The sequence below is a fragment of the Panthera tigris genome, chromosome E3 (genome assembly GCF_018350195.1).
Source record: "Panthera tigris isolate Pti1 chromosome E3, P.tigris_Pti1_mat1.1, whole genome shotgun sequence".
In the NCBI taxonomy this organism is placed as follows: domain Eukaryota; kingdom Metazoa; phylum Chordata; class Mammalia; order Carnivora; family Felidae; genus Panthera; species Panthera tigris.
Window position 1 is genome coordinate 33,512,124 of NC_056675.1, and position 144,179 is coordinate 33,656,302.

At 47.2% G+C, this 144,179-nt stretch overlaps 1 long non-coding RNA gene across 1 annotated transcript; it reads right to left on the reverse strand.

Annotated features, from left to right (window-relative positions):
* Positions 1-6,320: 6,320 nt before the first annotated feature.
* Positions 6,321-97,917, reverse strand: LOC122234557. Its single transcript, XR_006212348.1, has 3 exons — positions 97,376-97,917; positions 9,438-9,518; positions 6,321-7,190 (listed from the first exon to the last, which is right to left on the reverse strand). It is a non-coding gene; the product is annotated as an uncharacterized LOC122234557 (long non-coding RNA).
* Between the last annotated feature and the right edge of the window lie 46,262 nt (positions 97,918-144,179).

The following is a 144,179-nucleotide window of genomic DNA, read 5'->3' on the forward strand; positions in this document are numbered from 1 at the left end:
TGTCCTTGGGCCACCTGTTAATCCCATCAAGAGCAAAAGTACCTACCTAATGTAATTTATTTGGCAACCTCTCAGCGAGAGATGCCAAGACTCCCAGAACATTAAGTGTATTAATGTCCCCCCTTGGAGGAGATGTTCGCTTTTAACCAATGTTAAATTCTTCGGCAGCAAGTTCTGGCCAGGAAACCTGTCCCTGCTGTGGGGGAGAAGGATCCAAGTGTTCAGCTAAGCGGCACCTCATGAATAATTTTAATTTCTTCTAAAAGGGAAAAACAATAGAATTCAGTCGCTGTCGGTGCTTGGTGACTGAACAGCAAGCTTCTTCGAACCAATTGTTCTGACCCAGCAGGGGAGCTCGCCCTTGCCCTGAAAGGATGGTACGAGATGATTTATGACCACGGACCATACACCTTCTTGGCTTTGGAAACAAGGCTGGTGGCGGGAGAAGATCGGGAAAGGATGGTCTGATTGCAAACTTCTAATTAATGTATGTTTTATTTATGCTTATGAAACCTGAAATATTAATGGAGGCAAGAATGCATAATTGATATGCCCCCTAGAAAATGTGCGTTATGGTGCACAGACAGGAAGCCCCAAGTGTCCTTCTGTCAAAGAGGCTGCCACTTGCAGTTCTGGAGTGCTTCGTGTTTCTGGAAGTCTAGAAATCTCCGTGCACCCTGGCAGCTGGTATCAGAACGATGTTCTTTTTAGTATCTTGTCTCTTGGACGAGTGTACCATTCCACATTTCTTGGGAGGAAGAGAGAGGAGCCAAAGAGATCTTGTATTGATGAAGTCCTTAACACATGACAAGCATTTTTCCAGTGTTCTCATTTATCATCGTGATAATACCAACCCTCTTTTAAATCCTATTTTATGGGACAAGGATGCAGAAAGGTGAAGTGACGTGCCTAAGATCACACGATGAGTGAGTGGCAAAGCTAGAGTTCCAAACATATTCCCCCCGATGCCACAGTGATCATTGCCATGGGCCAGACCCCCTAGTGAGTGCTCAAAATAGTGGGGGGGTCTGAGGGTGACTCCTGGCCCATCATTTCCAAGAAGTAGGTTGCAAGCAAGCCACCCATCCACTCTGTGACTCTGTTTCCTTACCTGTTTTACTATTTTAACCACAGTCCTTGCATCGCAGAATTATTATGGGATTGAGTAATACCTATAAAACCTGAGGACCTGGGACGTAATAAGCACATGATAAACTTTAGGTATTACTATTATTACGACTACAGAAATGGGTCAGAGAGATAATGGGACGCCAGATGTTGTAAGAAATTAGGTTTTTGCGCTGAGCGAATCAGGGCAACATTGCAAGGTTTTAAGCCAAGGAAATATCATAAGAAAAATGTGATCTTAGGTTTTGAATGGTTTGCTCGAGCTGTTGTGCTGAGTACAGACTGTGGAGGGAAGAAGGCTGCCAGGAAGTCTTTGGGGAGGCTTTTGAGGAATCCAGGTGAGGGATGCTGGTGGGTGAGAACATGGTATGAGCAGTGGAAATGGAGAAAAGGCGTGGATTCTGACTGTGCTTTGGAAGCAGAGCCCAACAGGATGAACTCATGGACCGTTATGTGGGGTGTGAACGAAAGCGAAATCAAAGATGAACCCAAACACTTGGGAAGAGGCGATTGCCCTCAGACGGGAAGGATACGGTGGAGCAGGTGTGTGGAGGCCCATCTGGGGCTTCCTTGTATTTGAAGTACCTGCCAGACCCCCCAGGGGAGATGCCCAGTGGCCAGTTCTGTACAGGGGTCTGGGAAAGGCATATTGTCCAATTCTCTGCTTTTTGTTCCTGGCTGCAGTTTGTTCTCTCCTTATAAACACTTGGGAATGAAAGGGGAGAACATAAAAACGCACCAGCCTTTTGCAAAGACTATTATATAATGTCCTAGGACTCCCTGAAAAATGTATCTAATGAAAAGGCAGAAGGTGGTGGTGGTGATGGTGACAGAATATTGGCAACCAGCTCAGACAAAGAAAGTAACAAGAAAGAGAAAAGGAAGGAAGGAACAAAGGAAGGAACCAAGGAAGAGAGGGTTGGAAGGAGGGAGATAAACCGAAGTTTTAGACATTCAAAAGGCAAAGTGATTCTTTGTCTTAAGGAAAAGTCAGCTTCCAGAGGGAGGGAGAGGGTGTTGAAATCATAGTCGAATGAATGCATGGGTTTGTCTGTTTCTCAAAACCCAGGCAGGGGCTGATCAAGGAGTGAATGCTATCAGAACACCCAGAAGCTTCATTAGAGTTGAGTTTCCGTCTCTGCCCTGTGGATAACACCATGCCCAGGGTCCTCCCTGAGGCTTGAAAATGCACAGGAGCTCCCAATGGAAAGACATAGTGAGAAAAGGACGGAGAAGTTAGCCTCTCTTCTGTGGGGTCGTATCCATGGGCTCAGCCACAAGGCTGGCACGTAATATGCTTTGCCTTATTAATCATCACAATAACCCTATGATACGCATGTCAACCTGTTCCTGCTGATGAAGACAGAAAGGCTCAGAGCAACTGAGTGTCTTCTCAGCAGCTCATATAGCTCTAAGAAGGGAGGTTGGATCAAAACCTGAGTATTCTTCCATGGTGTCAAACGGGCTCCCTTGAAGGGGACTTTGAGAATGCAGTGAAATACACCGATAATCAAAGACCAAGACAGATAGGCGGAATATACATGGGCTTTCCTGAGAGCCTCTGAGGGACTGTGGAAAGGTTACAAGTGGACCTTGTGCCCAGTGCCAACTCGGGGACCCACAGTGCCCACCCTGAGCAACATTCCTACAAGGTTTCAGCTTCTGAACCGCCCCTCCCCCCGCCCCCGTGGGGCCCCTCCATCCTAGATGGTGAGCTCTGCCTTTAAAGTCAAGGATGGTGTCTGTTTTGTCACCAACGAGGTACTCCAGTGCTTGGAAAAGCCTAGAGTGTTGTAGGGAATAAATAAGATAAAGAGAAGTTGAGTGACTGAGTGAAACAAGATCCCAAATCACCGATTATGTCATTATATTCATTATCATCATCATACCATGAAACCTTGACCTTATTTTTAACGCGGGATCCGTGTATCCGTGTTAATTGGACAACTGTTTTGTGTGGGGTTCTGTGTGGGGCTCTGTGTGGGCCAGTGGAGATTCCGTAATGAACAGTGCTCAAATTTGGCTTCTACCTTTGTGGAGCTCCCACTCCAGAGGGAGAGGAAGAGATCACAACGCTCCCTGCACAACTAGCTCTCCGGTGACTATTTAGGGGAGAGGAAGTGCTACAAAGGTGAAGTTCATGGTGGGAAGAGGGCCTTTCCCATAGAAAGATAACCTGGTGTGCGGAGGTCGGGGAAGGCTGCTTCCACGTGAGGTGATGTTGGAGCTGAAATGAGGGAGGGGGAGAGAGAGAGAGAGAGAGAAGTGGGGAGGAAAGAGAGAGAGAGAGAATGAGAATTAAGGAATATCCAGCCTTGAAAAAAGCAGGAAATCCTGCTGTTTGTAACAACCAGATGAAACCAGAAGGCATTATGCTGAGGGACACAAGCCAAGGACAGAAAGACAAATGCTGGGTGATTCCATTTCTGTTTCTAACATAGACTCCCAGAAGCAGAGAGTAAGTAGCATGGTGATTGTCCGGGGCAGAGGGGAAGGAGAAATGGGGAATCTTTTTTTAAAGAAGGAGTAAAAGTTCTTTTAAAAATGTAGAAAGCAAGTCTTCTGGCCTGATGTTCTGGCCCTCAGCTGCGGAACGGGATGAGCGGGGTAATCGCCGTGAGGGCTGCTGTACAGGGCACCCAGACAGCGTGCGTTCGTTCTGTCCCCTCCCCCACCCGCCCGTTCTCATCAAATTCCCAGGTTGCACGGAGGCCACCTCCACTGCAGCACTGAGTGGAAAGCCCTCCTTTTAGCCCTCCGCCAGCACCTCCTGTCCCCACCCTGAGCCATGTTACTTCCGGCAGGAGGGCCACGCTTTAGAGACGAGATGCGTGGGGCTTCCCTTCTGCGGCCAACTCTTTCCAGACTTCCACAGACAGGGATTAGCGGCAGTGTCCTAGCCACAGCATGGCTGTTTGACAATGGCAACTCCGTGCTGTGTCATTTGCTTTCACTGAGCAGACAGTAGCCTGTCACAATGCAGCTTTGGCCTAGGTGCATCCTGGAAACAAGGCCTCAGAGGGGTGGGGACCTGGACCCCCACTCAACCTCTGTCGTCCCAGCTAGCTCCACTCTGCCGGAGGCTGTGGTCTCCGGCAGTAAGTCAATTTCCCGCACACCCTGGACTGACCACCGAGAGAGTCCAAGATCAGCATGGTGGACAGATATGTGCAGTGGCTCAGGGACTAGTCCCAGCTCAGATGTGTGGCTTTGAGTAAGCTACTTCCCACCTCCATGCCGCCATATTGGAAAATGGGGTTCCACAGGAGCAGTGCTTGCTTCCTGGGGTTGTTGCAAGCGAAAGACGTGATGTTTATAAAGTGCATGGCTTGTACTTGGCACATGTCTGCCCTAATCTTTTGAACATTTACTATCAGCTTGAGGTACATCTTTCTGGACAATCTTTCTCTTCCTTTACACAAACGTGTACACGGTCGTGCGTGTTTCTTCCTCTTCTCATAAAAAACAATTACACATGTATGTATTATATATTTATACATATATAATTATACATAATCATATATAACATACATAATATATAACAAAGTTGTATATAATTAGTATATATATTACATACAGAATTTATCATTCTGCAAATTATTTTTGTTTACTCAAAAATATCATGCCTCAGGCTCAGTCGGTCAAGTGTCCAGCTTCAGCTCAGGTCATGATCTCATGTTTCGTGGGTTCAAGCCCCATGTCAAGCTCTGTGCTGACAGCTCAGAGCCTGGAGCCTACTTGGGATCGTTTCCCTCTCTCTCTGCCCCTCCCCTGCTCATGCTCTGTCTCTTTCTCTCTCAAAAATAAATTTAAGAAACATTTTTTAAAAATTTAATAATAAAAATGTCATGCCTCTGTTTCCTCCAAGGACATCCTTGGTACCTGTCCATGCTGGCACATAAAAATCTTCTTTGTTCTTATTAAGTGCTGCGTACTATTCCTTGAAGTGGATCTCCACAAGCGGTGGTTGACATTTAGGTTGTCCTGTGTTCTATTATAAATAATGTAGCCATCAGCCTCCTCACACACGCTTCTTCATGCATGTGTGTGAGGATTTCTCTACCACAGGTCTTATTGCTAAAGAATGAGACATTCGTGACAAATTGAGACTGCCCTTCCCACATCTGATTATGGATCATATTTGTTTTTAGTGTATGAAAACCTGAATTGAATACAGTTGTGGCCAAAGTATCTTTTCTTGATTTTAATTCTCACTCTACTATATATTCTTATCGCCAGCATGGTTTATATATTGTACTATAGAGGGGCGCCTGGGTGGCTCAGTCGGTTAAACGTCCGACTTCGGCTCAGGTCACGATCTCGCAGTCTGTGAGTTCAAGCCCCGCGTCAGTCTCTGTGCTGACAGCTCGGAGCCTGGAGCTGCTTCCGATTCTGTGTGTCTGTCTCTCTCTGCCCCTCCCCTCCTCATGCTCTGTCTCTCGCTCACTAATAAGTAAACGTTAAAAAAAATTATGTACTGAACTGTAGAGCTCCTGTAGCCTAATACTGTGCAAATATTTCCCAATTATATTTTTTAACTACGTATCTTGAATTATAGATTCATAGGAAATGGGGAGGAGGGGGAAGTTCAGTGATGTTCATCCTTCGTCCTTTTTTTCCCAGTACGAACATCTAGCACAACAAAGAACTGCACATTGACAGAACCCCTGGAGCTTATTCAGATTTCGTGAGTTTTATATGCACTCGTGTGTGTGCACGCCCGTGTGTTTCTATACGTTTCTCACATGTGTGGATCCGTTTGACGACCATTGGAACGGAAACACGGGGCTGTTCCATCGCGAGGCTCCCTGGCCCCTTCTTCCTAGCCACACCCACCCCTCCCCACACGATCCCCACCCCCGGCTCCCCTGGTCTGTCCTCTATGATTTTGTTATTTCAAGAATCTTATATAAATGTAACCATACCATATATAGTCTTTTGAGACTGACTTTTTAAACTCAGGATAATTCCCTTGAAATCTATTCAGTGTGTTATTTGTACCAACAGGTTCCTCCTTTTTATTGCTGAATACTATTCTGTGGTACGGAGGTACCAAACTCTGCTTAGTAATTCACTCACTGAAGGACACTGGGTTCTTTCCAGTTTGGGACTCATCGAAATAAAACTTTTTTGAGAGAGAGAAAGAGAGCTCTGTCAGCCCAGATGCGGAGCCCAATGCAGGGCTCAAACTCACAAACGGTGAGATCGTGACCTGCACCAAAGCTGGACACCTAACCGACTGAACTGCCCAGGCGCCCGTAAATAAAGCTTCTGTGAACATTCTCGTGCAGGTTGTTGTATGTTTTTCATTTCTCTGAAATAACTGCCCACAGGGCAGTTGCAGGATTATATGGTACGTGTATATTTAGTTTCTAAGAAACTGCCAAACTGTTTTCCAGAGTGGCTATACCGTGTGACATTCCCACCAGCAATGTGGGAACCATCCACTTTCTCTGCATCCCTGCCAGCATTTGGTGTTGTCACTTTTTTATTTTGGCCATGCTGATGGCGTTGTAGTGAAATCTCATTATGGTTTTAATTTGCATTTCCCTCCTAGTTAATGACGGTGAGCATCTTTTCATGGGTATATCTGCCATCTGGCTCTCTTCTCTGGTGAAATGGCTCTTACTGTCTTCTGCCCATTTCTTAATGGGACTGTTTGTTTCTTTACCACTGAGTTTGAGAGTTCTTAATAAAAGCTTCTCTTTCTAACATTCATTTTGAAATGCGGGATGTGCCAAAGCAGAATTCTGATCAGATGGACGTGGGGAAGGACCATCTTGAGCCTCCTTTGCAGAATTATCATGCCTCTCAGTGATGCATAGTTCAGCCTCAGAATTTCTTATATCCTACTTTAAATCAACAGGCCAGGTGGGTATGCCTTAAAAATATCTGATTTGAGAAAAAAAATTTTTAAACTACAATGACCAGAATTCTCTGAGTGCCAGCATACTGCTGAGTGATTATCCACGTAGTGACTAAGCAGTGAGTACCCCATCTGATCTCTTCTCTCTTCGATGCATGACCACCTGATGTGCACTGAAAAGCTCTCATCTGTCTCCCTGTTGTAAGAAAGAGAAAAGAAAAGTGAATATTATTTTTACATGTTGCCAAGAACTGAAATTTGTTATGGTCGAAGGCACAGGCTCTGAGTCAGACAACTTAGGGTCAAGCCCCAGCTTCACCAGGTAGTAGTGGTATTAGATCTAGTCAGTGCAGTTGTTCATGTTGTGCACTGTGCACGTGCATACAGATGAAGAGGTGACTGAGGGCTGACTCCAGATTGCCCTGCATTCGCTAAACTACGCAGGCTGGCTTGTGGTTGGCTCCATATGGATTTAGGGGATGCTGCTTCTTCACATAAAGGTGCTAATCTGAGCTATTTATATTAGTTATAAGGCCGCAAAAGGGGATTTTGTTCCAGTTCAAAAGGGGGTGCCTTTTTTGATTTGCACATAGGCTTTTAGAGGCTGACAGAGGCCCTACGCTGTGTTTCCTTGGGCAAGTTACTTAGCCTCTGTGGGCCTCAGTTTTCATACCTTTGAAATGTGGGTAACAATAGCACCTATCTCAAAGGGTTGTTGGAAGGGGTAAGTGGGCTGATTCCTGTATAAAGCTAGGCAGAGCATGTGGTATGATAAACGTTCAATAAATCTGAAGCCATTGTTATTATTACCACTGTTTAATGATGCAGGTGGACCGACTCACCTGTGTGACCCAGTCTGCAAACCCACAGTTGGAAGAGGACACGTGAGTGCGTTCACCAATCGGGACAACACCGCTGTTTATTCAACTACAGAGCTTCTCATTTATAGCTGCAAAACGCTTCAAGGAGCACAATGCTCCCCTCATCTGGGGGCTGGGGAGACAGATCGCTGAGGAGAGGCTGGCACAGTGTCGTTGGTCCTGGAACCCAGCCAGCGTGGCTTTAACATTCTGGGTCGGACACCCACCCTAGGCTCTCTCCCGCTGGCCTGATGTGATCCTTCCACCAACGGTTTGTTGTTTTTTTTTTTCTCTATTTCTTGTAAGATAGAAGGTTTTCATTTCTTTTCCTTGCGAAAACCCCATCTGCGCACTGCCAGTATTTTCTCTCCCGGAATAATAGTCTGAGTATCTGAAAAGGACTTGAGAGGCTGACTTGTCCATTTGTTTCCGAACTCCAGAGGGCAAAGGAATCGTGTGCAGAGCATATTAAAAATACAGGTTCTTGGACCTCATCCCTAGAGATTCTGATTCAGCAAGCACTTGTGGAGTGGGGCCCAGGCAGTTTTCTTTTTAACCAGTACCTTCTGGTATTTCTAATGCTTAGCTGGATCAGTTAGCCCAGCCCCTCTAAAGCGCAGAGAGGGACACGGCCGGCTCAGGGTCACACAGCAACGCAAAGCTGAGCCAAGACTAGAGCACACTTCTCTCTGGTGATGTTTCCTGGCAAGGATCTGCTCCTCATTGCTTTCTCTCTCCTCCACTATGTTTTCTTGACTTCCAAATGTCAAACAGCAAGTTCTTTTAGTGGCTTTGCCATTTATAAAGACCCACAAGTGAGCTGAGGGTCCTCAGTTGGATGCCCTTGGCTGGCCTTGGGTGCTTTAAAATCCTGCTCCACACACAGCCAACCCACAATATAATTTATAGGCTCAGGGTTGGGTCCTCAAAGGACCAAACTTCCCTGGATTCAACAGCAGGATATCCATCCTTTCGTAATTGGGGATTAGCTGAAGGACGTTAGGGAGGGAGGGGAGGAAAGGGAGGGAGGGAGGGAAGGGCGAGAGAAAGGGAGGGAGGAGGGAAAGGGGAGGTGGGAGGAAGGAAGGGAGGGGAGAGGGAGGGGGAGGGGGGAGTGAAGGGAGGAGGGGGGAGGAGAGGGAGGGGGTGGAGAGAGAGGGGACAGGAGGGGGAGGGAGGCGAAGGGGGGAGGGGGGAGGGGGAGGATGGGAGGGGGCATGGGGAGGGAAGGGGGGAGGGGAAGAAGGGCATGTGACATTCTATGCATGAACTATTAACTAAAGGTGGGCTGGTGTCAGTGTGCTCAGCCCTTGGTTGGGACCAACTTGGACAATGGGAACAAAGAGGAAAGCAATTAGTCTTTGTGAGAAACCACAAAAACTTTCCCCAAGTCAGATCACACATTCATCTTGGAAAATGCCCGTGCGATGGCACGTGGAGCTGCACACCAAGCGTGCATACGTCCACACACGGGCAAGTGCGTGCCACGCACTAACAGGTACACGTGTGCACAGGCACACACACACAGAACCACAGACGCAGTTACTGCATACCGTATATGCACCAATACGCTTCAAACGTACCGTATTGCACTGAGTGGTCCCCTCCATCGCTGCCCAACCACGTCTTAATCATCTCCGTAGCTCCAGGGCTCAGCGCAGGGACTGGAAAAGAAGAGACATTCAGCAAAATTTCGTGACACTTTACTGAACACAGGCTCACACACTGGAACCCGAGCTAAAACCATCCTCCCGTGAACATACGACTTGAATACAGGTGTGTGTGTTCTTTCAGAGATTTTTTTTCACCAAATCGGCAGAAATCAGGCCTAACTGTGGATGTAAATATCTAGGCAACCCGGCTGCCTCACTTGATCCTAGCTGAGTAGGCAGCAAGAGATCTGAGGCTGGTGGCTGTGCGGGAGAAGTCTATCACAGCCTTTGGTCTGTGCCCAACATGGGCGTCTGTCCCTCCACTGAGGACTCCAATGCCCTCTCAGTCTGGTTTTCATCTACCATTACTGGGGACCTCCGTCGGATCCCCAAGCCCCTCCCAAGGTTTCCCACATACTGTTTCAGCCCTTTCTGGTCTGTACCTAGGAGATGTTCAGTTTCTGTATCGGTTTCCCATGGCTCCTGTAATAAATTGCCACAAACTGGGGGACTTGAAACAACAGAAAATTCATTCTCTGGCAGTTCTAGAGGTCAGACATCCAAAAGCACGCTTGGACAGGGTCACGCTTCCAGGCACTGGGGGGAAAGATCCGTCCTTTGCCTTTCCAGTTTCTGGTGACTGTCAGTGTCCCTCCTCCCTCTGCCTCACACTTATGAGGACACTAGTCATTGGATTTAGGGACCACCAGATACTCCAAGATAAGCCTAACTCAGTTATACTGACAAAACCTCTTTTCCCCAATAAGGTCAAATCCACAGGTTCGAGTCATTAGACCTGGACAGATTTGGGGGAGGGGGGCACCATTCAGCCCACTGCGGTTCCTGCATTCGCTAAACTGGTACAATGATAGGAAAATCTCCTCCATTTCAACTTTTTGGACAAGAGTTTTTCTGAAATGACAGTGATCTAAGATTGTTTTTAAGAAAATGCGGAGTCGGTATTTTCATGCATTGGCTTGCGTCATTTAGGACCATGTTAGAAAATACCGATTGGTTGCTAAGCTATTCGTCCCAGAAATATTTTAGTATTAAAAAAGAATATGCTTTCAAATCCACAACAGTCGGGAACAGAAAAGCGTGTGCTTGGGTAATCTTGTGTCCCACTCTCCAGGACGTCCACCAGCACAGCAGAGTGAGTGTACCCCATCTGTATCCAGAAGGAGCTGGTCCCTCCCTTGTCCAACAAGATTTGGCAGACCGCAATTTAGACACAGCTCTGCTTGCTGACTGCACCCTAGATGAGGCTTCTGCCATCATCCCTTCTCTGGTGAACGCTGTTGACCAGATACGGCAGGAGGAGCCACAAGGGAGTCCGGGAGGAATGCCATGCTGGATATTATGCTGTGGGTTTGACATGGCTTGAGGCAAGTGGGCACTTTCAAAGAATTGGTCCAGGGAGAGAGGGTGAAGGTTGGCAGTTGTTAGAATTCAGGAGGTACAGATGTGCCTTTGGAATTATAATCAGCTTCTAGCCACCACTCACCTGGGAGGAAGCGGCCACCTGGCTATCCCTGACCATTGGCTGGAGGGGACTCTGGCCCAACGCACGCCACGTTGGGGGAGGCAGAGGAAAACCAACAGGGTTACCTGTGCCACGTGGAACCTCACCTCCACAGAGACTACAGAATCATCTGAGAAGAGGAAAGACAGAGTACGAGGGAGAGAGAGAGAAGGAGAGAGAGAGTTTCCAAGACCCGCATCCCAGAGATTCTGGTCCAGTTGATCTGGGGTGACACCGAAAGCTCTATGTTAAACAAAACCTAAGTGGTTCGCTTGGTGAAGCGTCTGACTCTTGTTATTTTTTTTAAAAAAATTTGAAATGTTTTTATTTATTTTTGAGAGAGAGACAGAGTGTGAGTGGGGGAGGAGCAGAGAGAGAGGGAGACACAGAATCTGAAGCAGGCTCCAGGCTCTGAGCTGTCAGCACAGAGCTCGACGCGGGGCTCGAACCCACGGACCGCGAGATCATGACCTGAGCCCAAGTTGGACACTTAACCGATGGAGCCACCCAGGCAGTCCAGCATCTGAGTCTTAATTTCAGCTCAGGTCATGATCTCAGGGTCATTAGATCGAGTCCCATGCCGGGCTCTGTGCTGACAGTGTGGAGCCTGCTTGGGATTCCTCTCTGCCCCTCCCCTATTCTCTCTCTCTCTCTCTCTCTCTCAAAAGTAAATACATAAACTTTAAATAAGTAAATAAATAACCAAACAAAACCCCCAAAACCCTTCCCTGCTCGAGGAGCTTTGACCCAGAGCCATGTTCAGAAGCCACAGCCTCAAGGAAGTGACCTTCGTGCACAGACAAGTATTGTTGGTGCTCTGCCTTGTTTTCCCGTCAAAGTTCTTGAGGGTGGGGGTCAAGTCTTATTCAGACTTGAACCCATCGACTAGCACAGTGACTTTCATGTAACAAGAGTCAATACAGCGTGCTGAAACTGTAGATGTGAGGAACACGAGTTCCGGTGTGCTTGGCAATAATTCCCTGAGGGACCTGGCCACCTCCCAGCTTTGGTTCACAGAAAAGCACTAACAGCAGTGGTTACGGAGGAAGAATCTGGGTTGAGCAGCTTTGGTCAAACACCCACTCCTGCGGTCACCCTGTGACTTCAGACAAGCCACTTGACCTCTCCAAAGCCTCAGTTATCACCTTTTAAATGGGAATAACAATGACACCTACCCACTTAGAGTTGTTGGGAGAAATACATGTGCACAGCCCGGTATACAGCATCTTAGGAAGCACTGCGTAAATGTTGCTGTAGCTATTGTAATTATTACGAATTTGAATAAGTTAAATTATGTACATTCTCTCCATTATCCTTACAGGTGAGCAAAAACTCCTTGGAAGAATCAAGAGATTCTTGATCCTGGTCCCTCACCCCTGACCTTCTGGAAATACCAAATTGCTAATGGCTCCCCCACATTTGGGGTGCTCCTTGTTGCCCCTGGACTATGCATAATGCTGATCCCTCTGCTTGGAAAGTCCCCCTCCCCCTGTCTCCCCACATCTCATCCACCTTGCGATCTTCTACTTGGCTTTTAAATGGAAATTCAGGGGCGCCTGGGTGGCTCAGTCGGTTAAGCCTCTGACTTCAGCTCAGGTCATGATCTTGCAGTTCGTGGGTTCAAGCCCCGCGTCAGGCTCTGTGCTGACAGCTCAGAGCCTGGAGCCTGCTTCAGATTCTATGTCTCCCATTCTCTTCTCTCTGCCCCACCCCTGCTTGTGCTCTAGCGCTGTCTCTCAAAAATCAATAAAAAGTATTCTAAAAAATTTAAACGGCAATTCAGATGCCCCTTTCCTCCAGGAAGCTTTCCCTACTGGCTGGTTCCTTTTCCTCTTCTCCACAGAAGTAATAACCCCCCCTTTCTCAGAGATCTCCATTTCGTCTTGTGTCTTCAAACACACCACACTGTTAAAACGTACCACGTCTCGTCTGTCTTCGTATCTAGCAGACACTACTAGATCTGTCTAGAATTTAGCAGGGGGTCTAGAATGTCATGTGCCAACCAAAACATATGGTGAATGGATAAGCAGTCCACACTAACACAGCTTCTGAATTAGTGGGTTTGGAATTCATGTACTTTTCCACGGGTGCATCAGGTGGTGCTGTGTAACAAACACCCCAAAAACTCGGTGCTTTAAGACCACAATTACTCACTCTCCCTCAAGTATCTGTAGGTAGGGTGAGAGTTTATTAAGCTCAGCTGAGCATCTCTGCTTCAAGCCTAGGTTCAGATGGGCTTGACTTAGGTCTACTCCAGACACATTCATTCTGAGCCCCAGTTAAAGGGCCAAGAGCTACCAAGGGGAAGCTTGTCTCATGGTGATGGCAAAGGTGCAAGAGGGCAAGCCTGACCCCTAAAACTCATTTCAAGCCCCTCTGCTTATTTCATGACATCCACCTGCTACCACCTCATTGGCGGAGTCGGATGACCAAGCTTACGGTCAAGTGTGCATTACGCTTCATGATTCCAGGCAAGCTGCGCAGCCAGACTCAACGTTGATGGGTCCAGCATATTCTTCCCATGGAGGTGGGAGGGAGTGGGTATTCTGAACCATACGTCATTGATCTAACACGATAATGCTCAGTCTTGCTATAATTCATTTTGCTTATCAAATGTTTTAGTCTCCATTTAGAAACCTGCAGCATTTCCTTGTTCAAACAGCCTTCTTAATGAATACCTAATTATGATATTCTAAACTAACAAGGAATCAGGTTCTCCCTTTCAGTTCCCATTATATCTTTCATTTGTGTGTGTGTGTGTATGTGTGTGTGTGAGAGAGACAGAGAGACAGAGAGAGAGAGAGAAATTATTAAGCACGCTGTATTGTAATTCTGTGTGTGTCTCTTTCTGGATGAGTGACATTACCCAGTGGTGTAACAGACACTTTCATTGGCTTACCTAACACCACTCTCACCTCCCTCTCCCCACTGCCCACCTTTACTATAAATGACAGAGGTGACAAAAATTTACCTCCTCAGCCTGCACTGCAACATGGGCCAGCCAGTCTGACATTGCAGAAATCAGCAAGGAAATCTTGGGAAAGTCTTTGCTCTCCTAATAAAAGGGGCTCTTCTTGCCCTTCTCTCCGTCCTGTCTTGAATGTGGATGTGATGTGGCTAACAAGCACGGAGGAAATACACAGAGAATCATAAAACTTCTGGTGGATACCTCTGGATCATTGAGCCAACATCGGTAGCTGTCCATCTCAAGCCTTCACATTGGTGGGGTTTCCTGTTACATGTAGTCAAAGACACTCCTAACTGTGCTGTTCTCTAGGACAGGGGTGGGCAAACTACAGTCTGTGGACTAAATCCAGCCCACCATGTATTTTTTTTAAGAATTTTTTTAAATGTTTATTTTTTGAGCGAGAGCACGCACATTTGCACTTAAGAGTTGGGGAGGGGCCGAGAGAGAGAGAGATAGGATCTGAATCAGGCTCTGTGCTGGCCATGCAGAGCCCGATGCGGGGCACGAAGTCACGAACCATGAGATAATCACCTGAGCCAAAGTCAAACGCTTAACCGACTGAGCCACCCAGGTGCCCCCCACGATTTATCTTTGTAAATAACGTTTTACTGGGACACAGCCATGCCTGTGTGTCTGCTGTCTACGGCTGCTATTGTGCTACAACAGCAGAGTTGAGCATTTGTAACAGGAATCATCTGGCCCACAAAGCCTAAAATATTTGCTCTCTAGCCATTACTGAAAAACTTTGCTAAATCTCTGCTCTTGGACAAAGGTTATAACTTATTTTTTTTTATATCCCTCAGTGTCAGTGCTGGTACCCAATGCAATAATTATTTGATACAACAGTATTATTAGGTGTCATTATTGAGCTCTGACTGTTTCCCAGGAGCTGAGCTAACCACGCGTAATTTATTATCTTACTTAATCTGCACAACATCTCAATTACAGCTACTGCCTTTCCAACCTCTGCAAATGTGGAGACCACGGCTTAGAGTCATCAAACAACTAACCCAAGGTCATTAAACTAGTGAAGGGCAGAGCCAGCCCTCAAGTCTAGGTTTGGCAGACTCGGAAGACAACACTTAACAGTCGTCCAGCTGAGTATGACCGGAGGCTGTCTTTCATAGGTCAGTGAGACAGACTCCATTCCCTTATTGACGCCGCTCTGGTTTATGAATAGTCCTTTTTTCCAGGCAGACTTCATTCCTCATTGGAGAAAAGAACCTCTTGGCAAATTGAAAACAACGACTCTAAATCTCAGGAGCAGAAGGATTTTACAGCCACCAAATAAGCAGAAGGTGTTGTAAATCCGTCCGTGCCTATTAGCTGTGCCTCCGTCAGAACCTTCCAGCGGTCATTCTTTCCCTCTGCCTATACCAAGACATGTCCAGACAAAGAAAATTCTGCTTCCTGCCTGTCAACTCCCTTTGATTTTAAGATAGGTATCTTGCCTTACCTTTTGTTACAAAAAAAAAAAAAAAAATCCTTCTTGCTCATTGTGAGTGCTCTCCCAGCATGACTTAGCAGAGGAACAGAATGGAGAATTGACACATCCCGTCCACTCCTCTCAGAGGCCTGCTGCCCAGATGCCCAAGGTGGTTGCACACAAATCACTCAAGCAGGGCGAAGAAAGAGCTGGGTGGGCACTTATCATACCAGAGTCTCTGCAAGAGCTCAATCTGAGGGTCTTGTAGAAGATGACGGACACTTTCAGACCAAGTTGGCTTAAACAGCACTGGGGGAAAACCCATGGTTTCCTCAAGAGTTGAAGAAAATCAGCGTGAGGTTTAACTTGAACTTTAGTTCAGCGATGAACACATTTTAAGAGGAAAGGGAAGGAACACGCACTGAGTAGATGCTTGGCATCTCTAGTGGTGTGTACTTTCACGCAATGATAAATAACACATTTTATGCACCGTGTGGTCTGGACATGTTAAGTGTGGTGCACATACTAACTCATTCAATGCTCATGCAACTTGATATAGCAAGTACTATTATTGTTTATTGATATGAGGAAAAATGGGGCATGGAGAGCACATCAGTTATCTTTTGCTGCTCAGAAACATCCCCAAACCATGATGGCTTAAAACTCAAGCATTTATTTTACCTCATGATTCTGATCTAAGCCAGCTCAGCTGATCTTAGCTGGACTCTTCTCCTGCATCTTTGCGTGGCTGATGGCTGGATGATCTAGATCAGGCTCATGTTTTTAATGTTTATTTATTTATTTTGAGAGAGAGAGAGAGCGCATGTGTAAGCATGCTCGGAGGCAGGGCAGAGAGAGGGAGAGAGAGGGTCCCAAGAAGACTCTGCGGTGCAGGGCTCAAACTCATGAACCATGAGACCAAGACCTGAGCCTAAAGCAGGAGTCACACGCTTGACCCCCTGAGCCACACAGGCACCCGTCACTCATTTTTGATGTGAGTGGAGCTGGAAGGCTGTTGGCCAGCAGACAAGGCACCCAACCCTATCGCACCATCCAGCCATCTGGTCTGAGCTCCCTCACGTGGTATCAGTGTCCCAGAGCAGCAAAGGGGGACAAGCGCTTCCTCAGTCTCTGCTTGCGTCACATTTGCTGTGGACCCATTAGCCAAAGCAAGTTCCACGGCTTATCCCAGAGACCCAGCAGAAGGGCTTCCCGAACTGTATGGAGAGAGAGAGAAGCCTAGGGCCATCACTGCCTCGGTCTGCCACACAGAGGTTATGCTGCTTAGCTAATATCTCACAGCTTGCAAGTGGTGGGGAAAAGACTTCAACCCAGATATTCTGACTCCAGAACCTGAATTCTTATGCACCATGCTATTTGGCAATACATACATGATTTCATTTAATTCTCCAAAAAAAAAAAAAAAAAAAAAAGTAAAGAGAGGGTTATTGCCAGCTCTTTTTTAGATTTTAAAAAACACCTGAACCTCAGTGAGGCTAAATGATCACAAAGACAGGAAATGGAGATATCTGACTCACTCTTCAAATCCGTCTCCCCTGCACACCAGTTCCCACCTGTGCTTGCTGAATCAACCTGTATGAGCAAGCACCGACCAGGGACCACTTTCAGAATATGTGTTCGGAAAGGAAGAGGGGACTTATGTGGGGTTGCCAACAAAGGCTGAAGTCTTCCCTAGCCACTTTCCCAGCGATTGCCCCGAAGTTGTATTCCCATTCAGGAAATTAATTTCTGCCCGGCAGCGTGGTCGGTATTGTGGTATTCAAAGGAAATGAAAAAGACAAATTTTCAGCTCCCAGGATGCCTACAAAATGCACAGTTATGAAACAGCAGATGCCAAAACACAATGAAGTAGGTGGATCTGTAGACAGATGGAGGTAATTATGGGCAACTGGAAGATGAGTGTGAACAGGGTTAACCAGGGAAGACTCCCCAGAGGAGGGGGGCTACAGTAAGAGTGGGATTTGGACTGGCTCAAAGAAAAGGAATAACCTTTCTCGGAATTACACCTTTCGGGCCAGCTGGGTGGTTCAGTTGGTTAAGCGTCTGACTCTTGATTTCAGCTCAGGTCATGATCTCAGGGTCGTGAGATTGAGCCCCGCATCAGGCTCCACGTTGAGCATGGAGCCTGGTTGAGATTCTCTCCCTCTCTCTTTCAAAATAAAGTAAAATCTTAAAAAAAAAAAAAAAAAAAAGAAATACACCTTTCTTAGAAAAATATAAGCATGGAATTCATAAAGGCTAGGTCTCCTTAACTTTGTGCAATAGTACCCAACTCAAGCCAACTTAAGCCAAACAGACAGGCTTCCAAATTGAATATAAGAATACAGTACCCAGGATGGCCGTGCACCAGGAAGTAAGGGATTCATTGGAATCATGGACTCAAATGCCATTCTGGCACCCTCTGTCTCTCCTCCCTGCTTGGTTATCTCACAATAGGCAAGCTTCCTTTGGTTCTTCTTCTACAAGGTGGAAGATGACTGCCCCTCCACTCAACTCCATCTTCCCAGCAGACTGAATCTGACTGGCCCAGACTGAGCCAACTGTCCACCCTTCATACGATGAGCTTCTCCAAGGGATCTCAAACACCATGGCTGGAGATGCCAACTGGTGAGTTTGAGGGAAGTTCTCAGCAAAAGGACAATGGTTTCTGGGCTAGGCTAACAGCACAAAGTGTGTGTACTAAGGGTATATGTTGAAAGATCAAATGGCGGTAAGCCTAGCTGATTCTTGGAATTTTTGAAGGATGGCGGGGAAGAAGAGAGCTACTAGGTGCTATCGATGGAGGGCACTGAATTGTAGCCAGAGCACATGAGTCTGAGACTCATAAATAATCATGAACCTTGAGAGGGTTGTTACAGAAAGGTTTACAGTCACACAATTGAAAATTATACTTTTCCATTGTAAAAGTAACACATATTCCTTATGGAAATTATGGCAAATAGAGAAAAGTGCAAGTTACTGTTTCCTTCCATTTTTACACCAACACACTTACACCAACACACTAGCATCTGGCAATAGATGAGGGTCGCTTTTGGAACCAAACAGTTTAAATATCCACAGTGGAAATCACCGCTTAAGTTCTGGGTCACGTTATAAAGCTGTATTATATCCTACTTGTATTTGCTTGACAGTATTGTTACTTGGGTTTTGGGGAACTAAAATTATGCAAATTTTCTTGACATAGCATAGTTCATCAGTATGTCCACATGTCATTTGGTATTTTCCAAAATTACACTATCTGATCTTCAGACTGTCCCATAATTGTATTTACCCATTCTCCTAGGGTCAGACCATGAGAGCATCTCAACTTTTTGCTATTATAAATGGCTCTGTGATGAATATTCTATGGGAAACTTCATCCCCATTGATGATCAGTTCCGCAGCAGTGAAATTTTGCATCACAAGGTAAGAACATTGTTAAGTCTCTTGATACACATTGCACATGCATGCATACCAGCCACACATGATGATGCCTGTTTTGTTTCAGCCTGACCAGGACTGAGTATTAACAGAAGGTCAAAGGCAAACATGGGGTCCACTGGATTACTGCCCAAGCGTAATGGCACCAGGCTCCTTTAAAATGACTGCATCCATTTCACACTATGAGAGCCTTCCCACAGGACCCAATACTCAATACCCACTGGTGAGAACACTGACTACCCATGACCAATTGCCTTGCTGATGCTTTTTTATTTTTACATTTTTTTCTTTAAAAAAAATTTTTTTAATACTTAACTTTTGCGAGAGAAAAAGCACGAGCAGGGGAGGGGCAGAGAGAGGGGGGAGACAGAGGATCCGAAGCACGTTCCAGGCTCAGGCCCAGAGCCTGTCACAGGGCTCGAACACACGAACCACGAGATCATGACCTGAGCCGAAGTCAGATGCTTAATCGACTAAGCCACCCAGGTGCCCCCATTTTACATTTTTATTTCTGACCAGTGCATTTTACTGACACATTGTCTTTAGTTATTAACAACCTCAGCTGAGTCTTTGTCCAGCCTAGACACTGGAGTCTTTCTTTGCTGTCTATCTCTGCCCTGACCCACCGTACATTGATTTCATAGTTGGGTCACCAAAGGACAGTCTCTTTTCTAACATCCGGGTTAGTTACCAGGAGGGGAAAGGAAGCTATCTGGGGTTCATCACCAAGCTACCTGCAAATATGTGTTCCCACCTGACCCTCCGTGGGAAGTGGGCAAAGAGTGAGGAAAACTGAAGCTCAGAGAGGGTAGGCAGTCTCCTAGTGGTTCAGAGCTTGTTAGTGGCCCTGCTGGAACTTGAACCTGACCCTGTCCTTTCTATATCACCTCCCGAGGGAGAGAGATTGGTTCCAGAGCCACCAGTTAGAACGACACTATCATCAGTGAGCCGCGACAAACAGGGCGACTTAGGTGAGAGGTGTGTTCACAAGAAAGGAGACAGAGCTACGGAATCCAGAAGCCTCGTGAAGCAAAACTCACTGCCAGGAGAAGCCTGAATACCGCAGGAGAAAGTGAAATCAACACACAGAGAAAAGGGGGAAATGAAGAGTGCTGAGGTCTTCAAAGTCCTGGATCCAGCTGTGCCTAAGGCAACTAGCTCTCCCCAGCTCTCCCTAGTTACATAAGCCAAGAAAGCCCCAGCTGACTTTGCCAATGTCACGTGGAGTCAGGTGTCTGTCACCCACAGAGCAAGTGGAGTGATGCGTCACACCACACTGGCAGACCCATAAGGCCGAGTGCCTGCAGAGCAAGACATGGCCGTCCTTGGGCGGGAGTGTGCTTTGTTAGCGTCCAGAACTTTCTGTCAGCTCAGTCTGCACCCCTCACATCTCCCCCACTGAGGCCTCTCAGACTATTGACAGGAATTTTCTGAGCGTCTCCAGTCTAGCCGGCTCACTGAGTACCAAAATCTCCATGCCAGAGTTTCAGTTCTTGGCCGCTCTACAAATTTGCTCCCTCGGGATGAAGGAGCAAAGGTTAGGGCTGTGGAGGGCTTTAATCAATAGTGCATGCTCCTGAAAAACAGGCAGGAATCAATAATATATTTCCACACTCAACTTTTTTTGTTTTATCCTCAAAACAATAGCAACAAAACATTCATGCCAGGCTGCAATTGAAAAAGTCCATTTAAAAAAAAAAAAACTTATTCTTCCCTTTCTTGCTCTTTAATAAAGGGTGTGATGAATGTGTTTACCATATGGAGACGAGAAAGAATCGGTTAGAAAAACTCAGAAAATATGGTCCTCCATAGTGGGGGTTTTCTTTTCCCTTTTCGAAAAGAAAGTCAATTTCAGTTACCAGAATATGTCTGTAGGGTGATGTGTGCGAAGTAAGAAAAGGAGAGGAAAGTATGGTCAGAGCTCACGGTGTGTGCCGTGAGGAACTCCTCTGCTAACTCATGAAATCCACGGGCTGCCCGGGCTCGTGGTGCGCAGGGGGCACGCAGGGGGCACGCAGGGGGCGCGCAGGGCATGTGGACACTGCTGGGAGGCGGTATCCACTCCCAATGCAGCTGATTCCAGCAGGCAGCCAGTTTGAGAACCACAGGGCTAGACTCCGTCTCCAGGCAAGATACCTTCTGAATGATCGGATAGCCCCTAACAGTCTTTCCAAAAACAGATGCTGATTTTAGCGCTGCGGTTTATTTGAATGAACGAGTTAGACAGAGCTGTTCTGCTAAAATCTTTTATCTCGACAGCCTCAGATATTGGCTTCCTTGACTTCTGGGAAATGTGTTTCAAATGGGAAAGCACAAGAAATATAAAATGTATGAAATCAACCCACATTTATTTATTAATTCACTCTTCTTCTTTCTCACGTGTCAAACATCTGTTAATAGACTAGATACTTTGGGTATTATGTTGGATACGACCCAGTCCATGACCTCAGCTGGATCACTTGCCACTTAGGTGACCCCAAGAAAGTTAAATCAGGGCAGTAACATGAGGGCTTTGAGTACAACGTGAGAAGAACCATGAAGCTAATATGTACAGGGTGTCAGTGAAGAACCAGAAGGGCGGACCCGCAGCCATGGAAGGAGAAAAAGCAAACACAGCTTCTCCCTCGGACTGGAGGAGGAGGAGGCTGGAGTGAAGACAGAAGCATGGATGCCCCAGGACGGCGGCCCTTGAAGGTGGTCACGGCTTCATCAGCGACTCTCAACCAGGTGCACAGTAGAATCATTTGGGAAACATAAAAAGAAAGTGCTGATGTCCAGTCCCCACCTTAAACCAATTAAATCACAATCTTTTGATGATGGAACACAGACCTCAGTACAGGTTTGTTTGTTTTTTAAATCTTTCCAGGTGATTCTACTGAGTTGCCAGTTTGAGAAACACTGGACGGGATTAGCAAGGGTCTTGTTACCAATCTAAAGAATTTGGACTTAGAATCCTTTTTTTTTTTTTTTTGTAACATAACTCATGTCAAGTTGGCTAACATACAGTGTGTAAAGTGTGCTTGGTTTTGGGGGTAGATTCCTGTGGTTCGTCACTTGCATACAACAGCCAGTGCTCATCCCAACAAGTGCCCTCCTCAATGCCCATCACCAATTTCCCCTCTCCCCCTCACCCCTCATCAACCCTCGGTTTGTTCTTTGTATTTAAGAGTCTCATGGTTTGCCTCCTCCCTCTCTGTTTGTAACTATGTTTTCCCCTTCCCCTCCCTCATGGTCTTCTGTTAAGTTTCTCAAGATCCACATATGATTGAAAACATACGGTATCTGTCTTTCTCTGACTGACTTATTTCACTCAGCATAATATATTCCACTTCCATCCAGATTGCTGCAAATGGCCAGATTTCAGTCTTCCTCATTGCTAAGTAGTATTCCATTGTATATATAAACCACATCTTCTTTATCCATTCGTCAGTTGGTAGACATTTAGGCTCCTTCCAGAATTTGGGTGTTGGTGAAAGCGCTGCTATAAACATTGGGGTACATGTGCCCAATGAATCAGCATTCCTGTATCCTTTGGATAAATTCCTAGGAGTGCTATTCTTTTAAAAAAGATTTCTGACACCAGGAAGATCATTACATCCAAGAAAGATCATTATACTTTCAGATCAGTTGGAAGAGGTCTCCAGACCCACCACTGGTCACCTTGCTCTTTGAACCCTACACCAAACAGAAGGTCAATTCTGGAAGGCGTCACAATGGCAAGGTGGTTTAAGGGCACAGCTTGCGTGAAACACAGCTGGTGATTCAAGTTCTGGCAGGTTATTCAAACTTCTGTGCCTGCCTGCATTTCCTCCTCTGTACTATCTGACCAGTAACATCTGCCTAATGCATAGGCCTATTGTAAAATATTTACTGAGGACTTACTGCATGCCAGGCTCTTTGATAAGCCCTGGGAATATCATAGTGAGCGAAAATGAAACAACACTCATTCGCATGGAGCTTAGCTTCCAAAGAAGGGGCTGGACACTGGTCCATCGCCACACATGCGATTGTAAAAAATTACATAATTAAGCACACCCACATACATACACAGCCTGCACTATAAAGAAAAATTACAGAATTGTGATTATATAATTACAAAGGGATACATCTACTTGGGAGAAACAGCAGGAACTAAGAAAATGTATAATGGGAGAGCTCATCTGGGAAATGAGCCTGGAATCTGAAGGACTAGAAGCGAACTGGGTAAAAATGCAAAGGAAGGAGAAGAGAGGGAGGTCACTAGCAAAGACCCTGAGAGGCGGGGCAATAAGGAGGAAAGATGGTCCAACGATTTCCAGTGCGTGCAAGGACTCCTCATCAGTTACTAGCAACCGCTGTCTTTTCTGAAGCTAGACTGCACACAGGTGAGAACAAAAAATAGAAGAAGGGAGGAATTGGATCAGACGTTTTCTAATTTTTAAAACACTTTAAAATCCTTACGACGTTGTAGATTTAAAACGCCCTCCCCACCCACCCACCCCATGCAGCTTACGACTAGTGCTTTGAGCTTAATGAAGGTCTCAAGCAAGAAAGGCTGGCTTTCATTCAAGCCCAGAACAAACTGCCCACTACTGAGTGACACATTAACTGTCAAGAAGCTGTCCTGGCCGGACGTTGAGACAGGCTCTTTCTAGAGTAAAGAGCAGTGAAGGCTCCCAGCCAGCCTGCGCCTCGACGTGCAGTAATACCCTTCACGGATTTCCTCGCGGTTCCCACTAGGGGCCGGAGACGAAGCCGTGCACCCACAGACGGCCGTTATGGCCGCATATCCCCGCGGCTGCTAATATGCGTTTGATCAACGATTTTAATACAAGCTGCATAGGGATCTCCATTCCTCTGGCCAAGCAGACTTTGTGCTTCCTGCCTCCAGGTTTTTCTTTTCTTAATCTCACCTGTTGTCCGTCTCCGCGGCCTCGAGTGCTACTTCGCTCAGAACAACAAAGCGCGTGGGGGGGCCCGGCCCTGTGCCCGGCTCATGGGAGAGCCCACAGGAAGTCTCTCATATTAGCAGCTTTGCCAAGAGGCCGTACGGAGCAAAGTTAAAAGCACGGGTCTTGGAGCCAGTCAGAACTGGACTCAAACGTGAGCGCTGTAACGTCCCCAGCTGTCGTCTGTCGGACATGATTCATTGATTCCCTGGGGCTTGCTTTCCTTAGCCGGGAAACAGAGTGGGATGTGTCACTCAGTAGTGAGCGGTCCGTCCTGGGCTTGAATGAAAGCCAACCCTTCTTGCTTGAGACCTCCATTGTTCAGATCAGCAAAAACTGTGAAGATCTCTTGGCCCAGGCTTTAGTCATAGGTATTAGGTTTATGGAAGTTATCTGCATTGTTAACATACTAGAAGTATTTTGTCTTATTTCTCTCTCGAGCGTCTACCTTCTCTCTCCCAGCAAACGGAGGAAAGTCCACTTGGCTTTTGAGGAAATGCTACTTTGACCATGGATATTGTATTACTTAGAATGCTTCAGAACTCTGTTTTCAGGGATGAAAATACTCATCATATAAATTGGTTACAGAAGACGGAGCACAAAAGTCCAGCTATCATTAGCTGCAGGCATGGCTGGATCCAGAGGCTCAAATGTTGTCAAGAATCCGCTTCCAGCCATCCCTCATTTCCACTCTGTACTCCTTCAGCTTATTTTCAGGCAGGTCCCCCCTTGGACAGATGAAAAATGGGCTTCAGCCACTCCAAGTTAAGATAGTGCCAGTTTGTTTAGCGGGGCTGACAGAGAGAAGGAAACTGTTCTTTCCAGTAGTTCCAGAAAAATTCCTGGACCTAATTCTCAATTTGACTTTGATCCTGCGGCCATCCCTAAACGTATCCCAGGGCCCAGGGAGGTAATGTTTTGATGGGCCAGACCTGAGTCACGAGTCCACGCCTGGAGTGGGAGAGGGGTCAGTCCCCAACCCAAACACGATACCCTTACCCCAACAGTGGTTCTGTGTTCACCCACTATGGTATTTTTCACTTTTTCCCCTCAATATCAACACCCTTCCCCATAAACTACCTGTTAATAGAAGAGGTTCGCTTTGGGGTGCCTGGGTGGCTCAGTCTGTTAAGTGTCTGACTTGATCTCGGCTCAGGTCATAATCTCACAGTTTATGGGTTCAAGGCCCACACTGGGCTTTGCACCAACAGTATGGAACCTGCTTGAGATTCTCTCTCTCCCTTTCTCTCTGCCCCTCCCCTGCTCTCTCTCCTACTCACATTCTCCTCCTCCCCTACTCACATTCAAATGAAGAGGTTCTGGGGTGCCCGGGTGGTTCAGTCGGTTAAGCATCCGACTTCGGCTCAGGTCATGATCTCACGGCTCTTGAGGTGGAGCCCCATGTCGGGCTCTGTGCTGACAATGCAGAGCCTGGAGCCTTCTTTGGATTCTGTCTCTCTCTCTCTCTCTCTCTCTCTCTCTCTCTGCCCCTCCCCTGCCCACACTCTCTCTCTCAAAAATAAACATTACAAATTTTTTTTTAAAAGAAGAGGTTTGCTTTGATCAGCACCCCAGCCAGCCACTCAGCAGCCTTCGCCTCCACTGGAGGAGACCCCAGGCATCTGTCACTAGGAAGCCACCACGTACGTGCCAACCTGCATGGAAAGGATTATCCGCGAGGGAGAGAAGTGTAGCATCACACAGCTTCCGAGCGCCAGGGTCAGAGCACATGGAAGCCTTCGTGGAAGCTTAGCCACTTCACCACTAGGAATGGCCACCATGCGGGAAATCAACCTCTTCTCCGCCCTGATTCCTAGCCCGCCTTAAACAAAGTATCCCTCACCTCGACTTCACGGGGACACAGATAACCAACAGTGGTGGTCATTTGGTTTCTACTGGCTGTTTACTTGTGGTGGGCCTAGCAGGGACACCTGCCTCCCCTCCCCACGCTTACACCCATGACAGACATCACTAATCAATCAGGTGCTCTTCCCTGAAGCTGCGCCTGATCTCTGGGCCCTTCTCGATTCAGCAGCTGTCGTGAAGACAATGGCATCGGTTTCATTCATAACCAAGAAGACTATGTGCCCGCTCACATTTTGGCAACATCTGTGTTTATGTCCACATCTAATATGGTTGCGATGCTCACGACGACACCCGCCGACCCACATCAGGCATTATCGACCCCACTGAACGGTGAGGAGTGGGGCTCAGAGAGGCACAGCAGCTCGCTCACTATCACACAGCTCCCACACCACACTTCCCCCTCCATTCATTTTAAAAACTGCCTGCTACTCACTTGGGAGGACAGGGTAGAGCAAAGCCTCAGAGCTCAATGGCGACCCCAGGCGAGGCTGCCTCCCACCTCCCGCCCCTAGAGACTCCAGGTGGCTCAGTGGCTCCGCCACTCGCCAGCCACGCGGCCCAGGAGTGCCAGGGGGACTGTAGCGGTGGTGTTTTGTTCCCATGAAGTGGCAGCAGAAAAGTAGGCAACAGCAGATGTCACAACAAATCACACTCACGGCCCTCGGCTGGTGACGGAGGTTGGCAGCCAGCATCTGGAAGGGGAACCCCGATGCCAGAGGAAATGTGACAGAGAACCGAACTCTCTCAGCAGGGGCTCAAAGAAGCGGCCTGGAGGGGAGGGGAGGGGAGGGGAGGGCTGCTGTAGGCACAGGCAAAGCACAAGCTGATAATAACTCACCATAGCTGCAACCTGCCTTTTACTTCCCAGAAACTGCCCTGAACCTCCTCTCTTCCTCTCCCTCCTCACCACCTCCTTTCTTACTAAACTCAAGAGGCTGTGTGGCCATGGAGGGGAGGAGCCTGAGCTTCAGGTCTGAACCCAGCATCAGCAGCTTCCTACCTCAAGAGCCTAGAGACCGTGCCTTAGCTTCTCTCTGCCTCACTTTTCCCATCAGTATAATGGGGATGAGAGTATTTCATACTTCACTGAAGTGATTCTCAGCCTTGGCATGACAGGCACTTCAAGCTAGATAGTTCTTCACTGCATGGGGCTGCCCCTTGCATGTTGTAGGGTGCTCAGCGGCATCCCTGGCCCCCACCCACGAGACGCCATAGCAAGCACCCATCCATCAACCCTGGTCGTGATAGCCAAAAACGTCTCCAGGGGCACCTGGGTGGCTCAGCTGGTTGAGCGTCGGACTTTGGGTCAAGTCAGGATGTCACGGTTTGTAGGTTTGAGCCTCACACTGGGCTGTGTGCTGACAGCACAAAGCCCACTTCAGACACTCTATTTCCCTCTCTCTCTCTCTCTGCCCCTGCCCCGCTCACACAGACACAGACTCTCTCTCTCAAAAATAAACAAACATTTTTTTAAAAAAAGAAAAAAAGTCTCCAGACATTGCTAAATATCCCCTGGGGATTAGTGGGTGGGATGGCGAAATTACCCCTGTTTGAGAACCACTGTTTTGTTTTTTTTTTAATTTTTTTTTTAACGTTTATTTATTTTTGAGACAGAGAGAGACAGAGCATGAATGGGGGAGGGTCAGAGAGAGGGAGACACAGAATCTGAAACAGGCTCCGGGCCCTGAGCTGTTAGCACAGAGCCCGACGCAGGGCTCGAACTCACGGGCCGTGAGATCATGACCTGAGCCAAAGTCGGACGCTCAACCGACCGAGCCACCCAGGCGCCCCGAGAACCACTGTTTTACTGGATTCTTATGAGGATAAGCCAGGGTAACCTTATATACTACAAGTCACTTGGAAGAGTGCCTGGCATATCACAAGTGTCCACTCAATGTTAGTTATTTGCACTGATCTACACACATACTGTTCCTGCTGCCTGGGACACTGTTCCCTGCTTTTTCATCCTCCCCACACCCTGATGACAGACATGACAGACACTGACAGTGACAGACACTGCTCATCAATCTAGCGCTGTTCCCGATGCCTCTGAATCCTCCTCAACACATCAGCCATCTTGTGAGTTCCACGCATTCCTCATGTATTCTTCAAGACCTAGGAGCCATGCCCGGCACTGAGACGCAGCTCTGAGCAGTTAATTCACTCTGACCTCGTGACAGCCCATGAGGTCTCAAGTGCCGATGAAGACACTGAGGCTTGGAAGGGTGAAACAACTTGCCTGAGGTCACATGGTTATTAAAAGACAGCACCACATGCGAGCCCCAAATCTTCAAATCCTCAACACCCATTTTCTTACTGTCTCCAAGGCTAAGTATCAAACCCACGGTGTTGGATTCCAAAGCTCATATTCTCCTTTTTTAAGTTTATTCTGAGAGAGAGAGAGAGAGAGAGAGCACGCACAAGCAAGGGAGGGGCAGAGAGAGAGGGAGAGGAGAGAATCCCAAGCAGGCTCCACGCTGTCAGCAGAGCCTGACTCAGGGCTCAGTCTCACAAACCATGAGATCATGACCTGAGCTGAAATTAAGAGTGGGTCGCTTAACTGACCGAGCCACCCAGGCTCCCCTGAAAGCTCATATTCTTAAACGTGACCCCATAATTCATGCACTAATACTCTGCAGTGGGATGTGTGCTAGTAAACCAGCTGTGCAACGAGTATTAAAAAGCCTGAATTGGTGTCACTTGCCAATTCCTATGATGATGTCACGACTCTCGCCACGCCGATGCAAAGCCACCCGTGGTTTAAGGACTGACTCACGGAACTGACAACTGGTTTTTGTAAGCTGGGGCAAGAAGTTTCCAGCACGTCACACGGTGGCCTCCAGTCCATCTGGGAACGAGGCAGAACACCCGTAAATACGTGAGTCCCACTCGATCTGCAGGCATTAAAGGCACTGGAAGAATTCACCGAGGCACAGACCGCTCTGCCCGTGAAGTGGGACGTCCACACACAAGCCCACGTTCAGGCTTGGTTTCCACAGCAAACTCCAGATTCAATGTGTGGAAAATCAGTCCAGGCTGACATTAGCTCTGCCGCCTAACTGCCTACAAGTTCATTTTTCACAGGGAAAAAAAATCCTCCCTCCTCAGGCCGACTGTACCCAGCAAACAACTCAAGAATACATCTTAGCGCAGGACAGGGGGTGTGGGGGCTGCATGGTCTGCACATGGCTCCCCTCCAGGCAGGCGCCAGCAGACTCGCTTTGATCAGCCACTGCAGCCAGGAGCCCCCTCACGGCGCGACGTGTTAGGCATTCAGCCCTCGTGGAATTCCGCTGGGCTTTCTACCCCTTCCTAACTTCATGAGCGTTGAGCGTGGGCTCGCTCTGCTCCAGAGCAAGCAGAGGCACCCCCTCTCTCTCCTCGGGGAGCATCCCAGCTCCCCGTCCAGCAGGGGATGGAGGCTTTCACCCTGCCCTTTTCCAGAAGTTTCTCTCCCGCCTGGGGAGCCCCGGTGTGCTGCCAGGTCAAGTGAGTGTTCAGTTGTTCTTCTGCCATCTCTAAACACTGGATGGAAACATGCCCCAAGCGGCTTCCAGGTGGCATTCCGGAAGCGGAGGGGGCTTCCCTGGAAAACACTCCTAGAGGGCATGAGGCTTCATGCCAGGCGTGGCCACTTCCCACAAAAGGCGACAGATACGCTTCGTCCGGCACAACGGCCACCAACGTTTGTTTCTCTGTTCCCCTCCAGTGACCACCCCACCCCCCACTGCACAAAAGGAAAAATCAGCCACAGTCCCCGCAAGGCTTCACTGGAGTTTAAAGCTCTGAATGCAAAAGGTACATACTTCTTTTTTTCCTATAGATTCTGCGACCAGGTCTCGAAGGAGTCAGAGAATTCTCTGGAACGTGGCTGATGGATGAAGTACAGAGAAGCCACCAGGGAGAGGACTTTAGAGTCAGACAGACACGTTTCTGTTCAGTGTCTGGGTCTGCCATGAACCAGCTGGGTGTCCTTGAAAAGTTGTTTAAACTCTCGGTGCCTCCGTTTCTTAATCTGTAGAATGGAGGCAGGACCACTGACCTCACAGAAGTCCTGTAACTAGACGAGAAGACAAGACTGGGGGTTCCTAGCCCAGCCGGAGGCCCCCGGTGACTACTGTCCTCTGTCCTAGGGACTGAAACAGCACATCAAGGATCTCAGGGTGAAGACCCAGGGGTCTGTGTACACACTCGGCTCTTTCCTTCCATCCTCACGGTTGCAGGACTTCCGTCAGGATCTTCAATACCCTTCTCACTTGTAACACTTTATAACCTTGCCCGGTGGGGTCCTACACTGCTTCCTGGTCTGTAAAAGTCTGCTTTTTTTATCTTTTTTTTTTATTACTTAAATGGGATCTTCAAAAGCCAGATGCCTCTTCTGGCCCCAGCAAGATGGAAATAATCAGGAAAGGTGGCATGCCCCATGACCGACAGAAAGAAGATACGAGTCTGTTGAGAACGACCCCCGGTTCCCCCCACGTTGCGCTTGTGTGGAGATGGTCTTCTGAACCCCCTGGAGCCTGGCTGGAAATGTTCTCTTTGAAGACATCACGTGGGTCTCCGGAGACCTGATAAGGATATTAAGTTTCCCCCATCATTATGAGCCAGCTTTGTCTTGGCCTCTTCAAGTTTCTAAGGACCCTTGAGGGTCTAGTCAGTGAGGGGAAAGGCCCTGGTGTATCACAGGCTCAGAGCTGACACCCCCCTGCCCCAAGAGTGTCAACTTATTATCTTATTCTCATGTTTTCTGGTTTATAATCAACTTCTGGGAAATCTCTCCATTGGGCCTTTGTCACAAAACGTGCCTTAGCTCTTCATGCTGGGACACAGAGATGGGACGGTTGTATGTCTAGATCTGGGTATGGAGGGTGGCTGAGCTCAGAAGTCTCTGCAGGTCCATCCACCTGGCCCCGTGAGCGGGTCCTGGGGAAGATTATGGAGGGAGGAAACACCAGATCTGTGTATCTGGAGATGTTCCACTGGAAGTCCAGATCTATGGGGCCATGAGGATGCCATTACTAAGTCTGACCCTAAAAGACAGACATTTCCTTCTCCCACTCCTGCACTGACTCTTTGGAAATCTCATCCCAGAGATATAAAAACATGAAGCGATTATCTTATTTCAAATATGTACAATATCGTTATGCAAAGACAGGAAATGACCTGCTTTGTGTTATTTAAAAGGCAGGAAACTGAATAATGAATAGAATTTACACAAGGGAAGGATGTCTTCCTGACATTAAAAAGAACATAACAAAGTATCCAAAAGACGATTTAGTGCTTATGCATCTAGTTAAGTCGTTAAAAAAATATTCACTAAGCACCACCTATGTGTCAGACACAGTTCTAGAGGCTGGGGACATACCAGTAAGCCAAACGGGCATATTTCCTATGCTTGCACTCTTTTTCTTTCCTTCTTTATTCATTCATTCATTTCCAGCTTCAGTATTTACAGTTACCAAGTAACAGGTGCAGGGCACCAAAGCCCCAGAAAGTAGTAAACAAATAGATGCGGATGACAAAGAAACGTGGGAAATGGCTAACATACATGGAGCGCTTTCTGTGGGCCAAGCACCATGGATTGGCTCACTCAGTCCTCATAACAAACTCGACCTGGTGTAGAATGACCGTCCTCATCTCACAGGGGAGGAAGCTGAGGTTCCGACAGGCTAAGAAACTTGGCTCGGGGAAGGAGCACAGCTAGACATCAAAACCAGAGTCTGATTCAAAGTTCATATTCTTGGGGCACCTGGGTGGTTGGACGTCCGACTTCAGCTCCGGTCATGATCTCACGGTTCATGGGTTTGGGCCCCACGCTGGGCTCTGTGCGGACAGCTCACAACCTGGAGCCTGCTTCAGATTCTGTGTCTCCCTCTCTCTCTGTCTCTACCCGACTCACACTCTGTCTCTGTCTCTCTTCTCTCAAAAATAAATAAAACATTTAAAAATTTTTTTAATTAAAAAAAAGTTCATATTCTTAACCTGACTTTGGACAATTAATGCACAAGTAGTCCAAGGTTGGGGTGGAAGGGGTGCTCCAGAAAGGTCACCTCTCCAAGAAAGGAAAAGCTCTACCTTGTAGCATTTTCCACCTCCCCTGGTGTGGATACTCTCACGTGGCTGATGTGAAGTTAACAATGGTGCAACAACTGATTCATAAAATCCCTGAAAATGTAATAAGTGGTTCTTGTGAACTGGTAGAAGTTAGGCTCCAGCACATGACTGAGGAGAAACTTGCAGTTCACGAATTCGAGCCATGCACTGGGTCTCTGCTGTCAGCACAGAGCCCACTTCAGAATCTCTGTTCCTCTCTCTCTCTCTCTCTGCCCTTCCCCCACTTGCACTCTCTCTCAAAAATAAACAAACATTGGGGACATCTGGGTGGCTCAGTCAGTTAAGCGTCCAACTTCCACTCAGGTCATGATCTCATGGTTTGTGGGTTTGAGCCCTGCATCAGTTTGATTCTCATGCTGATTCTCATTCTCTCTCTCTCTCTCTCTCTCTCTCTCCCTCCCTCCCTCTCCCTCTCCCTCTCTCCCTCTCCCCCTCCCTCCCCTCCCCCACTTGCACTCTCTTTCTTTCTCCCTCTTAAAAATAAGCATTTTTTTAAAGTAATAAATAAATAAACATTTTTTGAAACCTAAAGACCTTTTAACGAATGCAGAGGGACCTGTCTACTGAGGTCTTTGTTACCGGAATCGGCAACATTCTTCCGTGGAGTAGCAGCGGTCTGTTGGTGTCAGTTAAACGTGGCTTCGACGGACAGACGTGCTCTTGTGAGAACTCAGGGACCTGTACTCCCACCGCAATGGAAATCATCACTCCACCAAAGGAAAATGTAGCAGCAAGATCGTGGGTGCACTTCAGCTTCTGTGTTTCTCCACCATTAACGACTTGGCAGAGAGGCTTAGGGGACACTGTGACCACAAGTAACATAAACTGAAGTTGGAAAAAGCGGTGCTGATTGAAGAGCTATCTCTGATGAAGATGAATTATCCCCAAGATTATAGCAGAAGCCAACAGTAAAGTGCAATTCAATTTCAATGCGAAACGGCATACAAACAGCGTGGAAATTCAGCCAGAGAGTAAAGCAATAAATAAGCATCCATTCTAAGTCTATGTGAACTTCACCGTCAGGTGAATCTGAACTTTTCTCTAAGCTGCTTTCCAGCTCCGTGATCTTGAACAAGGTACCTTCCGTCCTGGAGTTCAGGCTCCCGACTTGTGTAACGTGAGACAAATAACTCAGGGTGGCTCCAAGAGATGAAGGTAAATGATGTGGTTCACGGGGGTCAGGTCAGCCCATAAGTAATATTCAAGAGGTGGTGGTTAATGCTGTCAGTGTCGATGGTGATGGGAGTCGCAGCTCAAGGTCTGTCTCATCCAGAATGCCATTCCCTCACCAATTTTCCCAAATTTGGGGTGTGGTATTGGTGTGGTCCTCCCCTCCATGGCCAGGTAGGTAACTGCCTGTTAGCACAGGAGCAAGGACCATGTTTCGGGTAGATTCTGTGTCTCACATGATGCTAAAAGCATAAGATTTGAAACCAAATTGCATTTCAGAGATGTTTAGTCATTTGCCAGAGATCACACAGCTAATAAGTAGCAGAGTCCAACAAGTTGAAAAGCAGGTCTGTCTTACTCCCCAACACCCACTTTCTGTTTATCTTCCCCCCCTAGTATGTTATCTGTTAATAATTAAGCTTAGTGTTGGCCTCACTCTGCCTGGTGACGACAATGACAGTCTTGCATTGCCAAATCCCCTGCTGACCAGGGGCCTTTTGATTGATTATGCCTCCAATCCATGTCAGGTACCCGTGGAAGACAGATTCTTGTCCTTCTTTGAGCCCCAGCACTGTGGATTCGGCATCACAGAATTCAACTAGAAACTGGCTGGCCATACCTAGCTTATTTTATTTGCTGTCAAGTGTATACCAAGTGTATGTGGCGATGGTGTGTAATACTTGTGGCGGGTTCAGCACTGATAGGTATCATCATCGTCATCACCACCATCACCTGGTAGGGAATTAGAAATTTCCTAGTGTTTGCATTCCAATTAATTCAGATTTATTTTCCATACTATAATCTCCAGACGTTTGACCTGTTCACATGATGGATGCCCATGCCCTCCGGAGTGTCCCTGTAAACAGTGCCAGGGAGGCTTCCCCTCCAGAAGCACACCCTCAGCACTGATCTCGTTCTTTGGCTTCTATGGCAGCTCATGGCCAAGAGCTCTTGATCTCGGCTGCCTGGGCTCCAGTCCCACTTCTGCCACCTAAAAGCTATGTGAAGTTAGTTAGGTTATTTACCCCCTCTGAGCCTCAGTTCCCTTATTTCTACAATAAGGATGATATCCCAGTGCACAGGTCTGTTGTGAGGCGGAGATGAGATGCATCATGTAAACCTGCCAGGTCCTGGTTCCCAGGCAGTCAGTGTCCCCACAGAGGTCTCTGGTTACCAGCCACCAGGGAGGCCCAAGAACAAATGCATGGTCACAGTGGCCTCTGCAAGGTGGAGAAGAGCTCTGATGACCTCCACCTTTCCTCCATTCCTCCCTGGCCTCCACCACCCATCATACCCCTGCAAAACATCGTGCTGCCTCTCCCAGGCCTCCCCCTGCACACTCAGAACCACTGGGGAAATTGCATGCTATGGGGTCAGAGGTCTGGATTCAGACACCTGAACCTCCGAAGACCAATTGTGCACCCTGAAAGCTGTGTGGTGCATTTCAGCATGTCCAGAATGTGAAGGATAATGCGAATGGAATAAAAAGAAGAAAAAAGTGCCTATCGGTGTCTGGCATTTGATAATCACACAACACATGCTATTCCCAGACATCTTCATCTGACATGAAGGGACAGTGTTCTCCTTCTGAACGGTCTCTCTCTCTGCCTCCGTCTGTTTCTCCTTGTCCATACAGGTCAATTACCACAGTCCGTTTCTGCATATGTATCTCTCTGTCTCTTCCTTGGGATCTCTGTGTCTCATTTTGTCTCTTGCTTCTAACCACTCTCTTCCTCCCTCCTTCTCCCTCCCTCTCTCAGTGTGTGTGTGTGTGTGTGTGTGTGTGTGTGTGTGTGTGTGTGTTGTATATTCTCTCAGTGTCTCTACATCTCTCGAATCCTCCATCGGCCACAGTAATTAAAAGGATAGCCTCTGGATCCATCTGCCTGGACGTGCAGACTGGCTCCCCACTTCAGGAGCTGTGCAAACCTGGATGATTTATTTAGTCTCTCTGACCTCATTTTCTCACTTCAAAAGTAAGGAAAATAACAGAATTTACCTCATGGGGTCGTCATGAAGAATAAATCAGGTAACTCGGCTAGACACCTAATATGGTGCCTGGCACAGACAGAGCACTCAGAAAATGTTAGGTGTTCTTATCACCATCATCACCATCATCAACATCATCATCACCACCATCATCATAATCATCATCATTGTTATTTATTTCTCCTATCTCCTTTCATCTCTGTATCTTTCTGTTTCTATTTCAGTCACATTCTTCTCTTTCTCCATATTTCTCACTCTGGGGTGTGTGTGTGTGTGTGTGTGTGTGTGTGTGTGTGTAGCTGTCTCCTCTGCCTCTGTCTCTCAATCTGTCCCCCTCTCTGTCTTTCTGTCTCTGTCTCTCTGTCTCTCTCTCCCTCTCTCCCTCTCTTTCTGGACAGAGATCCACTGCCACTCTTTTCCTAGATTTGTGTTGCCATATCAGCCTCCTTATCAGAGAGAAATTTCAGGTCGCCCACAAAAAATGGTTAAAGCAGCCCCTAGTAGGGGTATCAGTGGTTTGGGGGCCCTCTCCAGGTTGCTCGGGAGATAGCCCAGCAGTTCAGGAATGACAGGGTGAATGCCGGCGCTCTCGGCTCATGCCGTGGTAACCACCTGCCGGGTGTCCCTGCAAGACAAATGGTGCCGCCAGAAAGTAGAGAGATAAACAGCACACAGCACGGGGTGTGAGCTCTCCAAAGGGAGCAGAATGTTCAACGATAATTCATCTGAACTCCCATTTTTAACTCAAAACACAAATTCGGTTGCCAATAGAAGTCTATAAAGAATTAATTAGGGAACTTCACAAACAGTCAAAACTCATAAATTTATCACTGTCAAGAAGAATCACTTCTCCTGTCAGACACGAAGTATGGCTGTCAAAAGATGGAAAGAAAGGAAAACACTCAAAGAAGCAGGACTGCTGTCTCATTTTCTCTTCTCTAACTTGGAGAAAGAAAAGCGTGAAGAACTCAGAGAGTGCAGAGAGAGAAGCCGGCAATGCTCCTAGACCAAGCTCCATGATAGCAATGCCAGCCATGTTGAATGTGCTCAGTGCACACAGTAGGAACTCAAGGGGTGGCACATAGTAGGAACCAAAAGTATTTCCTGAGTTGACTAAAGATCCAAAAGGAGGCAGCTGGCAGGGATGGGACTGATGGCCCAGACTTCTGGCTTGCCTCCACTGCTGTCCACCACTTCCTGTAAACAGGAAGTGACACCCAGAATGGTCTCCCTGCTCTGAACATCCCTGACCACTCCTACCTGGGTATTACTGCAGCAACCTGGTAATGACAAGGCCAACAGGCCTCGCTCTGTCCTAACTCCTGTTGTCTTCAGCTTCTTCCTCATGTGTAGAAGCTAGTAGTTACATCTCTATCACAGGGTTTTTATGGAGATTAAAGGGGAAATCCATTTGAAGACAGACATTAGCTACTGCTGTTCTTACCGTGAGAAGTTAGAGGGACTGGATTAGTTGGCTAGGGCTGCCAAAACAAAACACCACAGATGGGGCAACCTCAAGAGCAGACATTTATTCCTCACCGTCCTGGATGTTGGAAGTCTTAGACCCCGGTGCCAGCAGGGATGGTTTCTGGGGAGGTCTCTCTCCTTGGCTTGCACTTGGCCTCCTTCACACTGTATCCTCAAATCATTTCCCTCTGTGTGCATCCCTGGTGCCCCCTCTGTGTCCAGATCTCCTCTTCTTGTAAGGACAGAGGTCACCTTGGATGAAGACCTCATTTTAACTTACTCTTTAGAGGCCCTATCTCTAAATATCGGCTGAAGTGGTGGGCATTAGAACCTCAGCATGTGCATTTTTATGGGACTCAATTCGGCCTATAACGGAGACCTTCAGTCCATTCATATTGTAGTTTAATAGCTTAAGAAAAACCAAATATTTACCTTCCCACTGGCCCTGAGCCACGCTCACCCTTGTAAAATGTTGTACCTAGACGATGCTTTTCAAACCTGGTCTGTTTGCATACAGAGAGGCAGGCAGGTCAAGGACCTGGGCCTAGTCTTGGCTCTGCCCCCAGCTGGCTGCATAACGAGGTCTCGGCCAAGTTTGTTCTCTTCTCCATATTCCTCATTCAGGCGTGGACTGTACCACTTGGGACCCAGGATCCCATCTGCTAGGACTCTAGCTGCACAGTCACGCAAGACCCCCCAGAGGATCCATAAAGACGCGTACACAAAATACAAGTCTGGTCCCTCCCTCCCCACCCCTGGCCCACACACTAGTGTGAGCCACTGGCCTATGGAGTTCTCAGTGGCAGCAGGCAGGTGGCGGAGGACCCCAAAACCATGTGAGAAAAACAACAAGTCGGGATATCAGTGTGCTGAGAAAACAAGAAAGTCTCTACTGCTGCCATGCTTCCTTCTTGCCTGGCATCAACAGGCTGCAGGTTCAGGTTACCGGGGAGAAAAAAAAGTCAAATTCACAGTCTTGTTGCCCTGGGAAGCACAGCAGATAGTTCAAAGATGTCCCTTGCCTTTCCCTTTGAAACGCCTTTCAGGGATGCTTGCGTGGCTCAGTCTGTTAAGCATCCGACTCGATTTTGGCTCAGGTCATGATCCCAGGGTCATGGGATTGAACTCCACATCAGGCTCCAGGCTGAGCATAGAGCCTGCTTGGGATTCACTCTCTCTCGCTCGCTCTCTCTCTCTGTCTCCTTCTGCCCCTCTCTCCTGCTCATGCCTGCTCATGTGCAATCTCTCTCTACCTCTGCCCCTCACCCCTGCTCACACAGTCTCTCTCTCTCTAAAAATTAAAAAAAAAAAAAAAACCTTTCAATGTAACCAAAGTCACCTTTGGAGGGTCTACGTCCTCCCTGCCTCTGCCCTTCTCTGCTCTCCTCACCCTCAATCTCCTGGTTCTTACCATTCCTCTGCCAGGGTCTTGCTCTGTCATGAAGAAAGCCCTTAAAGCCTTCAGCTTCTGAATATCATGCCTGATTCCTTCCTTTGTGGTAGGAAGAGGCTTCAAGCCTTTCATTGACCTCAGGTGAGAGCAGTCGGCACCATGGTTAGAACTGACATTGTGGAGCCAGTCTGATGAGGTTTCAATCTTTGATCTCCCACGTACTGGCTGTGTGATGCTGGGAAACTTACTTAACCTCTCTGTGCCTCCATTTCTTTATCTGTGAAGTAGGAATAAAAATGGTTCCTACCTCTTAGGGTTGTTATGAGGGTTCAATGAGCTATTCTATATATAAAGTCTGAGCAAAGTGGCTGTCATGTGGCAAATACAGCCCGGGTTATCTGTTTTAACTCCGACGTGGGCATCCACACTAGTGGCTGGGTGGGACAATTTACTGGGGTTCATAAAGAAAATACGTTATTTGCTTTTAAATTTTTTATGTATCAGTTTTGTACGATATATACTATATGAATACAGCATTACATGTTTGCAATTAATAAATAACCTTTACTACTGTGGAAGCAGGTTCAAAAAAATTCTAATGGGGTGTCCAATCACAAAAGTTTGGAAGTCACTGGTCTATAAACAACCACCTCTTTAAAAAAATATCATTTGGGAAGAGCCAACCTAGTGGAGAAGTAGGGGGATCCATACTTCCTGCATCTCTGAAACAAAGAAGGGCTGAAGCCAAAGAACTTTGAACCCCAAGAGTCTGGGAGGAAAAGAGACTGAGCCTACCAGCGAGAAACCGGGACAACCTGAGAGACCATAGGGCTGCTTCAAGGAACAAATCAAAGCACACCTGGCGGAGGGTCCAAAACCTCACTACCGTAGGGAAATAAAATAACCAAAGTCACAACAACAGACAGCAAGTAACACTCTCCAAAAAACACCTCCTGAAGGGCCAGACCCCGGACAGTGTATAAACCCCCTTTAATATAGTAGTGCTCACAGGTGCAGAGCACATAACAAGTTTTTAAAACTCATAAGGGACAGAAAACTAGCCAAAGTGATGAAACAGAAAATTTCTCCTCAAAAGAAATTCCAGGAAGAAGTGAGAGGTAAAGAATTTATCAAAACAGATTTAAGCAACATAATTGAACAAGAATTTAGAGTAAGAGCCATACAATTAATCACTGAGCCTAGAAAAAGCATAGAAGACAGCAGAGAATCTATTGCTGCCAAGATCAAGGGACTAAAAAATAGTCCTGATTAATTTAAAAATGCTATAAATGAGGTGCAAAATAAAATAGAGGTGGTCACAGTGAGGACTGAAGAGGCAGAGAGGAGAATAAGCAAGTTAGAAGATAAAATTATGGAAAAAGAGGAAGCTGAGAAAAAGAGATAAAATAATTCTGGATCACGAGGGGAGAATTAGAGAACTAAGTGATTTAATGAAATGGAACAATATCCATATCAAAGGAGTTCCAGAAGAAGAAGAGAGACAGAAAGGGGCTGAAGGTGTACTTGAACAAATCATAGCTGAGAACTTCCACAATTTGGGGAAGGAAACAGGCACTGAAATCCAAGAGGCACAGAGAACTTCCTTCAGACGTAACTTGAATCAATCTTCTGCATGACATATCATAGTGAAACTGGCAAAATACAAGGATAAAGAGAGAATCCTGAAAGCACCTAGGGATAAACTGGCCTTAACACACAAAGGTAGACACATAAGGTAGTAGCAGACCTATCTACTGAAAACCTGGCAGGCCAGAAAGGAATGGCAGAAAATCTTCAATGTGATGAACAGGAAAAATATGCAGCCAAGAATCCTTTATCCAGTAAGCCTGTCATTCAGGATAGAAGGAGAGATAAAGGTTTCCCCAAACAAACAAAAACTGAAGGAAATCATCACCACTAAACCAGCCCTACAAGAGATCCTATGGGGGATTCTGTGAGTGAAATGTTGCAAGGATCACAAAGGACCAGAGACATCACTAAAAGCATGAAACCTATAGATAACACAATGACTCTAAACCCATACCTTTCAGTAATAACACTAGATGTAAATGGACTAAATGCTCCAATCAAAAGAGACAGGGTATCAGAGTGGATGAAAAAACAAGAACCATCTATTTGCTGTCTACAAGGACTCATTTTAGACCTGAGGACACCTTCAGATTGAAAGTGAGGGGATGGAGAACTATCTATCACGCTACTGGAAGTCAAAAGAAAGCTGGAGTAGCCATACTTATATCAGACAAACTAGACTTTAAATTAAAGGCTGCAACAAGAGATTATGAAGGGTCTATACATCAGGAAGAGCTAACAGTTATAAATGTCTATGCACCAAATTCAAAGCACCCAAATATATAAAACAATTAATCACAAACATAAGCAGTCTTATTGATAAGAGTGTGGTAATTGCAGGGGACTTTAATACTCCACTTATAGCAAAGGACAGATCATCTAGACAGAGAATCAATAAAGAAACAATGGCCCTGAATGATACAATGGACCAGAGGGGCTTGACAGATATATTTAGAATTCTACATCCCAAAGCAGCAGAATATACTTTCTTCTTGAGTGCGCATGGAACATTCCCCAAGATAGATCACATACTGGGTCACAAAACAGCCCGCAATAAATATAAAAGAACTGAGATCATACCATGCACACTCTCAGCTCACAGTGCTATGAAACTTGAAATCAACCACAGGAAAAAGTCTAGAAAACCTCCAAAAGCCTGGAGGTTAAAGAACATCCTATTAAAGAATGAATGGGTCAACCAGGCAGTTAGACAAGTAATTTAAAAATATATGGAAACAAATGAAAATGAGAATACAACAATGCAAACCCTTTGGGATGCAGCAAAGGCAGTCCTGGGAGGAAAAAACATTGCAATCCAGGCCTATCTCAAGAAACAAGAAAAATCCTAAATACAAAATCTAACAGCATATCTAAAGGAACTAGAAGCAGAACAGCAAAGACACCCCAAACTCAGCAGAAGAAGAGAAATAATAAAGATCAGAGCAGAAATAAAAAATATAGAATAAAAAAAAAGCAACAGTAGAATATATCAATGAAACCAAGTGTTTAAAAACCATGGTTTAAAAACCATGTGTTTTTTAAATACATAAGCAAAATTGATAAACCTCTAGTCAGGCTTCTCAAAAAGAGAGAAGACCCAAATAGATAAAATCACGAATGAAAATGGATTTACTACAACCAATCCCTCAGAAATACAAGCAATTATCAGAGAATACTATAAAAAAAATTATATGCCAACTAACTGGACAACATGGAAGAAATGGACAAATCCCTAGACACCCACACACTACCAAAACTCAAACGGGAAGAAATACAAAATTTGAACAGACCCGTAACTAGTGAGGAAATTGAATCTTTTATCAAAAATCTCCCAACAAATAAGAGTCCTGGACCAGATGGCTTCCCAGGGTAATTCTACCAGACATTTAAAGCAGAGTTAATACCTATCCTTCTCAAGCTGTTCCAAAAAAAAACAGGAACAGAAGGAAAACTTCAGGACTCATTCTATGAAGCCAGCATTCCCTTGATTCCCAAACCAGACAGAGACCCCACAAAAAAAAGGGTAATTACCAGCCAATATCCCTGATGAACATGGCTGTAAAAATTATCAACAAGATACTAGCAAATCAAATTCAACAGCATATAAAAAGAATTATTCACCATAATCAAGTGGGATTCATCCCTGGGCCGCAGGGCTGGTTCAATATTTGCAAATCAATCAATGTGATATATCACATTAAGAAAAGAAAAGAAAAGAACCTCAGGATTCTGTTGATAGACGCAGAAAAAGCATTTGACAAAATATGGCATCCTCTCTTAATAAAAACCCTCAAGAAAGTCGGGATAGAAGGAACACACCCAAACATCATGAAAGCCATATATGAAAAGCCCACAGCTAATATCATCCTCAATGAGGAAACACTGAGAGCTTTCCCCTCCTTGAGATCAGGAACATGACAGGGATGTCCACTCTCACCGCTGTTGTTTAACATAGTGTTGGAAGTCCTAGCATCGGCAATCAGACAACAAAAGGAAATGCAAAAGGCATCAAAATTGGCAAAGATGAAGTTAAACTTTCACTTTTTACAGACGACATGATACTCTACATGGAAAACCCGACAGACTCCAGCAAAAGTCTGCTAGAACTGATACATGAATTCAGCAAAGTCACAGGGTACAAAATCAATGTATAGAAATCAGTTGCATTTTTATACACCAATAATGAAGCAACAAAAAGAGAAATAAAGAAACTGATCCCATTCACAATTGCAACCAAGAACCATAAAATACGTAGGAATAAACCTAACCAAAGATATAAAAGATCTGTATGCTGAAAACTATAGAAAGCTTACGAAGGAAACTGAAGAAGACACAAATGAAAAAACATTCCATGTTCATGGATTGGAAGAATAAACATTGGTAAAACGTCAATACTACCCAAAGCAATCTATACATTCAATGCAATCCCAATCAAAATTGCACCATCGTTCTTCTCAAAGCTAGAACAAACAATCCTAAAATTTGTATGGAACCACAAAAGACCCTGAAGAGCCAAAGTAATATTGAAGAAGTAGTAGCCAAAGAATATTGTGGAGGTTCCCCCGAAAATTTAAAACAGACCTACCCTATGACCCAGCAATAGCACTGCTAGGTATTTACCCAAGGGATACAGGAGTGCTAATGCATAGGGGCACATGTACCCCAATATTTATAGCAGCACCTTCAACAATAGCCAAACTATGGAAAGAGCCTAAATGTCCATCAACTGACAAATGGATAAAGAAGATGTGGTTTATGTATACAATGGAATACTACTTGGCAATGAGAAAGAATGAAATCTGGCCATTTGCAGCAACGTGGATAGAACTAGAGGGTATCATGCTAAGTGAAATAAGTCAGAGAAAGATACCATATGTTTTCACTCATATGTGGATCTTGAGAAACCTAACAGAAGACCATGGGGGAGAGGAAGGGGGAAAAAAGTTACAGAGAAAGATGGAGGCAAAGCATAAGAGACTCTTGGATACTGAGAACAAACTAAGGGTTGATGGGAGGTGGGGGAGAGGGGAAGGTGGGTGATGGGCATGGAGGAGGGCATTTGTTGGGATGAGTGCTGGGTGCTGTATGGAAACCAATTTGACAATAAAATATATTTAAATACACACACACACACACACACACACACACACACACACACACACACACCATTTGTAGACTATTTTTCAAAACACGCCTTCTCTTCCTAACACTGACATTCTCTGTGAGCATAATGTAGTTATTGGTGTCATGCTAATGACCCCTCAGTATGTTTATTCTGTCCTGCTGAAAACCGCCTCCCCTCCAAGAATGGAGGAAATATCATTTGCTCCTAATAAATTTTACACTCACCAAAACACAACAATAAAGGCAGTGCCTGAGAGAGAGACGGGGAAAACATCAGGGACGTTTAACATGTAATAAATCAGTAATTATGGCTACTGTACTGTACTGTACTGTTCCACTGGCCATCTCCTGCTCATTACCCCCACCTCCAAGCCCTGGTTTTCAAAGATATATGCGTTATTTCATTGTGTATTCCTTTTATTGTGCACCCTCGAGGAAAAGCTGTATCTTTTCTGTGTCTGCTTTTTTTATTCTAATGTCCACTGCATTTCTGATTTTAGACATTGACTTCCAATTCTTAGGACCAACTGTGTTCCCGGAGATTCTGTGTAATTTGGATACTTGCCTCTCAAATAGCTTCGGGCAATCTTGTTCCAACCTTCTTGCATCACTGGTAGAAATTTCGTAGATCCTATTGCCAATACCCAGAATTGTGTGATCTTGACTTTCTCCTTATAAATTTGTATCAGAGCCACCTGCCTCGTATACACCTACCCTTCTCTTAGTAACTAGAAATATCTGAAAGTGAAGGAGGCAGCTCCTGGTGGCGGTGATCAGCGGTGAGCTCTATCCACAAGGAGTGCCTCCCAGCCTCAGCACTATTGACTTTGGGGCCCGATAATGCTTTGTATGGGCTGCCCTGTGCACTGTAGGATGGTTAGCGGCATCCCTGGGCTCCGCCCACTGGGCACCAGTAACTGTCCTCCTGAGTCATGTCAACCAAAATACGTCTCCAGATTCTGTTATCAAAATCATGCTGGCTAAGAATCCTTTCTTAGAGGTAGTCCAGCAAAAGATGAACACTCACCTCAAGCCCCAAGTTCAAGTGCTGGATGGGAACCTAAACCGAATTCTAAAGTCCCCGGGTACAATAAAGTTCTACAATATCAGAACAACGATTTTAAGTCAGCGGTGTGGTGGTATGAGTCAGGAGAGAGAAGAGAGGCAGGAACAGAGGCAGTTTAGAATCCAGGCCAAATGGATCTGGGGTCCCGCAAGGCACCACAGAGTTGTTCCTCTTCTCGCTCTCCCACATCGAGCCTGGTAGGGGCTCTGTAGGGTGTAGGAGGAGAGACAAGAGGCTGACGTAGGAGTCTGAGATTCATAGCAACGGATGAGCGTAGCAAGTGCCAGGTGGCTGCGTGTGCCCCCAAGTGGCCTCAGGGACATTTAGCCCTTCCGTTCCAAGGAGCAGGTGCATCTCTGAGCTGTGCACCCCTCCCTGATGGCTCTGTGCTCCCACATCCCCAAGTGCTGGGAATTCTTGTTAGATCGTTGCCGGCCTCCTGGCATTTATAAGCTCTCCTCTCCGCTTTGGGACAGTTTGCTTCCTCTCTGAAGTGCTTGAAGGGTCTCAGCGGATGTGGGAAAGTGGAAAGGCCACAGCTCCGCCCTCCCTGCCCTTAGACCCCCCACAAGTGGCGTGATCCACACAGACACACATGCCAGGAGAGGTGCACGCTGCACCTCTTCACACGAAGTGATACGTAGTCTATAGGATGCAGGTGCTGATTGCAAAGCTATCATAAACCACCTCTATTCCTCTGATTATTAAATAACCACCTCTCTAGAGCTTGGGGATCTGGATTTTTTTTAGGCCAGCACCCAGCTCTGAAAAGGACACAGCCAAGACCATCAGACCTCGCCTCAAGGATCTCATCCCGCCTACCTCCCCAAAAAGTCTGCCATTGGGTTTCTTGACTTTGCCACTGGAACAGGTCTTACGGGCCGTATTTCAATTTAACTGTCCTGCCCACGACACACTCACTGTCTCGCATGCTGGAAGCAGAATGAGTTAGAAGTTTCCTGTTCTACCTCACAGAGTCTTTCCCTCCCTTGTGCTATGTTTAGCACTTGTGTGGGTACTTGGCTCAGGCCACAGGCAGCTTATTGCTTTCATTCCCGTTTTGAGGAGACTCTCTCTTCACCGAGGGTGAAGCTCAGGGGTGGAGGAACCTGCTGGAATATTTATTCCACCGTCTACCTCACCTGCGGTAGACCAGTATGGCTCGCCCCACCTGGGAAAGGAGGGAGCGTTCTCTCAAACACGGAGGGCGTCCGCGTCACCGGATGAGGGGACTGTGCCCGGCTGTCCTGCCGTGCGGGTTCTTCGTTTGAGCAAGAGCTCCCATCACACAGCTGCTGAGCGACAACCCCTGCGGGGGGCACGGGTGACACAGCCGTGAATGAGTCACAGCGCCTGACCTCAAGCAATTACTGAGCCTCATGGGGAAGCAAACCAGTAAATGGGTTTTCCATCTGGCTTGGGAATAAAATCCCAAATGATGAAAAACAAGCGACTCTTGTGTTTTGAGCCCTTATTCTGTGTCAAGTGCTGTGCTAACAGGGAGGGACTGCCCCGTTTTGAAGATCAGCTCAGGCACTGACTTCTTTTTTTTTTTTTTTTTTTTTAAATTTTTTTTTTTTCAACGTTTATTTTATTTTTGGGACAGAGAGAGACAGAGCATGAACGGGGGAGGGACAGAGAGAGAGGGAGACACAGAATCGGAAACAGGCTCCAGGCTCCGAGCCATCAGCCCAGAGCCCGACGCGGGGCTCGAACTCACGGACCGTGAGATCGTGACCCAGGCACTGACTTCTGACGTAAACTTGGAAAAGTCCCTTTATCTCTCCTCGTTCCTGGATGTGGAGTCTTGGATCAGTCACGTATCTTCTCTGAGCCTCAGTTTCCTCTTGTAGAATGGGAACAAAAACGGCCCCTCCCTCCTAGGATTCAATGCAATGACACGTAGAATACAAGAGATGCTTCATAAAGGCTGGTATTGCCATCTCGATTACCCTATATGTCTTCTTATTGCTCCCATTCTACAGACAAGGAAACTGAGGCTTAGACAGGTTATGTTATTTGCCCCATATCCCACATCTACTAAGCGGCAATCCTTGGATGTGAACCCAGGGTTGTAGGGTGCCGAAGCCACGTTTTTTGAGTTAACCAGGAAAGAACTAAAGATTTTTTTTTTTTTTTGAGGATAAGGATAGCGCATTTGAAGGGACAGCTTAAATCCCTATGCTGTGTGTCCTGCAGTGTGAAGACAAGGGTCAAAGGGACCCAGGCGTCACAAGGGAAAAATCTGAAGGAATTTAGCATTTCTGCCTTGTTTCCTCCTTCTTCTCTGCTCCCTTTGTCTCTGTTACTCTGAATCATCGTTTGCTTTCAATTTTCCCACCTGAATGTCTTCTTGGCACCTCAGTTTTGAGACAGCCAAAGTCAGACCAGGGCGCTGGAACCACCCCTCTCGCTATGCCCTGGGTCCAGAGGTCCCCCCCGCTGCCACTGTACACGCACCCCCATCTCTGAGCCGCTCAAGCCAGAAACTTACAAACCATCCTCATTCCTTTTTCATCAGCAAAACATGGCAACTCCACCTTGTTTTTACTAAAATGTATTTGACATACATTGTGTCAGTTTAAGACATACCACATGTTCATTTGATACATTGCAATGGTCATTACGAGGGTCGCTACTGTAGCCTTAGCTAAACCTGTATCACGGCACCTATCATTTCTTTTTGTGGTGGGAATAATTAAGATCTAATCTCTTAGCAAGTTTGGTTGTTCGAGTACAAGACTGTTGACTGTCATCACTATGCTCATTAGATTTCCACCATTTACTTATTTACTAGTTGCAAGTTGGTCCCCTTATGCAACACCTCTCCTCTTCCCACACCCACCCCCTGCACCCTCCCCCCGACCCTGGGAACCAGCTTTCTACTTTCTGCTTTTACCAGCTAAGCTTTTAGATTCGGCTTTTTAAATTCCACATATAACTGAGATCATGCAGTATTTGTCTTTTGCTGTCTGACTTACCTCGCTGAGATAAGTTGATCTAATGCCCTCAAGGTCCATCTGTGTTGCTGCAAATGGCAGGATTTCCTTCTTTCTAATGGCTGAGTAACATTCACATAAATGTGTGTGTGTGTGTGTGTGTGTGTGTGTGCGCGCGTGTGTGTGCATGTGTCTAGATCACATCTTCTTACCCATTCATCTGTGGACGGACACTTAGGTTGTTTCCATGGCAACCCCACCTTCAAACCGGTGACTGACTGCTCACTTTTCTCCATCCCTCCTACCCATCACCTCTTGGCCAGACGGCTGCAGGAGCCTCCTCACTGGCCTTCCCACCCCTCTACAGCCTATTCTTCCGCCCCCCGATAGTCTACCCTCTGCAAAATACCAAAGAGAGCTTTGGAAAACAAAACATATCTTGTTCTTTTCAATGAGAGGGCCTCTGGCCTCTCTTTACATTTGTGATAAAATCCCAACCCTTTCCCCTTCCAAACCCACCATCATCCTGTCCACACTCTCCATCAGCCATGGCTTCCTGGCTCGTGCACTCGGGTCCCTTTGCCCGAACAGGACCCACGCTCCCTGTTACTTTCCCATCAAAGGCTCCCCTGTGCTCTGTAGCTTCCTGCTTTCTTCTTGTCACTGAATCGCAGGTTGAAAGTCACAACCTCTGGAAGGATCTCCCTGACCACCCAGCTCCCTCCCAAGAGTGATTCATTCCCTATTTTTATTCTTGCATGCACCTGTCACCAACTCTTATTTTTCCTGTGTTTCTCCCAATGAGAATGCACGTGTGTGAGAGGAGAGACCCTGTCTGCTTTGTTCATGTTTCCTCAGTACCTTGAACACAATCTGGCACACAACGGGGTCTGGTGCATAAGTGCTTGGTAAATATTTATACCTCGGATACATAAATAGGTTTCTTCTCTCCCTCCTGTCCCTCCCATCTAGCTTCTCCAGTCTTAAATTCACTCCTCAGAATAAGGATCTAAGACATGTAACATCTCATGCTTAGTCATTTGTAACCAGTATGTAAAATCCTGGAACTCTTAAAATATAACAGAGAATTCTAAAATGTAACATGTGGATGGCTTCTCTGAAATGTTTGCCAGCCTCACAGAAATGGCTCCTTATCTCCATGAATACAAATGAAGGAGGGTCACTCAACAACTACCTTCAAAGAAGCCACAGCATCTGTAATCCCTGTCAGATTCTCTCTGCTCAGTCTCAGATGCACACCCCTAGATTCATTTCATTAGTCTTAATTATCCCTCACCATGACTGAGCAAAGCCTTTAGAGCCATTTTAGAACTCAGAGACTGGATCACTTTCTCCAAGGTGTCTGGCTATAATTGTTCTCCCACAGAACGGAAACAAAAGTAGCATTACCTTATCCATTTGCTGAATTTATATTACATTTTGGGGCAGATGTAGTCTGATGGGTTTCTGTATTTTTCTGGGTTTGTGAATATCAAGTCTCCCTAGAGTGGCTTTGGCTCTGGCTGAACTGTTCCTACCTTCTCCTGTGACATGATCTCAAACCCAGCCACATTACTCACGCATTCATTCTCTCTCTCTCTCTCTCTCTCTCTCTCTCTCTCCCTCTCTCTCTCTCTCTCTCTCTCTCTCTCTCACACACACACACACACTCACTCACTCACCCAAAAACACACGCCCAACCTGATCACTCCTTACCATCACCATCACAACACTGGCAGAAGCCACCCCTCATCTTTTGCCAGGATCTCTGGAGGAGCCACTCTGCTCCCTCCACCCACTCGAGCAGCCAGTCAAATCCCATCCCTCCTCCTCCTCCTCCCTCCCAAAGCCCTCAGTGGCCCCTCTTCACAGGTGGACCAAGTCTTTCCCACGCCCTACAACACCCCAGGGGATCTGGCCCCAGCCTTCCTTGCTGACATCATCTCTTATTACTCTACTTCAACTACTCTTGTCTCTTGGATATTTCTGGAAGCCACCCATTCTACTTCTGCCTCAGTGCCTCTGTGCAACCCAGGACACACTCGCAGTGAATACCCACATAGTTTGCTCCCTCCCTTCATGCAAGCATTTGCTCAAATGCCACTTCATCTAAGAAGCCTTCCCTGATCATTCGATCTAAAACATCACCCTCAGAGACAAACCCTAAGAGACTCTTAATACAGAGAACAAGCTGAGGGTTGCTGGTGGGGTGTTGGGTAGGGGGGATGGGCTACATGGGCGATGGACATTAAGGGGGGCACTTGTTGGGATGAGCACTGGGTGTTACAAGTAAGTGGTGAATCACTAAGTTCTATTCCTGAAATCAGTATTACAATATATGTTAACTAACTTGGATTTAAATAAAATACAATATAAAATAAAATAATAAAATATCACCCTCAGCCTCCTTTATCCCTTTGGCTCGATCTTTGTTCCATAACACGGTCAGCTCATGACATTATACTATCTACTTATTTGTCATTTCCCTACATTACACATAAGAATGTGCCAGCAGGAGGAAAGAAGCTAGGGAAGGAAGACCTGGCTTTAACACCTACAGACAGATAGCGGCTGTCCCTCTGCAGAAAACTCCACTAAGTGGAGAGAAAATGATGGAAGACAAGCCACCCAAAAGAATGTTGTGAAAAAGATGCACAGATAGATGATAAATGATAGATAGATAGATAGACAGATAGACAGACAGATAGATAGATGAATGATGGTAGAGTGATACACAGACAGATGGTAGACAGACAGACAGACAGAAATAATGATAGTGTTATCAATATTTAACAAGAGACTCCCTGCTAAATAAATTGCATTCATTATCTCAAATCTTTATTATAGTAATTCAAGATATGAATTTTGTCCCCATTTTAAATATGAGGAAACTGAGGCTCAGAAAGATTAGGAAACTTTCCAAGGTGACTCCCAGGGACGTGACAAAGCCTCATCTAAACCTGGCTTCACTGCAAGGACTGTTCAGCAGGCACAGGTGTAATCTACTGACTCCATTAGCTTCGCCATCTCTCCTGTTGAGAGTCTGTCCTTCCTAAGCAGAGAAATCTGGGAGGAAAATTAAGAGCACTTTGTAAAATCGTTTCAGCCATCACTGACTGGTGCACGCTCCCTAAATAGGATTTTGTCTGTGTTTGCAAATGCCAATCCCCTCCAGAATCTCTTATTTTCAGGAAAGGGGAAGGCATACATGAGAACGGAGATTTGTGTGTCATGTCATGCTCCTAACATCACGCTAATTATGGGTGTTTAGCATTTTGGGTCTTCCTGGCAGTGGATGCAAAAAAGGTGAAAAACTTCCAGAAACTGCCATGCACCTTGTTGAGCAAGAAGCTTTAGACTTTATGCAAATCAGTCAATCAATGAATCAAGAGGCTTCTAAGGGTGTGAGCAGTGGGGTTTTGAGGTACTCCAGCAGAATTTATTTCATATATATTTAAAAGTGCCTACTGCATGCTGCGTACTGATGTAGAAATGATGACAACAAGCCTGTGTTCTCAGGATCAGACAGGATCCCCTCTAGCAGACCCATTTGTAACACATCGCTCAAAGAAAGGATGAGGGGCAGCCCTCCATCAGTTAACCCAGCTCAGGCTGGATCTATGAGCTGCTTTATTGGTGGGCCAGCGTAGGCTTGAGCTGAAAGCAGAGTTCAGTCCTCTGGCTCATCCACGGGGGTATCACATTCCACACAATGGAAAACCTCTCTAAGCCTCAACTTCCCTGCACATAAAATTGGGATGGAGATGGCCACCCAGCAGTACTGTTGTGGAAAGGACTGAATGAATAATGGCTCAGAGAGCCATGCTCAGTGCCTGGCCCTTTGTGGGCACTCAACACATGGAGATTACCTAAAGCAGATATAGAAGGGAGGAAGGGAAGAAAGGAGGAAAGGGAGGGAGGGAGGGAGGGAGGGAGGGAGGGAGGGAGGAAGGAAGGAAGGAAGGAAGGAATGTAGGGAGAGAGGGAAGGAAGGAAGGAAGGAAGGAAGGAAGGAAGGAAGGAAGGAAGGAAGGAAGAAGGAAGGAAGGAAGGAATGTAGGGAGGGAAGGAAGGAAGGAAAGAAGGAAGGAAGGAAGGAAGGAAGGAAGGATTTCTATGTTGAGATCCAGGCAGAAACATGGAATGACTTCAAAACTAATCTGACATGCCTTCTTTGGCTAACACTGTGCAGTAGACTAGACCAGAAGCCAATTTCAGGAAGTCATTTAGCCAGGAATGGAAGGCACTTCCGTGGTGGACCTCAGAATCTGGCTCTACTTTCCATTCAAGAAAGGTCCAACATCCCTCATCAATTATCCCAATGCCTGCATCTCTCTCTTTACCATTCTTGCCCATCTAGACCCTTTGGGGATTATACCAAATATCACAACATCTGTACAACTAAGATATTGCCCACAGATACCGAAATGTGAGCTTCAGTTTGGCAAAAGTAACAAGAAAGTTTACAATGTCCAACTCTTCAATCCAGAAATCAACCTTCTAGAAAACAGAAGGAAATTTCCTGAAACACAGCTATGCGTACAATGTTACTTACAATACAGAGAATAGGAAACGACCCAACTGTCCAGCGACGTGGCACTGGTTAAACAAATGAGGGCACATTAATATGATGAATGGTCATGCAGTCATTAAAATTATGTTTATGAGCATTTTTAATTTCATGGAGAAATACTTATTCAGCAATGACAAGCAAAATAACGAAGATGCAAAATTGTGTCCTCAAGTCTTAGAGGAAAAACATGAAAATATACTGGAGGAAATTACTGGAGTGGCCAACACGTTGTGTTGTGTTTAAGAATGATTCTTCCCACAGGGCACCTGGGTGGCTCAGTCGGTTGGGGCATCTGACTCTTGATTTCGGCTCAGGTCATGATCTCACAGTTCATGAGATCGAGCTCCCTGCATCAGGGCCATTCTGACAGCATGAGGCCTGCTTGGGATTCTCTCTCTCTCCACCCTCCTCTGCTTGCTCTCTCTCTCAAAATAAATAAATACAATTTTTAAAAAAGAATGATTTTTTTCCACTGTGCAATATTTTTCATATCTTCCAAAGTTTATACTATAACATGATGAAGACTCCCCCCCCCCCCCCCGCAAGGTCATTCCATTCCCAGTAAATAAAATTCTTTCCACTGGGTTGGATTCTGGGAACTTCTTCAAACTAAGATGAGAAGGCATGCGTTGGGGACGGCAGAGAAGACAGAGACTTGTGTAGGGCTGGGACCAACTCGAAAGGAAAGCTTTGTCTTAGAGTGTTTCCCAAAGCTGAACTGGAGAGACCCTCTCCTTCTCTTCTAACACAGCACTTGAAGGCTCTCAGACTTCCATCCACCCCCAAGTCCAGCCAGGGGGAAATTGGGTGCAACTTAAGCACAGACATCTTGGCCAAAAGGTTGAGAGGAAGAAGTGGCAGAAAGATCAGAAAAATTAAGAAACCAGGGGCACCATCAAGGAGGGGAAGAGGGGAAAGAAGACCAAAGGAGAAAATGAGTTAGAAACACATTACCTACAAGAGTCAAACAGAGAAGCAGGCTGTGTAGAAGGATAATAGGGACTGGTGGGGACTATGGCAAATCCTACTTCATACCCTAGTGAATGGGAGCAGTTGGCTCAGTTCCAGACAAATATTACCACATAATAATGCACACCCAGGTTTTGCCAGGTTTTTCCCATTTTTCAATTCAGAAATCCATATTTTTGTATAAAAATTTCACATTTTTAAACATTAGCAAATTATTAAACATTTAAATCTTGTTTATAAAAATATTACAAGTGGGGTGTTTTTGGTTGATGGACACAGTGGCATTATCACTTTTCCCTATTTTTAAGTAAGAAAAGAGAAACAAGGACAAAATTTTAAAGCCCTCTATGCAGACTAAGATATGGACAAGCATATCCAGTTTTTAACAATACCACAGTATAAGAATTCTTTTTTCACCTTGCAATGTAGCCTTAGTGACATGCAGTGAAAAAGGGAAACACAGAGGCTTTTACTTATTTTCACTATCCTGTATGGTTTTCCCCGGGACGGACACCATTATCTCATCTTTCCAAATTTTAAGGGATCTAAGACCGTGAACATCCTTTAAGTCAGGAAAGAATACAAGAATAGAGTAGCCAGTCATGGCATGAAACTTGGCAAGGCCCCCCCTCCCCCAGGAGAATGGACCTCTCCTCTAACCTCTCCAGCCTGAGCTCTATGAGTGAGCATCACCGCTGTATTTATAAGACACAGCCAGATTAATTTGTTTGACAAATGAAAAGAGACAAGAGAAGTGTCGGGTCATAGAGACGGTTATGTTGTGACCGTCTTTATCAATCACTCCTGCATCTTCTGAGACAATGCCAGGTGAATCCGTGGGTGCCTCTGATTCAGATGGGAAAGATGAGAACAAATCACCCTTTTGCCAAAGAGTTCAGGCAGACAGACTGTGGTAGTGTCTGCTGGGCCAGAAATGATCGGAGTCTGACACATGTAACATAAGAGCATCACAGTTCATTCGTGTGACTGCCTCTTTCCAAGGGTTGGCATCTGGTAACCAGAAGGAAATAAAACCTGAGCCATCCTACAACTTGGCTACTGACATCCAGGTGTCCGTGGCTATGCTATGCCACCTTCCACAGACCTGTGCCCCAGGGTCCTCCTAGCCCCGCATGTTGGCTATGAGATTCTGCTGATGAGCGTAGAATTGATGCCAACCATTAACGGTAATGACAGCCATTAACTGTGAGGTTAATGATAACTAATACCCACCCGAGCCCCACTCTGTGCCTAACAGTAGACCTGCACTGTTATTTAGTATTTGCAAATCTTGAAATGGCTATTAGCAGTCCCATTTTGCAGGTGAGGAATTCAAGACTGGAAGGGTTATGTGACCTTCTCACCAGGTGGGCTTTAAATGGGAATTTGGATCCCATCATCCAAGCGCACCTCACAGACTGTCCTGACAACGGAGACAGAGATGTGACAGTGTTTGATAAATCTCAGGGAGATGTTTTCCACGTATTTTCCATGTATCCTACAAGACTGTCCATCAGTTTGACTCTTATGGGAAAAAGCAGTTTTAAAATACACCTTCCAAAGAAACTGTGGCCTGTGGTAGAAAGAGGAAAGTTCTAGCATCAGACAAGCCAGGAATTTACATCCATGCTCAGTCACTTCCTTGCTGTGAGATCCCAAGCAAATCCCTGAAACTCTCCGACCTTTGGATTTCTCCAGGGCAAGGGAGAGATGGACTAAGAATTAAATGGAATAGTCTAAGAAAAGCGCCTGGCTCAACACTGGACGCAAGTGTAGAGATGACTTTTCTCTGGATGGGAGGCTGGCAGAGCCGTTTCCCCACAGAACCCACAGAATGAGAGCCCGAAGTCATTCCCTGCAACCACAATGACCACTGGCAAAAATGCCAGCCTTGTGCCTTTCTCTCCTCTCTATCCAAGGGAAGAAAGTCCCCAGGACCCTGCTACCCAAACTGTGGTCTGTGTGTGGTAACGTGGACATCACCTGACTCAAGGAAGCAGCATGTGGGGAGAGAGTGACAGAGGGAGGTCTCCGCACAGGATGGGAAGAGAAATCCCTTCTGGGGCATTTGTGAGGAGATCCAGTGGCAGGGAAAAGCTCACCTTTTAAAGAGGTAGAGGGTGGTGCAGACAGAACAGAACGTGCAAAGGCCCATGTCAAGAACAGATTCAAATGTTCAAGGAACAGGAAAAAGAAAAAAAGAAAAAAAAACCACACGGTGTCTGGATTCACAGGGAGAGACAGCAAGGTTAGAGGGTGAGCATGACAACTTGGAAAGGTGAGCAACTTTCTCCCAGTCCTCAGGGGAGATTTCCAAACTTACCAGAGTGGTCTCTGTCTCTCTCTGTGTCTGTCTCTCTCTCTCTCACGCTCACACACACACACACACACACACACACACACACACACACACACACTTACTTTACACACTTCCATTGCACCTTGTCATTCTTCTTGGCACTCAGTGCAGTACAGCCAGATAAGTATTCAAACAACTGTCTGTTTAATATCTGGTTACTGTGGCTACCTGGCTAGCCTGTAAGCTCCCCTAGGACACAGCCTCTATCTGGGCTATTCACCAGTATATGCGTAGCTCCCAGCAAAAGTACAAAGTAGGCTAGATGCTCTATAACATTTGGAGGAGGGGGAGAAAAAGGAGGCTCCCCGTTTACGCTTCATCAAATGGTCGGTATTAAATTATTTTTAAGATTCCTTAAGATTCATTTTGAATTATTCTTTTTTTGTTGTTATTTAAAGGAACTGGGCTCTACTGCCACAAAAAATTGGGTTTCTTTAACAGGAGTTAAACGCAGCTACAATTTTTCTTACGTTGTTATGACAGTGAAAATAACTCTAAGAAATCTGTGATAATTTCAAGGAAAGCATAGAAGGCTTTTCAAAGTGCTCTAGGTAAAAGCAGACAAGTATCCCAGATGATGTGTGGCATATTTTTTCCAATGTTTACTTATTTATTTTTGAGGGGGATGGGCAGAGAGAGAGGGAGGAGAGAGAATCCCAAGCAGGCTCCAGCTGTCAGTGCAGAGCCTGACATGGGGGCTTGAACTCACAAACCGTGAGATGGTGACCTGAGACCAAATCAAGAGTTGGATGCAGGGGTACCTGGGAGGCTCAGTCGGTTAAGCATCCGACTTCAACTCAGGTCATGATCTCATGGTTTGGGAGTTCGAGCCCCACATCGGGCTCTGTGCTGACAGCTCGGGTCCTGTTTTGGATTCTGCGTCTCCCTCTTCCTCTGCCCCTCCCCTGCTCATGCTCTGTCTCTCTCAAGAATAAAAACACATTAAAAAAAAAAAGTTGGACGATTAAGTGACTAAGCCATCCAGGCGCCCCAAATTAGTGGCATAATTTAAATCACCTTGTTAAAAGTATAACTTTCATATACAAACATGCACACATTTTAAGTGTAGTTTGGTTTTTTAATTTTTTTAATTTTTCATTCCAGCATAATTAAAACACAGTGTTATGTTAGTTTCAGATGTATAATGTAGCAATTCAGCAATTCTCTACATTACTGTGCTCATCGTGATAAATGTGCAATAACTGTACAGTCTGACAGTTTGGACAAACACATACACTTATGCCATGGAAGGGCAAATACAAATTAAAAACGAGAGGCTTAATTCTCTGTGTTAGAAATAAGGGAAGTGACTTCTCCCCAGTCCCTTTTCTTAGAGTGTGAATTTATTTTGGAAAGCTTGTAGGTTCGAGTTCTTTCTCTGACTCTGAAACATGCATAAATCTTTTGACTACATATGTCTCTTGCCAGCTTTAGGAACCACTGATTTCTCTCTCACGAACATGGGAACCACCTCTTTGAAATAGACATCATCAAGGGAGACGGTGCCTCTAGCTCCCCATTTCCTTCTTTTTTAGCTCCCCATTTCTTGTGGGAGGGTAGCAGCCTGCCTCCAAGTTGCACAACTCCCTTCTGTCCCAAGTGCTCAAAATAAGAAGCTCATTCTTCCTTTGGATAAAGCCAATTAGCACACACAGATGGCCACCTCAATTAGCAGATGAATCTAGGATGGACGGTGTGTGACAAACGGTGGTATCAGGTCCTCTTACGTGAGCAAAGTTATCATTTATCTTGAGAACATCTAAGTCATGGGTTGTACCTGGTTGCCTTTGGACGGGAAGAGATTTTGTTTGTTTGTTTGTTTGTTTGTTTGTTTGTTTGTTTGTTTGCAATCTCTTAGCGGATTGCCTGTGATGGGTATCGCACTCCGGTTTAGTAGCTATTCAGCCATGAAACTGTGTTCTTTCTCTTCTACCTTTGTGGAGAAGTTTTCTGGGTTGGCATGAGATTTTGATTTAAATTATATTTCTGCATCAGTCACCATGGCCCTAATCAAGACAGGGAACATTTTCGCCACCTCGGAAAGTCACCATGTGCCCCTTTGAAGTGACTCCCCAACGCTCCACCCCAGGCAGCCACTGATGTTATTTCCATCACTAAAGACTAGTGTGACCCACTCTAGAACTGGTAATAAAAGGAATCACATGGTATTTACTTCTCAATGTGATGCTTCTTCTGCCCAGCATACTTTTGAGCTCCAGTACATGTAGTTTGCACTGGATGTAGTTTGAGATCACTTCATATACTTTGTTTCTTTTCACTGTAGAGGGCTGCCCCAGAATTTGTTTCTGCATCCACCACCTGTTGACAGGTATCTGGAGTTTTGCCTGTTGTAAATAAAGCTTCTATGCATGTTCATGTACAAGTTTGTCTGTGGACTTTCATCTCCCCTGTATAAACAGCTAAGGATGAAATTGCTGAGTCTTAGGACCGTGTATGTTTAACTGTGAAACTAAGTGACAAGCCTTTTCCAAACTGCTTGTACCCATTTTACATTCCCATCAGAAGCGTATGATTGGTTCCTGCTGTTCCACACCCTCACCAACACTTAGTGTGGTCACTATTTTTTTTATTTTTTTAATCTTTATTTATTTTTGAGAGAGTCAGAGACAGAGTGCAAGCAGGGAAGAAACAGAGAGAGAGGGAGACACAGAATCTGAAGCAGGCTCCAGGCTCTGCGCTGTCAGCACAGAGCCTGACACGGGGCTCGAACCCGTGAACCATGAGATCATGACCTGAGCTGAAGTCGGATGCTTAACCGACTGAGCCACCCAGGCGCCCCAGTGTGGTATTTTTAATGTTTGACATTCCAATAGGTCAGCATCTTGTGGTTCTAATTTGCTTATATCCAACAAGACAGGCACCTCTTCGTGTGTTTATTGACCACTTGTATATCTTCTTTAGTGAAGTGTCTCTTCGAATCATTTGCCCATTTTTAAATTGGGTTTTTGACCTCTTATTGGTTTGTAAGGATTCTTTTTATATTCTGGACACAAATCCTTTCTCAAATATATGCTCTGCCAATATTTTCTCTTTTTAATAGTCTTCTTTGTGTTCAGTCTTAAGAAATCTTTGCCTACCACAAGGTCATGGCATTTTTTTCCTGTTTTCTTCTTACATTTTTATATTTTTAGCTTTTACATTCAGGTCCACTGGTACATTTTACATGAAATTTTGTGTATAGTGTGAGGCATAGATTGAGGTTCAAAATATCCTGCTTTTCCATTTCTTAAAAAAAAAACATCCCCCCTCTCCAAGTGAATTATGTGGGTGCCTTTGTCTAAAATTGCTTATATACATGAGGGTTATTTTTGGACTCTATCTTTACACCAATACTGCGCTGACTTGATTACTGTCATTTTATAATAAGTCTTGAAATCAAGTCGTATATTTCCTCCAATTTTGCCCTTCTTTTTTCAAAATTGTTTTGGCTATTCTCGGTCTTTTGCACTCAAAAAAGCCTGCTTGGGTTTTCATTAAGATTATGTTGAATCTATAGATAAGTTTGGGGGGAACAAACATGATGATTTTATTAGGTATATACTGCTCTGCAACAAATTATCCCAAATTTAAAACAACGATATTCATAATCCGACAGTTTGTGTGGGTCAGTAATCTGGCCATGATCTAACAGGGTCCTCCAGCTCAGGATCTCCTACAAGGATGCAGTGACCTCTGTGGTTGCCTAGATCCATTCCCAAGCTCACTTAGTAGCTATTGGCCTGATTCTAGTCCTTGTTGGTTGTTGGGCTGAGAACCAGATCCTTGCTGGCTTTTGGCTGGAGGCCACCCTGAGCTCTTTGCCATGTAGGTCTTTCCCACAACATGGTGGGTGACGTCATCAAAATAAGCAAGAGAGGGGCGCATGACTTGCTCAGTTGGTTGAGCATCCAACTCTTCATTTCGGCTCAGGTCCTGATCTTGAGGTTCGTGGGTTCGAGCTCCACATCGGGCTGTGTGTTGACAGCGCAGAGCCTGCTTGGGATTCTCTCTCCCTCTCTCTCTGCCCCTCTCCCCACCCTCCCTCTCAAAATAAATAAATAAACTTTTAAAAGAGTAAGCAAGAGAGAGGGAGTGAGTTAGAAGGAAATAGAAAGCAAGGTCTTTCATAACCTCATCTCAGAAATATCATCCTCTCACCTTTGATATATTCTACTCATCAGAAATAACTAAGTCCAGTTCATACTAAAGAAAGAGGTTTACACAGGACATGCTTAATGGGAGGTGGGGATCCCTGAAAGCCATCATGAAAGTCAACCGTTATAATAATATTAAATATGCCAATCTGTGGACATGATCTCTCTCTCCTCCTCTTCCTCCTCCTTCTATTTCTCTAAACAATGCTTATCAGTTTTACCAGTGAAATTTTGTATATCTTTCATTGAATTTATTCCTAAATACGTTATTGTTGATGTTACCTAAACCACTATTTTTTTTTAATTTTTTAAATGTTTTTATTTATTTTTGAAGGAGAGAGACAGAGCATGAGCGGGGAGGAGCAGAGAGAGAGGGAGACACAGAATTCGAAACAGGCTCCAGGCTCTATGCTGTCAGCAAAGAGCCCGACACAAGACTTGAACTCACAAACCACGAGATCATGACCTAAGCCGAAGTCAGACGCTCAACCCACTGAGCCACCCGGGCGCCCCAGTAGTATTTTTTATTATGAAATAATAATTATCCATTTAGCCAAAGTGATGATAAAAGACATCAAAAACAAATCCATAAGGTCATATAGCTGTGAGCAAAATTTAGGGTTTTTTTTTAAATATTAAGACTTTTAAGTTTTTATTTTAATTCCAGTTAGTTAACATACAATGTTATGCTAGACTGAAACTTGTATTTTAAGGGCGCCTGGGTGGCTCAGTCACTTGAGCATCCGATTCTATTTCGGCTCAGGTGGTGATTGCATAGCTTGTGAGCTTGAGCCCTGCACTATCAGCATGGAGCCTCCTTAGGACTCTCTCTCTCTCTCTCTCTCTCTCTCTCTCTGCCCCTCCCCTGCTCATGCTTGCTCTCTTTCTCTCAAAATAAATAAAATTTAAAAAATAATAAACTAGTATTTTAAATTTCATTTTCTAATTCCTTATTATTAGCAAATAGAAATACAAATGGTTTTGTATGTTGGCCTTGAATTCTGTGACCTCACTAAACTCACTTATTAATTCCAAAACTTTTTTGTAGGATTTTCTACCTTAACAATCATATCATCTGAAAGGGGGGAAAAAAAAGGAAAAAAAGAAAAGTTTTACTTATCCCTTTCAAATTTCTATACGTTTCATTTTTATTTTTGAGGTCTTATTGCACTAATTGCCCCATCCAGTAAAATAGTTAATAGAAGTGGTCAGTCTTCTCTTCTTCCTAAATTAGAATTTACTATCTCATCATTAAATATTACATTAATCGTGTATTGTTCACAGATGTCCTTTAGAAAACAGACATACCTACTCTATTGTTTCCAGTTTCCTGACAGACTTTCATCATAAATGGGTCTCCAATCTGTTACCAAATCCATCTAGTACATTTTTAATTTTAATGGCTGTATTTTAAATTCAAAATTTCTATTTTATTCTTTTATATGATTTCCACTTGTCTTTTGATAGACCATATTTGTTCACTCATGAAAACTGTGTTTCCCTCAAGACCTGAAGCATCCTTAAATTGATGCTTTATATTCTCTATCACAATATCCATCATGTAGGCAGTCTCAGTGCTGGTTTGTACTGACTACATTTTGTCTCGATTACAGTTCACATTCTCCTGTTTCTTTGCATGTCTAGAAATTTTACAGTGTATACTGGACACCAAAGGAAAAAGTCTAGAGACTCTAGATTCTTTCTCTTCCTCTGAGTCTGTTGATTTTTGTTCTACAAGGAAGAAAAATTGTTGACTAATCACCTTAAGCATCTACGGTCTTGGTTTTACGCTCCATTGGCATGGATCTATAACAGCCTAAGCTGTTTCTCCAGCCTCTAACTTAGAAGGACCCAACTTCCAAATGTGGAGCTCTCTGCAGATCTTGGGCAGATGAGGCTTTAGTTTGGTGGGCTCAAGTCTAAATAAATATTACACTGGGGAATATTCCTTATTCCTGAAGAATAAACTTTCTGGTTCTTTAGCTGGGTGGCCAAGATGTCACAAGGTCTCTTCCCTCCGGACAGGCCAAAACCTCAACATCTCCAAGGACCCCGTGACCCTCAGGACTCTATTCTCCTCTCTGCCCAGGGCGTGACTCCTGGTAAATCTTGGACAGCTTTGCCCTGCACATACGCAGCTCAGCCCCCCACAAGGATGGTCCTAAGAATCCCTGCACAGATTTCTGGAGCGTCCTCTGTGCGTCAGCTTCCTCTCCTATGATCTGTCCGTGAGCAGCTGCTCCCACAGCTCTCAACTCTGTTGACTCTTCGTCAGCTCGGCAGCACCTCTAGGCTCTCCGGGAGCCTGCTCTGCACCGCAGCTTAGCACCACATCAAATGGGACCATTGTTTCCTGAGTTCATCCCTGCACTCAGGCGGCATGGTTTTAGGATGCTAACTCTCCAAAAGCACTTGCTTCATTAACTTTGTTTTGCAGAAGGAAGAGCTAATCCAGAGTCAGTTCCTCTCTTAAGGCTGCACATGGAAGGACTGGTGACATTTCAATTTGGGTGAAGGCAGTCTTGTCAAAGAAACCACTCCCTGTCTTTCCAAGTTACTTTTCTTTTTTAATATTTGTTTTGAGAGAGCACGATCAGGGGAGGGGCAGAGAGGGAGACACAGAATCTAGAGCAGGCCCCAGGCTCTGAGCTGTCAACACAGAGCCCGACGTGGGGCCCGAACCCACAAACCATGAGGTGGTGACCTGAGCCAAAGTCAGAGGCTCAACCGACTGAGCCACCCAGGCAGGCCCCACCAAGTTATTCTGACCACTAATGTTGTGGATTGGAACCCCCTGCTGTGCATTTCCTGGGACCTATCTGATTGTCAGCTTGGGGTCTATCTGCTGGGGAGACAAAGTGCCCAGTGAGACACAACTCACTCTAAATGAAGACAGTAACTAAGGGCCAAGATCCAGGGTTGGTGAGGGGGAATGAGTCTCCATCATTCAGATCTCCTTCCATCCCAGCAGTGTGGGCAGACCTTGGCATCATGGCAAGATGGAATACAATCAGAGTGAACAACCAAAAGCACCATTTTTTGCCATTGTGCAAAATGCTGGCATTGGCCATAATATTTGTTGGGGCGCCTGGGTGGCTCAGTTGGTTAAGCATCCGACTCTTGATCTCAGTTCAGGTCATGATCCCAGGGACGTGGGACTGAGCCCCACCTCAGGCTCTGAGATGAGTGTGGAGTCTGTTTAAGATTTTCTCTCTCTCTCTTTTCTCCTTCTGCCCCTCTCCCCTGCTCACCCTGTCTCTCTCTCTCCCCCTCTCTCTCAAATAAATAAATGAATAAATAAATAGAAATTTGTTTAGTGCCTGCTCTATCCCAGACATAGTTAAAAGGACTTTCCATGCATTAGTTCATGTAATTCATACAATAACCTAAGAACAAAAGTTCTGTTGCTCTCCCAGCTTTGCAGATGAACTTAACCCAGGTGCTAGGAAAGTCAGTAAGGCCCAAAATCAATCCACATCAACAGCAAAAACAGAATCTGTGAGCCTCTGACAGCCACTCTCTGCCTGCACGCCCAGTACAGTGTATACTGGAAAATTTCAAACTTATTACTCTTTTATTTCTTGTGACTACCTGTAATGCAAGTTAGTTTGCAAACGAGGGATCTCAGTGAGGCCCAAAAAGAGAAAGGTAACGTTCCCAGTTCCTTCCTCTGGTGAGTACAGTCCATGAGCTCTAAATGTGGGTTTTTCTGATCCCAACCCAGGGCGCTTTCCGCTGACCTTCGCCGAGAGCCCAGCAGCCCCCGGGGATTCGGCAGGGGGAGACGTGCTGCACTGTCCTCCCAACGTCTGGCAGCAATGGCGTCAACCGCCAACCTATCCTGACCTACGGTGGCAGCAGTAAGGAGAAGGGGAGGAAGAGGCGTGTGGCTTGAGTGGGTGGAAATGGATGGGGCTTCTAGAGTGGTGGCCCCACAGACAGGGAGGTCTTGGAGTCAGGGAGCCCGTACTCGGAGCCAAGATCTATTTTTAGTACCGCAACGGGAGTGGCCCTGAGGGAGAAAATGCTGCCTATTTTATTTCACAAACTGCTTTAGAAAGTGGACACATTTAGTGCTGGCAACTGTGGTCTCTCCACGGCCTGAGCTGCTCCATTCCTGTCTATAATAGAAATGGCAGGTGCACCGGCAGGCAGGAAAGTGTCCGACTCCTAATTTCGGCTCAGGTCGCCATCTCTCGGTGAGTGAGATCGAGGCCTGCATTGGGCTCTGCATCGACAGCCTGCTCGGGATGCTCTCTCCCCATCTCTCTCTGCCTTTCCCTTTCTCTGTCTCTCTCTCTCTCTCACTCAAAAATAAATAAACTTTAAAAAAAAAAGTGAACCTCAGTTTTATCACCTATAAAATGGAAATCGCAACAGTTCCTACCAGCATGGCATCTGTCAAATGCCCCAGCAGCTTTAGATGCTTGGAGAAGACCTCTTTAAGCAATTAAATTCCTGAGTAAGACACAAAGGATGAGACCAGGTCGGACTCACAAAAATCACATAGGATACCCCAGGCAGGAGGGTAAGAGCAGGGGCAGAGACCCTTGGGCAGGAAAGAGCTGGGCGTTCACGAATCAGGGAGGACAGTGTTGCTGAAGCACTGAGAGCAGGAGTGAGGGAGGAGAAAATTAGTTCAGGGCAGGGTCAGATCACGCAGGACTTTTTTAGGGCATGGTTAGGAACTTCGATTTGATTCCAAGCGTAACAGGTAGTTTTCAGAATGTTACGAAGGGTTTTGAAGTGAGGGGAGGACATAATTTGACTTACCCCAGGGTAGCCACAAGGGCACCGGCTCAATAATGCTGTTGAAGGAATCACACAGCAGCTGCATGTGGAAATGCACGTAAGAAGAGCTCGGTAAATGGCGGCTGCCGTGATGGTCTCACGGCTGCATCAATCTGGTGTCCTCCAGGGCACAGGTTATTGCTGGAAGGGCTCACTTCCCTGAAGCCGGAGCAAAGTTCCAGGAAGGCCATTGGCACAGCCCCACCACGTCTCTCCCGCCCCGGGAAGGCCTGGGACTGCTGACTCAGGAGCAGAGCAATCATATCCAGATGAGCTTATTAAAGCTCCCTGCCTCTGCTGATGAGGTTATGAAGGTTAGTGACGAGGGAGCATCCTTCACCTGGCTTTGAACACGACCTGCTGCTGGGCTGTGCCCAGACTCCTGCCCTCCCAAGAAGGGTCTGCTCACTGGGTGGTTTTTTCACAGAGACAAGCTCTGTTCGGCCCTGTTCAGTAGCTACAAGGAGGGCACCAAGAAGCAGTCTGCCCGCTTCCTGAGTCCCAGAATCCTCAAGGGTCCCCTCATCTAATTATAATACCAGAAAGAAGCTATCTGTGGAGCACCTTGCATGCTCCAGGAATAACATAAGGCAGTTACATTGCCTCTTTGAAACCCTCAACCACCCTTCCAAGGAGGCATGTTTTCTTTCCAATTCACAGAGATTCAGAGAGGCTAAGTATGTTGCCTAAGGTCACACAGCTACTAAGTCGTGGAAACAGCATTCGAGCCTGGTGTTTTTAACATCATAGCTCACACCATGCTGCCTCCACATCTCTTCTCCCCCATCCCACAGATGAGGACAGGGAAGGCAAGAACGGAAGCAACTATTTTATACCAGATGCCTCGGCATGCTTTTAAGAAGCTTGTCAGAGAAGGCAGAACCTAGCATCACACTATGTCGATGAGCTCCTCAGAGGACACAACAAGTTGACCCTGAAGCTCCCTTCCAGCCTCCTTCAGAGACTGTTTCTGGGATGGTTTCTGAAGACATCTACAAAGCAATCTACCTAAATAAAACTGAAAACCTAATCAACAAATATTTACCGACCCCTTAATGTGCCAGGATTTACAACTTGGGAAAGATTCATCTACTATTACTCCTGAGTTTGCTTTTGGCCAAGATGGAATCACACAGATCAGATATACCCTTGTGGCAGAAAGAACCATTAAATCCACACAAGGCATAAGAAACAATGGTTTTAAAGACTGTGACAGCAGACAATCCAGACTGAGGATCCCTATGGGGCCAGAAACAAACAAGGTCAGCCCTATGGTTCTTCCTGCTCTGAGACACTTTCCAGGACGCGGCTGAGAGAGGGGGAGCCTCAGGGACTCTCTCTGTTGAAAGACGGAGCTGTGAGTTCACAAATCCAAGATAGCCAGAGTTTGCAGGATTGACCAGAGAGCAGAGACCTGCCCGGGGGATACGCAGAGGGTCCCCTCAGGCCCTGAGTACCTGGGTGTGAGGGAGCTACCTCAGATTGGGGAAGAGATGGCCCCCAAAAATTAAAGAAAACAGTGCCTGGAACTCACACAGGGCCAGACACAGTGCCTGTTCCCACCAGTCAGACAGGAAGACCTCATGACTCATGGGGCACTGGGTGGAATCCCTCACAAGGGTCTTGCCTCGGTATTGGTGATGCTATAAATCTTGAATGGTAAGAGACAAAGATAAGGCCCTTAGACACAAGAGCATCATAAACAATTCCCCTCTTCTTGCCATGGAAATTATTATAATTGGAAAGAAAGAGAGAAAACCTGTAAAGTTATCGCATCTATAATCTTAGTGAAAATTCCCCTTTTGGGCCATATTTCCCCTAGAACAAAGGTGGCTTTTTGAGGAGCAAATGAACAGCTTTGGAAGGTAAAAGGCAAACACAGTCACTAGGTCACATCTGGAACAACTTCACCAGGACTTTACAAACATTCATTGCTATAGAGCAAATGACAGGATGGGCTCCACATAATTTTTTTAACAGAGTGGCCTATTTATTTTCCCTCCAGCACCTCGTATAGGGATGAAAGTTTCCAATGTTTTTAACATCTGCAGCTCCAAAGAGAACATAATATTATAAATACTACTCAGTATCAGAAAGACATTTGTAATTTGATCCAACATCCACCGGGCACCAAAGAGTTGTCTATGTGCTGGAGGTTAAAAGGGAATAAAGATTTTAATCATTATTAATATTTACATTAAAATAACTCATCATTAACATTTGCATTAATAGATAATACATAGATGGCCGTTGCTCTCAAAACTAAAGAGGTAGACACACCCAAATAATATTAAACTTTGGGAGCATCTGTAAGCGCAAAATATTAGAACTCCGCTTGGGATTCCTTCACCAGAGTCCAGAAACTCAAACAAGTTGCTGAGCCTCTGGACCCAACCAATGGCATGCAGCCTCAGCTGATGGAAGTGGTCTGTGGGTAAATCAGGCTGACGATGACTGAGGAGAAATCACATGCACCTTAGCTATCAAATGGTCTCCTTGTGTCGGTATTCTTCAGCCTAAACCCAAGCCTTTAAAATAGTTCCCCCGTCCAATGTGGCTTGGTTGACTCCATGCCACTTAACTCCTCGAGAGACAGCACAGCTGCCTCCTTGTTTTTAGGCAATTTCCACCTGCATGTCCTCCTGCTCTTCTTCACCACTGTTGTGGCTGTAATTATCACCATTGCCATGGTCCCCATCATCATCACCATCATCGTCACCATGATTATCATCATCATCGTCACCATTGTCATTCTCATCGTCACTGTCACCATCATCACCATCATCACCATCATCGTACCATGATTATCATCACCATCATCGTTGTCATTGTCACCATCATCACCATCATCACCATTGTCATCTTGTCACTGTTGTCATTGTCACCATCATCGTCATCACCATCATCACTGTCATCATCACTACCACTTTCTGAGCACTAATGATAAGCCAGACTAAGAATAAGGATGTGTTAAGTACCCTCCACGCCCTGTTTCAAATTCTTAAAACATTCTGAATGGGTACTTTTATCCCCATTTTACAGGTAAAGAAACTGAGACTTAAAGAGACAAAGTAACTTCCCTAAGTTCGCCTGGTAAAAATGAGAATTCAAAACCAGAGGTCACGATGTCACAATAAACTCACACTTCATAATGCAAAGACTTTTTTCCCAGCCCAGTCCAGGTTTCCTGAGTACCCTGAATATAAACACTGGCAGGAGGGTTATTTATTTTCTATTCTTGTGACTTGAATCAGTGCAACATTTTGCTCCCTGGGATTTGGACCATAAGCCTAAAAGTCATCTGAGAATACTGAAAAATCCCTTTGTTTCACTTCAGAAATGCTCTGCCAGTGTTGGAAATATTCCTGCAGCTTTGTACGGATGCCCATTTTTCTCCGTGATAAATTTTGTGTCGTGGTGGTTTCCTACCAAACGGGCTTTCCAATGAACACTTCCATTCGGGCTTCTTTTAGGATGTGCAGATGGTAATGAGATAAAGCTGCCACTCCCATTTTTGCTTTGAACTTTCATCACTACACATCATAAATAGTGAAGGAGTTCTCACAAGGGACTTCTCGGGTGTATATAAATTGCTGTTATTTCTGTGGTTTAACCACTTGGACCCGGAGTGATTTATCTTTGCACAGGTAGAGGCTGCAGTGATATTCATCATCCAAGGGGAGGCAGAGAACCAACGGGCCCGTGTTCACTGAGCAGCTGAACGTGAAGCAGACAGTATACATGGAGGCCGGGCCAAGTCCGAGTGACTCATAAATGAACGCACCACTGGACGCACCCCTGGAAACCACTGCTGTTAATGAATTACTCCAAAACGCGAGCCTCATGAGGACTGAGAACATGACGGACTGAATGTTTGCGTCTTCCCCAAATTCACATGTTGAGATCCTAACCCCCAAGGTGGTAGTGTTAGGAGGTGGGGCCTTTGGGAAGTGATGACATCATGAGGCTGGAGCCCCCATGAATGGAATTAGTGCCCTGATAAGAGAGATCCCACAGAGCTCCCTCACCCCTCCTGCGATGTGAGGACACAGCGAAAAGGAAGCAGGTTCTGACCAGACACCGGATCTTCTGGCACCTTGATCTTGGACTTCCAGCTGCCAACTCTGTGAGAGAGACGTGTGTGGTGTATAAACCCCCCAGTCTATGGTTATAGCACCTGAAATGGATTAAGACAGAAATCCTGTCTGTACTGTTCATTTTTCAATTCTTATCACCTTGCTCGTGCCTGATGCACATTAGATGATTCACAAATATTTTTCCATTTCATTACAAAAGTTTTCAAACATAGCATAGTTGAAAGAATTTTGAAGTGAAAACCTTTATACTCACTACCTAGAGTCTACCATTAAAATGTTATTATACTTGGGGCGCTTGGGGTGCTCAGTCCGTTGAACATCCAACTTCGGCTGAGGTCACGATCTCAGGGTTCGTGAGATCGAGCCCCACGTCGGGCCCTGTGCTATCAGCGTGGAGCCCACTTCGGGTCCTCTGTCCCCTCTCTCTGCCCCTCCACCACTTGTGCCCTCTCTCTGTCTCTCTCAAAATAGATGAACTTAAAAAAAATAAACCCCTGAGTTAAGAAAAAAATGTTATTCTGTTTGCTTTATCACACGACCATCCTGTTACCTATCCATCCATTAATCCATCTTCTGTTCCGAAGCATTTCAGAGTAAATTGCAAATACCAGTACACTTCCTCTAAATACTTCAGCATACGCATCGTTAACTTCAATACTTGTTCCCAGTTTTTTTTCTCCTGATGAAAATTTACATCCAGCACAGTGTACAAATCTTCAGAGTACGCCTGCTGGTGGCTATGGGCTCAACTGTGTCTCCCCCAAATTCGTATGTTGAACGTCCTAGCCCCCAGTACCACAGACGTGACGGTACATGGAGACACGACCTTTAAAGAGGTGATTTAGTTAAAATGAGGTCATATGGATGAGCCCTGATTCAGTATGACCAGTGTCCTCAAAAAAAGGGAAAATTAAGACACAGACACCTGCCAAGGGGAGACCTTGTGAAGGCACAGGGAAGAGACGGTCACCTACTAGCCCAGGAGAGAGGCCTCAGAGGAAAGGAAGGCTGCTGACCCCTTGACCTCAGACTGCCAGCCTCCACTATTACCATTCAGTTCCACCCAGTCTGTGGTGCTTTGCTATGGCGTCCTTAGCAAAGTCACACATTGGGTTTCACAACCACATTCATCCATCAGAAAATGAAACATTATTATCCCCCAGGACGCTCTCTGGTGCCCCTTTCCAGTCCACCCCTACCCCAACCACGACTCTGAATCTTTTTCCTGTTGGTTGGTCTTCTGCATTCTAGAACCTCACAAAATTGTAACTATGTATGTGCACTCTTTTTGTAAGCTTCTGTTGCTCAGCATGATGTTTTTGAGACTCACTCATGTTTTTCCATATATCAGTACTTTATGCCTTTTATTGCTAAGTAGCATCCCAAGGTATGGATGTACCACAGTTTATTTATACCTCCTCCTACTGAAGGATATTTCAGATGTTTTAAATTTTGGATATTATGACTAAAACTGTTGTGAATATTCTTGTACAAGTCTCTCTGTGAACAACATGTTTTTCTTTCTTTTGGGGCAGACATCTAGGAATGGAATGGTTGAGTCATATGGTAAACGTATGTTTAGTGGTGATTTTAAAAATTACCAGAATTGGGTGGCTCCATCGGTTAAACGTCTGACTCTTGATTTCGGCTCAGGTCATAATCCCAGGGATCGAGCCCCACGTCAGACAACATGCTGAGTGTGGAGTATGCTTAAGATTCTCTCTCAAAAAAAAAAAAAAAAAAAAAAAAAAAATTCTCTCTCTCTCTCTCTCTATCCCTCTGCCCCTCCCCCTGGCTCATGCCTACGCACGTGAGCTCTCTCTCTCTCTCTACATATACATACATACATAATACATATATATGTATATGTATTATATATGTATGTTATATATGTATACTACATATATTATATATGTGTATTATATATTATATATGTATATTATATATATTATATATGTATACTATATGTGTATATATGTGCGTATACTATATATATTATATATGTTATATATGCATATTATATGTTTTATATGTATATTATATATCATATATGTGTGTATACTATATATATTATATATGTTATATATATACGTATATTGCATATATATATATATATACATATATATATATATATAATATACATATATTTTTTTTTTTAGTTGCCAGAATGATTTCCCAAGTGCTTCCACCACATCACTAGTCCTCGCCAAAAATGTGCCAGAGTTCTGGTTGCTCCACACCCTCACCTGCAACGTGTGCTGTCTTTGTAGCTGTTTGATAATGACTAAAGATGTGCATTGTTGCTGAGTCTTGAGGCGACTGTGCCCAGAACTGTTCTGGGGAGACTTCCACTGCAAGAACCAGGTTTCTTTTCGCAGAGAGCAGAGACATGCAATAATGAGATTATGGGTGTGGGGGGAATGGTCTTCTGGGTCCAGATTCCAGCCGTACTTCTTAACGGCTGTCCTATCTGGGCAAACTTCATTCTGCTCGTGTCTGGCAAGAAAACAATACCAGCATCACAGGTTTGCGGAGTTAAATGAGGAGCCATACCTAACAGGGTTTAGCGTGGACCCTGCCCATGGTGCAGTTCAGGAGCTGACACTTGAGGCCACAGATCAATCACTCAGCCTCCTTCTGCTCCGTCTCAGGGCCTCTTGTTCCTTCTCCCATCCTGCTTGCCCCTTAAATTCCTTCTTGCGCTCTCTTCCTCCTCCCTCAGGCTCCCCGTAGAAGAGCAGAATCATTCTGGGCACACCCAGTAGCTGAAGGCATCCCGTGAAAGGCATAAGGGAACCAAGTCAGAGAAAAAGACCTCAATTTGAACCCAGCTCTACTTTTTCCTTAGCCGGGACACCGACGATTAATGAGTCTTGGTTTTCTTATCTGTAAATTATGGATAATAACACCTTGCACCATGGTTGTTGGGTGTGTCCAGTCAAGCAAGTCTAAGACACCGAATACCCGGCGTAGTGTAGGTGGTCAGGCAGTGGGAGCTCCTGGCTTCCCCCAGGCCTGGGTCAGAGGGCACCTTGCCTGCCCATGGTCTCTAGCTCTCTCCATCTCAGTTCTGCTCCTGACTCATGTGGGACTGAGCAAAGCCCCTTATTCTTTTGTTCTGTCTCTTTAGATCTTGCTACTCCAAGCCTCTGACGTTCCGTTGAGCATCCGGGAGCCAAGACTCCTTGTGTGTGGTCATGCCCCAAGCCCTGGAGAGAGAGGGCAACGTGTGGTGATGCAGAAACAGACAAGGAGAAGGAAACAGAGAGGAAGAAGGATCCAGTTAGCACCTGTTTCCATCCTGAGCCTCAGAGCAAAGATTTCAGAAAGTGCCCTCCCCCACTCCCCTTCCCTATCATCTTAAGAGATACACTCAGGGCATTTCCTCACTCTTCAACTAAAGATAAAGCAAAACCTCTTCACATTTAACAAAGGATTTCTGTGAAATGAAAATAAAAGCCTTTCATTCAGCGATCATTCCATTTTATTATTATTATTAACCACTGGTTGACTCGTGTTAATTGAGCTCCTCTGAATAAAAGGTTAACATTTCTTAATACAGAGCTGCCACTAAGACATCTAGCAGTTTTCGGAACGCATTCTCTGGGCTTTACCTAATTAAGGTGCTGTCGGAGGGGAGGGGCTCACATGTTGTCAGGGGTGACCCCGGTGGGGGGGGGGGGCACGGGGGAAGTGGCCTACCACCACTCATGAGCTCCCTAATTCACCATGTTCATTCCAAATGAGTTCTTAAGCCTACGCTTCATGAAGCTGCCCAAACCTTATACAATGATGAATGCGTGAAGTCTCCTGGACTCAGATTTTCACTGGATAATTAGGAAATGAGGTAGACAGAACTCTTCCAAATTGTACTCTTGGGCAGCCCAGATAGTTTAATTTAAATTGCCGGAGAATTTACATATGTGGTAGGCTGGAAGCTTTTGGAAGCAAATAAAACCACATGTGAATAACAACTATGACTCTCTCGCACGCGCGCGCTTCTGACCCCAGGCCTGTAAACTCTCGGAGCCTCAGTTTCCTCACTTGCAAAGTGTAAACAGTAAGACCAACTGCTGAGGTTTGTTATGAGGTTTGAAGATGATGCGTAGAAAGCATCCAACACAACACATAACAGGTGCTCTCGGTGGGAGTGCGATCTCATTGTCATCGTCACCGCCATCATCGTCATCCAGCTGTGAGTTTATGGCCTTTAACTGGCAGCCACATTGAATCCCTGATGACAGTATGTAAAAACGTTCCCCTGAGAGTGAGCCAAACACCGTGTTAAGTGCAGGAAGGGTAGAGATGTATGTCCTGTAATATTTGTGTAAGGTTTGTTCCTTTGTCCTTCTGCTCCCCAAGGACTAAAAGGCACACACAGTGACTTAACACAAATTACACACTATGTACAGGAAAGACAATACTATTGTAACCTGTAGGACACAGAGACATAAATAAGGCTTAAGTCAGAACTCTGCCAACGGGCTGGGGACAGGGGGCTCTTTACCTGGCTTTGCACCAGAATTGTGGCTGTGATACTCAAAGGGTTGCCCCAGACCTGACATCCAGCTTAAAAATACCGGGAAGAATTCTGAAACTCAGGACTTTTTAAAAGCTGAAGGAAGACTTGAAGAGAATGCCTGAGCCTTTTCACTGGCTTCTAAGGAGGTCCTGACCCCTGCCTTCTCTACACATCCTAAGTCACCGTGATGGGCAATGAAGTCTCCCATCCTTTTAGCCCAAGGAGTTGGTCAAGTTCAAGGTCAGATTGGGTCATGCTGCCCACAGACAGAGGATCCAGAGGGAATTAGTTCATAACACATGTGGGCATTGTTCCCTCTTCTCTAACTCCATCTACGTGCCACTGTGGTTTTGACCAAAGGTTGAAATCCCAGGACCTGCAGGTGCCAAGCTGGTTACATAAATGAGTGACAGCACCACGCTGCAGAGGGCGGCTTAGTGTCGGCCAAGCATTGCCAGGTGGGAAAATGCAGCGTTAGCAGATATTTGTATTTTTTTAGGATGAGCTAAGAGGCCAGATTTTTGTAAAATCTTCAATTTTTTAACTTTTAGAAAATAATTTTTTTTTAATTTTTTTAACGTTTATTTACTACTGAGAGAGAGAGAGAGAGAGAGAGAGAGAGAGAGAGAGAGAGCGTGAGCAGGAGAGGGGTAGAGAGAAGAGGAGACACAGAAGCCGAAGCAGGCTCCAGGCTCTGAGCCATCAGCACAGAGCCCGACGCGGGGCTCGAACTCACAAACCGCGAGATCATGACCTGAGCTGAAGTTGGTCACCCAACCGACTGAGCCACCGAGGTGCCCCGAAAATAATTTCTTTAAAAAAAAATTAATAGTCAAACAAAAATATTCAAGGCCCACATGCGGCCGGCCCTTAGCCAGCCAGTAAAGTTTAGTCACTGGAGTGAATCAGGACCGGGTTTAAATCTCAGCTCTGCAAGTTATTATCCATTGACCTTGGAGAAACTGCTTTCCTACCCTATGGCTCAGACTCCTCATCTGTAAAGTGAAGGCAGTGACGGTGTCTGCCTCATCAGCTGATATCCAGATTAATTAGGATTGCTGTGACAAAGCCCCAACATAATACCTGGCACATAGAGATGAATTAACACTGGTTTAAGAAATCATTAGCACGTCAAAACGTGGGGACGGAATTCTAGAACACCAAACAAAGATAACCTCCCTAGACCTCACACGATGACCAGCTGTAGACTGTCTAGTTTTATCTCGTAGTAGTTCACCCAAGTCTCCAAGTTGGCATAAATTCTGAGCTAGTCTTGTCCCCAAGAGCTGCCCACAAAATACGATTCTTTGCACGTCAAATCTCACCCAGCTCCATCCCAATAAATGTGGCTTATATCTGCCCCTCTATGCAGAGACAAGAGGAAGAAATGGATCAGTAATGGGTCAGTCTGAAAAAGCCCCCAGTGAGCCCTTGATTTCCTCCAGAAACCTTCTCTGTCCGTGTTATCATCCACCCTTGTCTCCGCACCATTGACTTCTCTGGGAGCAGAGAGGCAGAAACACCCGAGCTAGGATGCAGGGACTGTTCCCCGGGCACTCTCCAAGTCTCCTGCAGACACAGAGGAAATCCTGATGGGAGAGAGCCTCCTCATGGGTCAGGAAAAACAAGGAATCTCTCTAGAGAGCTGCCCAAGCCCAGCAATGCTGACATCCTGAGCCAGATGATTCTTTGTCATTGGGAGCCCCCTGTACACGCAGGACATTTAGTAGCACCCCTGGCCTCCACCGGCACACACCAAGTCAGGGAGGGAGGTTCCTCATCCATTCGTTCAACATTCATTCATTTGTGAGTCTTCCTATGTACCTGGGCGTCACTCAGAGTCTTTGAATCAATCAGTGGGCAAAACAGACAGAAGTCCTGCCCCCCAGAAGGTACATCCCAGTGGGAAACACCACGGACTTTCTGAAATGTTATGCCATAAACGTAAATAAATAATGCAAATGTGATTTAATAAGGATTCATCATTGCCTACCTCGTGGCTAACTATCTGCACCCTCGTGGTAAGACTAACATTTCCAATGCTGGGTGTCCTCATCTGTAAAGCAGGAAGGAGGGGGAGCGGGAGGGGGACAAAGACACGGTGGTGATAGGGTTCTAGTAAACGCTCACCTTAAATATCGCTTCCCTTAAACTCCCAACCGAGACTCGGCTCCCTTGTGTGCAGTCAGAGCACCATGAACTTCTTCATAATTACATCCGTCGGTGAGATCATTTGGTGACTGACTGCCTCCCCTGCTAGACCCTGAAGGTCAGGACACGCCTGCAACCCCAGGGCTGAGGAAAGAACCTGGCACAAAGCAGGTTTCCAACACGTGCTTTTCTGAGTGAACAGACGAGTGAATAATCACCATCACTACTGCTGTAAAGCCATTCACCCTCCAGGAATCTCAGACCCCTGGCCTCAGCACCCCATTCTATGAGATTTTGTTTTGTTTATTAAAGTTGCCGCCCTGCCCTCTTCCACCAACTCGTTTAAATCTGTCTTCCCTTCCAGTGTCCCCGAACTCGTGCGGGGCAGACACCTTCCTCGATGAAGGCACTCGACTCCAACATGCTCAGCCCCGAGGTAATCGAACCTCCTGTATCAGGGTGGCCCTGTGATTCAGGGGGAGCTCCACTGTGCAGCAAACATTATTAGTGCTGTGATTACCGTCGTGGCAGAAGCCACTTTGGTGGTTTCTGGAAGCATGTCAGATGAAGAACCTTCAGTGAGTCTGGGTCTGTTTCTCGTTTTTTAAATTTTTCTCTGGAGCCTCCTAGATCCGACTGCCCTGAGATGGCAGGAGGACCCTTGTGAGAGACACTGTCAGACCTGAGCTGCCTCGAGACTGACAGCTCTTTGCAGAGAAGGACCAGCAGCCATCTGCCAAGTGGCCCCTGAGGACTCCTGCCAAGAGAAGAGAGGCTCCAGAGAGCAGGAATTGAAAATCACTGTGCTTGTGCACGCACACTCACGCGCACACACGCACCTTACCAGCACCCTGAGCGCCGCTCAGATGTTCAGCTGTAAAGACCAAATCCTCAAGGGTATTTCATAAATAACTGCACTGGAGCATGCCTGTTGGGTCCACGCCCCTTAAAGACACCATAAACCGCTCCGTCATGTGTCTTTATCCACACACAGCTGGCAGGGAGCTCCTAAAAGCCCAGTCTATATTTATATGATGCTTTGCTCTCCTCAGCAGGACTGACTGTCCACTCCCGGGTGGGATCCTCCTCTCTCTGAAAGGTGACTCTTGGGCTGCAGTGTCTGGAAAATGCCAGGAAGGTGGGCAGCTGCCCCCCCACACACACCAGCTCTGTGCCTCAGACCATGACCCTCCCCCCCAGTTCCCAGGGCCCCACTGAGGTGTGTGCGCGAAGGGACCAGGCTCTGTGCTCCACAGACGCTGTCATCCCTGCTACCACAAGGACCCCGGACCGCCCAGGCCTCTGGGGCTCTTCAGACAGTGCCCAGAGCACCGAGTCACCTTCCTATCTTCTGCCCATGTACTGGCCTTCAGAACTTCCTAAACCAGGGGCACAGACGGTGCCCCTTCTCCAGCAAGACCAAGGGTCCAAGGGAAACAGTACCAACTAGGTATTTAGTGCTTCCAAGCTTCAAGCGGATTTCTGAGCATGTGATGAGCTCTGCCTTTCATTGAAATTCACAAGAGGCCTGCAAGTTACGTATTTATCATTATTATCTTATAAGCAGGGGGGTTGAGGTTCAGAGTGGGCTATTAACTTGCCTTTCCACTGACAAGCAAATGACAAGGCTTTACTGGAGCACAGATCCGTCTGGACTCCAAACCTGAGTTCTTGAAAGTACCAAAAATAACAATAGCTAGGGGGCGCCCCAGGAGGCTCAGTCAGTTCAGTGTCTGATCCTTGGTTTCGGCTCAGGTTATCATCTCACTGTGGGATCAAGCCCCATGTCTGTGCTATCACGGTGGACCCTGCTTGGGATTCACTCTCCCCCTCCTCTTCCTCTCCCTCTCCCTCTCTCTCTCTATCTGCCCTTCCCCTCCACCATCAAAATAAATAAACTTAAAAAAAAAAACAATAGCTGACATCTAATGCCCACTTTACCATATGCTAGGTGCTAAACCAAGCATTTAACACGTCTTTCTTCCTTCTTGTATTTATCACAGAAGCTATGTGCCATTATACCCATTTTAGAGATGAGATCACCGAGGCCAAAAGCAATTAAGTATTTGGCCCAAGGATTCATGGCTAGTGAGTGGAAAAGCAGGGATTCCAGACCAGGTCTTCTGATGCCAGAAGCTAAACTCTTAACCACACACTATGCAAATTTCTACAAAGATTTCAGAAAAGACCTCTGATCCACTCTGACTTATCGTCTCAAAATGTCTCCCCATGCCCCCAAATCCTGTTACCAAAAAACTTACATTCAATAAAAAAAATCAAGTCAATAACAAGGGAGTTGGGAACAATTTGATACTTGTCTCCTTAAGGGTACAGCTCAAATCCTTTTCTTGTTTTTAAAACATCGGACAAGGGGCACCTGGGTGGCTCAGTTGGTTGAGCATCCAATTATTTTTGTTATTGTTATTTATTTATTTTTTAAATCCAAGTTGGTTAATATATAGTGAAATAATGATTTCAGGAACAGAATTTAGTGATTCATCACTTATATACAACACCCAGTGCTCATTCCAACAAGTGCCCTCCTTAATGCCCGTCCCCCATTTAGCCCATCCTTCCACTCAACACCCCACCAGCAACCCTCAGTTTGTTCTCTGTATTTAAGAGTCTCCTATGGTTTGTCTCCCTCTCTGCTTTTATCTTATTTTTGCTTCCCTTCCCTTATGTTCATCTGTTTTGTATCTCTAATTCCACATGAGTGAAGACATATGGTATTTGTCTTTCTTTGAGTTATTTCACTTAGCATAATACCCTCTAGTTCCATCCACATAGTTGCAAATGGCAAGATTTCATTCATTTTGATGGCTGAGTAATATTCCATTACATATATACATATACATATGTATATATATATACACACATATGCACACACATACACATACATACATACATACCCCAGAGCATCCGACTCTTGATTTCGGCTCAGGTCATGATCCCAGGGTCATGGGATCGAGCCCTGCTTTGGGCTCCTCAAAAAGCCTGCTTAAGATTCTCTCTCTCTCCCTCTGGCCTCCCCACTTCTATCTCAAAACACACACACACACAAAACAACCATCTGACAGTATACATCACCCTCCAACGGAGCTGTCTAGGCCCAGAACAGCCTTAGCTGCTCCCATACTTGTGTCTCCCAAACATATGTGCTGAGGACACTTGTGTTCTCCTCCAGCATCCTGTGGCAGCACCCCAAGCTACTCAGGATTTATATACCATGCAGGAAAGCAACGAATCTCTCCCTTTCCCCTGCTACCCACTCACAGCTTTTAGAACCAGTTCCCAATTGAAAGAGGACACCGCACATCTCCAGCCCTTGTCCTGGCCGAATGGAGGTCAGCCAGAGGGACGCGAGGACTGCTCCAGCAGGGGAGACCGTGGCTCCTGGAACTGTAAGGGACTGCGCACAGGGGATGCGAGGTGAGCCGCTGGGAGCACGTTGCCTTTGCCCCTGTGCAAGAGTGGACCAGATGAGGCTTCCCCCACAGCCATCACCACTGGCCAGGAACAGGATTTGCGGTACCCTATCCGTCCACACCAGGGCAGCTCTCCTGGACAGCACCCGGTGCCAGGGACTGCCCGTGCAGTTCAGAACTGTCTCTGGGAGCTCAGTTCAGCTCCCCACTCGGAGCTAACCAGCTGCATCTCTGTACATTACTCTCCAGAGGCCACCGCCGACTAGGACGCCGGAGCCCTTACCCCAGGGACCACTCAGCTGGCCACCCGGCCAGTTCTTTTCAGCTCAGAGAAACATTACTTCTGCATCTGGGTTCAAGTATGCGTCCTTTATCTCCAGCTGCGTGACCTAGGGCAAGTCACTTTCCCTCTCCAAAACCCAATCTCCCCACGGCGATTGGGGATTATAAATACCCTCATAGCGCTCGCCCAGGTCCCCGCACAAAGCAGCTGCAGCATAGATGCTGCTGAAGTCCCTCTCCCCTAGGGAGCCCAGTGCACGCAGGCGGTGACACAGCACTCGAACTCTCGTGGCTCAGGGCAGTCTCTTGGAAATGAACGCAGAGATTTTAAATCCTTTTTTCAGACTTTTTGATGCAGGAACATTTTCTGTATACATTTCTGAAGGAAAACGGGGAAATGTGGGGGTTTTTTCATGCCTTTCAAACATGCATCTAAAAGAGACTGTCACGGCAAACTGTACCGTAATGTTATAGTGCCTTATGGGCACGGCCCTCAGCCATTTAAGTCTCGATACACAAGTTATGAAAGAAAAAATCAAAACAACTGGCTTGATTCAAGGGACTCGGAAGTCAGCTCATGGTGCTGTCAGAATGCCCTGAGTGGATCCAGTCATGGACAGGCTGTCAAGGAAAAAGCCCATAAAACCACAACCTGGCCCTTGGCCTGTACCTACTCTTTATATTGGGATGTTGAAAAGACCACAGTAACCAAAAAGGACACCGCACAAGCTGGAATGACATGCAGAGAGCTGACAGCCGGACCAGGAGGACGGTGGGGTCCAGGTGAGTAACTGGGCAGGTGGTCAATAAAGGAAGACATCGCTTCATGGGCCAACACCGAGGACCGCCTTATCTCCGGAATTCCAACTGAGGCTTGAAGACCAGAGATGTCCCTCCCAGGCTGTGCTCCCAAGAGTTTGTAGGAGGCTTCCCAAGGTCAGGAAGTTGTTCAAGTCTTGATAAACTCTTTTAAAAAAGGAAAGCATTTAAAATATCACAGATCTGGCAGTTGTTCAGAGCAACTGAAGTCTCTGCCACTGTGACACAAGACTGGCCCCGGCAGCTGCCTTTGCGTGGGCCGTTCTGGTCCCCCCTCTCTGCCCCTCCTTTTCCTCAGCTCCTGTCCTTGCACTGAGGAACAGGGCCCAAGGTCTTTGGAGTCAGAGCCAGGACCAGAGTGAGTCTGCCCCACTTCCTACTTGCCCATCTTCGGGTCTGTCACTTCATCCCTCTGAGCCTTACATCCTCATCTGTAAACACACAGAGCATACTCACAGCTTCTCCCTCTTGGGTCGCTACAGGATTCCATAAAATATGAATAAAAAATCACTCCCTCATAAACGCTAGTTTCCAAAGTACACCCCCACCCAGCACAGCGCGCGGCACCCATGACGGTGGTGAAAGTAACAGCACAGCGCCCAGCAGGTGCTCCGGGCCCCGTGCTACGCACCTCACAGTTACTGTCTTATTACAGCAGCCTTACTCTTAGAACTGGGGAAATCAAGTCCCAGTGAGGTGATGCAATGCATCCAAGGACTCAGCTTGGAAAACGGCTCCCTGGGGATTCCAGCCAAACCATCCGCCTCCAGGTCTGACTCTAAGCCCCCACCCTCAGACGCACAAAGAGATGACCTCTTCTTCCTTACAATTCCTCTACTCTTCCTTCCCCTACATGTTTCAGAAATGTTCACGTCAAGTTACGTGATTCATCAGTCATCCCACACACTTGTATGAACCCTCTCCTGGCTGCTGGGAGCTGCCCCAGGCGCTCGGTGCCCTCGGAGCCCCCTCCAATCTCCTGCTGAGCAAGTAGAGCCGAAATCAGTACCCTACCGGACAGAATTTAAATAAAAAGGGGACCGGACAATGTGAGCGTCTTGCTCACAGCCACACAGCTAGAATCTGTGACCACAGAACTGAGACTGGGCGTCCGACTCAGCGTTTTTCATGCCCGCGCCAACACAGATCGGCAGTACCCACGTAAACGAGGCGGGCTAAGCTCCCCTAAGCGTTCGCGCTGTGCAGAACTGCTCTGCCTACTTTAAATACAGCATGCTCCCCCAAAGAACTCTGTGAGTTAAGTTCTCTTTTTATCCCCATTTTACAGAAAAGGAAACCAGCTCAGAGAGTTCATGTAGCTCATAGGTTACATAGTTAAGAGGAGGAGCCAGAACTCAAACCCACTTCTCTCCAATTCAAAAGGCTTGTCCTTTTTTTTTATTTTTTAATGTTTATTTATTTTTGAGAGAGAGAAAGAGAGAGACAGCATGAGCGGGGAGGGGCAGAGAGAGAGGGAGACAGAGAATCGGACACAGGCCCCAGGCTCCGAGCTGTCAGCACAGAGCCCGACGCCGGGCTTAACCCACGAACCGTGAGATCGTGACCTGAGCCGAAGCTGGACGTTTAACCAACTGAGCCACCCAGGCGCCCCAAAAGGCTTGTCCTTTTAACCTCTACACTCTGCTGCCTCTCCAAAACAGTTAAATACAAGATAAGGCTACATCTTAGTAAGTGCCAAACCAGGAAAGCAGCCATTTACCTCTTGGCCTGTTCACCTGGGACATTTCATGTCCCCACTGTGAGCCTGAGATTCCTCAGTGTCCATGTCCGAGGGTCAGGGTGAGGATTTAGGAGAACAGGATTTGGAAGAGCACATCAAGGCGGCCTGGATGCATGCTTTTTGCACGGAAGATCTGCACCGCAGGACCCCAGCTCTGGTCTAAGATGCAACTCCTCTTTTTGCTTGTGTTCCCCTTCTGTTTCGGGGAGTCCACGCCAGGGATGAAAGACGCATCTGAATGGGAAGCTGTGCTGTCAGACTTCCTCAGCCCACCTGCGGGAGGAATCTGAAGACCTCACATAACTGTCTCGAAAGGAGCGGCTCAGGGAACGTACGTTACAGGAGGCAAGAAAACTGCCCAATCCTCACGCTGGTGAATCCTCAATTTGCAGGAACTCAGAATCAAAATAACGAGGAAATAAGCATCGGGGCCCTTCTAGGCCGGTCCCTCCGGGAGCACCTGCCTGCCAGCCACTTCCAGGAGCCGCCACCTTTAGGGCAGAGGAGTCCTCAAGGCTACCTGGGAGCAACTAGGAGGCCAGAGCAAGCAGCAGTGAAGCAATACGCATGCATACAGGGGGACAGCAGAAGGACTCAGGGCCTGAGGGGCTCAGAGTCAGAACTCAGCCACTCACCAGCTGTGTGACCTCCAAATACTCTCTCTACCTCTCTGGGCCTCCCCGGGACAGGGTCGTATGTACCCAGACCTACTGAATTCCCGTAACAACCCCTGGAGGTGGCCTATTAGTCTTCTGAGACTGCCTTCACAAATCTCATACTGTGGTGGCCTAAACAACAGAAATTTCTGTTCTCAAGCTCTAGAGACAGGAAGTCCAAGGTCAAGGTGCTCCTGAGGCCTGTCTCCTTGGCTTGCAGATGGCCATCTTCTCGCTGTGAGCTCACAGAGTTGTTCTCTGTATGTGTGCCTCCCTTGTTCCTACTGTGTCCAAATTTCCTCCTCTTACAGGACACCAGCCAGACTGGATGAGGGCCCACCCATCTGACCTTGTTTAACCTTAATTAGCTCTTTAAAATTTTGTTAGTGTTTATTTTTGAGAGATGGAGAAAGCGAGCACATGAGCGGGGCCGAAAGAGAAGGAGACACAGAACTTGGAGCAGGTTCCAGACTCTGAGCTGTCAGCACAGAGCCCGATGCGGGGCTTGAACCCACAAACCACAAGATCATGACCTGAGCCGAAGTCAGCTGCTTAACTGACTGAGCCACCCAGGCGTCCCAACCTTAATTAGCTCTTCAAAGTCCCCATCTCTACACAGTCACAATCTGAGGTCCTGGGAGGTTCCGACTTCAACATATGAATTTGGGGATACACATAATGTATGTGTCATAAGAGATGGTAAGTACTTTTATCTCCCCATTTTACAGGTTAAAAATTGAGTCTTGGAGATGCATAGGAACTTGCCTGCAGTCACATGGCTGGAAGTCACAGCCAAGCCTTTATTTACCATGTCAACTCTCAAGCTTGTTCTTCACGTTCCTGTCACTGCCCGAGGATGAAGGTGCATGGGACACATGTCCTAAATGATGGGGGATGGTCTCTGAATTGAAGGGACCCAAAGAGAGTTCCTTCTCCCTCATGGTTGTACACAGAGCCTAAACTACTACTGTTCATGCACTTATAGGGACTTCCGTGCTCACTTGAGAATATCCCAGAGGGCTGTCCTTGATTTCCTCCACTGACATGGAGCTCACTTCCTCACAAGATATAAAGTCTTCTATCTTATCCCAGAGACCCCTGAGAAACTATAGCACATGGCAGATTCTTACTCATCAACCCCCTACAACTCATTCAGCAGTGATACACTGGCATCTATCAGGGAATGTGGCTCCAACAGGATCTCACAAAATGGACCGTCAAGGCCTCCTCATTCGAGACAGAGCAAGCGCTCGAGAGTCAGAACCACTGAGGGCGCAACCCTGGCTTTGTCACTTGGTACGACCTTGGACAAAACCCCATGACCTTCCTGGAGTCTGAGTCTTCTCACCTGTGGAACGGAGCCAGTGCCTCACGGAACGAAGGAACCAATAAAATGACCTGACAGAGTTGAAGAAGGTGGCAGAGACGGGACAATTTCACCTCCCCCAGCATGCAGGCCCCTCTCCCTCCCTCCCCACCTCTGAGCGCTTCTTCCTTCTCTCCCCATCCGGAAACCCTCCAGCACAGCTCCTCTGCTCACACCCCGCGTGCGCACCGCTCACTAATCCGATAGCTTTTCCGCCTCTCAGACGATGCTATCTGACTGCTCTGCTCACCGAGAACCGTTTTAATCTCTCTATCACAGGTACCCGGGCTGAAATCTGAATTATGGCAAATAAGCATAAGCAGCAGGATCCAGACGACAGGGGTTTGGGGGGAGGGTTTTATTTTTTTATCATGTAACAAGGACAGACGTTTGAAATAAAGCTAGGAGTGTTTTTTAAATTCCATCAATGGAGATAGGAAAATTGATTTAGTGTCCAATTAAAAGCCCATATGTTCAAAGCCCTACCATTGACGGGGAAGCTTTACAGATATGTATTTAATGCATAATTCATGGAAAAGTGGTATGATTTATTTATGTTTATCCGTGAGGATGCGCTGAGCAGAAGCTATTTTAAACAAATAGTTTTACCACCTTGAAACTAAGAGGCTCAATTTATACGTTCATATTTAAAGGACGCTGATGGCTGAGCATGATGTAGACTCAGCCCATCCATGAGCTCAGTGAGGGATGGCTCCTCCACGATTCCCAGGAGACCTGAGAACAGCCAGGAGGCTCCAGGCCCACCCAGGCAGGTCCTGTGGGAGCCTCTAACCCCAGCACACTGGGAGTGCGGGGGGTGGGGGGAGCGCATCTCAGAAACTGAAGCGGGCAAGTGTGGAGGTTGGGTCTGCGGGTGGAGAGAACAGTCACGTCTCGCCTCCCCGGGTGGTGGTGAGGACACACGAGATGATGTTAAGCATGGTGCAGAACTTGGAGAACGGGGGCTACCAGGCCAGCAATGCCAGCAGCACCACCCTTCCATTGTGACATCATGGTCAAGGGCACCAAACGTGTACCTGCACATGAGCAAGTTCTGGACCCTAAGCCAGTCAGTGAACTCCCCTTGGTGTCAGTTTATTCATCTGTCGAATGAGGTGATAATGGTGTCGTGTCTTGTACTGTGTGCAAAGATTAACATAGTCACATAGGTCTTAATCTGGGTCCCCCAATGGAAGCGTTATTATCCCTGCTTAGCAGACGAGGCAGAGGATCCCACATCCTGGCGCATGCCCATGGTTCTGGCATAGTTACCGAGAGCGTCCCCCTCATACCCCCTGTGCCCCTGTCCAGATGACAAATCCTGTGATGGTCCTCGAGAGTAGAAAATTGGGGCAAGAGAAGTCACTTGCCCCAAATCACAGAAGACAGCCAGGGCAGGGCTCACAGCCAACACTTTCCCTTCCCACCACACCTGCCTGCCTTCCCTTCTACAACTCCCCTCAGTGTTTTTGGAAGCGGCTCAGGCAGGGCTCCATGCCCTGAGAGTCCCATGGGAGACGGGTGAGGCCATTCTCAGGACAGCTGGGGATCCTAAAAAGCCACTGCTCACAAGCCACGGGGGTGGGCTGGGTCGTGTCCACATTATGCTCCGCGTTCGACACCCTTCAGTCATGAATGTACAACTCAAGCCCGAGACAGGACCTGGGTGCAAACTCTTTATTGGGGGTGGTAGGGAGCTTCGGCCAGGCAGTGAAGAGTGAGGTGGGACAAGGAGAAACCAACAGGGAGAGCAATCGTGCAGGACCTGCAACGGGCACCTGGGGATCCATCCGCCGGAGACTGAAAAATGCATCAGAATGATCCCACTGACCGGCAAGGACACGGGCCACTTACCCGCCAACCCCCATCCCTCGCCCACTGAGGATCACTCGGGCATATTCACTCTCTGGCACATGTGCCTGCCCAGGGCGCAGACCCAGGATGCCCAGCAGGGGGCCCCAGAGCACCCCACGGTGTCAGAGGAAGCCATCAGCATGCACAGGGACTGGGACCCCCGCCTCGGCAGCAGCAGGTCCCAGGCTAGCATCTGTGGCCCTCGCTGTTGCAGTCCCCCAAGAAGCACCTGTGACCTGTGCCATCCCATGTGATGCGGGAAGAGAGTGGTCCAAGATGATGCTGTAGAGAGAAGGGGCCCCCAAGGACGAGGTATAGCTCCAGAGCTCGTCCTGAGGGCAGCAGGAAGCTCATGACGGGTTCTAAATCAGGAATGGGCATCAGCTGGTTAGCACTTTCAGTCAGCCTGGCCGCTGCGCCGTGAAAGGCACCAGCCCTGAAGCATGTTCATAGCACAGACGGCAGGGGGTTCACGGCCAGGGAGAACTCGTTCCAGAGCAGAGCTCCAAGCAGGGGCAAATTTGCCTAACTAACCCTTCCGGGACATTGGGCAACGTCTGGAGAGATTTCTGATGGACACAAGAGTGACGGGGACCACTACTGGCATCTAGTGGGTAGAGTCCACAACAGCAGCCTCTGGCCACGACGGGAGAGAGAGACTCAATGCCAGACAGGTGACCGCACAGGGGCAGGATGCGAACTCCCCTGCCAGGCAACAGGGCCTTGCTGTCGGTCCAGAAGAAGGCAGACAGCTTTCATCTCCGTTTGCTTCGTAGTGACCGCCCGGACCAGGGGTCAAGGCTACCAGGCTCACGCCAGGGTCCATCGGCGATGCCCGCCACGGGAGCTGTGCCATCCGCCGTCTGTTCTGAACAAAGTTCGTTTCTCCTTCTTTGGGCAAAGGGCAGGGCTGAGAGAGAGGACCGTGGTCATGACTTCACGGTTTACCGAGAGGCTCCACCAAGCACATGCATAGGGTTAAAGCATGCTGGAAGCTGGGCTGCACAAACCTTGAGCTATCCACCATACGAACTGCCCAGAAACTCCCATCCCCGCAGATGCCAGTGCAAATAACAGAAACGGGAAGCAGTCATGGGTCAAGACGAGGCAGGGTGAACTGTGCGTGCTATGTCTCTGCAGCCGTGCCCGTGAGGACAGTATTAATACTGCTCCATTACGCAATCAGATGGGGCACCTGGGAGGCTCAGTCAGTTACGCGCCCCACTCGACTTCAGCTCCAATCATGATCTGGTGGTTTGTGAGTTCAAGCCCTACATCGGGCTCTGTGCTGGCAGTGCAGGGCCTGCTTGGGTTCTGTCTCCCTCTCTCTCTCTGTCCCTCCCCTACTTTCTCTCTCTCTCAAATAAAAATAAAACTTAAAAAAAAAAGTTATGCTATCACACATAAATGCCACCGCACTCCAGGTTTGGAAGAAACTATACAACTCTGGGACCTCCCGGACCTCTCTCCCCTTCTCGTCTCCCCTTGCTAACTGCTGGCTGCGTCTTCCCTCCTGTCTTCCCTCCTTTCTCTGCCGTGACCTCCCCCTCCCACTCACCCCAGCAACAGACTGTTTATCATAAGCAGCCTCAACTCTCCTGGGAAGGAATCCGCTCTGCTTCTTGCTATCTAGTATCAAATGCAATACATTTGGGAAGATGGTCTATTTGATCCTGCCTAAGAAACAGTTTCCACTCACTCTCTAAGTTCAAAAAGTAGGAGCCAGAAAGGACCTTTTTTTAAATTGCTTTTGCAGTACTGGTGCTGAACTCCTCAAAGTGTGATTCACAGACCCCCTGCCTTCCCCAGACCCCAGTCCCTCCAGGGTGGTGTTCTGAACAACTTGTACCTCTGGGAATGTCCATGACCCCTGCCTTTCCAGAACACTTCCCAGGTTAAGGATTTTCTGACACCATTCTGACCTCATTCATACATTTCTAAAAACAAAAATTAAAACCTTTTACAGGGTACCTGCTCCGTTAGGGTCCCCTGGGGGTGCTGAACCTTCACGATCAATCAAGTCAGTCCCTCCTCAAAGAACCCACAGATGGGTGTGGGCTGGAAAGTCAAGAGAGGCCCAGGGGCTATGGGGGCCTGAGGGGAGGACTCCCTGGGGAGGCAAATCTGTGCTGGGCCCAGGATGATTCCGGGCTATGTAAGTGAGAAGGAGTGAGCAGGAGGGAGGGCCTCGGGGCAGAGGGATGCATAAAGCCTCTGGCTTGTTGCAGACTGCCCGTCCATCACTACCGGACGCTCACATAAGGGAGACCCCAGAAGACACACAACCCCACGGGGCCGGGCATTCAGGCAAGTAAAGCACTGGGAGATAATATACATGGACAGTCCTAGCTCCGTGCTTGGCTATACGCTCACCTTCCCAGGACCCAAAATCAGGAGGGTGACTCTGGGCCTTCTAGTACCTTCTGGGGAGGAATTCATTCATTCATTCATTCATTCACTCACTCATTCACTGGTTCATTTGTTCATGTAATAAACATTCACTGAGCTGCTCTGATGTGCCAATCCCCATGATAATCCTGGGGATAAAATGACAAAGTAAACCCATAATGTGAACCCTCCTGGAGCTCAGAGCCAGCCCTCACATCCCTGGGGGAGGCGACAAGGCAGTGGCTTTGAGGACAAACTCCTAGTGGCTCTGGCAGACTTCTTTGCGTCTCCTGCTGACCCAGCACTTTTTCCAGGGAGGATCAAGGCTGCCCCCGAGGGGTCAAGATTGAGAGAGGAAGGCTGCTGTGGGGGCCTCAAGGCATCCTGTGTAAATTCAGAGTGTTGAGCACAGGCTCCTGCTCCAGGCTTCACGGAGTTCAGGCTGGGACCAACCTGTCAAGCCCCAGGCAGCACAGACCTAGCGAGGACCAGGCCGCAGAGCTGAAGTGCCACAAGGAAAGCCAAACAGCACCTTCCGGTGGGTTGCGGAGGGTTCTCGCCTCCAGAGAAGCACAAACCAGGGCTGTTCAAATGCAAAACGGCTTTGTTGAATCCTCTGCTCCTTTCTGGCCTTCTCCTTCCAGAGAGCAAGGCTTCCTTTGTTTGCAGACTCCAGGCTTTTTCCAGAAGCAAATCTACTGTCAGTGAGCTCCACGGTGATGAGAGGCTTTGCAAAGGCCAGTGAACTCTCTGAGGATTATCATTTCCTCTCAATCTCCCAGACCTCAGGGCTGCTTGGAACGCACCTTTATCAATTAGCGTCTTCATGAACACTCTTGATGCGGGAATAATCATCATAATCAGAGCAGTATCATCGACCACCGTTTATTGAGACCCTAGCATGTGCCACGCTCTATGCCAATCACATACCGTGCATCTGACCCTCCCGCTGGAGGTTGGTACTTGTAGCAAATGCTGTCCTGTGCCCCACATCTCTCTCCTTCGGGGCCAGGCCGCTCATTCTTCCCTCTCCCATGAGTAGTGCAGGCTGGCAGCTCTCGGCCAAGTTCTTTCCCAGGTGGAAGGGACCGGCCTCCCCAAGGTCACACGTTTCCTCCCTGGGGGGTGACGTCACCCAGGTGCCTGGCCCCACAGCACCCCACCGTCCTGCCTCCTGGAGGGACAAGCCTGCGGGGCAACCCTGCTCCAGGTAGCTGGTGGTGTTGTGGCTTCTGCAACTGCCTAACGGTTGAGCTCCTCCCTCTGCCCCATCAACCACCCGTACTCCTCAGCAAGTGCAGACTTCTAGAACGTTCTCCAGTAAACCTGCACGTAAATCCCTACCTCAGACTCTTTCCCAGGGCACCTGATGCAGCACAGTAGAGCTTACTACATCTATTCTGTGCAAGAAAACAAAACAGAAGCTCAGAGAGGTGGTATGATTTGCCCAAGGCCACACACCAGGAAGTGCAGGAGGCTGGGGGGAGGTGCTAGACTCCGACTTCAAAGCTCCTTCAGAGGAGGCCATCTTCTCACCACAATACATCCCTTTTCCTCTTTAAATGCTGGTTCAGACGCCCCGAGTCCCTCCAATGAAGCCAGCGCTTTTCCGAGTGCTGCTGGCAAGAGCTGTGAGCAGAGTACAGGGATGCCCTTTCTAACTCTCCTGGCGTCAGGTTATCAAGACAGAAGCTTGGCAGGCAGAAAATAATGTCAAAATCCGTTTCAAAATGCTCCACAACCCTCAGGGGCAAAACGGTCACAAAAATTTATTTCTTCCAAATCAAACTGAATCAGGCTCTGAGCTCCCGTTTGCCAAGGGAGCGAGAGGTGAAGTTGCCAGGGGTTCTGTCCTCTCTCTTCCGTGGGAAATTCTCCCGTTACCTGGTGCCTGGAGAGCGGAAGAGGGGCGGGGACCCGCCACAGATGTTGGTTCCTGCTTTAAGACTCCTGTTGAGGGGCTCCGGGGTGCTCAGTGGGTTGAGCGTCTGACTTCAGCTTGGGTCATGATCTCGCAGTTCGTGGGTTCGAGGCCCACACAGGGCTTTGCGATGACAGCACAGAGCCTGCTTCAGATTCATATTCTCTCTCTCTCTCTCTCTCTCTCTCTCTCTCTCTCTTCCCCTGATCGTGTTCTTTCTCTCTCAAAAGTAAACATTTTTTAAAATGTTTCAAAAATAGGTTTAAAAAAAGACTCCATTGAACCCAGTTCAATGAATCCCTGGATGCTGACGCCCAGACAAGCTTCCAGGAGCATGGCCAGGAGTGTCCTCTGCAGGGACCACAAGCCCGGCCACACAGGCTATTATGGCTTTCAGTTTTCACCTCAGTGGGGACATCATGACAGGGTCACTGGTCTTCACCACCTACGGCATTCCCCCCAGACTCACCCCCTCGCTCCACCCGGAAACCCAGACCCCTCCCCAGCCACTGGACATACTTTCTTTCATCTGTTCCAATTCTGGAGGCTCTCTTTTTCAGAAAACCCACCTCGGTCACCTCAGAAGGAGGTAGAATTAGCAAATAAAGCCTTGCCATTTCTTCCCATGAATTCCCAGGCTTCCTGAGGACCCCCCCCCCCCAACGCTCCATCTTTCAAAGGCTTGCTCAGCATATTAGTGTCCTGGAGACGCTGTAACAGATGACCACAGGCTTGGTGGCTTAGAGCAACACAAATGTATTACAGCTCTGGTGGTCAGAAATGGGAAGTGAGTCCCACTGCACTGAAGCCAAGGTACTGACAGAACCACGATCCTTCTGGAGGCTCTGGGGGGTCTGCTTCCCTGCTTTGTCCTGCATGTCGAGGTGCCTGAACTCCTGGGCTCACAGACACTTCCTCTGTCTTCAGGGCTGTAGTGTAGCATCTTCAAATGTCCCCCTCTCTCTTTTCCTCCCTTCCTCCCTCCCCGCCCCCTCACATCTGCCACCCTCATCACGTCTCGTTCTCTGACTCTGACCCTCCTGCCTTCCTCTTATAAGGACCCCTGTGATCACACGGGGCCACTCAGATCACCCAGAAGCATCTTCCTATTTCAAGACCCTTGTCTTAATCACACCTACGAGGTCCTTTTTGCCATGTAAGGTGACGTATTCACAGGCTTCAGGGATTACAACATGAACCTCTTTGGGGAGAGTTTAGTCTGTCTACCAAAGATCAGCAAGTACAATCCCTCCTTTCCAATTTCATACGGCGAAGGGATCAGTCCCAAATCATTAGTTCAGAGTATTCTGCCTGTCAGGTGGAAGCTGAGATTCCCTGTGCAACCTCCCTTGGTCAGAAATTCATCAACGTGTCTGGTGAGGCAGCAAGTCCTCTTAGGTCAGTTTGGCCACTGCCCACAATTCCTTATCTACACACTCAGCACTTCCCGTTCTGCAGGAGCCATGGCCAACCTTCCCACCTAGGCCCCCAGGGGCCAACACCCTCTTGCACGACCCTCGGCAACTCCACGGTGGCACCTGGCTTGTGCTCTTAGTTCTGAGTGCGTGGCCATCACAGCAGCCAAGGCTCGGAGGAGACACTGAGGACCCTCCAGTCCTGCAGTGCCATTGGCCACATGTGGCTCACAAGCCCTGGAAATGTGGCTTTTCCAAACTGAGATGGGCTTCACCTATAAAATGCACACGGGCTTTGGATGGTTTAGTACAAATAAGAATGAAAGGCCACAAAAGGACATGGAAGAAACCTAGATGCACATCACTAAGTGAAAGAAGCCAGTCCAAAAAGGTAACGTACTTGATGATTCCAACCATGTGACTTTTTAGAAAAGGCAAAACGGTGGAAAGAATAAAAACATCACCGGTTGCCAGGGGTTAAGAGAGGGACAGACAGGAGCACAGATTTTTAGGGCAGTGAAACTACTCCGTATGGTACCGTAATGATGAAAACAGGTCATTTTTTATACATTTGTCCAACAGAACAGACAGCACAGAATGTACAATACTGAGAACGAACCTAAATTACGGACTTTGGAGGACTATGATGTGTCCGAGTAGATTCATCAATTATGACAGACGTCCCACACAGATGGGGATGTTGACAGTGGAGGAGGCCATGCCCGCGTGGGGGCGGCGTATGTGGGGAATCTCTCCATCTTCCCCTGAACAATACCATGAACCCAAAACTACTCTTAAAAAAAAAAAATGCCTATTTTAAAAACACACAAAAAAATGAAAGAGAATGTTTTTATGTCAATTCCACGTGGAAGGGATAATATTTTGGATCTATCAAGCTGAATAAAACACATTACGGAATTTATTTCGTCTGTTTCTTTTTTCTTTTTTCATGTGTCTAAAGGAGATTTTAAGTTACACAGAATTATGTAATTCTATAATTATGTAAAATTACATTTGTAGCCCATTTTATATTTCTGTTAGGCAGTGCTGGTCTGATCGAATGCTTTCTACAGAGCTGTGTCCCTCTGTCAGCCCCGAGGAGGGATGACTGGTTCACTCCTGTGCCACCTGGTGCCAGGTCACATCCCTGGTAGGGAGCAGACAGTCTAGTGAGTGTTTGCTGCATGAACGGGAGACCAAATTGCTGAGCACCTGACCAGGCTGGGAATGGCTCCACAATCCCACCATCCTCTCCCATCTGAACCCTCTGTCCTCCGCTCACGCCCTGTCTGTGAATCTGAAGCCTCTGTCTCCGCTCACGCCCTGTATGTGCAACCAGCATGCTGCATACCGGGGGGATGTTCTGACATCATCCTCAAGACGCATCCTGGAAATGTGTCCCCACTTGCTCAGCCCAAGGAGCTTTCTGCTTACACGTTACTTCCACCAAAGTAGCTCCCGAAATCAGTCCCTTCGTGCTCAGTATTTCATCAACGGCCCATCTCACACTCCTTAGGTTTCTGAATGGCAATCACGCAGGAATTCATATCCCAACTTACAGGCGAAAGGCCCAGGAAGAGAAATGTCAAGGAGCTTGCGGAAAGGTCACAGAGCATATTTGCTCTCCTAGATCCCATTTCCAACCCAAAGTGCAAGCAGTCACACGTGTCTGCTGAACCAAAGAGGAAAAGGTAGAGCATGGCCAAGCCAGGGTTCATTCTGCTTTGTTGTACTTTGCTTTATTTCCTTTTTCTGATTACAAAAGTAACACCTAATCATTATAGGAAGTTTGAGTGGCGACGAAAAATTTAAGGAAACCAGACAACATTATGCCTTTCAATCCTGCCACTCAGCCACCAACAAATAATAGCAGGTTTCCTTCCAGGTCTGGACTTAGGGCTCTTTACATAATGTACACAGTATTTTTCGCAATTCCTCTATCCTACTTTTTTCATTCAACACTGTGGCATATATAATATGATATACATATATCATATACAAATATACAAATATAGCATATTTGATACGACATACAATATCATTTCAAATTCTTCACAGGACAAGCTAAATGCTGTATGCCACACGATAGGGCCTTGCCCTGCACTGTTATAAACAAACCTTCACTCCATTTTGTATTGTTTCCAGAATAAAAACCAAGAATTGGAGTTACTGAATCAAAGGGCAGGAAAACATGTGAGGCCCTTGATACAGCGCAGCAAAACTTGTAAGGAAAGAAATGGCCTTACTCCAAATTGGTCCAGTGGCCACATTTCTGTTCTCCAGTCTCTATCCCTAGGGATGGCCAGGGAGCCTGAGAAAATAACCCTGAATCACTGGGCTCAGAGCAGATCACCCCCAGGGAGCACTATGGGGGGAGGGTCCTCTCACCGTTAAACTGGCCAGGGAAATTTGTGGGAGAAGATACGACTTCCTTTTGTTGCAGGAAATGGGGCCAAAACTAAATTCACACCATTCTCAGGGAAAGAGAATTTATTGGTTCCTGTGGCTTGGAGAAGATACTTTGGAAAGAATGAAAAGCAGACTTACAGGGATGAGGCCCCAGGCAGTAGGACTGACCTGGACTTAACACCGCCAAAACCTCTCCCTCTCCATTATCTCTCTCTTCCCTCCCTCTCCCTCTCTCTCTCTCTCTCCTTCCCCCATCAATTTATCATTTCCCTCTTCTCTCCTTAGCTTCGTTACCTTCCACTACAGACAGGTCTTCTCTACACGGTGGGGGAAAAGCTAACTGCCAGGGTCTACAACTTACATCCCCCTTTATACGTCCAGCCAAAAACAAGAGTGTCTCTCCTGCAGTATCTATACATCAAATCCAGGGAAGAATGCTCATTGGCTGTGCTAAGGTCACATGCCCACCCACTGAACCAATCACTGATGATGCCTGAGGACCAGAGCTCGGTGACCGGTCAGACCTGAGGCGTATGTCCATCTCATTGGCCAGATCTGTTATCAGAAGGAGAGAGACACAAAATCGTGCTGGATAGTCTTTTTTAAACCACTTTTTTTTTTTTAATTTTTTTTTTTTAACGTTTATTTATTTTTGAGACAGAGAGAGGCAGAGCATGAACGGGGGAGGGGCTGAGAGAGAGGGAGACACAGAATCGGAAGCAGTAAACCACTTTTTTAAAGTAGTCTTTAGCTACTTCGGTGAAACGTGCTCATGTGTACCCACAGGCTCCAAGAACATCAAGCTTTGAAAGCAAAGGCATGGACATTTGATGACAGCTGTCAAAGCTAGAAGCCATTCCTTAAGGTAAATTTGAATTTCGATTTTTAAAAGAGAGGATGACGGAAACATAACTGATAAACATCAGGACACCCACCTTTGATTGATTCCAAACAGATACCGCATAATTATGCTATTTACCTGGAGATGGCACATGCCAGACGACAAATGTTTCTCTGCAATTACCTGATTTTGTGTTGCCTGATTTAGACGTTCAAGTTGTCAGCAAAGAGCACTTACCCATAAATATAAAATTACCTACGTATGTTATCCGGGTATAAGACAATCCGTAAACAGGGTATTTAAGAAAAGTGTACAGTGATTACTAAGGCATGCTGTTTGGGGGCATGTTACCTAAGCAGGCAATGAAGTCACTGAATGCTAGTCTCTATTTAAATGTCATTCATCTGCAGATAGGAAGACATTCTACAGCTTTTAATTAAGTCGTAGAATTTCTCGGCTTTACTGTGCATTGGGTGCAAGGTGGTTTTAGTTCATTCTCTTTTACAGTGGGGTGAACTGAGGCTTATTTCTCTGGCAGAGAACCTAGAAAGAAGGGTTATGAAATCTTCAACAGAATTTTCCACATCCTTTGCATCTGCCTTATATGTAAAATGCGATCACTTTTATAAATGTGAAAATATGCTTACACTTGACCTCAGAACTGTGATGGAACGGTGGGGCACACAGAAATTTATGTCTGTTAAGTGCCTACTATGTGCTAGGTATGGTGCAAAGCACGACACACATTTTATCTCAATATGACCACTCTGCCTTTTTTTTATGTTTATTTATTTTGAGAGACAGAGAGACTGACAGAGAGAACAAGCCATGGAGGAGCAGAGAGAGAGAGAAATCTCAAGCAGGCTCCGTGCTGTTAGCCCAGAGCCCGACACGGGACCTGAACTCACAAACTGTGAGATCATGACCTGAGCTGAAACCAAGAGGCAGATGCTTAACTGACTGAGCCACCCAGGCACCCCGACCACCCTGCTTTTATAGGAGATGAAACCAAGGCTCCAAGGGCTGACTTTGAATGCCCAAGGTCACACGGCTTGTGAGTGGCAAAGCCGGAATCTGAAATCAAGCCGGTTGGTCTCCACGGTCCACGTTCTAGCTACCACAGCGTGGGTTCCTAGGCTGGCAGCTGAGGAGGATGGAAGCCAAAATTCCCTCCTAACTGTCAGGTTCTGTGAGGCCAAATTTTGTGGCTCTACTCATAAATGGCCCAAAAATAGCATCTGGTGAATCAGGGCTCAGGGGAACCAAGTCCTGCTAGATAGTTCTGTCATCTGTTGTATTTTGCAAGACAAAACCTGTAGAAGCTACCTCATTTGCTGCAGACATTATGCCTTCCCTTGAGGATGGCAGGCAGCGGAGCTTAGCACATGGGCCAGAGTCCACAGAGTACAGCTTCCGGACTCAAATCACCCCAACTCCACTATATTCCCCAGCTGTGGCCATAGCGTGGAATACAGGCAAGGTATTTCTCCAAGTACTGAGTCCCAAAACTCTCACCTGTGAAATGAAGTCAACTATGTTACTCACTTCACATGACTACTCTGAAATGACTACCTGAATTTTATTCAAATAGATTACATACCTGAACACATACAAGCACATAAAGGGGATGTTTCTGCCTTCTTCATGTCTCATTAGTTTGAAATGTCTGAAATGGATTAATTCATCCCTTCAGCCAATATTTCTAGGGTACCAGCAATGTGCTAGACACCACGTTGAGCTTATACACCAGTGGACAAACAGACATGGCCCTGTTTTCATACAGCTTACAATCTACCTGGTGAGAAATATTTCTGGCTTTAACTGATACTCCTCAAAGTCCCACAGTGTCTTAAACGATACGTGCATTTGGGGCTTCCAAACAAAAAGCCCGTAATAAGGAGGCCTACAGATTGGTTAAGCACTTCAGTGAATCAGGAGGGCCCCTGAATCTCCCTGACTTCTGTTATTCTCAGTATGAGAATGAGCCCTTGCCTCATGGTCACAAGATGGCTGCCTAAGTTCCAAGTATCACCTCTCCACATGACAGCTTTCCAAAAGAAAGGAATCTTTCTTTTATGAAGGAGAAAAATCTTTGCTGGAATCTCCTAGTCGACTTCTCCTTAGATCTCACTGGCCAAAACTGAGTCACAGGCCCACTCCTACACCAATCCCAGGCAAATGAAAGATTTCCACAAATAATTTGAACCAGTTGAGGCTCCTCTCCAGAGGCTGAACACATCGCCTCTTCTTCCAACGACGACGACGAAGATGGGGGAATATTGGCTGGGCAAAATGCCCAGCAGTACCTGCCACAACGGGCAGGTGAGAGGAGTCAGATGCAGCCTGGGGTGGGTGTGATGCTGAAAAACAGGCCAGCTGAGGTCCAAGTGCCCAGTGAGGAAAGGAGCCCAGACTACATACCTGGCAAAGGAGTAAAGGTAACCACACAGAAGAAATAACACATGGAGTCTTGAACTCAAATACCTCCCAACACCAGGTTAGTAACAAAAAATGCTAAAGCCCTCCAAGTGGACATCAAGGCAAAATAGGGGGTGAGGGGGGCATACCCCATCTGTCTAAAGGAGTCAGAGGCTACTCAGTAACAGGTGGTTATTGCTGGTGGGAATTCTGGCCAAAGGCTATCAGAGCAACTAAATTTTGAAGAGAAGTCCGAAATCCAGAATTCTAAAGGAAACCTCCCCCATTTTAAGTTATCGGTAACAAAACGAAAATATTATTAATAAAACAGTGGTCCAAACAAGATGGCTGCAGGCAAGATTTTCTGTGTGGACCTCTAGTTTGCAGTGTCTGGGACAATCTTATCTTATCTTCTCCGGAAGGCTCTCTCACTGCAAAGCTGGGCATATGTGCATTGATTCCCTCCTCCCTGCATCTTTTTTAAATGTTTACTTATTTTTGAAAGAGAAAGTGTGTGTGAGCAAGAATCCCAAACAGGCCCCGCACAAACCATGAGATCATGACCTAAAATGAAGTCAAGAGTCAGATGCTTAAGCGACCGAGCCACCCAGGCAACCCCCTCCTCCTTGCATCTTACATGCACATCATATTCCCGGCCCCCAGTCACGCACCTCTACTCTTTCTGACACCTCCCAACCATGGCCCCCTAACCCCACAGCCATACTCCAGTCCTGGATCATCCTCATCCTGACATCCAGGAGGATCAAGAGCCAAATCCCGGACAAAGCAATCGCTTTGAGAAGCCAAGACAGCAGAACAGCATGGAAGTTTTTTTTTTGCATCTCACGTCCATGAACTACAGCCAGATCAACACTACAGCATCCTGCACACTAGAACACTGATTTGAGGATTAACACAACAGTCTGCACAACCTGAACCACAGAACTCAGCACGTACGTGGCGCGGAGAGGTAAACCGGGGGAGAGACAAGCTGCAGAGGGCAGGAGTTGTTTCTGCTTGTGCAGAGAGAGGACGGAGACAGGGGGCGAGTTCGGAAAATCACCCCCTCCAAAGCAGCTGGAGAGACAAGAAAAGTGGAAACAGCCGCGGGGACTGAACTAAGAAGGGAGAAAGGAGCAAGGAGAGGGTTTAAATTCCATTAAGACTCTATAAACAGGGAATCGCGGAGTCTGAAACTCCGCAGCTCGTTACCTGGTGCTGCTCTGGTGGGAAAGGCGAAGCCTGGTGCCGGATGCGTGATGTGATTTTGCATGATCCCTCCAACACTGCCTCTACACGATCGCGTGAACCTTCTCTGGGGTGGGCTGGCGCCCAGCTGCAGTCTCTGGCGACGGCAGCAGCAGAGTCCAGCGAACGTTCCCGGATGACGCCGGCACCCCGGCCATTGTTCGGGGAGACCCTCCCGCAGAGGATCTGAGCGGGTCCAAGCCGTGGTCCCTCCGAAGTGAGGAGTCGGGAAGCACAGCCGCGACGGAGATAAAACTCAGGAGGGAGGTGCCGCCCGGCAACCTGACGGCTTGGTCACAGACAGCGTAAAAGTGGGAGCGGAGGAAGCCCGAGACAAAGGACCGAGCGTGACTGCTGGCTGGGGAGAGCAGCTACACTGCTACACTGGGTAGTTGCGCGACGCCATGGTCACTATTCCTGCGCATGCGCATACACACCTACAAGCGTCACAACACTCCACCCCGGTAAGCTGGGCAGCGCCATCTAGTGGAGAACGGAGCCGTTGCACTAAGCCCCGCCCAACCAGGCCAACCTCGTTCTTCAGGAACACAAGTCTCTCCGCCTGCTTAATTTACGGACTATACAGTGCTTCATAGTTTGACTTCTAGGGGAAACCAAAGTAATTTCAATCGTATTTCAGTCTATTCGCTGGTCCAGCTATTCAATTTTCTTTTTTCTCTTTTTCATTTCTTTTCTTTTTCTTGAATACAGAAGGAGAAAAAAATCTACTTTATTTTCAATTTTTATTAAAAATATTTCTTTAATTTTTTCAACTATATATTTTACTTTTTTGTAAATTTTTAAAATTCTATTTTACTTCCATCATTTCATTTTATTCTATTTCACTGTATTCATTTTTTCAAATTTTCAAATGATTTCTTCCCCTCCCCCTTTTTTCTCCAATCTTTCAGGCCCCTTTCAACACCCAGACCAAAACACCCCTAGGATCTACCATCATTCATTTGATTTGTGTGTGTGTGTGTGTGTGTGTGTGTTATTTTTAATCTTTTACTTTTACGTTTTTTAATTTTTTTAATTTAATTTTTTTATCTCAATTCCTTTTCTTCCTTCAAAATGATGAAACCAGGAATTCACCACAAAAGAAAGAGCAGGAAGAAACGACAGCCAGGGAATGAACCAACACAGATACAAGCAGGATGTCTGAACCAGACTTTAGAATCACAATAATAAGAATACTAGCTGGAGTCGAAAATAAATTAGAATCCCTTTTTGTGGAGATAAAAGAAGTAAAAGCTAGTCAGGATAAGATAAAAAATGCTATAACTGAGCTGCAATCTCGAATGGATGCCACGGTGGCAAGGATGGATGAGGTAGAACAGCGATATAGAGGACAAACTTATGGAGAATGCTGAAGCAGAAAAAAGAGGGAGACTAAAGCAAAAGAGCACGATTTAAGAAGGAGAGAAATCAGTGACTCAATAGAAAGGAACAACATCAGAATCACAGGGGTCCCAGAAGATGAAGAGAGAGAAAAAGCAGTAGAAGGGTTATGTGAGCAAATCATAGTGGAAAACTTTCCTAACCTGGGGAAAGACACGGACATCACAATCCAGGAAGCACAGAGGACTCCCATTAAATTCAACAAAAACCAGCCATCAACAAGGCACATCATAGTCAAATTCACAAAATACTCAGTCAAGGAAAGAATCAAAAAGCAGCAAGGGGAAAAAAAAAGTCCTTAATCTACAAGGGAAGACAGAGCACTTTGCAGCAGACCTATCCACAGAAGTTGGCAGGCCAGAAAGCAGTGGCAAGATATATTCAATATGCCGAATTGGAAAAATATGCAGCCAAGAATTCTTTATCCAGCAAGGCTATCATTCAAAATAGAAGGAGAGATTAAAAGTTTCCCAAACAAACCTTAAAGGAGTTCGTGACCACTAAACCAGCCCTGCAAGAAATTTTAAGGGGGACTCTCTGAGGGGAGAAAAGATAGACACATACATACATACATACATACATACATACATACATACATACATAAATACCAAAAGCAACAAAGACTAGAAAGGACCAGAGAACACCACCAGAAACTCCGACTCTACAAGCAACATAATGTCAATAAATTCCTATCTTTCAGTAGTCACTCTAAACCTCAATGGACTCAATGCTCCAATCAAAAGACATATGGTAAAAGAATGGATAAGAAAACAAGATCCATCTATATGCTGTTTATAAGAAACCCATTTTAAACCTAAAGACACCTTCAGATTCAAAATAAGGGGATGGAGAACCATCTATCATGCTAATGGTCGACAAAGAAAGCCACAGTAGCCATACTTATATCAGACAATCTAGACTTTAAAATAAAGACTCTAACAAAAGATGAAGGGCATTATATCATAATTAAGGGGTCTACCCACTAAGAAGAACTAACAATTGTAAACATTTATGCTCCAAATGTGAGAGCACCCAAATATATAAATCAATTAGTCACAAATATAAAGAAATTCATTGATAATAATACCATAATAGTAGGGGACTTCCAACACCCAACTTACAACAATGGAAAGATCTAAACAGAAAATCAACAAGGAAACAATTGCTTTGAATGACACACTGGACCAGGTGGACTTAACAGATATATTCAGAACATTTCGTCCTAAAGCAGCACAATATACATTCTTCTCCACTGCACATGGAACGTTCTCCAGAATACATCACATACTGGGACACAAATCAGCCCTGAACAAGTACAATACGACTGAGATCATACTGTGCATATTTTCAGACCACAACACTAGAAACACAAAACCAACCACAAGAAAAAACTTGGAAAGGTAACAAATACTTGGAGACTAAAGAACATCCTACTAAAGAATGAATGGGATAACAAGAAGTTACAGAGGAAATTAAAAAGTACATGCAAGTGAATGAAAATGATAACACCACAGCCCGAAACCTCTGGGACACAGCAAAGGTGGTCATAAGAGGAAACTATATAGCAATCCAGGCCTTCCTAAAAAAGGAAGAAAGGACTCAGATACACAACCTAACCTTACACCTTAAAGAAGTGGGAAAAGAACAGCAAATAAAACCCAAAACAAGCAGAAGACAGGAAATAATAAAGATCAAAGCAGAAATCAAGGCTATCAAAACCAAAAACACTGTAGAACAGATCAATGAAACCAGAGGCTGGTTCTTTGAAAGAATTAACAAAATGGACAAACCACTAGCCAGTTTGACCAAAAAGAAAAAGGAAATGACCCAAAGAAATAAAATCAAGAATGAAAGAGAAGAGATCACAACCAACACAGCAGAAATACAAACAATAATAAGAGAATATTATGAGCAATTATATGCCAATAAAATGGGTAATCTGGAAGAAATGGAAAAATTCCTAGAAACATATACACTACCAAAACTGAAACAGGAAGAAATAGAAAATTTGAACAGATCCATAACCAGTAAAGAAGTCAAATTAGTAATAAAAAATCTCCCAAAAAACAAGAGTCCAGGGCCAGATGGCTTTCCAGGGGTATTCTACCAAACATTTAAGGAAGAGTTAACACCTATTCTCTTGAAGCTCTTCCAAAAAATAGAAAAACTCTTTCTATGAAGCCAGCATTACCTTGATTCCAAAATCAAAGACCCCACTAAAAAGGAGAACTAGAGTCCAATTTCCTTGATGAACATGGATGCAAAAATCCTCAACAAGATATTAGCCAACCAGATCCAACAATACATTAAAAAAAATATTCACCACGACCAAGTCGGATTTATACCTGGGATGCAGGGTTGGTTCAATATCCGCAAAACAATCAGTGTGATTCATCACATCAATACAAGAAAGGACAAGAACCACATGATCCTCTCAATAGATGCAGACAAAGCATTTGACAAAATACAGCTTCTTTTCCTGATAAAAATCCTCAAGAAAGTAGGGACAGAAGGATCATATCTCAAGATCATAAAAGCTATGTATGAAAGCCCTGACGCTAATATCATCCTCAATGGGGAAAAAATGAGAGCTTTCCCCCTAAGGTAAGGAACAAGACAGGGATGTCCACTCTCGCCACTGTTATTCAACATAGTATTGGAAGCCTTAGCCTCAGCAATCAGACAACACAAAGAAGTAAAAGGCACCCAAATCAGCCAGGAGGAGGTCAAACTTTCACTGTTCACAGATGACATGATACCCTATATGGAAAACCCAAAAGATTCCACCAAAAAACTACTAGAACTGATTCATGAATTCAGCCAAGTGGCAGGATAGAAAATCAAAGCACAGAAATTGGTTGCAATCCTATACACCAACAACAAAGCAACAGAAAGAGAAGTCAAGGAATCGATCCCATTTACAAATGCACCAAAAACCATAAAATAACTAGGAATAAATCTAACCAAAGAGGTGAAAAGTCTATACACTGACAACTATAGAAAGCTTATGAAAGAAATTGAAGAAGACACACACAAAAAAAATGGAAACATATTCCATGCTTCTGGATAGGAAGAACAAATATTGTTAACATGTCAATACTACCCAAAGCAATCTACATATTCAAGGCAATACCTATCAAAATAACACAAGCATTCTTCACAGAACTAGAACAAACAATCCTAAAATTTGTATGGAAGCAGAAAAGACCCCGAATAGCCAAAGCAATCTTGAAAAAGAAAACCAAAGCAGGAGGCATCACAATCCCGGACTTCAAGCTGTATTACAAAGCTGTCATCATCAAGATAGTATGGTACTGGCACAAGAACAGACACCCAGATCAGTGGAACAGAATAGAGAACCCAGAAATGGACCCACAAGCATATGGCCAACTAATCTTTGACAAAGCAGGAAAGGATATCCAATGGAATAAACACAGTCTTTTCAGCAAATGATGCTGGGGAAATTGGACAACAACATGCAGAAAAATGAACCTGGACCACTTTCTTACACCATACACAAAAATAAACTCAACATGGATGAAAGACCTAAATGTAAGACAGGATGCCATCAAAATCCTCGAGGAGAAAGCAGGCAACAACCTCTTTGACCTTGGCCGCAGCAACTTCTTATTCAACACGTCTCCAAAGGCAAGGGAAACAAAAGCAAAAATGAACTGTTGGGACTTCATCAAAATAAAAAGCTTCTGCACAGCAAAGGAAACAATCGGCAAAACTAAAAGGCAACTGACAGAATGGGAGAAGATATTTGCAAACAACATATCAGATAAAGGGTTAGTATCCAAAATCTATAAAGAAGTTATCAAACTCAACACCCAAAAAACAAATAATCCAGTGAAGAAATGGGCAAAAGACATGAATAGACACTTCTCCAAAGAAGACATCCAGATGGCCAACCGACACATGAAAAAATGCTCAACATCGCTCATCATCAGGGAAACACAAATCAAAAACCACAATGAGGTCACCTTACACCTGTCAGAATGGCTAACATTAACAACTTAAGCAACAATAGATGTTGGTGAGGATGCAGAGAAAGAGGATCTCTTTTGCATTGTTGGTGGGAATGCAAACTGGGGCAGCCACTCTGGAAAACAGTATAGAGGTTCCTCAAAAAATTAAAAACAGAACTACCCTACGACCCAGCAATGGCACTACTAGGTATTTATCCAAGAGATACAGGGATGCTGTTTTGAAGGGGCACATGCACCCCAATGTTTATAGCAGCACTATCAACAATAGCCAAAGTATGGAAAGAGCCCAAATGTCCATCGATGGATGAATCGATAAAGAAGATGTGGTATATCTATACAATGGAGTATTACTCGGCAATCAAAAAGAACAAGATCTTGCCACTTGCAACTACGTCAATGGAACCAGAGGGTATTATGCTAAGCGAAATTAATCAGAGAAAGACAAATATCATAAGACTTCACTCATATGAGGACTTTAAGACAGAGAACAGATGAACACAAGGGAAGGGAAGCAAAAATAATATAAAAAAATATATAAAAAATAATATAAAAAGCAAAAATAATATAAAAAAATAATATAAAAAATTTTTATAAAATATAAAAAAATAATATAAAAATATAATATAAAAAATAATATAAAAACAGGGAGAGGGACAAGACATAGGAGACTCTTAAACATGGAGAACAAACAGAGGGTTGCTGGAGGGGTTATGGGAGGGGGGATGGGCTAAATGTGTAAGGGCCACTAAGGAATCTACTCCTGAAATCACTGTTGCACCATGTGCGAACTAACTTGGATGTAACTTTAAAAAATAAAATGAAATATTTTTTTAAAAATGAAAATATCACACAATAAATAAAATATAAGAAAATGAGAAAAAAAAAAAGAGGCAAATCACAGAGGCCAATCATGACAAGCTCTTAGAAAACAGTAAAGTGGTTTGTTTTTTTTTTGAGTGTGTTCATCATCCACTGAACAAACACTGACGCAGAGCCTACTGTGTACTGAGCACTGTCCCAAGCACTGGAGACACAGTGAAATGCAGACAGACAGACGGGGAGCACCCCGGAACCCACAGCCCTGGCTCTCTCCTTGCTAGCCCATCATCATCACTTCCTCGGTGTGGTCTGCTGGTGAATTCCTTCCCCCTCCGTGCTCCTAACTTGGGGAAGCATGAAGTGAACGTTTAGGCAGGAAGAGAACATTCTTTCCGTCACCAACAGGACTCACTCCTGGGTGATGCCGAGCCGCAAGGGTCAGTCGATTCCCAAAGCGCACCCCCCCCCCACCCCGAGCAGGGCTCCTAGCGGGGGATGGGGGGTGGAGACAGTGAGTGAGGTGAGTTCCACGCCAGCACTGCTACAGCTCAGCGCCGAGTATGAAAGCTGGCACCCATTCAGGGTTCAACAGGGCGCAGCTGATAGAGGTTTTGCACCTACCGGGGCGGGGGTGGCCTCTCCAAGTCAGCAACGACTGAACCCAATGGATTTCAACACTGACTGCGCAGTGCAAACCATAACCCTTGTCCCCACGCACGCCAATTAAATGAAAACCCCAGAGTGTGAGGCCTGGGCATCAGCATTGTATAAAAGCTCCCCAGATTGAGAGCCAGGTTGCAGACGCAAGAGAACGAGCCTGTAATGAAGCTGAAGCTCACACAGGAAGCAGAGAGGTTTACAGTCTGGGGCTTCCCCTCACCAAGTGAGTTTCAGCTCAGCCACAGACTAATCATTTAACCTCACTGGACTCAGTTTCACCATCTGTAAAATGGGGATAGTACTAAATAATAGCTGTCTTGCCAGATGAAATGAGACGGTGAGAGTGAATGTCTTGACCAGTGGCAAAAGTGATTATTAATTCTTCATTAATTGGTTGTCTTCTTAGTCTTTCCATGGGGAGTCATCTATCAGGTAAGAGCAGTCCTGACTCCCACACGGCTTAGCTGTGAGTCCCAGGTTGTAGGCGTGAGCACGTGTGTGAGTGTGTCAGTGGCCTTTTATTCCTGCCTCCCTCCCTGACACTGCTCAACAAAAGTTTCGTCCAGTCCTGTCACAGGGAGAGGCCTGAGAACCTGAAGGACGCTCATGATTGACCACGGCTCCTAAGATATTTGGCAGAATTAGGAGTACCTTTGCCCCTCCATCCGAAACTCTTTCTGGAATACAATCCTGTCGCCCTTAAAAGTGAAAAGTGAAGAAAACAGCAGCCCAGCTATTTTTAGTCACAACTACTGCCTGGAAGACGGAATGGCTTTGTCAACCCTGAGCAGAAACGAGGGAGCCAGTCCTCTCCCGGAGCATCCCATGGCGGCTGGAGCTGACAGCCAACAAGGTTTCCACAAGCACGTGCGCAGTGACACATTGGAGGAGAAAGTCATCGCTAATGGCCTGGGGAGGGGGGCATTCAAAAAGAAACTGAGCATTGCGGAATGAAAAGAGGAAAAGCAAAATTCACAGCTTTCTGCACTTCCCATGGCCTCCTGATGTGTGCTCTCCGACAACTTGGTCAGTTTGGGGGAAAATCAGAATTTAAAGTTGGCATTCCAGAATCCCTGAAGCCTAGAGGCAGAAGGCCAATGTCCCAGCGGATGCCAGGGGGTGGTGAGGGGCAAACAGCACAAGGGCCTGGGAGACAGACAAGAGGCTTGGGTTTCAATCTCAGCTCATCCGTGGACCACGCCAACCACTGCAACTCTCCAGACTCAGACTCCCTTCTATAAAACGAGGAGAGTAATAAGTCATACCTACTTTCCTGATCAGCTGAGAGGATGAACGTAAAGGCCTTGACTCGTATTCATTGCTCATTTGTTCGTTCATTCAACAAGTAATTACTGAAGGCTGGCTCCACGTTCAGCATTCTTCCAGAAGCTGGAGCTTGGAGTCGTGACCAAAACACAGGTGAGGGGAAAGGAACCCTCAGGACCACTGGTGGGAAGGTAAATGGGTGCAGCCACTGTGAAAGCATTGCAGTGGAGGACCTTAAAAAAATTAAAAAGAGAACGACCCTATGATCCAGTAATTCCGCTAGGGGTATTTTACCCAAAGAAAATAAAAACACTAATTCGAAAAGGTGCATGCACCCCTATACGATCATTACAGCATCATTTACGACAACCAAGATATGGAAGAAGTCCCTATGTCCATCAATAGATGAACAGATGAGAAAATGTGAGATAGATAGATGATGGATAGATAGATGACAGACAGGATAGATGGATGGGTGGATGGACGGATGGATGGACAGATAGGTAGATAGACAGATACAGTGGAATATTACACAACCACAAAAAAGGATGAGATCATGCCAGTTGAGACAACATGGAGGGACCTACAGGGTATTATGCTAAGTAAAGTAAGTCAAACCGAGAAAGACAAATACCCCATGACTCCACCCCTAAATGGATTCTAAAAAAATGAATCAACAAAAAGCAGAACGAGACCTATAAATACTGAGAACAAACTGATATTTGCAAGATGGCACACAGGTAGGGAGGTGGGCAAAATGGATGAAGGGGAGAGGGAGACACAGGCTTCCAGTTCTAGAATGAAAAAATCATAGGACGAAAAGGCACAACATGGGGAATACAGTCAGTGACACTGTAAAAGTGATGTAATGGGACAGCAGGCAGCCACACTTGTGCTGAGCACAGCATAATGTATAAACTTGTCAAATCACTAAGTTGTACACCTGATACTAATGTAACATTGTGTGTCAACTACAGTACAATACACACACACACACACACACACAGTTTATGCCTAGCTAGATCGGCAGGGGAGGCTTCACTGAGGAGGTGGGGGTATCTGGGCAAGAACACATCAGGCAGAGGGATCCGCAGAGATGCTGAAGAGGCAACAGACCAGGGGAATGTGAGATGCACAGAGGCAGAGTGTCTCGATCAGAGCAGATGAGGCAGGAGACCAGCACAGAGTGCACAGTGGGGCTCCGTGAGGCCAGCTGGGCCTTTATAAGTAACCCCAATTTGGGGTTTACTCTGAGTTGGGATCCAATGATGTATCTATAGGTAGACAATTAGATCCATTATTCTTCTAGCTTAATCATGAACTTCATGAAGACCAACATTAATAAACTAACATTTTAAAAAAACTAACATTAACGAACAGACCAGCCTACCTCCGAACCTAACACTTTGTATTTGCCTGCGTGGTAGGTTCTGGGTGGGAGAATTGGATGGTTTCTTCCATGAGTGTTAATTTCCCTAGCCCTGCCCCATCCCACAGAGAATTCGGAGTTCTCTGCTGTTCCAACCACATCTCCAGAAACCCTGATGAAATGGATTTGAATGAAAGGAAAAGAAGGAGTTCATCCAAAGGGAGCAAGGTACCAAATGCTGCCCACATCTAATTGCGAGACCCTGGGGTAAGTCACTCATCATCATGCCCCAGACTTCTCGCTGGTATAAAGGGAGCAAGGATGTAATAATCCCTCATTCCCTGGAGGTCACCAGACTCCGAGATGGCCCCAACGATTCTCATCTCCTAACACTCACGTGCTTGTGTAGCCCCCTCCTGTACTGGACAGGCTGGCCTCTGTAACCAAAAGCGTCTGGCAGAAATGACAGGTGTGACTTACGGTGCCAGGGCACAAGAGACAGTGCAGCTCCCACCCTGCTCTGCCTTGGATCACCTGCTCTGGGGTGAGTCAGATGACATGTGACAAGAACATACCAGCAGCCCTAACAGGAGGCCCGTGTGGGGAAGACTGTGCTCTCCAGCCCCTAGCTGGCACCAAACTTGCCCGTCGCATGAGGGCACCAGCGTGGTTCTTCTGGCCCCAGCCAAGCCTTCAGACGCCAGCCTCATGAGACACCCTGAGCCAGAACCCCCCAACCGACTTTTACCGAATTCCTGACTCTCAGAAACTGTGAGATAATAAAGCTTCACTGATACTTTAAGCTGCTAAGCTGTGGGGTGATTGGTTATGCTTTGGTAGAACTGACACAGTCCATCAGTAAGCGGTGATGGCACACGTCTCGGCCTAACACAGGAGGCTCGCCGGGACTCACAGCCCCTGCCTCCTTCTCTGGTCTCCTCCCTCCCCCTGGGGCCCCGCCCCCGTCCTGACCCACCAGACCTCCTGAAGTTTTCGGAAAGCAGACAGCATGCTCCTTCTCCCCTCCGCCCCATCTCAAACGCTATCCTCCCTCTGCGATGTCCTTCCCCTACCCCTCCTGACACACCCTGCTCCACAACCCAGCTCAAATGGCCACTTCCGCCAAAGCTTTCCCCGGGAGAAATGCATATTTCTTTCTGCGTTTCCAGAGCACCCAGTAAACACCTTTATCCCTGTCCTCATCTCTGAACACTATGATTAACTGCAGCCTTCTGCACATGACAAGACCCACGTCTTGTCCATCTCGGCATGGCACTACCCCCATGCCTGGTACATAGTAGGTTCTCAGAAAATACATGGAGGCTAAAATTACTCACCTACCACTCGCGCAGCACCCGCTGTGTGCCAGCACAGAGTATCGCCAACCCACCACCCCTCTGAGGTAAGGATTTTACAGATAAGGAAGCTAAGGCTCAGAGAGGCTAGCCTTTCATCCAAGAATCACAGCTGCCCAGAGATCATCCAGAACTGGAACCCAGAGAACAAAACGATTTATTTTTTTTAAATAGGTATTCCATCATTTCAGCATACATGATCTTTTTTTTTTTTTTAACTTATTTATTTTGAGTGACAGAGAGAGACAGAGAGAGGAGAGAGAGAGAATCCCAAGCAGGCTCTGCACTGACAGTGCAGGGGCTCGAACTCATGAACCGCGAGATCATGACCTGAGCCAAAATCAAGAGTCGGACGCTTAACGGACTGAGCCACCCAGGTGCCCCTGGAATGCATTTTTCTAAGCACTTTTAGCTCTCAGGGTTTCCTCTGATGTATCTCCCACTGAAACAAATGAGAGAAACAGCTGCAGAAACCATTTGCAACAGTAAATCCCAAGTAAACGCAAGGGGTGATAATTGCCCTTGACAACGCTGGGGATCCAAATTCTCCAGGGCCTTTTGCTTTTTCCAACCGTCTTCATGGCCCAGTCAGGCTCTCTGCCGCAGTGACCCCTCATAACAAGGCGCCGTGACATTTCAGTGGCCACGCCTCGGAGGCGTTCCCTGCCCCCCCTGCCAGCTGCAGACAGGAGAGAGAGCCAGAGGGAGGCGTCCCCCTGGGTGCACACTATTTACGTAACACTCTAATTTATTGTCCTGCCTCTGCCACTGCATTAGGGATTCACTGTGATCGCATCCGTGCTAATGAATTTGTCGGGTAATAATGTGCGTGTCACATGCACTTACGCTCCGCGTCGCCACAGCACTTCTGCCAGCAGAGCCGTGACATGCTCGCCTGGGAAACGTGCCAACTTGAGAGGAGATTGGGGGCTTTTCTTCCACCTTGTTCAGATGAGTCAGGCATTTCTGCTGAGCGTCTGCTACCTTCGCTTCTCTGACCCATTTGTCTTTGAACAAGGCCCTGATGCCCACCTGTCGGCCCCCAAAGAATGTACTTTTGGTGCCTTCTTCTACATCAGCATCATCTAGAACTTTCTGCAGTGATGGAAACGTTCTGTATCTGCACTGTGCAAGACAGTAGCCACTAGCCACGTATTTACTGCACGCTTAAAATATGGCTTCCATGACTGAAGAGTTCTTTTAAACTTTTAAAATTTATTTCATTTTAATTAATTTTCACTCAAATAGCTCCACGCGGCTAGTAGCTACCTTCCCGGGCAGTGCAGTTCTAAAAAGATACCAGGGGCGCCTGGGTGGCTCAGTTGGTTAAGCGTCCGACTTTGGCTCAGGTCATGATCTCGCGGTTTGTGAGTTCCAGCCCCGCATCAGGCTCTCTGTGGTCAGCACAGAGCCCATTCCGGATCCTCTGTTCCCCTCTCTCTCCGCCCCTCCCCAACTTGGACTCTATCTCTCAAAAATAAATTTTTAAAAGCATTAAAAAGAAATTTTTTTAAAGAGACCAGATCAGAACTTCTCAAACTTAATATCCACACAAATCACCTGGAGACCTTGTTAAAATGCAGATTCCAATTCAGTAGGTCTGGCAAAGAGCCTGAAATTCAGAATTTCTAACAAGTTCCCAAGTGATTGTGATGCTGCTTGTCTGCGGACCACACTTTGAGCAGCTCAGGATCTGGATGGTGGTTACACTGTTGTTTATATGTACAAATTCACTGAGCTGTACACATAAGAGTCATCCGTTTGCTATTGTTATATTCTCTCTCTTTCTAAAGATTGGGTCTCTCCAGATTCCGAGTCCACTGGTTCTTACCAATGGTTGCAGGTAGCATTGTTCCAAATACCACAGCACATGTCTGTACTAAAAAAGTATCTGTTGTATATCTGAAATGCAAATTTAACTGGATGCATTGTTGTTGTTGCCATTGCTGTTTGGCTAAACTGAGCAACACTGTTGCACATTAAAACTAACTCAGGATGTTTCCCTTAATACCAGTGCCCAGGCCCTACTCCAACTGGTTTATTAGCATGAGTCTGTCCAGAAGCTACCTGGATGACTATCATTTGCAGCCAGGGTGTGAAACACTGGTCCGGCAGAATCGTCCTCAAACTTTAACAAGTATTAGTATCCCCCAGAGGGAGTCATTAAACCCAGATTGCAGGGCCCCACCCCCATAGTTTCTGAGTCACCAAATCCTGGATGGGGCCTCAAAATTTGCATTTCTAACAAATTCCCAGGTGATACTGATGTTAGCGGTCCAGAGACCAAACTCAGAGCACCTCTGGTTTACTCTGTGCTGACCTAGGGAATAAATGAACCCACACTAGGAGCAACCTAGTCCCCAACCCCCGGTGAGGTACAGGTACAGAAGCAAACATTTATTGCGGCCTGAACTGCCTAAGAGTCAAGGGCATGATTACCCCCAAGGGGCTCCTTCTGCTGCATCTACCCAGGTGGTGAGAGGTGATGAGAAGCTTTGGGTGAGATGGACCCGATCCCACCACTTACTGACCCCTGGCCCTTGAGACGTGCCTCTCCCGTCATAGCCTCGTTTGTGAAATGTAACATCCAGCTTTTCCTTAGAAGGTACGATGGACTGCGGTGTGCAACGTGGCCCAGTGTGTGGCTGCCACTCAGAGGAACACTCAGCTCTGGGGCGCCTAAGCCATCGCACCGTAGACCCACATCATCCGTCCTCACAAATCTGTGGCTAGAAGACAACGTGCTTGGGTTTTAATCCAAGCCAATGGTATCCAACTCCAGCTGCGATTAGAATCCTCTAGAGAGGCTTTTTCAAGTACTGGTGCCTGACCCCACACCCAGAGACTCTGTGTCAATTGTGCTGGGGTGAGGCTTGGGCGCAGGCGTTTTTGAAGCTCCGCAAATGTTTCTCAGGGACAAAGAAGAGCTGAGAAACACTCCTCTCGGGCTGGCTCAAATCCCAGCCTCCTGGCAAACTGTATTACCGGTGTCCGTTTCATCATCAGTTTCCATGGCATACAAACAAGCCTTCTCTCTTTCACTGGACAGTGGGAGGAAAGAGCCTGAGCCACAAGACCCAGAGAGGCCTTAGAGCCCACCTAGAGCCCACCTCTCCCAGGGGATGAAGCTGGAGGAAATGGTCCGAGGTCCCTCAGCCGGGTATTTAACTCCCCCTCCATACATAAGCCAGCTATGGTTCAAAATCTGTTTTTATTGAACAAACACTTCTGGGCTTCCTACATTCAAGACACTATTCTAAATGCTCTATGAATATCCACTCATGTAATCCCCACAGCACCTCTATGAGGGAGCTGGCAGTGGTGTCTGCATTCCCATCTCGCAGACTAAGCAAGTGAGGCTTGGAGATGCTAAGTAATCTGCCTGAGACCACACAGTGCGTCCTGGCCCACAAAGGCCACAGATCCCAGAAGGCAAAGATACTGATCCCTTTCCCTTCCGCCATCAACAGAGTCAACTATAAAGTGAGGGGGAGAAAGGTCCTAACTTTTACAAGGAAAGGAATGTCATGTCTCCATACACCTGCCTTCCCAGCTGAGGGCTTCTGAATGCCCTTCTAATAAAAGCAACCACAAACACCTCTTGGCACCAAGAAGGCTTTGCCGGCTAAGGAAATGAGAATTCGTTGTCGGTGACTGCTCGGTCAGGCAGTGTGACCAGACCAATCTCAGACCCCTGTCAGGCCATCGGCCTAAGATTCTAGAAACCCGAAGACATCCATGGTGAGCCTTAGCCCTCCCCCTCTCCAAACTGTGACTATCTGCTGGGGAGACCTCGGCCACAGCTCTGAAGGACTGTAAGACCCACATGTGCTACTTGGAGTAGCCACGCTCGACCCCAGGCACCAGGATCCCCACTTGGAACTCATCTTTGCAAACCTCAGACCTGTTCACATCACACCTGCACGGAACATCCTTCAATAGCTCCCTGTTTCCCTCACAGTAAAAGTACATTCCTCAGTGGGGTCGGATCGCATTCATAATGTGCTCGAACCTCCTCCTCAGACTCCCAACCTTTACCCTCCAGACACCCTGACCTGCCTGTAATCCCACACTCACCCTTCGCCATGTCCTGCCTCCAGACCTTTATTCAGGCTGTTTCCTCTGCCCAAAGTGCTTTTCCCTCCCTTGTCTGCTCACTCACTGATTCCTCTGAATTTGGTGAGTGAATGTGACCGGCCATGGGGTGTTCAGACTAAACGGAGTTGATGGGCAAGTCCATGAAGGTGTTTCAGGGTGAGATTACCGTCTGAATCAGTGAACTCAGTAAAGCAGAATGCCCTCTCCTGCGTGGGTGGGCCTCATCCGATCTGTTGAAGGTCTGAACAGAACAAGGCAGAAGAAGGAGGGGGAAGGGGCGCCTGGGTGGCCCAGTCTGTTAAGCGTCCAACTTCAGCTCAGGTCATGATCTCACAACTCATGAGTTCGAGCCCCACCTTGGGCTCTGTGCTCACAGCTCAGAGCCTGGAGCCTGCTTCAGATTCTCTGTCTCCCTCTCTCTCTGTCCCTCCCCTGCTCGTGCCCTGTGTCTCTTTCTGTAAATTAAATAAACATTTAAAAATTATTTTAAGAAAAGAAGGAGGGGGAAGATGGAGAGACAATGACAAGTGCAGGCAGTCTCCACACTCACACTTCCAAGCTCTGAGTCAGATCTGACTTCCACCTGCCAGGCGACAAGTTACCTAGTAAGTGATCTCGGCTTGCCGACCAGAGCTCCGGGACCATCACTGTCCTTGTTGAGATGATTACTTAGCTGTTCCACCACATTCTGCTCATTCTTTTTTTTTAATGTTTATTTATTTTTGATAAAGAGAGAGCACAAGCAAGGGAGGAGCAGAGAGAGAGGGAGACAGAGAATCCGAAGCAGGCTCCGGGCTCTGAGCTGTCAGCACCAAGCCTAATGCAGGGCTCAAACCCACAAACCTTGAGATCATGACCTGAGTCGAAGTCGGGCACTTAACCGACTGGGCCACCCAGGTGCCCCCAGATTTTACTCATTGTAAGACGTGACTGAAAACAAAAAAAGTGAAAGCACCAATATTACAGACAAGGGATCAAACCTCAATCGAGATTGAAACGAGCAGGCATCGAAGTGATGAGCCTTCAACTTCACAGGATCTGGGCCAGTTACCCACGCTTCCATTGTGAAGGGAAAGGACAAAATTAAAGTCTAGACTGATGCTAGAAACCTTGTTTCCGAGTGTGTCTAATGGAGAAACCATGAAAATACTAGGCTAAGTGAAAGAAACCGGACACAAAGGACCTGTGTTGTATAATTTCATTATAGGAAATTTCCAGAAAAGCAAAATTTATGGAGACAGAAAATAGGTGAGTGGTTGCCTCAGGCTGAGGAAGAAATGGAGAGACAGCAAAGGGGCATAAAGCCTGTTTGTGGGGTGATGGTCGCCCCGCTTGGTAAATATACTGAGAGCCCCTGAAAAATACACTTAGAATTGGGTACAATCTGCGGCTCGTGAACAGTACCTCAATGGAGCGTAAAGAAAAAAGGTAAAGGGGATAAAAAACAGGAACAACAAAAAAAGAAGTAACCGACAATGGTGTCGTGCTTCTAACTCTTTGGGAAGTGCTCTCTCCACACACAGAGGCTCACAACACGTAAGTCTGATTTCTGCACGTTAGTAGCTGCAAGCGTCATGTAGGGCGGCCGCGGGGCTGTGAATTTCTGCGGGTCAACAAGCTGGCTCTGTCTGTAGCCCCAGCCCACTGCTGGCACACAGCGTGTTTTGCCGCACTGATCTGAAGATAAATGAACTCCCTTCCTGCCAACGACGGCTGACAGGGTCTACGGGCGAGCAGTCCTGGGGGTCCGAGGCCCGTGGGCCGCTCAAACGTGGCCCCTTGGCCCACTCCGGGTGGCTTGCACTTTGATACAGGCCAACCACTCGCAAGCACACGAACCTTCAACAGTTCGGCGTCTGATCTGGCCTCGAGAGCTTTCTTGACTGGTTCATGTCCTGTGAGATGTGATCACCTAATGGACAAAGACACCTGCCTTCAGGTCTCTCCATGAATGGTGGGTTGCACACACAGGCTCCCTTCAGTTGCCCTTTGGCATCCACATACTTATTCTCGATGGTTCTTGTAACTGTGGGAGGCTTTGGGGAGCCTTTAAAACTCCAGGTTTGCCTGTCGAGGACACCCACACTCTTCCTCATCGAGCCGGGCACCACTGCCCTGCGACCCGTCCCAACCGACCCGTCCACGGCCACGCTGTTCCATTTAACGATGACAGATTGCAGGGGCCCCGGCTTAGCTCTCCATGCTGTGCAACGTGGATTACAACCAGCCTTCGCTCCAGAGCAGCACATTTGCATGCTAACAGGGGCTTCTGGGCCTAATTCTGTGCGAATTGCTCTGTCGGAACACTGTCCTTAAAAGACTGATATGGAGAAGGGACAGCTGGTAGCAAAGAATGTGGACGAATTCCACAAAGGATTCACTAACCTCAGCTCAATGTAAGGAAAAGGCCTTGGAAACAGATCTGCCCCAACCTCAGGCTTTGCAGTGGGAGGACCAGGATCCCAAAGGCATGCTTCCGAGCCCAGTCTGGCCCCTCCCCAGCCGGGTGCTGTGGGCAAGTCAGTTCACACCACTGAGTCTCGTTGTCCTCCTCTTTAGAATGGAGGCAATGTCACAGCCCTGGATCGATGCCTGGGTATCTCTTCATTCCTTTAGTCAAAGTGGGGCAATGAGTTTAGCAACAAATCGCTACTCCTGTCTGAGGATCAGCGGGGGATCAAGAGCCCAGAGATTTATAAATGTCACGGCTCGCTATGCCCGGCAGGAAGGAATGTGGGGCTGAAAAGTCACATCTACAGACACTGCGGGAGCCCATCCCACACGTGTGTGCAAGCAAGGACTCCCAGGGGGGAAGATATTTGACTCAAACTCAGAGTCACTTCAGACAGAAAATCTGGCAATTAAGTAGCTTATTTGAAATAAATGGTGATGATAGAAATGAACATTGATTTGCCCCTCATACATGCCAGCTCCTGAGCACTTAATAAGCATCATGCTGTTGACATCACCCATTTGACAAAGGGGTAAAAGGGATGTGCTATGTACCAGGCACCATTTGGAGATCAGCCAGGAAGCAAATAGAAAAATAGCCATGCCTTCATGAAGTTTACATTCTCCTGGTGCACTGGGGGGGGGGGGGGGGGGGGAGGAGGAGGGGGGGGAGGGGGAGGAGGAGGAGGAGGAGGGGGAGGAGGAGGAGGAGGGGGAGGAGGGGGAGGAGGAGAAGGGGCAGATGATAAAGACAGCGTATAACTGGATTACAGAACACGTCAGATTGTCACAAATACTAGAGAAGGTACAACAGGAGACAGCGAGTGGCAGTCAGGAGTCACGTTCGAATAGGAGAGCCCATGGTACTTAGGCAAGGACCAAAAATGAGGGTGAGCGTGTGGAGGAAGAAGTCCCGGCAGAGAGAGTGCATATTCGTTGAGGCGTGAAACCACCATCACCATCAACTTCAGGACATTTTCGTCATCCTAAAAAGAATCCTATACTTATTAGCCACCGCGCCCCATTTCTTCCCTCCCATCTGGTCCCTGGCAACCACTAACCTGCTTAAATGTGTATGAGGTCTCCTTCTGGATGGTTTCTGTATGAAAGGATGTCTCCAGCTCATGAGGAGAGAGGAAGAGGGGAGGTTATGGGAGGTGCAAGGTAAAAGCTAGGGGACCCGTGGGGTGCCTGGGTGGCTCAGTCGGTTGAGCGTCCAACTCTTGGTTTCAGCTCAGGTCATGATCCCACAGTTCGTGGGTTCGAGCTCTGAGTTGGGTTCTGTGCTGATGGCATGGAGACTGCCTGGGATGCTCTCTCTTTCTCCCTCTCTCTCTGTCCTTCCCCTACTCACACTGTCTCTGTCTCTCTCAAAATAAATAAACTAAAAAAAAATAAAAAAATAAAAAAAAGCTAGGGACCCATTACAAGGCTGTAATAATAAACCACAGTCCTCACCAAAATTCTCTGAGATGGGAACTCTTATTGTGTCCATCTTACAGATGAGGAAACTGAGGGTCAGAGGGGCTGACTCACCCAAAGACTCATGGCTAGGAAGGGGAACAGAACTGCCAGGAATGGAAACCCAGTCTGTCAACCTCGGGCAACTAACCGTCACTAGTCCTGCCTGGGGGATGCAGGAGGTGACACGGTGTCCCTCCCCCCCTCCCTCGGTCGTGTGACTTTGCAGTTGTCCCAGCTAAGGGAGGTGGGATCTATTCTCCCAGGCACTGAATTGGGTTTGGCCACTATGGCCGAGGGGCCGTTAGGCTTTAAAAGTGTCTGTGTGCTTGGCTCGCCCTCTGACACTTCTGCCAGCACCAGGAGGTTAAAATTCCAGGTCAAGGAGAACAGCACACATGCAGAGAAGGCTCGGATCTAATCCCCAGTCTGGAGGCAGCTCAGCCAAATCCAGCCACGATTCGCCAAAGCCCCATCGAGCCACACACCCAGGAGGGAGGAAGGTAATGCTTGGGGTGGCGAGAGCCACGGAGGCCTGGGGCGTGTGTCACACTGCAGCAGACACCGGCTGGTCCGAGTACAGACCCCACACCCTTGCAGCCCCGTCTGAATAACAACACCGGCTTGCGAGCGGTGTTTTGGTTCCCAGAGGTCCTTCGGACGCATTTTCTCATTTCGCCTTCACAGCAAACCTCTGAAGTAGACGCTTTTCCTCCTGTTTTGTAAACCGAGGTACTGAGGTTCAGAAACACAGGGTGGCTCTTGCCTCCATTCATGCCGGTGGGACGGGCGACCAGGGCTTCTAACGGCACATCCTCCCCCTCCTGCCTTTCAGCCGCCTCCCCCTCCCCTGTGGCGTTCGTTAAGAATTATTTTATAATCAGGTACCCGACACGCCAAAAGGAAGCCGGGACCAATGCGTGGTGGCTCAGCTCCGCCTCCACACCCTCACCTGCGTGAGGTCCCTGCTCTGGTTCCCCCTGCCCCCCCACCCCACCCCACCCCCACCCCCGAGGGTTTCTCTGCACAGCACTAACTGGGCTGCATTTTAATTGCTCAACTTCCGCATCCCCCTCCCCCCAGCAGACTGGGAGCTTGTGAAAAGAAGGGCCAAGCCCTCTTCATCTGCCGGAACCCGGGATGTTCACAGGCCCTGACCCGCAGAAAGGACGCATGTACAATTTTTGAATAACTTCGCACAAAGGTAGCCACCGGTTTTCCACACTCAGGTCACCTCGATATGCGTTTCACGAAGCGCCACTAGTAAAATGGACACACTGGGCACCCCAAAGAGGAGGGTGTTAAGCAGGTTTTGATCCTACAAGTTTTAGTCCACTGTTCTCGCACCAGAGACATTTTGCTCTACCCTGCGTTGAAGAGTTCAGCGGTCCCTACGCTGGCAGACCGTGCATGCCCATGAGTGTCTGTGTCTATGTGCACGTGTCTAGGCATGTATATGTTGGTGTGCATTTGTGTATATGCGTATGCTGTGCATACATGTGTCTGCCTACAAATACGTGCATTTGTGCATATGTGTGTGCAAATATGAGCTGATACATGTGTCTGTGTGCATATGCATGTCTGTGTGCACACATATGTGTTTGTGCACACCTGAGTATGTGTGACTTGTGCTTGCATAAGCACGTGTCTCTGAGTGCATATGCACGCTTCCGTGCATGTGTGTGTACCTGCATACTTGTGTGTGACCATGTGCGAACCTCCTCTCTCCACCTTCTCCTCTGCTTTCCCAACGGTATCCGCCTATCTCTGTCCCTTCGTGTTGCTCACAGGCTTCTTATCAACAAGCACAGGCAAATCATCAGTCTTTGATTCAATTGTGAGTGAATACTATTCGTTCTGCCTACAAATATTTTTGGAACACCAACTACTATGTACCAGGCACTGGGCTAGGACCTAAAGATAAGGGAGGAAGGAGGAGGAGGAAGACGCCAAGGAGGAGGAAAAGCAGAGAAGTACAGAAATCCTGCCCTCACTTACGTTCTGGTGTTGATTTCTACCATAGATCACTGGCAGAAATACTCAGCGACAAGTAAAACTAACAGGGCTAAAAGGACACACGCAAGAATTCGTAAGAAGCTGAAGCCGCAAACAGAGGGGGAAAAAAAATAATAAAACAAGTACTGCTGACAAAATTTAAATCCATAAAACTTGATCCAGGACATGTGAACTTGATAGAAAGAATGACCACAAAAGAAACAAGCAAGCCAACAGAAAACATTAAAAGAGCAGAAGAGTCAGCAGAAAGTCGGTATAAGGGAAAAGATGGATGAATCAGATGTTTGTTGTAAATTTTAAACAGAAAATAATTGATCCCATGAAAATAATTGTACTACAAATAAAGGTTTTAATAGGAAAAAATGGAAACCGTTTAGTTGAGCTGTAGAGAAAATTAAATCCTAGATTAAAATGACTTAATGGAATTTGCTCCGTGAAACACTTTTGCAGAAAATTTGACAAGTCTCAAAACTCTTTCCGTGGACGTGTGCATTAACAATGTACATAAGGTGAAAACAGCAGAGTAAAAATGGTGGGGCACAGTATTCTTCATCTGTGGCACATAATTCATTGGCAGACTCAGCCCAGGGTCGTTGGGCAGCGCGAGCAAGCTCCTGGGAACATGCATGGCATCAGACTAGAGCCTGGTTGGAGGCTTGCTGGTTTAGCCTCTCTGCTCAGAGCTTCTCATGCATCATTGTGCATTCAAGTCACCTTGTTACAATGCAGATTCTGATGTAGCAGGTCTGGGGCCCTCAGGAGAATCTGTTTCTAGCAAGCTCGCAGACTGCTGGCCTGCAGACCACACTCTGAGCGTCTCCATCTCTGTAGACACTGGGACCAGAGCACTCTTCCCCTCTCCCAGGGCTTGGATTGGCTGCCTGCATTGCACAGTCCTTTCCAGAATGCTCCTCACCCCTCCCAAGGCTCAAATCAACTATCTGCATTGCATCACCGTTTCCTGGAAAGTGGCTGCTGTGGTCTCGCACGCTTTGAAAGATCTGCAGGGCAACAGGACCCAGGCGCTGGCAAGGGCTGACTGAGCCTGCCCCAAGTATGACTGTTGATCTAGCCATTGGCCTTGGTTTGAGGACCCTCATTCCCTAATCAGAGAACTCTTAAGGATTCACTAATCAAATCTTCTTCATAAGTTCCCAGGGAGAGAGCAAGGCTTAATCCAAAGGAAGGAATCACTAAACACAGAGGCAGCACAGGGAGGTGGCGAGACTCTGAAAGCTGAGGGTTCTAGTCCAAAGGCTGCCCCCTGCACTCATGGGTCTCAGGCAAGCCAGGTATACCCTCTGGGCCTCTGTGTTCCTGTCTGTATAATGGGAACGTGAGGATGTAACGAGAAATTTCATACAAGACCCACAGTGCCTAGCTTGTTTGATGTTGCATACATTACAGTTTCTGTCTCCAGCAAAGATGCAATTCTAGTCCCTGTAGCACACAGGGGTGAGATATTTGGGAAGCGGGAGGTTTCCTGGCACCTTTTACATCACACTCAAGGCAGATGCCAATGACTGAATCCCAAGTCTAGCTGGGATGATATTAGAATCCCAGATGTCAACGCTGCAGAAGAAGGACAAAAAAGGCTTTAAAAACGGGACTCGCTTGGTCTCTGCAAGGGCAAAACAAAGCCAGCCTCGGTGGACAGACGTCAGCAGCCCTGTGTCCATACAGGAACGGGCTGGCCCAGGGCCCTCGGGCCTGCTACCAGAATAACTTTGGAGTCTCTTTAAGAAAAGAAAAATAAAAGAGCAAGTCAAGCACATTTCCCCCCTTTTCAGCAGCCAATGAATCTCAAATGAGTTTCAAAGTACTTAGAATTCAGAAGGGTGGGAGCCTCACAGCCCTTGACCATGGTCCTGAATCTGCAATTTTAGAACATTGGTTCCCAAGAGCAGACGCAGGCCACAGGCGTGGGACAAAGGCAGCAATCACCCACAGCGCCCTTGGCAAGAGGGTCCTCCAGAGCCCAGAGAAAGACACTCCACAGCACAAAACAGAACCCACTGGACATGTGATTCCAGGCAGAGAGCAGGCTCAGAACAATGCTTTATGGAGCGAGACTGACCCAGGCTGAAAGCCAATCCTGAAACTTGCAGCCAGTGTGACCTTGGCTAAGTCACTTCAACTCTGAGTCTCTGCTTCCACGTCTTCAAAATGGGCAGAAGAGAACCTACCGCATCAGGTGTCATGAGTATTAAATGAATTACTGCCATACAGTAAACACCTGTGTCCTTCCTCCCAAATTCATGAATTGAAACCTCGTCTCCAATGTGATGCTATCTGGAGGTGCAGCCTTTGGGAGGCAATTAGGTGGTGAGGGGACCTCATGAATGAACAGGATCAGCGCTCTTATGGAAATGACCCAGAGAGAGGTCCCTTGCCCCTTCCACCACGTGAGGACATGGCAAGAAGATGTCGTCTGTGAACTGGGAAGTGGGTTCTGAGCCTCCGGAACTGTGAGGGATCCATTTCTGTTGTTTATAAATAGCCTAGTCAATGGGATTTTTTGTTAGTGCAAACTGAAGGGACCAAGACACTTACTAGGCATAAAGTGCTTCCTATAGGACCATGGTGCGTGGGAAGAAGCTGCATTATCCAGGGTTCCCACTCTACCCCGGAAAATCCATCCCAAGACAAGAGCTTTGGGACAAGTGGCTTATTGGAGGAAGTGAGCATGGCGGACAGGAATGGGATACAGAGAATAAGGAGACAGGAAAGAGAGGAACCCATAACAGGTGCATCCTAGGGCTGGTCACCACCTTGAGGAGATGGGGCTCAGTGTCACTAGGCCAGCCCCCTGTGCTGCCTACAGTCAGCTAAGTCCCCCATCCAGGGACACACGGGTCCAGTGACCAGTTAGTTAACTGCATGAGACGCTGGAGTTTCAGTCAAGCCCTTAACTTCACGGTCTGCTCACTTTCGGAATCTGCCTGACTTCCAATGAAGATGACAAAAAAGGAAAAACTGAATGTATTTAGCACTTGACAATGTGCCAAGGAAATGCTTCCTGTGTTTAGAAAAATAACACACACACGCATTGACAGACATGTTGCTAACACCTCCCCAAACTCCTGCCCACCCTTCTGCCAGCCCAGGAGGCCAGGGTTTTCTGTGCTCGCTGCTTTGGGGAAAGGAGGTTACAGCTGAAACGCAGCACAGCGAGAAGAATCAGTTCTTGGCTTTTGAGTTTCGAGACCGGCTTTTGAATCTCATGTCAGAAATGAGAATGTGAGAGAATCGTTTTCTGAGTTTTGAGGTCCTAGGTTGTGAGCATCCCAAGCAGGACCCTGACAGACTCTGGGCGTAGAAATGATGGCATTAATAATAGATTTGGGAGAATTCGTAATCGACCAGAGCGAGATTTCCTGCCTTCAAGGAGCCAGAGACCGCCAGAATGGTGGGGAGAAGGGGGGACTACATGAATGCTCTGACAGAGCCTTGAATCCACCCCCTTCCCAGGCCCCAGACCCAGGGGAAGAACTCGAAGGAAGAAGGTGGATCTGGGGAACTGAGAGAGGGCACCTGTATCTCTCCCCAGGTGCAGGTTGGGGAAAGTGAGTCCAAAACGACCCCCAACCATTCCTGCCTCCTGGGGTTCACACCCTTGTGTAAACCCCTCCCCTCGAGGCTGGGCTGAACTGCTGACCTGCTTCTGATGAAGAGAACACAGCGGAAGTGAGGAGATGCCACTTCTGAGGTCAGCTTACCAAAAGACTGCTACTTCTGTCTTGGGTCCTCTCCTACTCACTCTCCTGGAAGCCAGCTGCCATGTCAGAGCTGCCCTCTGCAGAGACCCGCGTGGCAAAGAACGGCCCCTGGTCAACAGCCAGGTGGGTGAAGCTGAGATTTCTGCAGGCCCCCGGGACTGTAGCTTCTTGGAGACCCTGAGCCAGAAGCACCCGGCTCAGCTGCGTGCAGATTTCTGACTCTCAGAAACGATGAGAAAATAACCGTTCAGGGAAGTTTTGACGTTGGTAAGTTTGGGACAATTGTTTCTGCAGCAATAGGTAACTAATACAGAGGCCTGGGGCAACCTCCGAGCCCCCGCCTACCACAGCATTGGCTCTGGAAGCAGACAGCTGATTTCCTTTGGGAGGAGATCAGTACGAACATGTCCATCAGGGCTGGGAATGCAGAGAAGCCTTTACGAGGCATCTGTGACAGAGATGAGATTGAGATATAAAGAGAAAGGGTGATGTCTCTGCAAGGTCGATGCATGGCCGTAGGCTCCCACTCACTGCAAAGACATGACGCCTTGAACAGGCCAAGCACATGAATTATAACACACTCACACCTGTGGCAACTCTGCTCAGAGAGCTAAAACAACTTCCCTAAAGTCACACAGCTAGAAGGTGGGCAGCTGGGATTGGAACACGGGCCGTTTGGCTGTGAATGCCAGCTCAGACCCCCTCCACCATGCTGCCTTCCTTGCTCCCGTGACCCCTGAGGCATGAGGCTCCAATCTCCCATGCCACTTGTGATTCTCAGGGGTCTGCGAGGGCTCTGCTTGGATTCCCACTGTGGGGTGCCAGCTTAGATCCAGGCCGAAGACTCCAATTCTGGGTGTTATTTTCTGGGACCCTTATTTACTACCCAGCTGATTTACTCACTTGTTAACAAAATGGCCAGCCCCTCCTTGTTCAGAAAGGAAAAGTAGGCAACTCCACACACACTTAGAGAGAAAGCCATTGTCTAATTAGAACGGCCATGGCCTGTGAGCTTATTAACAGGGGGCAGGTCGAACGGCAATGTCCCAGACAACAGCTTGGTCCCTCCCTCCCAGAGGTCAGAAGCTCCCTCTCCTCAGTTTCGTGGTCGGCTGGCAGAGAGAGGCAGCAGGCCATCAAGGTGTCGATAGCTTTCCTGCTCACCAGCCCAGAGCCGACAAGCAATTCATGCCTCTGTCTGTAAGCACAGGCCAGCTTTTGCCATGGTAACAAAAGCCCCAGACCGCAGTGGTTTGACACAACAGAATTTTACTTCTCAGTCACGCTACACGTTCCCCTGGATCATCACGGCACTCTGCTCCACAAAGTCACTCAGGCACCCAGGCCCCTGGAGGCCCCACCAGCTGGAAAGGCACCACCTGGAACATGAGGCCCCTTCATTTGCTACAGCTGGGAAAAGGAGAGAGGTGCAGCCTCCGCCTCCAAAGAACTCCAGCCCAGAAGTTCCATGCATCATTTCCAGCCTCAACAAGCAGCACGGTCCCACCCAACTCCAAAGGGTCTGGGAAGGTGGCCTTCCATGTGCCTGGGAAGGAGAGGAAAACCCAGCATGGGTAAGCATCACAGTGCCTCCCACAGTGCCAATGGCGTCAGCACCAGAGATGTAACCCTGCGTCTCAGGATGGACACCGGACAGGGCACTTGGGTGGCTCAGTCAGTTAGGCATCTGGTTCTTGGTTTCAGCCTAGGTCATGATCTCATGGTTCATGGGATCGAGCCCCAGGGTCGGGCTCCGTGAGGCTTGGGATTCTCTCTCCCTCTCTGCCCCTTCCCCACTCATGCCCTCCCTCAAAATAAATAAATAAACATTTTTTTAAAACAAGATCAACACTGGACATGCACCAGGAGGCGTCGATAAGCTGGAGGTCACACTGTAGGGCTGTCTTTCTCTTTCTTTTTTTCTCCATCACCAAACAAAACGTCTCCTATCCTCATGGATCCATGGCACACATTCTCCAGGATGCAACAGTGCTTAGTAAACTGCCACTTTGTAAAGTCAAAGAATGTTGGGCCTTAAAGGAGCCTCAGGATTATCACGACAAATTTTATTTGGGGCAGTTGAGGACATAAAAATCCAGAAATGGATGGGACATATCCAAAATTACACTTTTATTCATTCCTTTAACAAACATTTTTGAGTGCCTGCTACATCCCAGGAACCAAGTTTTAAAAATAGGGTTACAGAAATAAATAAGAGACCAGCCTTGTCCTCAAAAAGCCCATGGAAGCCTAGTGGGGGAGACTGACATGTTAGCAAACAAATAAACAAATGCATAGGGTGTGAACAGCACTGTCTGAGGGAGAGACAGAGACAGAGAGACAGAGGGGGAAAAGGTTCAAGGTTCCATGACCCAACAAAAAAAAAGGAAGGAAGAAGAACAATCATCCACGAGGGAAAAACGTCGGGGGTGGGGGGGAGTTTGTCAGGGGGGAAGTGATACAAGTGAAGTTTTGAAGGCAGGTAGAAACTCACTAGGTTGGGGTGGAACGGACACTCCAGGCATGGGAACGGCATGAGCAAAGGCAATTTTCAGACTCAGCTGCTGCCTGGTTTTGATATTTCCTCCCCTGCATCCCTGGGTCTAGCACAGTGCCTGGCATATCACAGCTGCATGTACATTCATGAGCGAATACATCTCCCTGTGTCTCCTGTCTAGCAGGAGGTTGTGACCCTCGTACTGTAACCAGGATAGAGGAGGCTGAAATCTCCTGGCCCAGGGCTCCCCTATTCTGCAAGCTGCTCCCACAGGTGTTCTGGGCAAGTGGGGCCTGGGTAAGGAGAAGGACACAAGGTGCTGATGTGGACACTTCTCAGGGCTCGGAGGTCCCCGCCTCTTGCCATCTCCTGGTTCCCAGGGGCTCCGTTTCTGAAACTCAGCACAGAACACTAAATGCATTTCCTCCCGAGGCAAGGTGATTCATTTAGTCTCACCTCTGCCCGAGTGTGAAGCCTCTGAATCTGTGTTTGCTGCAATTAAACACAGAATGTGTTGTTTAAACAGTACTGTGATTATGACACAGACAGAAAAAAAAAAAAAAATTCTAAACTCGATCGCATTCAGTCTGGCTGGCCAGAAAAAAAAAAAGTGTTTTAGCTGCAGAACTTAGGAGAAAGGGAAACAGTTTTCATTACTGGTTTTTAGAATGTCTTAAAATATCCTTATCAGGAATAAAACCCAGTTATATTCTTGGTGCCAGGAGTAGATGAGAAAGCCTGCTTCACGTTCCTCTGGACAGCAGAGAAAAGGCAAACACCCCACCTGATTCTTTAAAGGAAAAAATGGTTCCCCTCCAGAGCCAAAGGGACCCAGAGAACATGAGGCTACCTGAGCACCCAGGTGAGGACTAATCTCTGTCAAAGAAGTTATCCGTTTATAGCAATAATGGGGGCACCTGGGTGGCTCAGTCGGCTAAGCGTCCGACTTCAGCTCAGGTCATGATCTCGCGGTCCGTGAGTTCGAGCCCTGCGTTGGGCTCTGTGCTGACAGCTCAGAGCCTGGAACCTGCTTCAGATTCCGTGTCTCCCTCTCTCTCTGTCCTTCCCTCACTCGCACTCTGTCTCTCAAAAATAAGTAAACATTAAAAAAATTATAGCAATAATGGATGTCTACAGCAAGGAGAGAGTTACTTCTTATTTAGAAGGAAAAGGAAACTCCCATCCTCACACCTTAAAAAATGAGAAAGTGTCTCCCTCCCACTCCTCCACCTGTCCCACTCCTTACACCTCTACTTTCGTCTCATTTCTGGATCATGTCTCTTACTCAGAATGCCCAGTACAGGCGAAGAGATGCTTTTGTTGGATGGATGAGACGGAAGGAAAGAACAAGAGGAGGGAAAGAGAGGGAGAAGGAAGGAGAGAATGAGGAATACAGGGAGCGATGGAGGGATAAAGGGGTACAGGGAGGAAAACAGAGAAGAAGGAGGGAAACCTTACCACACTTTTTTTTAACGTTATGTATTCTTGAGGCAGAGAGAGAGAGAGACAGAGTGTGCGTGGGGGAGGGGCAGAGAGAGAGGGAGACACAGAATCTGAGGCAGGCTCCAGGCTCTGATTGTCAGCACAGAGCCTGAAGCAGGGCTCCAACCCACAAACCTTGAGATCATAACCTGAGCTGAAGTCGGACACTTAACCGACTGAGCTACCCAGGAGCCCCGAAACCTTACCATCTTTAAGGACTTATTGGAACCCAACACTGCATATTGTGATCCACAGTAGACACGTGCCTCTTGGCCAATCTCCAAACGGCCTGTCGATTACCAGTTGGTGTCAAATACGTCAACAGCAACAAGGACACTACTGTTTAACAGGTGCATGGGGGCAGCATAGCACGCACATGGCTCTAATAAAGGAAGTGGGTGCACCAAACACAGGGCACAAGGTTAACACCCTGGTGGTTTCCACATCCATCTTTCTCACAAGACTGGAGGTCCTGGAGAGAGAGAGAGAGAGAGAGAGAGAGAGAGAGAGAGAGAGAGAGAGACAGACAGAAGACTGGCTTCCTCTTTGTATCTGCCCAATGTCTCCTAGCGTCCACAACTCTGTGTCTAGCACTTGCTGACCCCCCTCTCTGAGCTGCCTTCCTGGTTCCCTTCTTTGCTGCTAAGCTTGAAAATTCAGCTTAGGCGACATCGCTTCCTTCGGGAAATCTGTCCTGATCCTCAAGCTGGAAGGTGGTCCTGCTTGACCTGCCTACAGCTCTATCTCCCTGCCTACAAGATGTGCTCCCTGAAAGCAAGATGATAAGATGAGGTCTTATCACCTTGTGCATCACTTCTCACCAGCTCAAGATGCCAGATGCCAGATGCAGATGCCAGATAGATGTTCACTGCATGACTAAGCAATGTGCTTTTTGGGTGTTCTCTTCTCCCCCTTATTTTCATTTCCCTCCCTCTTTTCTCTCTCTCCTTCCCTCACATCAAAATCAACCTAAAAGTACCCTTTGCTGTGAAATTTAAATTTGAGGTCATCCTTCAGTAGCTTCAGGCTCCAGTCAATGGAAACTGGACGTCTTGTTTTTTCCCAGGCTTGGTTCAATCCATCAAGTACTCTGTGCTCAGGTTGATTTCAGCAACGTCCTCATCACCGGCCTACTGTGTCTCAGGGCTTGTCCTCCAGCCCCGCAATTATTTTACAATGTTTTTCTAATCAATGTGGGACCTATGGATACTCATAAATGACCCTTGTCTTTGTGTTGCTACTTTTCATGGGTTTTCAGAATTAAGCTGCTCTTCGAATCCAGGCCCTCCTAGGGGAGACATTACCTTCCATTCAGTGAGAGAATAAAGGTTAATCAGTAAGTGGTCCTGTGAATAAGAAGATATTCATGGGGAGAAAGAAAACAGAATCCACAATAAAGTACATTTCTAGATTTATGAGCTCCTACATTTATGAGCGTCAGAGAAAATGGTGATATCAGAAGTTCTTTCTGACTGTGTCTGAGAGATCTGAATGTAGAAATTGTAGTTAAATAAGGTTAAGGGGTGAAGGAACGAACTGAGTGTCTACTATGTGCCAGGCCAAGCTACAAGCAATGAACATTATTTTATCTAATTATGTTTTCCAGCCTCCAAGATGGCCTCCAATGATTCTTGCTTCCTGGTATGTATGCCCTTGTCTAGTCTACTCCTGAATGGAATAGGCTGACCGGTGTGACCCATGGGATTTTACAGAAATGATGGCCTATGACTTCTGAGGCTGAGTCATAAAAAGGGTATTGGCTCCCCCTTGCTTCTTCCTGAATCACTCACTCTGAAGAATCCGGCTGCCATGTTGTGAGGGCACTCAAACAACCCTACGGACAGGCGCTTGTGGCAGGTGAGGTCTTGTGCCAACATCCAGGACTAACATGAGCTATGTGGGCCATGTTGGAAGTGGCTCCCCTAGCCCCCGTCAAGCCCTTGGATGACTGCAGTCCTGGCATCTTGACCTCATGAGGGACTGTGAGCCACTCAGCTAAGCTGCTCCTCAATTTCCTCCCCACAGAGTCTATGGGAAAAGTAAATGCTTATTATTTTAGGCTTCTAGATTTTGAGGTCATTTGTTATATATCCACCGATACCTAATACACTAGTCAACCCAGCGTGGCGGACACTGTCTCCCTTGTAAGAGAAGTTTCCGTCTTATATTCCTGATAGCCAATGTCACTTTAGGTGGGTAACCATTTAAAACAAGGTAAGTAAGTGAAGAGGAATCGAGGGTACACACAGATGTGGCTAAGAGCAAGACAAATTCCACCCCACCTCATCCTCATACCAACCCTACTGCTACACCCATTTAGCAGATGAGGAAACCAAGGCTCAGAGAAGCCAACTAATTTGCCTTGATGTTAAACAGCGGGTAGAAATAGTAGTGGCTATTGTGTATTCAACCCATTGGACCGTCCGAAACACTTGTGCCCTCTACACATTATCTTATTTAGTCCACACAACGCTGACAAGGAGGCATTATCACCTACACTTCATTTTGAAGGAAGCGGAGCTCTAAGTCGTGAAGTAATCTGCACCAAGTTATACAACAAATGAGTATCAGACCCATGGTGGACATAACCCCAAAGCATGTCCTTCTACTCCGGCACAGTATCTTCCCTGCTCCCTCAGGGATGGTGGTCCCCTGGAAGACTGAGGTAACACAACAAAGATAAAGACCAATCTAACTCACAGTATATGGGGCAGCTGAGGACCTCATGAATCATTCATTCAACAAAAACACATGAATCGGTTTTTGTTTTCATGTTTATTTATTTTTTGAGAGACACAGAGCACAAGCAGAGGAGGGGCAGAGAGAGAGAGAGAGAGAGAGAGAGAGAGAGAAAGAGAGAGAGAGAGAGGGAGGCATAGAATCCAAAGCAGGCTCCAGGCTCTGAGCTGTTAGCACAGAGCCCAATGTGGGGCTTGAACCCACGAACCGTGAGATCACGACGCTCAACCAACTGGGCCACCCAGCAGCCCCCACATGAGTGTTTTATAAAAGTCCTTTCCTAAGCGCTAAAGATAGGTTAAAAAGGGTTATAAAATCGTTCACACTTTTCTCTTCCAGAGACGGGGGCGGGGCTCTGCCCCAGCCTTTGGGGGGGCTCTGTGACTGCTTGACCAATAGATGATGGAAGTGATACTGTCCCAGTTTCTGACCCTCAGCTTTAAGAAACTGGCAGTTTCCACATCCTCTTTTTTGGAATGATTGATCTGGAGGGAGCTGCCATCTAACAAGTCCAACCATACTCACCCTACCATGTTGTAATGATGCTCAAGCTAGCCACGTGGTGAGGCTGTGGAGAGAGGGCAGTGGTGGCCAGACCGCGGCGGTTCAACCGGTTCAGCCCAGCCCAAGTTCCAGATGCATGTGTGAAGACACCCCATGGACATTCCAGCTCCATCTGTAGCCTCAGACATATGTCACTCCTGACACAGAGCCTCAAACAAGCCATTCCAGTCACGTGAGCCACACAGCTGAGGGCCTGAGACATCACGGTGCAGAGACGAGCCATCCCACTAAGTGAGCACAGTGACGTGATTGTTCTGTGACACCACCACATTTGGGGTAGTTTGTTATGCAGCAACAAATGAGTGGAAGAACAAAAACAAGATCATTCCAGTCCTTCCTCTGCCAGAGAAAACATCAAATAAGCAAACACCATAGGCCCACGCTATGGATGGGTCATGCCCAACCCAGGGAGCTGAATTTGGACAAGGTACATGTCAATTCCTGAAAATCTCTTATCACAATCCCTTCCTGTTCAGTCCGTGCTCCATTACCATAACAACCAACATCCTATGACAACAAGCAGGGGCATTATCAGAACCAACAAGAGAGACTCAACCTTGAAAATATAACCTATGTTTTCATTTCCGGGGTATTTGTCCCTGCAGTCACTCCATGAGCCCTGGAAAGATTCTGGTGGACACAAACGTTACCCAAAACATTGATTCCAGCATCAGTAATCCATGAAACACCAAAATTATGTAAATCCCACAAGTCGGCTAAAATAAGCTGTGGAAAAGGAGTTTGCTAAGATACAGGAGTACCGGTTGGCCATCTTTATTTGTGGTTGTCTGTGTTCCTCTTGTGAACCGAGAAAAGAAGACAAATTGAACCAGAAGAGTGCATCCTGGCTCCTAACTGCTTGATGAGGTGGTCCAGGTGAGCTCCAGGTTTATTGCTGGATCCCCTTTAAACCTACTCTACTAACCCTGTGACTCCCTACCCCAGTCTCCTATTGGCATCGCCTCGCAAATTATTTTTAAAACACCAATTCCTGGACCCCACGCCAGATCAATAAAATTAGAATCTCTGGGGATGATGCTCAAAATAAATATTTTCAGATTCCCCTGGGGATTTTAATGTGTGTGGCCAACATGGAGAAGTCTGCACCCTGAGGGCAGGCATCCCTAAAAGGCAAATTTCATAATGATCCCCAACAGCACTCTAAGGTAGGGCTACTGGCAGCACTTGGCCCTGATCCCTTGCCTGTAACTGTCATACCAGCACTGGATGTCAAGCTCTAGGTGGGTCAGGCGGATTCTCTCCCCCTGGAACATGGAATCTAGACTAGGAGAGGGCCACATGGCAGTGAGGTAGTGGTCACCTTCTGCCGGCTATGAGCATGAATTTTTTCTTAAAGCCGGGCTGCTGAGAAAGGAAAGAGACCGATACCTAGGAAGAAGCAGGACACAACCAGGAAGAGAGTCCTGCTGGGTCGTCGCGCCTTCAGTTCCTATTTCCAGACCCTCCAGAAGCCTTGCTGCGCTAGGACGATAGAGATTTCCTAGGATCCTCTCGCACTCATGGCATTCTTTGTGTGGAAAGTGGTAGAATTCAAACCAACTTAAAATATGAACATTACTGACTTAGATGTCAGTAAGTACAGAGGAGGAGTGGCCGTAGGCGTGACTGGGCGCAGAGAAACAACAATGTCATGATCTCCATCACTCGCGTATCTGTCACCTTTCCAGTATCTGTATGTGTGTGTGGGCTTCATGCTCTTTTCCCAGAGACCGGCTTTTCCTGTGGTAAGAAACAGGCTGCAAGCAGCAACCTCCCATCATTTTAGGTCTAGGACCCCAGAGGCAAACCCCTTCTCCAGCTCCACATCAGAAAGTCCCAGGGAACCGTCCTTAGGCCAGAATTGAAGACACAGTCACCCATCAGCAATCCCTGTTAGCAAGGAAATGGCTTCTTGTGATTGGCCAGGCTTGGGTCACCTGACCAGCCTCTGTGGCAAGGGGGGCAAGGTCTGTGATTGATTGACAGCCACACCAGAATCACCTGATTGAAGAGGAAGCAATGGAGCAGGAGATGATGGCAGACAACAGCCAACATTAACTACTTCCTCCAAGAAATTTTTCTTTCCTTTTTTTTTCAATTTTTGCTTAAGCTCTCCCATTGACTTCATTCTTGCGATCAAAATGCCTTAATTAGGTATGGCCATAAAAGGAGAACAGAAGAAAACTTTGAGATGATACAGCTATTCTGTATCTTGACTCAATCAGTGCCAATATCCTGGTCGTGATATTGTCCTAGTTTTGCAGGATGTTGCTATTGAAGGAAACTGAGTAGAAGATACAGGATCTCTCTGTATTTTCTCTTACAACTGAATGTGTATCTAAAATAATCTCACCAACAATTTTTAATTGAAAAAAAAAAAACAAAACAGGGGCACCTGGGTGGCTCAGTCATTAAGCCTCCAACTTCAGCTCAGGTCATGATCTTGCAGTTCACGGGTTCGAGCCCTGCCTCTGGCTCTGTGCTGACAGCTCAGAGTCTGGAGCCTGCTTCGGATTCTGTGTCTCCCTCTCTCTCTGCCCCTCCCCCATTTGCACTATGTCTCTATCTCTGAAGAATAAGTAAACATTGAAAAAAAATTTTTTAATAAAAACAAAAACCAGAAAACACAAAATCTTGGTGAAAGACAACCCTGCCACCCAAGTTCAATCTGGGCACAGCTTGGCTTCTTGATGGGATGCAACTGAAACCCATCATAAGGCAACAGAACCCCACCATTAGTCATTCAGCCAATGTCTTCAGAAAAGCCAGATCTGTCTTCTCCTAAATCTTTTTTTTTTTTTTTAATGACAAAAAAATGAAGTCCTGACAGGATCCCTGAACAGCAGCATCATTCACAACCACACAGGGATAATTAGAGGTAAAAGTTCAAGAATGTCCCAAAGGCCACAGTTCACATGCCACAAAACATGACAGAATGTGATAATCAGCTCAGAATTGGCACTAATTCTTCATACGTTTCTGAGCACATCAAACACTAAAATGACTAGCACTGTGTAAGTGCCTGAAAGTTTCGGCATCACCTTTTCTTTTAACTGGGTCAAGGAACCAACAAATATGAGGAAGTGAACTGCTGGTCATGAATGGTCAATTTGTCCTTCTTAAATGGTGGGGGGCAGGGGTAAGTAACAATTCAGCAGCATGGAAAGACTGAAACTAGGGTCCTGGCTTTCCGGGATCCAAACCTCAGCTCTTCCCTGGGCCAGAAAGTCTACAAATTTCATTCGCAAAGTAGACGTAACAATAGCAAACCCCACCAAAGGCCTACTGTGTGTGTATAAAGCAGTTAATGTATGCAAAGCACCTGGCACACAGTAGGTCTTCCATGACTGTTAGTTTCCTTCCAGCTGGAAAATGGTACAAAAAGGCGTTTGGTGTGATTAATGCGTTTTAGGAGAACATAAAAACCGGATGGCACTCCCCTGCTTAATTAGGGAAAAAACAGTAAAATGCTCTTGTGGTATTTTCAAGTATGTGACATGAAATATTATGACAGCATCCTGGTCTTTTCCTCTTGAAAAGGAATGGAGGAGAATGTGCCAGTTAGAAAAATTAAGAGACTATAAATCCTTCCAAATCTGTGCATAGCCACACAATCGGCCGGTAGAAAGGTTCTTAAATTAACATCCTCTTAAGAAATTAAATGGTTGATGGATGATGCAGATGTCTTTGTGACGGACTTACTTAAAGGGGAAGATAGGACTTCTACATACTTTTCTTGTCCACAAAATTTATTTGAAACAATTGACCTGAAGCAGTAACACACCCATTTCATGGAGGCTGAATTGTTGCCTCTAGCCCAAATTAGTAAAGAATATAAAGTGAGGGGGGCGGACAGGGAGATGTCATCCACAACCCATTTTTAACTCCTTGCCACTCTGTGCTAGAAGAAATATAATAAAGCCACAGGAAAGAAACTGCTTGATGCGTTATCCATTCTCCCCTTCTTCCTTGTTAAACAGAGCCCTCACTTCGTTCAAACTGACCACCTGCCTGGTTTAAAACTACATTTCCCAGAATTCCTTGAGGACAGAATGATCACGTGACACGGTCTAACCAATGAGAAGTAAGCAAAAGTTAACCAGGGGGTGTGTTACTTATCTACTGCTGCATAACAAAAACCTAGCAGCTTGAAATAACAAATATTTATTATCTCTCACTGTTTCTGTGGGTCAGGGATCTGGGAGCAGCTTAGGAGGGTGGTTCAGGCTCAGAATGTCTCCTAAGATTTCAGCTCAAGACGTGAGCCAGAGCTGTAACCATCTGGAGGCTCCACCAGGGAACCGTGTGCTTCCGAGATGAATCATGGGGTTGTTCGCTGGAGACCTCACTGACTTCTGACCAGAGAACTCACCTCCTCACCTCTGTAACAGGGCTCTGGATAGGATGCCTGTGTGTCCTCACATTACGGCAGCTGCCTTTCCCCAGACCAAGTGAGGAGAGTCATCAGTCCTGCAGCTAGAGAGTATCCTACCCACTTTATAGGTGAAGAAGCTGAGCTCCAAAGATGTTAAGGGGCTCACCCAACTAATAAATGGCACAACCCAGAATCTAACTCAGGTCTGTCTGACTGAAAAATCTGTGTTCTTTCTACTACCCCAAGCAGTCAGTTTGGGATCAAAACAAGCATTTATCAATAATTATAATAATCACCATTTATTGAGTCTCTGCAGTTTACTGTTTCAGTAAACAGTTTATTAGCTCATTGTTTTTATTTCATCCTAACCACTACCCTGTGTGGTAGACACTATTTTACCAGTGGGTGCACAAAGGCCCAGACAGGTAAGTGAATCACCCAAATTCTCCCAGCTTGGCGGGGATGCTGCCAGGACTAGACCCGGGTTCCCGACGGATGCACGTGGACCAGGGCTCATGCGGGATGTGGCAGCCAGAGAGGGACGAGAGGGGTGAATGGCAAGCTGCCTCACAGTGAGATCTTTCTTTGTGGTGGAGACCTGTTTACTAAGGACCCAGCAGGAGGTCAAGGTCCTGGACTGAGCCCCGGTGAGAAATGGCCGAGACCAAATCTTAGGAGTTGATTTGTATAAGGTAGGAAAAGAAATTTAGCTGTAAAGAGGATTTTTTTTTTTGCCTGGTAGAGGGTGCTCTGAGACTTGACCTTCAGTCAAGTTCCCTTTTCTAAGCAGGAGACAGAAATAGACCACGGAAGACACCGAGGAGACACAGGACGTGACTGCTGCTCCTGGGAAAGGCACTGGAAAGTCAGCATCTTAGCAGGCACTTGTCTCTGACTTTTTTTTCTAAGCCCACCCATGTTCCTGTGATTTACCAAGAGGCTGTTGGGAAGAACTCCCCACTGTGTGTGAATTCCAGTCCATTCCCCGAACGCAATGCCGAGGCGGGGTGAAGATCCAGCTGGCGCAGCCAGGGGCAGGCTCTTGAACCACCACCTCACAATCCCATTTTTACCCCTGAAAGCAAAGGGCAATTCAGGGGCGCCTGGGTGACCAGTCGGTTAAGCATTCAACTTCGGCGGCTAAGGTCATGATCTCACAATCTGTGAGCTCGAGCCCCGCGTCGGGCTCTCTGCTGACGGCTCAGAACCTGGAGCTGACTTCAGATTCTGTGTCTCCCTCTCTCACTCTGTGCCTCTGCCACTCGCACTCTCTCTCTGTCTCTCAAAAATAAACATCAAAAAAAAGGCAATTTGGGGGCCAGGTTTCATGAGGCACCAGGGGCATCTTGTGCTCCTACACATGACTGTGGCCATGGTCATTTCCCTCTGACCTCTGAAGCATCATTGGTCCCCGCCCATGCCAACATTTGTTTGATCCTATAAGCCCCTGTATCCTATAAGCAGTTACCCTCTTTGCTTAATTCAGCCAGAAGCTATTTCTGTTGTTGGCCTCCCAGAATATGTTAAGTGATAGACAACACACTTCTTCTTTCTTGGGGAGCAGGGGGTAATTCCCTCTAATAGATCTCTGGACACTCTCCTGCCCCAAACGAGTGGCTGGGTGGGGCAGGTGGTAGAGGGATTTCCAAGGCTCTTTGGTTGCACAAAACAGAAACCAAGCCAAGCAAGAGTGAACACAAATACAGACACCTGGAGCATTTATTAAAAGGATACAGCGCTGAGGTGCCTGAGTGCCTTAGTCGATTAAGCATCCAACTTCAGCTCAGGTTCATGGGTTTCTAGCCCTGCATCAGGCTCTGTGCTGATGGCTCTGAGCCTGGAGGCTATTTAGAATTCTGTGTCTCCCTCTCTCTCTACCCCTCCCCACCTCAAAATTAAATACTCATTAAAAAAATTTTTTTTAAAGGATACAGCATTCATTCATGGATGCCAAGGGACAGCAAGTCTTTGAGCACTGTTCAAGTAAGACGTCACTTGATGGCAAATTTCGCTCAATGCTCTGCTTTTGGTTCTGCTACCCCAGGAAGTCTTCCTTGACTTCAGAAACTCTCTGTTCTCTGTCTGTCATGCCTGGGATACTCCCCTGCCCATTCAAGAAAGCACAAGACCTGCTACCTCATACGTGTAGGTGTGTCTGTGTTGTTTGTGTGTATGTCTTTGTGTAGGTCTGTGTGGATATGTGGATGTGTATGGTTTTGTCTCTGTATCACCCAAACTACCCTGTGACCAGCTGCTAGTGCAAAAGTGTGAAGGTGGTGGGGCGCCTGGGTGGCTCAGTCGGTTGGGCGGCCGACTTCGGCTCGGGTCACGATCTCACGGTCCGTGAGTTCGAGCCCCGCGTCGGGCTCTGTGCTGACGGCTCGGAGCCTGGAGCCTGCTTCCCATTCTGTGTCTCCCTCTCTCTCTCTGCCCCTGCCCCCTCGCACTCTGTCTCTCTCAAACATAACATTAAAAAAAAAAAAAAAACATCGGGGCGCCTGGGTGGCTCACTCGGTTGGGCGGCCGACTTCGGCTCAGGTCATGATCTCGCGGTCCATGAGTTCGAGCCCTGCGTCGGGCTCTGTGCTGACAGCTCAGAGCCTGGAGCCTGTTTCAGATTCTGTGTCTCCCTCTCTCTGACCCTCCCCCATTCATGCTCTGTCTCTCTCTGTCTCAAAAAAATAAATAAACGTTAAAAAAAAAAATTTTTTTTTAAAAAGTGTGAAAGCGGTGACACACACAGATGGAGTGACTAACCACGCCAAGTGTGGGGAGGAAATAATGCAGGGAGTTCTGACGGCACACAACAGGGAGCCCAGGCTAAGAGGTGAGGGAAACTTCTAGAGGAAAGGGACAGGAGTCCCCACCAAGACTGGAATATTGAGTGAGGTGGGGAGGTAGACTGTTCACATGGAGGATGGACCACGCAAAGGCCGGGAGAGTCGACTGCGCGGTTTAACGTGCGCGCAGTTCTGTGAGGCTAGGGTCAGGGGAGGAAGGGAAAGTGGTGCAGAGGCCACCTTGGGAAGGGCTGTGGCTGCGGCCGGGGAGTTTGGACTTGGTCCTGGGGCCTGGAGAGGCCTGCATACTGAGGGGCAGCACATTCAGGCTTGCATTTTACTTCTTATTTTTTATTTATTTTTATTGTTTAATGTTTGTTTACTTATTTTGGAGAGAGAGACAGAGCGTGAGTGGGGGAGGAGCAGAGAGAGAGGGAGACACAGAACCCGAAGCAGGCTCCAGGCTCCGAGCGGTCAGCACAGCCTGACTCGGGGCTCAAACCCACAAACCATGAGATCATGACCTGACCCGAACCCAGACACTTAACAGACTGAGCCACCCAGGCTCCTGACATTTGCATTCTAGAAGGCTTCCTTGCCTACCATTCAGCAGGTCGATGAGAGGGGGCAAGGCTGGTGGGGCAAGGCTGGCGGGACCCAAGGCCGGTGGGACCTGTGACCTGCCAGCACCCAGGACCCAGACTAGAAACCCTCGAAGGGTGTTTCAGGGTGGCAGCGACCGGGGATCCTGCGTGCAGTGACTTCACCTAAAGGTTTGCTGCTCCTGCTGTTGGAACTCTTGACAACCTTCTGCTTTTACCAGAAAAAGAGGCTGCGTCACCCAGAGAGAGAACAGGACAGGCCCTGCCCCTCCTAAGAGATAATAAAAGCTGATGCTGTTAGCTGCTGCCCCCGAGGCTCCCTCATTAGGGACAGGAATGGTCAACATCTCTCCTCAGCTGCCGCTGTCCCCGAGGAAACATGAGAGGTCTCTCTGCCTCTCCCAATTCTGAGGGAAGGGCCCTCACAGCCTGCCGGGCCTGCCGGCCCCTCCAACGCTCCGTTCACACTGCAGCCCCGGGCACAGGCCTCGGCGGCCCACTTCTCTCCCTACGCTTGAACGGCATGCGTAACATGCAGACAGTGGGAGGAAACCGGGGCGGGAAATAGCAGGTGACCTGACAGCGGCATGAGACGGAGGGCCTGTCTTCCCGCCCCAGCCCTGCCACCTGCCGCCGCGTGACGATGGTCAGTCGTTTCCTTCTGCACGCCTCCCTGTTCTCGGCCGTACAGGGGGGCTACTAATCGCACTGGCCTGCAGGATCACTGCCACAGGTAAGCTGTGCACGTAAGTCACTCAGAACCGGCCCGGCGCTGGGTAGACACCCCTACGTGTTAGCCCCTGCCGACAGAGGGGAACTAGGGAAGACAGGGAAGGGGGCAGGCGGGCAGAGAGAACCTGAGACTGGAATGTACTGCGTGTGAGGACAGAAGACATTTCTTCCTCCAACACATCAGAAGATCACATTTCAATTCACTGACTACTTTACTGAGGCCTGCCATGTGTACATCTATTCTGTACTTTTTAAAATGTTTTTAATGTTTATTTTTGAGAGAGAGACAGAGAGACGGAGCATGAGCCGGGGAAGGGCAGAGAGCGAGGGAGACACAGAATGTGAAGCTGGCTCCAGAGGCTCTGAGCTGCCAGCACAGAGCCCGATGCGGGGCTCAAACCCACGAACCGCTAGATCATGACCTGAGCCAAAGTCGGTCACTTAACTGACTGAGCCACCCAGGCGCCCCTACATCTATTCTTTAAATTCTCCTTCTAAGACCCTTAAAAACTGAGAACAAACTGAGGGTTGATGGGGGGGTGGAGGGGGGGTGGGTGATGGGTATTGAGGAGGGCACCTGTTGGGATGAGCACTGGGTGTTGTATGGAAACCAATTTGACAATAAATTTCATATGTAAAAAAATAATAATAAATTCTCCTTCTAAACAATGCCTGTGGGTAAGTGTTCTTACATGACCAGTAGGTGCAGACAAGATGCCCACAAGATGCTCAGCAAGATTGGGCTAGGTGGCTGTGCCCTCCAGAGCCTGATTGGTGTCCAATTCTGCTTAAAACACAGACCTGACCCCTCAATGGCTACAATCGGCAAATGGGCGGGAACAGACTGTAAGTCAGCACTTTGTCACGGGTGTCCCTGAACAACGCCCTGGCTGCTCTCTGCACTGTACTGGTCACTTGTCTACAAGCCCCTCTCCTGAACCCCACGTCCAGACCTCTGGAAGGCAAGACACTGTGATTTTTCTACCGGGGATCCCTGGGGTCTGATACAGGTAGGGACAGAATCAACATCACAGAACGGAGTTGAAATGATTTCTTCAGAGTAAGAGCCAAACAAGACATCTACCCATCACTATGCCCATCTCCACGGTGCAAACCCTCCCCAGTGGCCTTTTCAAGCCACTTGACCTCGGTATTCACCAAGCTCTGACTGTGTACCTGGCCCAAGTCAGAGATCATGTGGCACCCAGGAGACAGATGTGGAGTCCATCCCGGAGGAGCCTAGTCCCGTAGCCAGAAAAGGATTCCAGACCTTCTCACAGACAGCAGGGGTTGGGATGGTTCAGGGATGGAGGCTGAGCCATAGCCTCTGCCGACTGCCCCGGTATAAATGCTCCCAGGCAGCCGACTGGAGCCACCCATCACCAGGGATGGCACTGGGAAGACACGCGACTTCCAGAACGCCACTGCTTTACAGGCGTGGAGGTAAAAGGGACAGGGGACAAGCAAGCAGGAGAGGAAGCTGCATTAAGTGAAATAATAACCAGCCGGTCCTTGTGAAGGAAACGCGCAAGGAGCTCGGAGAGGGAGACAGGAGCATCACATTTACGCTGCAAGCCACGCATATCACTCTACTTTCAAAGAGGTCATAAGGGAATTTTTCAATCCAAATTATGCTCCGGTATTTATCACAGAGACTCTCTGGCTCTGACAAATCTTTCTTCCAGCCTCACTGCTCTAGGCCACCTCCCCAGGGGGCTGCCACTCGGGACCTGCCACCTCCCGGGCTCTGTCCTGGAAGATAGACAGTCACTTCTCCCCAGGACGCACAGCCGAGGGGGGTTGAATTGATCGCGCCCTCCTGCTTTGTCCCCTACTCCTTCCTACCGGTAACATCGTCCTCCCTGGTGGCTGCTGCCATAGGACTTACAGTGAATCAAATCAATAGTGTCATCGATTAGGATGATACCACGTCCAAGAGGAGCAGGTTTTTCTTCTCTTCTACTCGTAACGGGGATTCTGAAGCTATTGGGCCCCAGAGAAGCGCCTTCTATTATTTAATTTTACTTATTTACCAGCATTGGGAAGTGTCCCCATTGGCCTTATTCTGTTCAGATTAGTAGAAAATGAAGTCGCACAGAAACAGTGGAAACTTCGGGGTCCCTTTTATTCCACTGTGAGAGTCAATAGCATAAATGGTGACTCATATGCATGCTGGCACCAGATTATCTGGGTTTCCATTCCGATCCCACTTCAGGGGGAAATAAATACATGTGAAATCCATCTTCCATGGGGTGAACTGGGTCTCCTCCCAAAAATACATTCCAGCCCTTCCTCACTGCAAGAATATGAACAATCCTTTGGTGTCCGTGTGCCTGTGTCTTCCTCATCTGTAAAATGGGGGCAATAAAAGCCATCTCATCAGGGTTGTTGGCAAGACTCACTGAGCAAATATGTGTAGAGTCCTTTAAAGAACACTGGGAATACTTCGCATTATTACTACTTCCCCATTCTTGTGTTGATTTCTTGAGCACCTACTACGTGCAAGGTCCAGAGCTAGGAGCTTTGCCTATATGATCTCACTTAAAAGTTTAATATTTGGGGGGCACTTGGGTGACTCATTTGGTTAAGTGTCCGACTCTTGATCTCGGCTCGGGTCATGATCCCACAGTTTCATGAGTTCGAGCCCCTCACTGGGCTCTGTGCTGACAGCCAGGAGCCTGCCTGAGATTCTCTCTCTCCTCTCTCTCTGCCCGTCCCCCACTCACGCTGTGCCCCCCCCAAAATAAATAAACATTAAAAAAAACTTTTTTTTAAGTTTCATATTTTGTTCATCGGAGATTTTTCTGCATTACTTTGGATTTGTTAAAATATTACATTAAAAAGGTATTTATTTTGATTGCTGTGTTCTGGGGCACCCCCCTTAAATTCTGCACCCAAGGTAAGTGCCTCACTCACCTCACCCTGGTCTCGGCCCCGTTAGGGGACGATGAATGTAAGTCGGTGCTCTGGAAGCACTGCATCCCTCTCCCTGCCTGCTGTCTCCTCCCTGCCTGCAGTGGGGATTTTATTAATCACGCCGACTTCTGATATGAAGACAGAATACTGACAGTGAGACCAGAGAACAACCAGAGACAACATTCGTCCTCGGGTCCCTGCTCCCAATTTGCCACTAGGCACTTTAAGAAAAGGTAGTTTTGAAGGCAGAGCCCCTGCCTCCTGGCTGTCCTTTGCACAGACCTGCGGGGGGCAGGGACAGGGCGGCACAGCCGTCCCCACACCCGGTGCATGTGTAGGACTCACACGTCTCTCTTCCCCTCTCAGGTCCGGACGGCATGGGGCCCGTGGTCATGGCCTGCTGCAGTAACAGATTTCCTAGGATAAAAAGACCCTGTGGAAGCCAATAGTGGGGCCTCATTCATTCCATGGGTCGCCGTCTGCTCCTTCGTAGAGTGAAGGCTCGGTAAGGACAGGGTCTGTCCTGTTCACTGAGGCAGCCTCAGCCCCCATTTAGCTATCTACAAGCTGGCCTAGAGCACAAGCTCAAATGCTTCCAGAACCAACGTTGGATGAATCGTTCAGCGGTAAATAGAGAGTAACAGAATAGAACGAGGGTTAGGTCACACAAGGCCACATACGTGGAGGGTTCAGATGCTCCCTCATCTTCCTCACCACACACACACCTCCTGCCAGTCTTGTCACAGGATCTTTTGTGGGGAAGGGCACAGAACGGTGGGAGAGAGCCCGGGAAGGAGTGAATTTGGAAACAAAGAGTCTCTGGAAAAGCCTGTCTGTCTCTGTGGTTTCGTCCTGAACACGAACTTGATTCCCCGGATGGGAGGGCCCGTTACGCAACCACCACAACTTCCTAAGACGCTGACGTTGAATTCTCTGTCTTTGTATTTGAGACTCCAAGATCTTGGGACCAGAGCCAGAAGGCGGAATGGATTCCAGCGGCTGCCAGCCTGGGTGGGCGTGACGGGGGGGGGGGGGGGGGCTCCGCCCACCTCTGAACGGAATGAGCATGTGCACGTGTCTCAGGTACAGCCTGTAAAATCCATGAGGTGGCCCTGCTCACACTCTTCTGCATACCATCGGTGCTCAGGCAGTGCTTGTGGCACACGTGTGTTACAGGTTGAATCGTGTCCCCAAGAAGATACGTTAAAGCCCCCAAGAACCTGTGATGGGACCTTGTCTGGAACTAAGGTTGTTGTAGATGGAATCGGGTTAAGATGAGATCATTAGGGTGAGCCCTGACCCAGCACTGGTGCTCTTTTAAGAAGAGGGGAATTTGGGGGCGCCTGGGGGGCTCGGGGCACCATCAGACTTTGGCTCAGGTCTCAGTCTCGCGGCTCAGGAGTTCAAGCCCCGCATCGGGCTCCGTGCTGACAGCTCAGAGCCTAGAGCCTGCTTCGGAGCCTCCCTCTCTCTGTTCCTCCTCTGCTCACGCTATGTCTCTCTCAAAACTAAATAAATATTAAAAAAAAAATTTTTAAGGAACATGGGAGGGCAGGGGGGAGGGGAAAATGGGCGATGGGCATTGAGGAGGGCACTCGTTGGGATGAGCACTGGGTGTTGTATGTAAGCGACGAATCACAGGAATCTACCCCCAAACTGAGAGCACACTGTATACACTGTATGTTAGCCAACTTGACAATAAATTACATTTTAAAAAAATTTAAAGGAAGCGGGCAATTTTGACACAGACGCAGACACATAGGGATGAAGCCACTGGTGACAGAAGCAACATGGGAATGAGTGATGCTCTAAAATCCAAGGATTTCCAGCGGCAGCAGAAACTACGTCAAAGATGTGGCACAGATTCTCCCTATCGACCTCTTACCTCAGACTTCCAAGCTGCAGGGCTATGACAGAATACATGTCTGTTGTTCCAAGCCCCCCACTGCCGGTCTCTTGCTACGGCAGCCTGGAAACTCATACAGCATGACGTCAATACTGTCTCACAAGGTTGGGTGCGCGTCACAGCGTTCTGCTCCAAGTGACCCACACAGACACCAGGACACAAATAATCACGCCTCTGACCACGCCCCCCCCCCAACCTCGAGGATTAAATTCCTGCCGCCAAAGCTCGTTTTACCTTTAACCTGCACAGAGCTATTTGTATCCTGACCTGCAGTCTGGGTCTTGTTGAGCTTCGGTTAACAAGGTAGCTGAGTACTTCTGGAAGGTCTCAACAGAACTGCATCGTTAGTCTCCCATGTCCGCTGGAAGGCAGCGTTTAACAGAGACGGGACTCCAGCTCCGCACTGGCTCCAGTCTGGTGTTCCCCACCATGGGGTCGGGGACCACTTACATCAGCAGCCTCTGGGTGCCCGCTCAAGGCAGAGGCCCCTGTGTGTTCCCTTGAACCTGCGTCTAAGGGGAGACGTGCTAACACACCACACTATGAACCCCTTCCGCACAGTCTCCTGGGCTATGGGGCCGGGTCGGGATGGGGAGGGGGCTGTCTGGGTCGTGGCCACAGCTAATGTGCCTTTGGAAAAGGGAGTTCCCTCTGCGGCCTTCTCTTCCTCTCTGTGGTCCTGGCGTGGGCGCTGGGGTGGGCTGCTTCTGGGATGCGACCAGAATTCATCAGCCCAGTGTCCACTGGGGGGCTGGAGACGTGCTCGAGACGAGACAAGAGGTGAGCGAGGTAGTGAGAGGAGCAGACAGAGGCCAGAAGCTCCAAGGCTCTCAGCCTCTCTCTGGGAGGTGAGGCCTCCAAACCCAAGAGAACACATCTGCCTGTCCTTACAACACACAGTAAGGCTGCTTTCCAGAACCGGCGGATTCTTCGGTTAGATTCCCCAGGGCCCGGGGGGTGCCTGACTGCTTGGTACCACGTCTGTACAGCTGCTCCCCACCTGGGGCACAAGAATCCACCCAGTGGATCCACTCACTTACCAAACATTCACGGCGGACTGAGTACATGCGAGGGGCTGTGTCAGACACTGTGGACACAGAGTCAGCAAGGGGCTAAGCCCCTGACTCACCCAGCCGTTCCTCTGGTGGGGAAGAAAGACCCCAAACAAGGCAATGGCAAGACAAAAACACGGCCTGAGCTCAGAGAGCGATCAGGGCCAGGGACGGGGATGGAGCCCGGGAGGGACGGTTCTGATGAGCCGCTCAGGAGGGTCTCCCTGAGACAGCGACATATGCCAGAGACCTGGGTAAGTGGAGGCTGGGGACGCCTGGCTGGCTCCGTCAGTGGAGTGTGTGACTCTTGATCTCGAGGTTGTGAGTTCAAGCCTCACACTGGGTCACATGTCCACCCCTTCAAAATAAAATCTTTTTTCAAAATTTGAGGACTGGGCCCTGGAGACAGCTGGCTGAAGAGAATTCCAGCAGCAGGGAGAACGTGAGGGCCAATGTGAGGCCTCGAGGACACAGAGCACTGGGCGTGTCTGGGGGCCAGCAGGGAGGCCAGTGTGG